We start from the raw sequence: 111,433 nt of genomic DNA on the forward strand, positions 1-111,433 counted from the left end.
AAGAGGGTTGACACACTTAATAATTGGAGATGCCAGTGGAATTTAGCAAGGAAGTATTTCTGCTAAGTTCTTGTCTCACACAAAAGGCACAGAACTGTAAAACATCCTCAAACTACTGGTACTGGGCGGCGGGGGGGGGGGGGGGGGGGGGGGGGAGGGAATCAAACCTACATCCATCAGCACTCGGCTTCAGGACAAGAGAAGGATCACACCATCAGGGCAAGACATTGCTAATATTTTTATATTTTGGTAATGGTGTTGCTGGAAGGGTGGGGAAAGAGAACATATGGATGTAGCAGGAAGGCCAAAGATGTCCCAGCATGGCAACTTGACCAAGTGTTAGTTGAAGCACAGGCTGATTGTGTGTCAACTCACTATTAAGAAATTAACAATAGCAGAGAGGAAAAACGTGGGTATTTCTGTCTAACCTACAAATAGGATTACAGTGGAGGAAGGGTGTGCAGGCAAAGCACACTGAAGAAGTTGGCAAATGTTATTTTTGGTCTTTTGATGCATATTTTAAAAAACAAACTGCAAAGTAATCAACTCACCTCATCAACTGCTTTTCCTTTGGCAATTAATGAGGAACAATTATATTCAGGCTACAAAACCATCTATTTCTCCTGTGGCAGACAAAGGCAAAAGCTCTGATTCCCTGAATTATTTCTCCAATTAGGAAGCCTAGTGTGATAGTACCTCTTCCATGTTAATGCTACCACCTGACACTATACTAACTTAGACGACGTAGACACAGCGGCACTATTTCGGGATATCAGAAGTATCCCGAAATAGCAATTCCATGTCTTTAAACGTGCCGGTTATTTCAAAATATATTTCAAAACGGGCGCACTGTTCTGGGATCCCTGTAACTCTCGTTCCATGAGGGTTAAGGGACTTGTCAGAACAACATTTTATTTCAAACTTTGGTGCAGTGTGTAGACAGCACCAAATTTCAAAATAAGCTATCTTGAAATTACCTCAAAATAAGCTATGCAATTTGTATCGTGCAAATTGCGTAACTTATTTCAAGGTAAGGGTGCTGTGTAGATGCATCCTTAGAGAACAGGGAAGGTGTGGAGAAAGGAACAGAGAAGAAAAGTTCAGAGGCAGAGCATGAAGAGAAACTGTATCCTACAAGAAACAAAGCTGCTCTTTAATCATGAACCAACATTGTACCCTCCCAGAAAAGCAAATTCAGGCACTTGGAATAGATGTAAAGACAATCCCATAATTTAGGGTTACAAAGCCCCTCAATTGACAAGTTTCTAAAGCTAACCCTGTATCCATAACTGTGTGCATACAGGTTGCAATGCAACATCAGAGAGACCTCAAGTGAGCTAAGATACAGCATCAGACTTCTCACATAAAGAGGTCTGATCTCGTACAGCCCTGTCTATGGACTGGTCTCTGCAGTAACCTAGAACTGCCCAATTATTTTTAAAAAATAAGGCCTTTAATAATATGCAGATTTTCCCAAGTTAGCTGTTCCTTATTCAGATATTAGAAGAGACCATTCTCTAATCAAACTAAATCATTCTAGGCTTAGAACGGTCACATTTCTAAAGTAAGGTGTTTTTGTCTGGTTTAAATAACGAAATTTAGCTGAGATGCAAGGAAGTGCTTTTATTGCAAGCATGATGAGCAGGGAGTGGGTACCTTCCTATGTGGAGTGTGACTGAGGGCAGATTTCAATCAAACCCTTTCTCTAAAGCCCATTGATGTCAGGTGTACATCATTTCTGCCATGTGAGACATTTTCTTGGGAATATACAAGTAATATTCCATGTATCCTGAAAGGTCTTCAATAGTCACATCATCCACATAGGCCCTTGCTTGCTCAGAGCAAGTTCGTGGAGAACTTGAGGGAGTTCTTGATGGCAAAGACTGGGATTGTTCTTCAGAAACATTTCTTTCAGGTGCCAATGGGATGGTGTTCTGCAAGCCGGAGAATTTGTACACTTCCATGTTTTGCCATCGCTTACACTGACAGGCTTTGTCCATGCATGCACATGGCTTACTCTTGTTTTGTTTGGACACTGACTGGAAGTCAGAAAGATCTGTGGCCTTTAGACTTGCTTTGGACATCAGAGAAACAGCAACAGAAGAGTTATCCTGTTTGCTGTCTGGCACTGGCTCTGCAACAGAAGCCCCTGAATGATCAGCATCGACTCCCTTGTGGCCAGCACCATCAAGGGCAAGACTGGATTGTTCATTTGCACAGAATTCCTTCGGGACTGGCACCTCTGAGCTGGTGCTGCTGTCCGGTGCATCAGTCTGACTCTTGCGTACCATATGGGTGCATGCGGAAGGTGTCTTTGAACTGCAGTGGATAAACTTGGGAGGGTGAAGGATTGGAGACTTAGAACGCCTGCGACGCTGGGTTCTCATTGTTCCTCTTGAAGGTTTCCTCATAGACCTGGCAATAAAAGATACATAAGTGAGTGTTTATAACCAGTTGCAAGTACTATTTCCTTTCTGTCAATCATAGTAGGAAAGTATTTTAAAAGCAACTGCCTACCCTGTGCAGTAGGGATGTGAACGACTAGTTGACTATCCGAAAAGAAAAGATGAGGGGGTGCTTCAAAGTGGCAGCGCTACATAAAGTCCGTGGCCAGACCCTGGGCTCTACACGGCATTGCCGCTTTGAAACACCCTGGGATGCATGCGGTGTTTCAAAGTGGCAGCACTGTGTGGAGCCTGGGGTCAGCTGGGTACCATGCTCCCCACAGTGCCCCGCTGGCCCCATACTCCCCACAGAGCTTTTGCCTTTGAAGTGTAGCAACAGCCCTGGTGCCACTGCTACACTTCAAAGATGGAGGCGCCCTTATCGACTAATCTAATAGTCGATGCAAACTGCATTGACTATTTGATTAGCTAATTAATCTAAATTTAACATCCCTATTGTGCAGTAGAACCTCAGAGTTATGAACACCTCAGGAATGGAAGCTGTTCACAACTCTGAAACGTTTATAATTTTGAACTGGTTGTTCTTTCAAAAGGTAATTGAACACGGACTTCATACATCTTTGAAATTTTAGTATGCAGAAGAAAAGCCCTACCTATAACCATTTTCATTTAAACGAAACAAGCACAGAAAATTTCCTTACCCTTTTCAAAATCTTTTTAAAAACTCTCCTTTTAAGTAGCTTACATTTAACACACTACTGTATTGTATTTTCTTTTTTTCCTTCCTGTCTCTGCTGCTGTCTGATTGTGTACTTCCACATCCAAATACCCCAACTATACATACAATATGATGGGGGCTAATTCAGCTACAGCTAATCAGGAAAGAGATCTTGGAGTCATCGCGGATAGTTCTCTGAAGTCGTCCACACAGTGTCCAGCGGCAGTCAAAAAACCAAATAGGATTAATTGAAAAAGGGATAGAGAACAAGACAGAGAATATCTTATTGCCCTTATATAAATCCATGGTACACCCACATTTTGAATACTGCATACAGGTGTGGTCTCTTCATCTCAAAAAAGATATATTGGCATAAGAAAAGGTTCAGAGAAGGACAACTAAAATGATTAGGGGTTTGGAATGGGTCCCCTATGAGGAGAGATTAAAGAGACTAGGACTTTTCAGCTTGGAAAAGAGGAGACTAAGGGAGGAGATATGACAGAGATATATAAAATCATGAGTGGTGTGGAAAAAGTGAATAAGGAAGTTATTTACTTGTTCCCATAATATAAGAACTAAGGGCCACCAAATGAAATTAATAGGCAGCAGGTTTAAAACAAATAAAAAGAAGTTCTTCTTCACACAGCACAGTCAACCTGTGGAACTCCTTGCCTGAGGAAATTGTGAAAGCTAGAGCTATAACAGGGTTTAAAAGAGAACTAGATAAATTCATATAGGTTAAGTCCATTAATGGCTATTAGCTAGGATGGGTAAGGAATGGTGTCCCTAGCCTCTGTTTGTCAGAGGCTGGAGATGGATGGCAGGAGAGAGATAGTTTGATCATTACCTGTTTGATTCACTCCCTCTGGGGCACCTGGCATTGGCCACTGTCGGCAGACAGGATACTGGGCTGGATGGACCTTTGGTCTGACTCAGTATGGCCATTCCTATGTTCTTACGTGGTTGACTAGTCAGTATGTAACTCTGAGGTTCTACTGTATTTGTATTACATTTTAATGAATGTCAGTAGCATCCACTGAACTTTTACTGAACACGTGTACAAGGTCCTTGCCTGGGAGAGCATATAAACTAACTCGGACAGACCTGATACTAGTTCTGGTAAACTAAGGTGTGGAGTTAACATCTGAGAGATCAATGTAAGAGACAAATAAACAAAGGTGGCTTTTAGGAGGAATTGGGTAATTAGCACATGGGGTGAAAGAACACAAGAGACGCCTTAGATGCCTCTCTGTGATGCTAAATCATCCTGCAAGAAAGAATTCATGATTTAAAAAGACTCATGTGCAAACCAATAGCTGGATACGTTTAAAGGGCTCCTGTTCCTAATGCTGGTGCGCGTACTAAGTAAAAGTCTCAGTTAACCATTAAAATGGTCGATTGACCTAATGTTTAACAAGTTAACTGACTGCACAGGATCTGAGCTGGGGACTGCTCCAGCCCAGCTGGAACAGCTCCCAGCCCTGCACTAGGGCTGCCTCTACCAGCTCCCAGCCCCCACGCGGGGGTTGGGGCTGCTGCTGGCTCCCAGTCTCCACCGGAGCAGCCTCTGCATGCGGGGCACCTGGGCCCACCACAGACAGAAGCTACTCTGGCCGAGAGCAGCCCCTATCCATGGTGGGCCCCCTGTGGGGCTGGAACAGCCCCTGTCTGCAGTAGGCAGGGAACTGCTCCACAGTTCCCACGGGGTACCAGTTAACTGGATAATCGGTTAACCTTTCACATCCCTAGTGCCTACAACATTCAGAACTTTACTCACAGCTCTAAGGTGTTTTTCTTTCAATGATTAGAAACAGAATATCAATGATAGGGGAGCGAGGAGAAAGGAATGACAGGTATGTATGTCTCAAAAGGGAATCTAAAAAAAGGAAGTTTGTAAACAAGCTAAAAACTAGTAACAGAATTGGGCAGTTACTGTTACAATAATTCTAGTTCATTTACATTTAAAATGGTTCAGTCAGGCCCAGGCTTCCCTCTGCTTACCCATGCCAGGCTTCTTTAGATGTGCACACATTCTTAGGTTTGGTTTCATCTGTTCTAACCAGCGCTCTTGGACTTGTACTCTCACTTACAGGAAGAGAAGCAGTGGACCTGAAAGAGAAACAAATACTATGCCATTAACCAAAGACAATGAGAAAGATCTATGTCAAAATACAGGCTGAACCTCTCTAGTCTGGCACACTCTGCTCTGGCAATGTCTGTGGTCCAGTATGCTTTTATTTAGCTGGGTTTCCACTTATCATGGGTGTGGTCAAGTTTCCCTTAGTCCCATAAAGTTTGTTTAAAGCCAAAAGTCCTGGCTCTCAGTGTTCCGTGCTGTTATTTAGCTCTAATTTATCCCTAAATGTCTAAGAGCTTAAGTGTAGGTAATGCTACTAGACAATATTGACCTCCTGTAATTCTCTGGTTTGCCCCGAAGGTGCAGGACTAGAGAGGTTCGACCTGTACGGTGGAGAGTAGGGATGTAAAATCCTGTTTAATTAGTTAACCATAGTGGTTAACCTGTTAACTGATTAAAAGGGCACAAGCAGACAGGAATCACCCCCTCCCCCGTCACCACAGGCAGGAGCTGCTCTAGCCTGTCCACTCCTGGTCGCCATGTGGGGCTGCTGGCTTCCAGGTACAAGTTAACTAGTAACCCATTCACATCCCTAGTGGAGAGGTTGTGAATTACACAAACTGTCCCCAAAAAGCTTCACTGAAGCTCCAAATCAGGAAAGACACAATGTGCTTGTTTGCAACTAGAGCGTTAAAAATTCACACCATTTTCCTAATGAGCTATCAATTTGAGAACATACATAAATTAAGTAACAATATGATGTTTTGTAGTAACCTGTGTCCTTCCTCACCTTATTATTTGTTACACTCATCTGTTATATCACATTATGTTTAATTTTGAAGTTTAAGCTTTGTCAGACATGGATTATGGTTTTTCATTTGTCCTGTAAAGTGCTTAGCACACCTTTTTGGCCCTATAAGTAATAAATATAAAATACAGTTTCAGTCAGCCTTGTTTACCAAATTACAATTGTTGCAAACTTAACCAAAACAATCCTTGCAAATATCCATTAACAGGGGGGCAAGAAAATACCAATAAATATAGAATAGGGAATAATATATATGGCTTTTCTATGGCTACATTATATAATGCTCAGATATCACAAAGTTGTAAAATGGGTTAAATGTGGGCCAATAGCAAATATGGGTTGGACCTCCCTGGTCCAGCACCCTTGGGACCTGACCAGAGCAGGGATGTCTGGGGGAGGAGGGGGCTTATCACCGGGCTCCTCGCCCCAGCCTCCTGCCCCTCAATCTGCAGCAACCCCCCAGAGCTCCCAGCAGCAGACTCCACTGGCTCATTGGAGCTCTCGGCAGCCCCGCTGGTTTCCCTGCCCCATGGGCTCTCATGCCCCATGGGCTCTGCTGCCCCACTCTATCTGGCCACCGATCCCTGCCACTGGAACTCTCTACTCTAGCAATATCCACGGCCCATGTCGCTGGACCAGAGAGTCCAAGACCCACAGAGGTTCAACCTGTATAACCATGTTCAGGTAGGTTTAAAAAAAAAAATTAAAAGCGGATTACTACCCGTGGAATGGACAGAGGCTTATAGAATCCAGTTTCTCCCTGAAGTTTACATATTGCTGCCCACTGCTGAAGACCAGAAGAAAGTGAAGTTCAATTTAACCACAGCATTCATAATCGATGAATGTTTAAAAGCCATATTTTCTGAATCCACTAAGTGTAAAAATGGATTCTTTTTTTTACACAGAAGTTTCTAGTCTAGAAAATTTAAAAGCACTTTACAGACTGGTTGATCCACAATCAGCTACCAATGTGAAACGCAGCTACTCTCAAAAGGTGTGCACCAGTAAGAAACATGAGAAAGCTTATCTCAATCTGTGAATTTTAACTAACTCAAGTCTAAGGCGCACCGTCCCTTGCAAATTACTACAATAATTAGGTCCTTAATCCAAAAATGTTTTCCCTGAGTGGAAGAAAAATCTCTACATTATGTGCCGTTAGAAGACTAAGATTTGGATATATGAAAATAGTAAGCCTGCTCCATTATCTTTTCTTGCCAAGTGACGTCCAGTTGATAACCTGCAAAAGCAGAGCCAGCTGCTGAATCTAATATATTCAACATAAATTAATGGGGAGTCCAGAATAGGAAAGTCATGTATATTGCAAAAAAATTAAGGACGGAATTCCAATGTGATTAGCAAAACAACCAAATGTAAGTTCTTTAGAAGCAATATCATAAGTGTCCTATATGGAGCAGAGTCCTGGAAAAAATAGTAATTCGATAAACATTTGAACAGCTTTCAAAGAAGACGTCTGCCTAAAATATTCAAAATAAAAAGGTCTGAGAGCAAGTAAAGAAAAGGTCCAAGAAAGGATACAACCACCCAACAAGAAATACAGACAAAAGATGTCTCAGATATATGTCTCAAGAATGCCTAAATAAGCATTTCTGAGGGTAAGAAAGACAGAGGCACACTTCATCGCACAATTATGGCTGAAGTAGCATTATTACCTCTGAATATAAAAAAATCTGGATAAACAAGTCCAGGATAGGAATGACTGGTGCTGTTTATCCTCTGCCGTATACACTGAATGATGTGGGAAGAATGAATATAATGGAACTAAATCTTAACAGGTAGAAAAAAAAATCAACCTGAGTAACCAGGTAGAAAGAAGATTGGGCTCAGGGAGAGAGAAAAGCATGTCCAAGGAGTTTCTCTGAATTCTGATTGAGCATTACATTGATACTATTTTTAACAAATAATTGGAACGGCAGCTGTTTAGCTACTCCCTTTTTAAAATCAGATCTTTACACTGTAACTCTAAGATATATATAATAGACTTAAATTAGGGTAGAAATGTAGCCGTGTTAGTCTGGTGTAGTCCTGTATTTTGTTTAAATTGGGGGTTTCCTATAGAAAAAAAAAGGTCTCAGTTTTAGAGCTACAAAAATAAGTAAGTCAAAGTCAAGCTTTCCTGAATATAAATATCCCTTGGATATAAACAGACTGTAGAATACACTAATCCCGGTGTACGAGGAGATTGTTAGCTACAAGAAACTCTTCTCCCTGTGTAGCTTTGGTCAACAGAGCAAGCTTACAGTACATTTTCAAAACCTTGTCTAATACAGAATTTGATGATATACAGTACTAGCCTCTTAAGCCTGCATTTTTAAAACTCCATACAGTCTGTACATGTAACTACTACAATTGTGTCTACAGTTACTCCAAGGGAAAGACTGTTCTTGCAGTTTTATAATAGGTTGCTCATAAAAGTCTTGTGACAATGAACTTGGGGAAAAAAAGAGGGGGCAGTAACAGACAAGGAGGGAAAGTGAAGCATGAGGTCAGATAAGAGCATAGGAGTAGAAAAAACAAATGACAATTCAAAGATGAAGGCAGTGAAGAGTTGGGGTTTGAACTGCTTTGTAAAAGACATGCTCGGGTACATCCAAGTAGTCAATTGAGGGGCAGTAAGGCTTCATAAGAAAAAATGGCTCATTTCATGTAAATACCAGTAGTACCTAGATTAGAACTGCTTTCAGATGAAGACTACATATGAAGACTACATAATGGCAACTTAAAATATTTAGCTCACTTGACAGCACCTAAGCTGCTGCCATGGCATTTGAGACTAGTAGGAGTTTATGATGCAGTAACCTCCACTTAATCACAGCACTAAATCACCCTCTCCACTCCTGTGTCATTCATCACTACTGTGTCCTCCGGTTTCCAAATATCCTGTCCAACATTATTACTCTACTCATAGGGCACTTCTGTGGAAAGTCCAAGTATTATACAGCAACCAGCTCCAAGCAGCAGCGTTTGTACAATGACTTTGGTAAACTTACAATATTGAAGTGGCCTTATTTTAGTCCTCTTCCAAACATGGCAAATAAAAATACTGTGTTTTACTGAATTGCACATGAAAAGAAAACGCCTTGTGGACATTGTTTGTAAAATACTGTTATAATACTTCAACCTAATTTTAAAGTACTTAGGAGTAACATACACATTCATACAGGCAGGAAAACTTGGGTACAGACAGCTGAAGTGAATCAGCAGGGGGGAATACATTGAGTGCCGTGGTCAAGGCTGGAAAACAAATGGAGAATATTTAGATGTGTGACATTTTTCATAGAATTATTTTCAGGCTCTTTAGTGAGGTGCAAATGTTTGATCTTTGAGATTAGGAATAATTTAATCTGATTAAACAAAGCCTCTCCTTCAGATTTTAAGCAGCATAGAGCCAATCTGTTAAAAATCAAATCAGATTAACTATGCTTGATGTATTTTGGGTGTTCATTTATCCATGATACTCCTTAATTGACAATGTAGGACATTACATCCCAACCTCCCATTGGGTTGACACTTTGGATTTCAGTCAACCACAGAATTATTTGGAAACACTTGCACATTGGTTCAGACTGGAGGTGAATGTTTCCTGTAAAGTCTTTACACCCTCTCCTGAGCTCAGGCCAGTTGACATTTGGAAAAGGTCGAGATATTAACATTCAGAATACAGCTCCTCTTTCTACAATAATTGCTGTGAACACAGACCAGTCAATGGAGGAGATCATATCAGCTCTTAGTGCTCACTTTACTAGAAAAGAGGTAAAGCATATTAGAGAGAGGGTCATGTAATTTAGTCCCTGCTCACCCCAGGTTCCCCGCTGTGCCTGTGCAGCATTTAAAAGGCAGAGGCGCAGCAGGGATAGCAAGCAGCCCTGCCCCCACTTATTGACTTATGGAAATTCAGTCGACTACTTGATTAGCTGATTAATCAAAATTTAACATCCCTAGTTAAGACTTGGCAATTGTAATGAATATTCTTTTTTAAAGTAGGAAAGAGGAACCATTCTGAGAATTAAAAACGATACTGATAGATTCTTTTAGCATGGAGCAGTGAGTCAAGTACAGCATATCAGATCACCCAAGTAAGGAGAAGCCATCCTTTCTTTCAGTGTTTTCTGTTATAGAAATGATTGTTCTTTGAGACTAGAGTCCAATGGTGGCAGTGCTGGATTCCTACATCAACTCACTATGCAATACTGAGGAGGTCTCTCAACGTAACTTGAAAGGGTGAGAAGGTAATGGTTCGATTCAATGGTTGGCCTTCCTGCTGATATTGCTAATAATATATCCTAGTTATGTTAATAGCATTCAATAACATGTACCCTTATGATAACCATGATAATTCATTTCAGTTGGCAGCTATCAAACAGCAGCCATGTTTGTGACTGCTAGCCCAGAATGGACTTCAGTCAGCAACCTAGATGTGAAGTGCTCTGTATCCCATTTACTAATCCCCACAGCTAATCAAATTGCAAACTCTTACAATTAAAAAAAAAAATGTCAATTTGTTGAGCTATAGTTAAGCCTTCCACTGCCTATCCTTTGCTATCTGCCTCAATGACTCCATATTTGCAGTGTGATTCCCTAGCAAACCACTGGTTATACAGTCTCTCAATATCTCATTGCTTACCCTGCTGCATCAACTCTTAACTTTTTGAAAGCTGTCTGAAGACTTTCTTCTTCTCCATCCTTAGCTTCTGTTTTCATCCTTGGCCCTGTGGGTGCTGACAGTTACCCTATAATGTTGAAAGCAGAAAGTGAGTGTGTAAAAAATAAAAAGGAAATAATCAGCACCGTGTTCAAAACTGTAGTATAATTGCTGATCAAGAAATAAATTCTGAGCAGCAAACCCTAGCATACACACACCGCTGCTTGCTGTATTAAGACATCTGTAAAATGATTCAGAAAAAAAGGAGCAAGAAGATACACACAAATGGATATGCAAAATGTCGTCATGTGCAACAGTAAAGTTATTGCGTGTCGATATTGAGCAAAGCAAGGCCAGGGATGGGCTAGATCTCTTTCATGCAGGAGTTTTCTACAGATTATTATATTTAGTTCCAGTAACTGAAACTCCACTCCAAAAGCAAGAGAGCAAAGTAGGGGGGCCAGTATGATGACACCAGTCAACTTTGTGTAAGCCACTATCAGCACAATTCAAGATCCTTGATCCTACAGCATAGCATTTGGGGCTTTGTCTTGTTTTTAAAATTCCAAGTATATGGTTTCCACCCTTTTCTTTGAAAGCTACTTCACAAACCAGGCATATGTTTATATTACAGAGACACAACTATAGTACTGCAGCTAAGCCACATGGTGTAGCACTGTAGTGTAGATGCTTCTTACACCTGGTGGAAGAGAGTTTTCCATCTGTGTAATTAATACATCCCTCAGAGACAGCAGCTAAGCTGACAAAATAATTCTTCCATTGCCCAACCTGCATCCACCCTGGGGGTTAGTTCTATTTAACCACAATACTCACAGTACAAAACTTTTCATAACCTTGAGCAACACAGATCCACTGATCTAATTTTTAAGTTTAGGCCAGGCCTGGATCCCAGATGCAAGAAGTTCTATGAGGTTCTGAGCCCAAATTTTCCCTTTCCTAACTTCAGTTCTTTGACCCTTTTTATATCCCAGCATTTATACTAACATCCTCTTGCATGTTTAAGGCCTAAAAACTATTTGTAGATTTGCTCCCCCTGCTGTTTGTGTAACTACCTGTCACTTGGCGTATCTGAACATCAGTCCATATAACCCTCATTCATTTTTATAATCTGTTGCTTTTTTCTAGCTCCTGAAATGTATTAATATTTCACTGGTAATAAATTGTCCCAAATCAAATTAGTAATTTTTCTATGGCTTTAATCAAACTAAAACAAGCTTTTAATACCCAGTGTTTAAATTGAAGTGCTTGATTGCTACATAAGTACTAGACCAGTATGGTTAAAACTATTTTTTGAAAAATCTGTAAGGACTCCATATGCTCTCATGGGAGAGGCCTCATACACAGACATGATCTCCCAACTCTTTATGAAGCTGCTCTTTGATATGACAGCTATAAATGGAATACTGCCCACTACAGAGTGGAGTTTTCAAGTCATTACAAAAATAGATGTGTAAGAGCAATAGACATCAATTACCAGAATGAAAGCTTAATTCAAGCTACTAATATAATACTATATACATTGTTATTAGAATTAATTAAGCTCATGTATTATTCAAACTCTGATATGCTGAAAGGGAATAAATTTAGATGAAAGAGAACCAAAGCTAAATAATTAGATTCTCAAGAGACACAAACGAAACAAGCAAATAGAGAGTGATAAATTCTGCTACCTGAGAATCTCATTTCTACCTGCCCCCCCTCAGATCTCCCAGCTGGTGTGTTTGCTGCTTGCTCTGCAATGACTTCATTCAAATTTATTCCTTAGCTATTAGTTGGGTGCCATTATGACACATCCAGAAAAACTGATGTGTCATAATGTGTTTGATGCACATACTATGAACTGAGTCAAGCAGCAAGTAAACACAAGGGGAAGTGGTTGAGTACAAGACTCAACTGTGATATTCATCTGGACAAATGAGAAAAGATCAACAAAACAGGTTGGCCTATGTCCTAAACTTTACATGGGAATGGAACTTGTGACAAATTGTTTCATCTATGGATATTTGTTTGTTCAAATCCAGTGTGGGTCTTGCCTTAGTCAAATTATTCCTCTCCATCCCAAGAAAGAGTTCTCCTTAAAAACAGCTTATATTGTCTTGCCAATTTTAGACCGTTACCAAATGAAACTTGAAGCTTTAGGCCAGAACACTTTGTACGATGGCAGCCTGAGAAGCCCTGCAGCACTTGGCTTTACCAGGGAACGGAGCAAGAGATTTTTAACAAAGTAACTTAGATTTGGGGGAATTTTTGCGAGACGTGGTTCTGTTGCTTTTATTCACGGGCAAACACAGAACAGCGCTCGGCGAAATAAAACGGGCAGGGAAAGCGCTGGCACAGACACAACCTGCCGCATTCTACGCTAAGCTGGTAGGGTGGCTGTGAGCCCCTCTCAACCTTGCCTGGGCAGCTCGGCGCTTGAGTTCCCAGCCGGGCGCCCGCCCAGCGCGATGTGCCCCTCAGCAGGACCGAGCTGCCCAGCGGGGGTGACTCAGCAGCGGGAGCTGGGGCCGCCGGGGGCCACCGCTTGGCCAGGCCCGGGCAAGAACCGCGCGAGGGCGGCTCCCGGCTGGGAACTTTCCCGCCAGCCCGCAGACACTGGCCGAGGAAAGGGACAGAGCGGCCGCCGAGGAAGGGGCACCCAGCAGGGAGGACCGGCCGAGCAGAGGGGAAGCGGAAGCCCCGCCCAACGCACTCACCGCGCTCAGCCCCGCAGGGAAGGGGCCTGCAGCCTCCGACAGCCAGGGGTTTCCTGCGCGGCGGCAGCCGCCGGTCAGGGTCCGAGTGACCCGGATGGAAAAACCCTCAACAGGAAGGGGATCCGTAGCTGGCTGTTGGGGCGGAACCACCGCTAACACGCATGCGTTCTCCGGCAACGCGGAGTGCCACAACACCCATTGCGCATGGGCGGTCCCTGGCCCCGCCTGAGAGGTCGAAGGAGGCGCGGCAGCGCATGCGTCTGGGCTCACCTCGGCCTCGCGTGCGCTTTCGTCACTTCCTGTTGTTTATATCTTCCCTTCCGAGAGAGGGAATCGATGGCCCTTTGGTAAGTGACGCATCACGGAAGGGCTGGTCTTACCCTCCCTACGCCGGTCCCCGGGCCCCTTCTCGTGGAAGAAGGCCCGGGGCCGCGCGCGGAGGTCGGGGACGGGCACCTCAGAAAGCCCGGAGGTGACGCAGCGGGAGGGGGGGGGGCGCGTATGGCCGCGCGGGCTGAGGGGAGCCCGCCTGAATTCTACCGCTGCCGCCGCTCGGGCTGCCGAGCACCGCACGCTGAGGAGAAGGAGGGGGCGGGGAACGGTGTCAGCGACTGCGGGCAGCAGGAAGCCACAGCTCCCTTGGCCCGGGCCAGACAGACCCTGGCCCCCCCGGGGCAGTGGCGGCACTGGCCCCCAGCGAGCACCCCCTGCCTCAGTCAGTATCTACGACAACAACGAGAAGTCCTGTGGCACAAGGTGCCACGAGACTCCCCGTTTCTGCCTCGGCAAGCGGAGTGCGATGTGCCCACTTATGCTGTGGCATCACTGCCTCCTCAGAGACTTCTCTCTGCAGCTTGTGTATCTCTTTCCCTTTCAACGCAAGGAGAGGCAAAGGTGGAGAACAAGGGAAGCAGGGAGCTTCCACTCTTCATGTGGCACAGTGCCAGGGTCGAAGCCCGAGTGTAGACACAGCTGTACTCCTATAATGGTATCTTACACCAATTAATATATGTGAATAAACTATACCATGGTAAGCACGTTTGTACTGACATAATTATCAGAGGGGGTAGCTGTGTTAGTCTTTATTTGCAAAAACAATCAAAGGGCCGTGTGGCACCCTAAAGACCAACAGGTTTGTTTGGGCATCAGCTTTCATGGGCAAAACCCCATTTGGTCAGGACTCCTTGTTTTTACTGATATAAGTGTGTTTGCAGGTTGTACTACTTCAGCTATACTGGCTTCATTAAAGCAGTACAACTTTTGTATGTAGCAAGGCCTGAGTCAACTTTGAAATTTGACTTAAAGATTAAACAGTTACCCAGTAAGTATTAGCCTTACAGGCATGATTTCCCGATAACCAGTTAATCCGAGAACCAGCCAGGGTAGTAACCTTGGACTCCAGCTAGATGGAGTAGTCCCCCCACTGTGCGACAGGACCATCGTTTAACCGGTTAACTTTTTTAATTGATACTTACATTAGAAATGTAAAATTTTAACCAGTTACCTGATATGCTGATGCTTATCAGTTCCTGTTAACGGTTAAACTCCTGTGGCTGGTAGGGCCGGTGCCAGAGGCAGTTTGGTCCCCACAGGCTGCCAGCTTCACAGAGGTCAGCATAGCCTTGTGTCCTTGGGGGCCCAGAGGCCAGTGTGGCCAGATGACCTCGGGGCCAGCTACACAGCTCGTTTAACCATGTAACCAATTTATATTTTAATCGCTTAATATTTTTAGAAGATTTTACAACCCTAATTTACATCCCTGTTTTGAAATAACATGTGTAGGTGGGATGGAAATAAAATAAGGGTCACTTTTCAAACAAGTCCATGTGGAAGTGTTATTGTTGGGTTCCATATTGGAGTCTGTGATTCCAAATCAAGTGTGGTCTTTTTTTACTTGTAAGTTGTATGGTGGATGGATGTTTCCTATGTGCCAGTGCCACAAACTTCTCCTAGACTGCTTCAAATCAAATTGCATTAGTGTAGCTTAAGTTGTCTTCCACAGTTTTACATGTCCCCAGGAGCAAGCAGTGAGAATGTGGTTAACTATTCTATTGATGCATGAGCTCCCAAAATTGTACAGCACTTCATTCTTTTTGTACTTTTTACACCCAAACATTTCATCGCCCACCTAGCTACGATTAAGTTGTTTAAACAAATGTGTTGCAATGGTAGAAAAAAATTGTGTGTGTCTGAAAACTGTAGGTACTGTGGGTACTTACAATTTTTTAAAGGATACTTTATAAAAAAAAAAGGATGAGAAAATTGGCTATAAACTACTCTCATTCCCCCTCACTAATATATTTTTAGCCGGCTTGGCCAGCAGCCCAGCTCGATCCTGGCTTGCTCTGGGTCTGGGACCTACCCCCTGTTGCAGCTCTGCATTTAAAGTGCATTAGGAGGCAGGCAGTCTGGCTCAGTTTCAGTTTGTGCCAGGTCCGGGAGCTCAGACCTTCCCCTAGACAGGGGCTGCTGCTACCCCATGCTACTGCCTGGCTACATCTAGACTGGCATGATTTTCCGCAAATGCTTTTAACGGAAAAGTTTTCTGTTAAAAGCATTTGTGGAAAAGAGCGTCTAGATTTTGCGGAAAAGTGTCCGTGCCAATCGAGACACGCTTTTCCACAAAAAAGCCCCGATCACCATTTTTGCGATCAGGGCTTTTTTGTGCAAAACAAATCTGAGCTGTCTACACTGGCCCTTTTGCACAATAGCTTTGTGCAAAAAGACTTTTTCCCGAACGGGAGCAGCATAGTATTTCCGCAAGAAGCACTGATTTCTTACATGAGATCGTCAGTGTTCTTGCGGAAATTCAAGTGGCCAGTGTAGACAGCTGGCAAGTTTTTCTGCAAAAGCAGCTGCCTTTCCGGAAAAACTTGCCAGTCTAGACATAGCCCCTCTGTATCAGAGTTTCGCTTTGTAGCCTGTGATGCACATAGAGCAACGTTTCCCAAATGGTGGATCCCAATAAAGTTCTATATGGGCTGTGAACCTGGTGCAGAAAGGAGGCAGAGTGTTGGAAAAGTGAGCCCATCCTGCACTCCCAAAGCTGTGTTTCCTGTCCCACGGGGATGGGCACAATTCCTTGCTCCAGGGTTTGAGAGTCATGATTGTTGGGCCAGACGTGAGTGGTGCTGCAATCCCATGCACCAGAACACAACACCCACAGTGAGTAGCTAGGCCAAGTCCATAGAGCAGGAGCAGCTACTGGTGGTGTCTGAGTGCAGGATGGGCTTATTCTTCAACTCCTGCCCCCAGGCCTCTTCTCCACACTAGGCCAAGATTCAGGTTGTAGTGCCAAGGCAGAGGGCACTGGTGTGGGTGGTTGGTGCCCTCCAGCAGAACAAGGAGGTCTCTCATTTTGTCCCCCTCCCAAATATGAACCTAAGTGGGTTGCAAAAAGTACCGCAGTTAGTTGGTGTATTACCTAATTAGTGGCTCTCTAACTTGAGCAACCAGAGAACCCCCTTTTTCATTTAAAATTTCTCAGACTCCCATGCCTCCTCCACCCCACTCAGTCCGAGGCTCTGCCCACTTCACCCCTTCCTCAAGACCCCACCCTTGCTCCTCCTTTTCCCCATGTCTTTCCTCCCTGCTGTACTGCTGTTCCATGGCATGCAGGAGGCACTGGGAAGGAGGAGAAGTGGTTGATCAGCGGGGCTAGCAGCCCCTGACATGATTTCATCATACACCCCGAGTGTGCTCCATCTCCTCTCCTTCCCCTTCCTTCCAGTGCCTCCTGCACACTGCTGAAAAAGCTGTTCTGCAACATACAGGAGGCACTGGGAGGCAAGGGAAGGGTTGATCCAGAGTAGCCTTGTGGGCTCTCAGGGGTCTGCAGACCCGTTTGAAATACACTGACCTGAGTAAAAAGTTTGAGAATCACTGACATAGAACATGAAAGAATAAACTGTTGGGCTAGTCTAGACTACGTCCCTTTTTCGTAAAAGGGATGTAAATTAGACGTATCGCAATTGCTAATGAAGCGGGGATTTAAATCTCCCCTGCTTCATTAGCATAAAAATGGCTAATGCTTTTTTTCCGCACGGAGCTTTGTCGGAAAAAAGCGTCAGTCTAGATGCTGATCTTGTGGAAAATAAAGCCTTTTCCGAAAGATCCCTTATCCCTTTAGATCCCTTTAGAGGTATAAGGGATCTTGTGGAAAATAAAGCCTTTTCTGAAAGATCAGCGTCTAGACTGGTGCTTTTTTCCGACAAAGCTGCGTGTGGAAAAAAAGCGGCAGCCATTTTTATGCTAATGATGTGGGGGAGATTTAAATCCCCGCTTCATAAGAAATTGCGATATGTCTAATTTACATCCCTTTTACGAAAAAGAGATGTAGTCTAGACGTAGCCTTGGAGAACATAGTTGGGCTTTATTTTCTTCTGCTTCCTTGTCCAAGCTAGATATGAAAGGGAGGAAACCTGTCATGAAGTCAGAGATCAAGTTGCAAGAGCCATATGCAACTCTATAAGGCTACGTCTAAACTGGCGCATTCTCACACAAAAACTCTTTTGCGGAAGAATTCTTCTGCAAAAACTCTTCCAGAAGAGAGCGTCTGCACTGGTACGTGCTTTTATGCAAGAGATGTGCTTTTGCGCAAGAGCATCCATGCCAGTGTAGATGCTCTCTTGAGCAAGAAAGCTCTGATGGCCATTTTAACCATAGGGCTTTCTTGCGCAAAAAATTCATGTTGTCTGTCTACACTGGCCTCTTCTGGAAGAGCTCTTGCGCAAAAGGGCTTCTTCCTGAGCAGGAGCATCAGAGTTCTGGCGCAAGAAGCCCTGATTTTATATATTAGAACGTCAGTTTACTTGTGCAAGAACACGTGGCCAGTGTAGGCAGGCAGCAAGTTTTTGCGCAAGAGTGGCCGCTTTTGCGCGAGATCACGTCAGTGTAGACACAGCCTAACTGTTCAATGGTAAATATTCTGCAGCTTGCTGTTTGTACACAACACTTCAGTTTCTATTATTTATAGTTCCTTGTCTAAGGGAGGTGTAGCCTATCTAACCTAACAGATTACAAAAGCAGGACATTGTGATGAGCAGGACTTTAATAGGGTTCAAAAAAGAACTAGATAAATTCATGGAGGTTAGGTCCATCAATGGCTATTAGGATGGGTAAATGTCCTTAGCCTCTGTTTGTCAGAGACTGGAAATGGATGACCAGACAGGGATCACACGATGATTCCCTGTTCTGTTCACTCCCTCTGGAGAATCTGGCATTGGCCACTGTTGGAAGACAGGATACTGAGCTAGATGGACCTTTGGTCTGACCCAGTATGGCCATACTTATGTTGTTTTTAACTTAATTTACAGTTTAGCCTGTCAGTTCTGTACTGAATTCTATCTATGGTGTGGCTCTATAGGCTGAAATTAACTCTATTCTGTATGATTTCAAGCTACTGTCGACAATATATGTACTGTTTTATAGAGTTCACCTCTCTTACTTTTTCTCGGTAGCTTCTCTTTACCTTATTGACATAAAATTTCCAGTGTGTGTTGGTTCATTGTGCTGATCAGAAATTATTCAGGAGGATCGATTGAGATCAGTGTCCCTTCTGGCAATGGCAAGTACCTAAGTGAAATTGAAATGCCAGATTTACTGTTTTATAACTAGCTGTCAAAATACATCTTGTGTTAAAACCATGTGTAGGGAAGTGACAAGACTGAGATTGTAATTCTTCAGGGCAGGGTTTATGTCTTACTCTGTGTTGTGGACAATGCTGAGTACATAGTTCATGCTGAACAAATAATACTAATGGAATGGTTCTAATCTGAAGCCAAGGAGACTGACATAAGAGGAAGGAGCCACAATGTCATTTCAGTTGAGTGGAGTTCTACTCAGAGACCACTAAGTCTTCAGTTCCCAATATCAAATTACAATTTGTATATTTTTCAGTGTACACTTATATGGCACAGTGTTACTCTGACAGCTTCATCAATGGACTCAGAAGATAAAGACATAGAGGAAGAGAGTCTGCAGACAGCTTTCAAAAAGCTGAGAGTAGATGCAGCAGGGTAAGTGAGCTTGTAGAAAAGTATCACAGTTTGTCAAGTTTTAATAAAAAGCTTTTGTATTTCCATTGTTCGATGCTTTAGAGACATTATCTAAGCCTCCGATCCCCTCACTGTTCTCCCCCTCCAGGTAATCAGGGACATTAAGGTGTCATTTCAATCTCACTACAATGCAGTTACCTCTGGGATAGAAACACATGTTTAATCATAGGAGTTGTGTGTATAGATGGCTCAATAGAATTCTGACTGGTTATTTGCATTTATTGTACGTGTGCACACAGTTGAGAGAGTTAGGCAATAAGGCATTTTGGGTAATGCATTGTATCCTTGCAGTTCTGAAAAACGGGGCCTAGAGTCCTCTACAAGAATTGCCTTGCATTCCATTTCTGTCTAAGAGGGATAATGGATAGGTAGCCTCTTTATTTCTGTTGCCAAATCCCCCATCCTCCCAGTGATCTACTGCTATAGACATCCAGTCCATCTCCTGTTTTTAGTGAAACCATAAGTCTCCATTTAGCAATGAACCTGTGACAATAAAAATTGGGATATGAGTTTCTGTTCCATTGCCATTAACATAGCCTCCTGAGAGGAGTAGAGTCTAACATCAATATGGAGACACTATGGGTGTGTCTAGACTACAGAGTTTTGTCGACAAAAGTGGACTTTTGTCGACAAAACTATACCTGCGTCTTCACTACCATTGAGTTCTGTCGACATAACGTCGACGGAACTCAGCAGTTTTGTCGACGCTGGTAAACCTCATTTTACGAGGCATAACGCCTTCTGTCGACAGAATTCTGTCGACAGAAGGTGTTATTGCATGTAGGGTTGTGTCTAGACTACAGGGTTTTGTCGACAAAGCAGCTTGCTTTATCAACAGAACTGAATGTAGTCTAGACGCTCTTTGTCGACAGAAGCTTTGTCGACAGTACCTGTCGACAAAACTTCTGTCGACAAAACCCTGTAGTCTAGACGTACCCTATGAGACAAACGTTGTGGCACTACATTAATGTACCATTTTTCCTTTCACTCAGATCTGTTGCATCTCTCTCTGTGGATGAGGGAACAAGTCTGAGAGCACCGATAAGAACAGCTATAGATGGAGCCAAATCTCAGCCTGTCTGTTCCAAAGAGACTTGGCATGGGTAAAATACTGAGCTATACATTTATTCCTTGTTAATTAGAGATGTTGAAAACTTTCATAACATAATTTCAGACAAGGATTGCTGTTAATTAAGCAACTGAGCCATGTTTTTTCCTTTTTTTTGTTTATAGAAACCTTAACTTAGAGTTCATCTTGATTCTTTTTAATAGACTTTTAATAAACTCTTGAAGCAAATGCTGTTTGATTGTTTCCCTTGAAGAGATACCAGTATCCATCTCTCACAGTTAATGGGCTAACTGCACCTCTGATTCCTCCTGATGTTTTTCATAGAATCATAGAATACTAGAACTAGAAGGGATCTTGAGAGATCATCAAGTCCTGTCTCCTGCCCTCATGGCAGGACCAAGGACTGTGTAGATCCGGGGTGGGGAACCTTAGGCCCGGGGGCCGGGTGCGGCCCCCAAGACTCAGCACTGGGGAGCCTGCACTGGTGCTCCAGCCACCCACCTGCAGGGCTGGAGCACACAGAATCTACTAGGCTGGGCCCGCCTAGGCTCTGGTGTGTGAGGGGAATGTGGGGAGTGTCTTTCTCTCTTTCAGTCAGGGGCTTCTCACTTTGCTTCTCAATTGTGTTTGGCCCCCGACTTGAGTTTTCTGTGGGTCAGTGGCATCCGACCCAAAAAAGGTTCTCCACCCCAGTCTAGGTCATCCGTGATAGATGTCTATCCAACCTGTTCTTAAATAGCTCCAGAGATGGAGATTCCACAATATGAATTTGAAAATACCCTCCGTCAGTTCTCATGCCTCTAACTGCTATCTGGCTTTGAGTGGAACTGTGTGATTCTTCTATTCTCAGGCTGGCTTTTGATATTAGTCCCCTCATATTAACTGATTACCTCAGCAGATTTGTCTTATTTCCAGACCCTGGAATTCTGTTTCTTCTGAGACAACGACAGAAGTAAGCAGTGACAAACAGCTTCCCTAAAGCAAAGTATTAATTATTTAGCACAAAAGTATTTCAGAGAAAACTGATCTTGAAAACAGTAGAACAGATTGTATGTATATCTAGCTTACCACTTCTTAGATCTGGAAGGAATCAGTTCCTTCAGACTCCTCCACAAAGAGCCTGTCTCCTTAGCTGCTGACCAGTGACACCCCTTCCCACCTTTGCTGGAGTCAAAATACTTCCTGTTTGAAACCTTTTGATCTTGGAGGTTTGCAGTTTGTTGGAAACAGAGGAGACAAGATCCTTGACACTCATTGTCTTTCAAGTACGTCTAGATGTTCTTAGCAGGGAAGCTGTTTTACTTCCCTATTTGTTCTTCCTACAGCCTCTGTTGAATCTAATTGTTATAGTGTGTGATAAACATTTCAAGAAAAATAAAACATTCCAGCATGCCCCAGGAAAAGCCTATACTGTCTTTCTCAATAACTAGGTTGCACAGCAATACGTTCCAGCTCCTATAGTATGTATAATAGTGATAGAAATGTAGCCGTGTTAGTCTGGTGTAGCTGAAGCAAAATACAGGACAAAATCTAATTTTGATCTGAGGAAGTGGGTCTGGCCCACAAAAGCTCATCTAATAAACCATCTTATTAGTCTTTAAAGTGCTACATAGTCCTGTATTTTGCTATAGTATGTATAACATTATTTCATATCCGCTCCTCTACTGTCCTCATATTAATTACTGGAACTCTGGAGGACTTAGCAATGACAACTGTCATCTCAGTCCTTTCCTCTTCTTTCTTCCACCTAGATCCTTAAGGGTGTATCTAGACTATGCCGAATGGTCGAAAGAGGATATGCAAATTCCGCCCCCTTCGTCGAAAAACCGCTTTTCCTTAAAAAGGAGTTTTGCGTGGCTTTTCAACAAAGGAGGGGGGGGGGGGCTTGCCGAAAAAGCCGCATCTTAATTACTTTCACTTTTGAAAGCTCCACTTTCGAAAGTGCGATCGGAAGAAGATATGCAAATTCCGTCGGAATTTGCATATCTTCTTTCGAGCATTTGGCATAGTCTAGATACGCCCAATATGTCCTGGATGATCAATCATTTTGTAATTTAGTATAAATAAAATAAAACCCAGCATTAGTTTCTGTCTCCTGAGTCTGTTGCTGCTTCCCTGAACAGCAACTTCAAAACCTCCTCAGCTGGTTGCATTCTGTTACAGAAGACAATCTGCAGCAGGAAAACAGCCTTTCTTTAGGGTTTCAGGTCCCTCACAACACTCCTTACCGTCCTCTCTACCTGCTACTCTCCCACTTTCTTCTCCTGCTTCCAGCATAAGATAGTGGCCAGCACCAGGTGCCCCAGAAGACTGACTTTTCCTCCACCCTGTCGGCAGGCAGGATACTGGGCTAGATGGACTTTTGGTCTGACCCAGTACGGCTGTTCTTATGTTCTCTCCCCATCCCCTTTTATTTAAAGGCACCAGGAAGTTTAATCACTGACCCTGGCATTTGTAACTACTGTGAATGTGTGTTCAGAATTATCTCTTGTCAGTTCTGTGACTCAGTCTGCTGAGGTGTTCAGACATCAGCAGAGTGCTGGAATTTTCTATAGCTGTGGAGATAATTATCATTCAGGACTGATATTTAACATTGTCTTGCTATAAGCGAGGCCCTGCTTTGGAAAGCATTAGGCACTGGAATTGAGTTCTGAGTAACCTCTGATTGTTCATCTTCTGTTAACTAACAGGTGTACGAGAAAGCCCACAAGGGGGTCATCAAGAACCCAGCGTCGCAGGCGTTCAAACTCTCCTGTTCTGCATCCTCCCAAGTTTACCTACTGCAATATGAAAGCATCTTCTGCCCGCAGCCAGTTGAAACACAAAAGCCAGCCAGACACTTCAAAGAGTAATATCACCTCAGACATTTGTGCTGCAGAAGAGCCATGTACAGGAGACAAATACAATTCCTGCTTTGATGCCAGTGATCGCAGAAGAGCCAGAAATGAACCTGTGGGAGCTTCCACAACGGAACAGCCTTTGGAGAAGTCAAGAGAGAATTGTGCTGCTGTTTCGTCGTCCTTTGAAACCAATCTGGATTCTAGCCAGCCTTCAGATTTCCAATCATTATCCATGCTCAGCGATAGCAAGCCGTGTCCTTGCATGGACAAAGAATGCCAGTGCAAACAGTGGCGAGCCATGGAAGTGTACTCTTTTTCTGGCTTGAGGAGCGTCTTGTCAGAATGCGAAAAGGCAGTGCTAGAAGTCCATTCCCAGTCTCTGCAGAACAAATCGCCTTCTCCTATGGCATCATCAGGTTCTCCCCGATCTTGTTCTGAGCAAGCGCGAGCCTTCGTGGACGATGTGACAATTGAAGATCTTTCAGGATACATGGAATATTACTTATATATTCCAAAGAAAATGTCCCACATGGCAGAAATGATGTACACTTGACTACAAGCAATCCATGGAAAATCATGGGCTGGAAGTTCAGGAGTAATGAGTGGGTAAAGTGTTCCCTCAGAGCATTGGGAGGGAATTTGGCCATTCTCGTTGCTGTGTATTTGATCAAATGTCTCTTTGCATCATACAGTGTAATTTTTTAATAAAGTAAAAAACAGACAGAAGCCTCTGAACTTAGTATTTTAGAAGAATGCACTAACTAAACTCTCTGCAAAGCTCACAGAATTCATTGTAGAGTGAATAATTCGCTGTTCTTTGGTTTGTGCTTTGGACATTTGAGCTGCTTGTACTGCTTTCACTATGGCTGTGTCTACATTGGCATCCCTTTCCGGAAAAGGGATGCTAATGAGACACTTCGGAATTGCAAATCCGCGGGGGATTTAAATATCCCCGCAGTATTTGCATTTACATGGCTGCCGCTTTTTTCCGGCTCGGGGTTTTTGCCGGAGAAAAGCGCCAGTGTAGACACGATTCTCCGGAAAATAAGCCCTTTTCCGGAAGATCCCTTATTCCTACTTTCCCCGCGGATTTGCAATTCCGAAGTGTCTCATTAGCATCCCTTTTCCGGAAAGGGATGCCAATGTAGACACAGCCGAAATGTCTTAAAAGAATAGCCTTTTGTGTTTGAATAGGAGGGCATGTGTTGTTTGGGAGATCTGATCTCTTGTTAACTGCAACATACTTAAGACAAAGCCGTCCAAGTAACTTAAATATGAAGCGAGGTCTCTGTCTTAAAGTAGCCCATTCACAGGGGAAAGAGAAGTAAATATGTTGGGCAGGTGTCTTCCGTTGCTGCACTTGAGTATTGCATAGATGGTTCCACTTGAAGCAAATTTTGAAGGCTTCTTCCTCAAAGCAATGGTTAGAAGGTGCGGAATGTAAAGAACAGGGGTTCTCAGATTTTATTGCACCGTAGCCCAGTGTTCCTTTTAAGCTGTGTGTGGCAGCACAGCTTCACAGGTGATTAATCAGCATGGAGCTGACTGACTGGGCGAGGCTGATTGATCATCTGTGAAGCTGTGCTGCTGCAGTTTAGAGGGAACACTGCTGTGACCCCCCTTTTGACAAAATAAATCAATACATGACTGCAGAAGCAGGAACCAAAGCCTGAGCCCGCCTGAGTCCCATTGCCATAGGTAGGGGTGCCAGTGCCTGAGCCCCACTGCCCTGAGAGGTTGGGTGGCAAAGACCAAGCCCCAGAGCTTCAGCCCAAGACGGGGTCTATAAGCTGAACCCTTTCACTCACAGCTGAAGCCTTGGAGTGTCAGCTTTGGCCCCGGTCTAAGCCAGCCCTGGCAACCCCATCAAAATGGGGGTGCAACCCACTTTGAGGTCCCATTGCACTTTTTGCGCAAAAGCATCCGTGCCAATCTAGACGCTCTTTTGCAGAAATACTTTTAACGGAAAAACTTTTCAGTTAAAAGTATTTCCGCAAAATCATGCCAGTCTAGACGCAGCCTACTTGTAAACCTAAAGATCAGTGGGTTTAGGAGCTACTGCAGTTTCTTTACAACTAGATTGCAGCAGATCTGTTTGCCCATACTTATATTCTGTGCTGTGGAACTTCACTGAGAATTCCCAAATGAAATCTGCATACAATTGTAGTTGAGGTTGAGTACAGATCAGTAATTTGTGGATAAATATATTACAAGGATATTGTAATTATCCCCTGAAAAAGCTTTACAAATCTAGGGAATTCAGCGTTAAACTAACTGTAAAAGAAATCCAAACATGCTGCAGTCTGGTAACACATGGTTAAGGCAACTAAAGAACCCTAATTTTCCCTGTAGTGATGCCATGCAGTAACCATACAACTATTATTATTGTATAATAATATGTAATCCCAGATGAGATTACACTGATTTTTAGACACATTAATTTCTAATGTTGTTAATGACTTTTCTCTCTCATGTTGTTAGAAGGTGCAGTTAAGATTAATTGGGTGCCTTACCTGTGCATCCCATACCTTAGTACAGTTTGGATTTCTTGTAAGTTTAGCCTTAACTCTGAATTTCTTGAGCTTGTATTGCTTGTTTCTCATGATTACAAAATCCCTGTAATGTGGTTATCATTAAATTCCAACTATGCTTTTTATCTAAGAATAAAGATAAGCCATGGGTGTATTGCTTTGCGTTAATAAAAGTTGCACAGATGAGCACTAAAGAAATGCAGCGAGTACTATGTAATATTACTAATGGTGTGAAGATATCTAACATCGGCCTTTACATCCTTTTTTTCTTTATTGGGGCTAAATTCCAGCAGCATATACTCCATAGAGCACCACAAGCCAGCCAGTGCACACTGGCCAGTTTCCCCCACCTCCTGGCCTCCTCATTCCCCATTACACACAGCCAAGTTTCCCTCAGACCCCCTGTATTTTCCTGAGCATGCCCACACGCGTTTTCTCACTCTCTCCTTCCCACATCCCTCTTTAAACCACACCACTCAATTTCCCCTTCCTGTGGCTTTCTCCTAGCCATACACATGGGCTGTGTCTACACTGGCACCCTTTTCCGTAAAAGGGATGCTAATGAGACACTTCAGAATTGCAAATTCCGCAGGGGATTTAAATATCCCCCGCGGCATTTGCATGAACATGGCTGCCGCTTTTTTCCGGCTCGGGGTTTTGCCGGAGAAAAGCGCCAGTTTAGACGGGATCTTGCGGAAAATAAGCCCTTTTCCGGAAGATCCCTTATTCCTACAAAAAAAGTAGGAATAAGGGATCTTCCGGAAAACGGTTTATTTTCCGCAAGATCCCGTCTAGACTGGCGCTTTTCTCCGGCAAAACCCCGAGCCGGAAAAACAAGTGGAAATTGCATGAAGTCATGTTCTCCGATTATTTTTCAAGTGTGGCCTGTGTTCAGTGGAAATAGTTTGCAGACAGGATCTCAGAAAGTTTTAGCACCTCCCAATCCTGGCAGGAAATAACACAAGCATAGCCTCTCTACTGGTGTTTTGGCACTTCCAGAACTGCCTGCAATATCAAGAAGACAATTTTTCATATCTTGACTATTTCAACCTTGCTCACTCATGGCTACCCAGAATAAGATCATAGTCATGGCTTGACTCTCTGATCTCAGTAAGATCAGTCCTTTCTTTGAGTCCCTCCGTTGGTTCTCTCCTTGTCTTTTGCCTATCGACTCACAGTGATGTCAGGCTTTGCCTTTGATCTGCGAACATCTCCTGGCTTTATTGCCCAGCAGTCATCTCTGTTAAACACCTTTACATTTTCTTTCAAACAAACAGAGGATGTTGTGAAGTTCAAGACTGTAATAGGGTTAAAAAAGAGCTAGATCAATTCATGGATGATAGGTCCATCAATGAGCCTCTGTCACAAGCTGGGAATGGGCAACAGGGGATGGATCACTTGAAGATTCCCTGTTCTGTTAATTTCCTCTGGGGCATCTGGTATTGGTCATTGCCAGAAGACAGGATACTGAGCTATCTGAACCATTGGTCTGACCCAGTAGGGCCATTCTTATGTTCCATATTGCCTGAGGAAAACTCCCAGATATAATTCATAAGCCTCACCTCTGCCATAGTGCCTATGAAACCCTGTTAGCTGGTTGTGACTAGGCAAGTGAGTTGTTACTGCCCATCTTCCCTTTCCTTTGTTTTTTATACTATCTCGTTCTTACTAGCTCCTCCTTTCCTGTTGCTCCTCACTCTTCTTCTAGCTCCAGGTAAAAATCATTACAAAACAGCTACCAAAGCTGGGCCGATGTTCATTTGCTTCATGTTATATCCCCATCCCTTTGCATGGTTTTGGTTGTTCAAGGCAGGGATTGCTACAGCTGTACAATAGGTGCCTGATTCCACTTGTGGCCTTTGGGCACTGCCATAATAGAATCATTTACTGCTACTAATCCCGATGGATTCCCTCACAGTGTCCCAGCACTTCCTGCCCCAGCTGACTTAGAATGAAAAGAGCTGTGAGACAAAAGCCATCAAATACATTCACTTTCCAGCCTCAGGAATGACTCCTCTGGGGCAAAGAGACAGCCTGGTTCACTAAACTACTTTTCTTTTCAAAGTGGGAGGGATGGATCCCTCTCTCAGAATGGGTTAGACAACACCTGGCAGGAGTGGGTTAGATACCGTTAATCCTGCCCTGGCATCGGGCATGGACTAGACAACCACTTGGGCCCCCTGTTTGAGTCTGTAAGATGCATGTTGGCAAAGACTGGCTCAGATGGAAAAATTGAAGCAGCTGATCCCCACTATTTTTTAAAAATTGAGCCATGGTGCCTGCAATTTGATGCTTTCCATTTCCTCCACAGACCCATAGGCAAGGTGTGTGGGGGAGGGGAAGAAGAGAAGGGGGAGAGCCCAGCTCTGCATTCCCAGAAGGGGGTGGAACCTTGGGCAGAAGTGGCGGGTCTGGGAACAGCTAGCCCTGAGTGCTTCCTGGAGTGTGTCACACCAGCCCCCAGGCAGCCCTTAGTGTTGCCCAGAGCATGGGGTGTGGTGCTTGGGCAGTGATTGAAAGGGCCTGGAGCACCAGGCACTGCTGCTGCCATAGTAGCATCAGTAGCGGCTGGGAGCCCTGGGGCAACTGCCTCCTTTGTCCCCCATCAGCAAGCCAGCCGGTGGGGTAGGTCTGTTCCTCCTCCTCCCCTTTTACACATGGGGAAACTGAGGACAGGAAAGGGAGGGGCAGAAACTTTCCCAAGGTCATACAATGTCAGTGTCAGAGCCAGGAATAAACCCCAGCAATTCTGCCACTTAGTTCTCTTCTTGGTTTGTTAGGCTACACCCAGTGTGGCCGCAAGCCAAGTACGCACTCCCGAAGGGGTGAAAATCTGCAAAATTTGGAAAACTACAGAGATTGTCATTTTTATTCCTAATCGTACAAGAGTATGAAATCAAATAGCCCACTAGATGGTGCTAGTTGGACAATGATTTTGTCTGAGAGCTTTAGGCTGAGATGCGCTCGCTCCTTATTTTCTCTTGTTCGAAGCCCAAAACAGCCGCGCCATTGTCAGTGAGAGTTATTAATATAAAGGGGGCTGGGAAGAGGCTTCATGGGCAATGAAAACACCTCTTCTCTAGAGCAGGGGCTGGGAACCTCTTTCGGGTCGGGGCCGCAGACCCGCAGAAAAATCATTTGGCAGCAGTGCACAAGTGAGACACAGAAGCAAACAAAAAAAAAACCCGCACTGGTGTGGCCCCGACTGAGAAGGAGAAAGACGTTCCCTACATTTCCGTAGCACGCCAGGGTCTCGGGGAGCCCAGGCGAGTAGATTTTGTGTGCTCCAGGCCTGCCGTGGGATGGCAGGGGGGTTGGAGCGCTAGTGCGGACTCTCTAATGCTTGGGGGAAGCCCTGAGCCGTGGGGGACAGAGCCAGGCCTGAGGTCCCCTCCCCCCCAGCTCTAGAGGATAGAGAATGTTAAATCCAAAGGAAGGATGAGCTGGGAGCGGCAGCATTGCCTTTCTTTGCACTGCAAACTGTGCTTCTGGGTAAGCAGCAGATCAGGAGTGCCCAAAGTTTATGACAGAGAGGCCACATCAGCAACTTGCCAGCCACCCAAGGGCAGGACCCGGATTGTACATCTGTATCTGTCATATGGTGGGGCTGCAGGCTGGATCTCTCTTGGCAGTTGAGTAGAAATCGCCCGCTGCTTGAGTTCCCAAGTTATAAACGCCACAGCTGAACAGCTTTTTCTGTTACATCTTCACAGGCTGCACAGAGGCCTCCGGCTACACTTTGCAAGCCCTTGCTGTGGAGAGTGAATCTGAGACTGAGGAGGATAAAGGACACAATGTCCTGGGGAATTATAACATGAAGGGAAGAGGCTGATTCATGTTCACTCCATTAGCCTCCCATCACCCCACAATAAATGGTTTTGAAGCAAATCTAGCTCCTTTAAAAATCTATTTGGGGATAGCGTTGCCAGATGGTTTCAACAAAAATACCAGACACACTTGACGTTACATCACAATCTACATTACATCTTATTTAGAAAATACCGGACATTTATAATTTTCTCATTTATATTTTCACAATTTATTTCCCAAACAGAAAGCTCAAATACTGGACTGTCTGGTTCAAAACCGGACACCTGGCAATCCTATTTGTGAAGGCCAGACCCACCTTGCACTGGGGATGTAAATGGTCAACCAGCTAACCAGTAGGGGCGAGCGCCCTCCTCTCCCTCTCCCCCAGCTGGCAGGGAACTCCAGGCTGGCCAGAGCGTACCCTATCTGTGGCGGGAGGCTTGCTTCAGGATGCCCTTTTCTCTCCCATGTTTAACCAGTTAACCAGGATTTTACATCCCTACCATGCACACCAGTGTAGCCAATGCCTGTGCAAAATGAATGACGTGGAAGCTCCCATTAAATGCTCTAAAACAGGGGCACAAGTCAAGAAATGTCAGTCCCCCTCCAATGAACCCTCCTCTCAGAGAGTTAGTTCTATTTTTGTAGCATTAGGGACAAAGTCAGGGGGCTAAAGAAGCTGGAGATGGGTAAGACATATGGGGACCGGGCTCTGAAAATGCCACAGCAACATATGAAGGGCTGTCGTTTTGTGCACTCCACGTCCAGCCCTTGTGCACACAAACCAGCATCCGAGGGTGCTGGCACAGTTTGTATAATGGGGGTGCTAAGAGTCATTAAACCAAACAGTAAATCCTGTATAGGATGGAAACCACTTTAAGATGTACCCAGGTCTCCTTGTTCCAGCGTCTCTGCCAGCCGCTAGACACAATTAGTTACCTACTTGTAAAACGTGCAGATTTCCACAGGTGCCAATCTGCATCAGCACATTCTGTATGTGCATCGTGTGTGGACACAGACTTAGGCTATGTCTAGGCTGGAAAGAAAAGCTGGAAAAAGATACACACATTGTGAACCACAATTTGTGTATCTTTTTCCGCTTTTTTTCGGAATAGGCTTTTCTGAAATTTGGCCCGTCTACATGGGGCCAAATTTCAGAAAAACCTCTTCTTTTGGAACATCCCTTATTCCTCATGCAATGAGGAATACAGGGATGGCGACAGAATGCGTCTGCTTTTTCGGAAACTGTTCCAAAAAAGCGGACGCGTTCCTTGGATGCGGCAGAGCTTTTCCAGGAGACCTCTCATATCCCGGAAAAGTTCTGAAATGTAGACATAGCCTTAGGGTACGTCTAGACTACATGCCTCTGTCGCCAGAGGCATGTAGATTAAGCTACCAGACATAGGAAAATGAAGCGGCAATTTAAATAATTGCCGCTTCATTTTAATTTACATGGCTGCCGCGCTGAGCCGACAAACAGCTGATCAGCTGTTTGTCGGCTCAGCGCGATAGTCTGGACGCGCGGGTGTCGACATCAAAGGTATTTGTCGACCACCCAGGTATGCCTCCTGGGATGAGGTATACTTGGGTGGTCGACAGATGCCTTTGATGTCGACACCCACGCGTCCAGACTATTGCGCTGAGCCGACAAACAGCTGATCAGCTGTTTGTCGGCTCAGCGCGGCAGCCATGTAAATTTAAATGAAGCGGCGATTATTTAAATTGCCGCTTCATTTTCCTATGTCTGGTAGCCTAATCTACATGCCTCTGGCGACAGAGGCATGTAGTCTAGACGTACCCTTAGACTCCCCCAGTGACTGAGTTCATCCTCCAGCCAGTACAGGACTCATTTTATTTTCTCTGGCTTTAACCAGTCTAGTCTTGAGTAGGGCTTCCAGCATGTTTCTTGAGAGACTGTTTCAGTGGCACAGGTGACAAAGCACACTGTCAGGAAGCTTTGTGAGATTAAGCTACAGTGAGGCATATAGGCCCTCACTGCCAGACCTGTGTGTTCCTTATGTGGCCAAAACTATGTGTGAACGTGCACAGCCAATTTGTACCCCTGCATACTGTGAAAGTACTCAGAGTCAAAACAGTTGTACCTACAGAAGGCCCTTAGATGCCCAGCTAATCATTTGCATGAACATTGACTCTGCCTGCCTGCACAATTACAATAGTTGCATCGGAAAGGTGTATTTCCACTTTTGAAAATCTGAGCCCTTTTTTCAATAAATAAAATCATTGTAATCCACAGTTGTGAGCTCTTTGAGCAGGTGCTGCCTGTTTGCTCTGTGCTGCCACAACATCTAGTTGCACCATGGGATCATGGTCGGCCACTGGGACTCGTAGGAGTTGCTGCAATAAAAATGAATGATAATAATTAATGAATAATGAATTGGAACACACACAAACGTGAGCCTATTTGAAGAATCCTTGCTTCTTTGTTCCATACAGAGCTGTGGGAAGGAAAGCACCTGCTGGATATTTTACATAGAGCATTTATTTATGAACCAATTTATTCAATGACTATCAAATATAAAGTGGTCCAAATCTTAGCATTGATTGCAAAGCTATTCCCAATCGGGGGAGGGGGAGGGGGAGGGAGTTTCACGACGACTCCTGAGTTGGGGCAGAGGCAGCAGAGACTGTTTTTGATCTCTTCTGGTGACATAATGCAAGCCCGGTGTAACGTGTTTCAGTGGGAATTCTGACCGGCATGTAAAGGGGTAATGATTTAACACACTCAGTCCCCGTCTTTTGTAAAATCAGACCCGATTCTGCTGCCCTGCATTCTCCAGCCTAATACACAGCGTGTAATGAAATTCAAGTCCACTTGCTCCAGCAGTGATGCTGTTTCCATGAGCCATGTGATGCTTGGATCGAGCAGCTGCTGCTGCTCTCTCCTTCCCCTGTTCTTCCAATCTCAGGCTGTCATGGCGACTCCCAACAATGTTACTCCCACCAACTGCAGCTGGTGGCCAATTTCAGCTCTTGAGAATGATGCAGGGAAATCTGCGGAGGTTGAGGACAGCCAGGACCCGGCAGACCTCGCTCTCAGATCCAAGGACAGGCTGGTTTTGTATCACTGGACCCAGTCCTTCAGCTCCCAAAAGGTAAATGCTCTGCTGGATTCCCAGGGAAGAATCACCTCCAACATCCAGGGCATATCCCTGCCTGGGAAGAATGGCTTGGATGGGTGCTTTGTAGGTTGAGCAGCTTGGCTAATCTTCAGGGATGGAAAAGGGAGCAGGATGTCTAAATATTGGTGTGTGTCATGCCTGCATTTTTGCATTTTGACAGAATCTGTTTAGGAGGCAGGAGAGGGAGTCACTGTCGTTCTGCCTTTGATTTGGGGTCACATTTTGTGCAGGGAGATGTTTCTGATTTAGCTGCCTGCTTTGTGTAACACCTGCATCTCACATGAGAGGGAGAAGTGCAGACAAAGGCAAATACACTGAAATCTTGCTAGCTAGGACTACCCTGGTGGGGAGGGAGGAGACGATAGCCACACGTACGATGGTCACTTTTTCGCTTCTATAGATCTTAGTACAGAATCTATCCATGGAGTTGAATAGAGGGCTCAGGACTGTGCCAAACAATGCATTTGCTCCTGATGCAGCAGCAATGCTATTGAAATCCTGTTCCCTTGGCTCTCTGAGTCTCTGCAGGGTTGCCAGGCCTGGCTTTGGGTAACAAATACTAATCAATCCGATTCTCTAGTCAATAGTGGATGTTCTATTCTAGAGCTTGGGATTGCAGCTGCTGTTCCAGAAACCTGCCCTGATTTTCATAGTCACAAACAGTCGCGGCTGTTCTCCTTACATTCATTATATATGGGAGCTGAATTATTCATAGCAGAGAAGGTGAACCTAAAGTTTTCAAGATGCCAGGGCCCTGGGTTTTGTGTGAGAGCAGAATGTTCTCCCTTCACCCAAAGCACATTCAGAGTTGGGGGAGGGGGACTTCTGTGTGTGCACAGAGAAATTCTAGGGCACACGGTGCAGCGGGATGTCTACAAATGTTCACCCTTTCTTCCCACTCTTCCTCTTGTGATGGGTGACTAAGGTGCATATTTTGCATGAGCACAGATGAGTTTTTAGGGTGAACAGTCTGACTCCCCTCTTTCTTTCCATCCCTGTGGTGCAATGTCCCTTTTGGGGAGTTGCTAGTTGTACCCTTATCTAGTACTTTTCTCATTTGCCTCCCAACACTGGGAGAGAAACTGTTAACTAGCCACTCACACAGGATTTTCTACAGCCAATCCGGGGCTAGCCCTACCTCTGCCAAAACTGGTGGGACTCCATGAATGCTGCGTGGTACCTTTAAAGTCACAGAGCAAAATTTCATACGATGGATTGAAATCCCAATTTGATTTTTTAAAAGTCACTTGCAAAATAGTACCCTGGAAACAGTTCCCAGTAACTAGGGATTAACTAGCAAGACAGCCTGCTAACTCTTACAGAGAAGAGTAATGTACATGGAAGTGTAATGGACACAGCATGCTGGAGAAAGCTGATCCATGCCAGATATTGAAATATGCCTCAGACCCTCTTTCTTATAGGAAATTTCCAGGTGTTGTTAAAAGTCCTCTAGGAGTAAAGCTGTTTCCAATTCCTGGTCTCCCTGACAAATTACAGGCCCACCACCTTCCTGCCAGGGTTTTTGAATATTGACTATTACAGTGGAATTCTAGGGGTGAGCCCTAAGAGGTGGGGAACATCTGTTGAACCTTCACTGTTGCAAAATAGGCTTTTAATTTGAAAAGGCTTTTCTTGTAATTAAGGTGTCTGGAACAATAAAAAAAACCTTCACATTTCTGGGCAGACAGATGCTGGATGGTAGAAGTACCTCCAGGCGCTGCCTGGCCACCTGCTCTAGCCCCCATTCCAGGTCTTTGTTGTAGGTTTGGGCAGAGCCTCCTCATTCAGCACCATGGCCAGAGAAGAAGTCAGACTCCTGTCACCTGCCAGAAACAAGCTGACCGTGTTGAGGAGGGAAGCAGGGTAACCTGCACTAGCCAAACAACCAGATTCATGCCTGTGTAGCCCAGCTGGGTCAGTTACTCCAAGTATAAATTCAGCCCGGTGACCTTCTTCCATTAATTGATGTTCCCCCTCAGAATCCAGGGGTAAGTGTTTGGTCTACTGAGGTCAATGGCAACACTCCCCTTGACTCCAGTGGGGCCAGGGTTTTGCCCTCGGTCTTCAGGATTCACGTGTATTGTTGGTGGCTCTCATACAGCTGTGTGCATCTGGGACCCAGGCCTGTGATTTCTTTTTAAGAAATAGTCAAGTGAGGTAAGGGAGCTGGATCCAGTGGCAGAACCTTGCAGGCTCTGAGAGGCAGTTTCTCAGAGGCTGCCCTGGAGATTCAGGGGACTGCTTTGCTTAGGAAACCCTTCACAGCTTGGTTATCAGTTTAAATCCAGCCCAAATCAGTTGGGATGAAAGTAATTACCTTCTGACAGCTCTTTGTTTTCTCTTGCAGGGAAGGGGTTGGTGGGTCTTAATTCCTAGCAGATCAGGTTTCCAGGTGATAAAAATCACCATAGCAACTGGTATGAAGCCCCTCCTTCTTGGCAGCCTCCTCAGCTGAGAGGTCAAGCATTGAATGAGCCTGATGGAATGATTTAGGCCCTTTGCCCGAGATGCAGCTCCTGTAGTCAGGGTCGAGCTACACCGATGGAGGGTGCTATGTGGGGAAAGCTGCTCTGCCGCTGTGCTTGCTGTACGTGTTTGGTGAATAGATTATATCTGTCTCCTGGGCTGTCGAGCTTGCTGCTTCCATCAGAACCCAAATGGTTGTTTTTTAGGAAGAGGCTTGTCCCTGCACACTAATGCTTATTATCACAGGAATCGTCTTCCACTCTGGCCTCTGAAATGGACTTTGAGCTGGCAATGGCTCTCTGTTAGCTTGTGTGGAAGCCTCTTCCACATATAGGAAGGAAGCATGGTCTAGTGGTTACAGGACAACTCTGGGAGTAGAATCCTTACATTCCATTTCTGGTTTTGACACATTCACCATGTGACCTTGGGCGCGTCACTTCCCCCCTTCATGAATCCTCAACTCCCCATCTGGAAAACAAGAATAATCGTCTCACTCACCTATCTCATGGGGGAGGGCAGTAGGATGTAATTCCTCAATGTTTGGAGAGCCTGGATTTGCAGGTGCTATAGAAACACAAAGCACCTGGGGGCTATTGGCAGGTAACGATGGGGAGCAATTAAATGGCTGTGCCAGAGACGTAGTGGGCAGAGCTGGCATCACACCAGACAGTACCTGCTGTTCATGCATGCTGGCTCCTGCTGTACACTCTGCTTCTCTTGTCAGTGCCTAGGTCATTCTTAAGGGCTCGGTGATTAGGAAAGGGGAATGGAGCAATTGTCCTCGGTCGCAGGTCAGTCCCTTCTGGGGTTTAATACCCTCTCAGCAACATGGGGCAGAGAGAGAGAGAGAGAGAGAGAGTGCGTCTGACAACAAGGGGCACAGGCTTTTACTTGTTTTATGTTAAAAAGAAAAATTAAAGTGTCGAGCTCATCAATAATTAATTGTTGGTTCTGCTACTTGAAGGTTCTAATTAAAAATACTGGTTGTGTAAAGGTTTGGTTTCAGCATAAGAAAACAATTGTTTGTTTTTAATTCAAAAGTTGTGTTAAGTGTCACATTAGAGTGCCCTATTTAAGTCATGATGCTGAACATTTTCAAAATCTGCATATCTAAAATTAAACTCCTAAATTCACATTTCAGATCCTGAGCACCACACAACTCTTCTGGCAGTCAATGGAGAGTTGTGACTGTTCAGCACCTTTGAAAATTGGGACTTTAAATATGAGCTTGAGGGGTTTAACACTGAACACATGGAATGTTTACAATGGTGGTTCTTGCACAAGAACATCTTGCACAAGGGTTCTTGTGCAAGAACTCTTGCGCATGAACATATCTACACTGCCATGTGCATTTGCGCAAGAGCATCCATGGCAGTGTGGACGCTCTCTTGCACAAGAAAGCTCTGATGACCATTTTAGCCATAGGGGTTTCTTGTGCAAGAAACCCCTGCCACATGTCCACACTGCCATCTTGCACAAGAGCTCTTGCACAAGAGAGCTTACACTTGTTAGAAAAGAGCATAGCTCTTGCACAAGAAGCCCTCTCTTACCATGCTTTACTGTAAATCTTCTTGCACAAGAGCGGGCGGGGAGTGTGGATGCTCTGCGGAAAAACAGCCGTTCTTGCACAAGAACCCGACAGTGTAAACATTGCCATGGAGTTGAAACTGTTGGCCAGTGTATTTTATATACTTTATACTTTGCTCTGTCCTAATGTTTTCCATGTGAGGATATGGAAGCACTTTGCAAGTGTTACTAATTCATCCTCAAATCTTCCTGCCCCTGTGTGATGGGCATCATTGTTCCAGCTTTACAAATCGGGAAACTGAGGCACAGAGGCTTACTTATTTACCCAAGTTCACACAGAAAGTCTGTGGCAGAGTCAGGAACACAACTCTCATCTTTCAACCCCATGTCACAGACTACCTATCACCCCCAAAGTTGCATTTATTTAGAATAAGTACGTAAGAACATAAGAATGTCCATATTGGGTCGGGCTAAAGGTCCATCCAGCCCAGCATCCTGTCCTCCAGCAGTGGCCAATGCCAGATGCTCCAGAGGGAGTAAACAGAACAGGGAATCATCACGTGATCCCTCTCCTGTCATTCATTTCCAGCCTCTGACAAACAGAGATTAGGGATACCATTCCTACCCATCCTGGCTAATAGCCATTGATGGACCTAAACTCCATGAATTTATCTAGTTCTTTTTTGAACCCTGTTAAAGTCCTAGTCTTCACAACATCCTCTGTCAAGGAGTTCCACAGGTTAACTGTGCACTGTGTGAAGAAAAACTTCCTTTTGTTTGTTTTAAACCTGCTACCTATTCATTTCATTTGGTGACTTCTTGTTCTTATGTTATGGGAGCAAGTAAATAACACTTTATTCTTTATTCACTTTTTTAACACCAGTCATGATTTTATAGACCTCTATCTTATCCCCCCTTAGTCTCCTCTTTTTTAAGCTGAAAAGTCCAAATCTTTTTAATCTCTTTTCATATGGGACCCATTCCAAACCACTAATCCTTTTTGTTGCCCTTCTCTGAACCTTTTCCAATGCCAATATATCTTTTTTGAGATGAGGTGACCACATTTGTGCGCAGTATTTAAGATGTGGGTGAACCATAGATTTATGTAGAGGCAATAAGATGTTCTGTCTTATTCTCTATCCCTTACATTCTGTTAGCTTTTTTGACAGCCGCTGCACACTGAGGCTTTGTCCGGCACTTTGCCGGACAAGGCAATACAAATGAAGTGCAGATTAGCATTTTGTCACACTTCATTTGCATAATTTATTCCACGCCGTTTTTGTGCTAGGAGTTTTTGCGCAAAAACAAGCAGTGTGGCCGTGTCTGTTTTGCACAAAAACCCTGGCGGAGGCATAAGGATCTTGCACAAAAAGGGGTTTTTGCACAAGGAAACATCCACACTGCTTGTTTTTGCACAAAACCCCCTTGTGCAAAAACGGCTCGGAATAAATTATGCAAATGAAGTGCGACAAAATGCTAATCTGCACTTCATTTGCATTGCCTTTTCCAGCAAAGTGCGTAGTGTAGCCCTAGCCTGAGTGGAAGTTTTCAGAGAAATATCCACAATGAATGCAAGATCTCTCTCTTGAGTAGTTGTAGCTAAATTAGTCCCCATCATAGCGTATGTACAGTTGGGATTATTTTTTCCAATGTGCATTACTTTACATTTATCAACATCAAATTTCATGTGCCATTTTGTTGCCCAATCACTTAGTTCTGGGAAGATCTTTTTGAATCTCTTCATAGTCTGCTTTGTTCTTCACTATCTTGAGCAGTTTAGTGTCATCTGCAAATTTTGCCACCTCACCATTTATCCCTTTCGCCAGATCATTTATAAATAGGTTGAATAGGTTGGGTCCCAGCAGGGTCTCTTGGGGAACCCCACTCATTACCTCTCTCCATTCTGAAACTTTACCATTTATTGCTACCCCTTGTTTCCTGTCTTTTAACCAGTTACCAGTCCACGGGAGGACCTTCCCTCTTATCCCATGACAACTTACTTTGCTTAAGAGCCTTTTATGAGGGACATTGTCCTACCCAAGCCTGGCTAATAGCCATTGATGGACCTAACTTCCATGAATTTATCTAGTTTTTTGTTGAACCCTGTTCAACCTCACCTCCTGGTACTAATACCATGCATCAGGGCAATTCATCCAGTGCCTGATATAAATGTAACTGGTTCGTGGTCCATGTGCTTGGTGCAAGTCTTGGTGCAACTTTGTATGTGAGGCTGCAAGTGAAATAGGTCTGGGTCTGGATGCCTCTAAAAGAGCTGGGTGGGCAGTGGGATGGGCCGAGCTTTGGTTGCTGACACACCAGCCTCCTTGAGGTTCTCTACCATCAGAATGAGGCCATGGTGCAGCCCACTGCCTACCTCTCATTGAGCTGTGCACAGTTCCACCTGCGTGATGCGGGTACTGCTCCCTGCTGTGGCCATCAATTCTGTAGCAGCCCAAAGTCTCTGGCAGGTTAGCGCACATGCAGCTGAACAGGAGACAGTAGACACTGCCAAGGTCCTAGACTGGACATTTGGTGCAGCTGCCCAAAGAGGCTGGAAGGCTCATTGGTCTAACCCCTAAGGTCCCCCTAAGCCTGGTACCCAAAAGCCTTGCAAAGGACGAGATACAAATGTGAGGGATGTGGAGGTGGGGAACCAACATATAAAAGACAATGGCCTGGCCTGTGCCCTGCGGCTGACAGCACACAGAACAGCTCAGGACAGGGAGTGCAAAGGTGCTTGTAGCCACCTCGGTGTCCCACGATACTCCAGAGTCAGGTGTGTTTTGGGCTGGATCCCTGGGTTTAGAGCAGTTTGGCACGTGAAGCTGGGGCCTCGGGCCAATACAGGAAGAATTTGGAAGCCTCCCTAAATGAAATCCAGTGTGTGGCCAATAGCTCTGTGTGTGCAACGGCTGGGTAGACCAGAGCAATACAGTCCCGCGAGGTGCCTCCCGTGGCCCAAAGAGAGGCATTTGAACTGTACTAGGTATGGTAGGTTCCTCTCTGGAAGCTTTAGGAAGATTTCTGGAGGTGACTGTGCTCCTCATGACATGAGTGAGACTGCTGGGCAGTGTGGGTAGTATAGAAATGTGCAGTATGTCTTGTCTCAGCAGATCCAGTGTTGGGAGGGAGCATGGACTAGATTGGCTGATCAAAACACCTCGCTGACAGTGCAACGGATAATCGGGTGACAAAACCACAAATCCAATCACACAGAAGCTTAAAGACTTTCTAAGCACTGAATGCCCTTTACCGGCTGATAGTGATAAAGGCAGGACATAGCCTGGGCTAAAGCACCAAGATCTGATTAGTCCAAACCTTTTTGTCCAAGAAGGCTTGCAAGCAGTGCACAGCTGAATGTCAGCAAGATGCTTTGTGTCAAGACACACGGAATCTGCCATCCTCACAGAGACGCACAAAGAAATGTGCGCACTCACAGAGACAAGCCCTGTTACGCTCACACACGCACACACTCAAATAGCCAGACTCACAAACACCCACAAACGCACGACATTTTGCTGAAAAAAACAGAATACAAAAATAACCTGGCACACAATAAATGGATTTAAAAGAGCCAACTGAGAGGCCTCAAAATATAATTGTCAACAGGGAACTGTAACCCAGCGGGTGTGTTTCCAGTGAGGTTTCACAGGGATCCATTTTTTTGGTCCTATTCTATTTAACATTTTTATCAAAGACTTGGAAGAAAACTTAAAAGCATCCAAACTCAGTAGTCTTGGCTCCCAGTTTCCTGCTCTACTCATGTAGCTGGAGCACTCAAGAAGCCAGATCCTTCTATCATGCAAAATGCCTCTAGCAATGAGGGCCATGCGAAGGGAAAGGGAGAAGATACAGTCTAAGAGGGACCTTTATGCTGTACAGCATCTTCATACAAAGCAATCACCCAAAATACTTCCGAGGGATAAATCAGAGTCAGGGTGGGCAGAGGAAAAGGAGGACAGCGATGCAGAGTTGAGGTGGAGAGATGGATGGGGACTATCTCACAGGGCAGTGGCGTACAAGGCTCTCTCACAGCATGGAGGGATAGAGAAAGCTAGTGAGTGCCAAGAGCCTCGGTGATTTGTAAGGGAGGTGTCCGACATCACCTGACATAGGTTTGCAAGCTGTGTACTGTGGGGCATCACTGAGTCATTGTGATGAAACATAATGGCACAACAGGGACCCCAGGCTGAGACGAATCCTGTCTCTGATCTGCCCACGATGCTAGCTGCCATCACACACCTGTTACCTTTTCAAACAAGCATCTTTGCACTTTCTCCCACCTGCCCCTCATGCCAGGGAGTAGCTCCCCCATAAACCTCCACAGAACCAACTTCTTATCCACCTCGCAGCTCTCCTGCCCCACCAGTCCTACAAAACCCTTGACAATGGCCAGGCTGCTGGGGTGCCGAGACCACTGCCTACCATACTGATCAATATGGTCTCATTGTTTCCTTATGTTCCCCCGTTAGTCTGTGTTCATCCATTTTCTGGCCTTATGCTTCGTCTGGAAGCTTTTTGGGGACGGACGGTCTGCTTATTCTGTGGTGTATAGTGCCCAGCACAACCAGGCCCTGCTCCCTTATTGGTGGTCCTAGAAATTAAGATAATACACATAATAAAAAGCTTCTGTGGCTCTCTCTCTAATAAAATATCTCCTTGGCCTTTTACCTCCTCCGTAGCTGCTGGGAGAGATGCCAGAAGCTGGGATGTTGGGCTCAGGCCTCCTCCTGATGTCCTACTACATAATACATGTCAGGTGACCTGGGGAATAATCCCAGGCCTGTTGGTAAAAGGAGCTCCAAGCAGCCCTGAGAACTCTACAAGGCAGCACAGGACCCCATAGAACCACAGATGGTTGAGCATCACTGTCCTCTAGACTCTGTGGATATTGGAGACCATATGTAGAGCCCAGTGGGCAGCAATGAGACTTCTCTGCTTTTCCTTCCTGCTCTAGGTCCGCCTGGTCATCGCTGAGAAGGGGCTGCCGTGTGAGGAGCGGGATGTCAGCATGCCCCTGACGGAGCACAAAGAGCCTTGGTTCATGCGTCTCAACTTAGGGGAGGAGGTGCCCGTGATTATCCATGGAGACAACATCATCAGCGACTACAACCAGATCATCGACTATATAGAGAAGAACTTCACAGGAGGTAATGAGGGGTGAAACAAAATCCATCATCAAAAAAGGGCTTTGTTAGAAAAGTGGGTTTTGGACATGGTTGGTGAAAAGTGTCCGCTCTTGATGGAAAATGCCAGCTTTTCTCTGGTCACCAGACATTCCAAAACCAAAATGGTTTCAGCCTAAACTGAAAACTTACAACCGAAAACCAAGCATTTCAACCTGGAAACGTCACCACAGTGCCTCATGGGAGCTGTAGTTCATGCCCCCTTTGTCCCCATTCTCCGTTATGAGCCAGGCTCCACAACTGGACTACATCTCCCATGATGGACCACAGTCAAGGGTGACTCCAATAATGCATTGCAGCATCCCAGCAAGAGATGCACCATGGTGTGTTCTCTTGCTGCACTGCCACAAAGCATTATGTAGTTCATGCCTCTCATCTCCCCCTTCTCCTTTATGAGCCAGGCTCCCCGGCAAGACTACCGTTTTCATCTCTGCTTTGAATTTTGGGTAGCGCTTCAGGACCCTTCACCCATCCCCAGCTGTGACAACTCAATTATTTCTATGTATCCTCATTCTGAGGGGTCATGTGCAGAGACGGGTTAAAACTGGAATCACTTATTCCACTTTCCCACAACAGCCTTTACGAGTGTAGATAAAAAGAGGCCTGGCTCTGAACCAGCCGTGCCCAGTAAAGTTTGGCAAAATCAATGTGAGTTGTGGTTTTCATTCAGCCTCTGTTTAGACCTAATAATCCTGCAGAATTTTGCCACCTGGCGGTATGTTGCATGGACTGATCTAGCAGTTTCATAGCCAACTAAAAGCAGCTTGCTCTAGTGCCCTGGCCAGTAGCACCAGGCTCTGACCTGTCTCTCCCTTAGGTGTGCCTGGGAAGGACTCTGTGAGGCTTTTAGTGCACTGGGGCGAGGCTGGTGAGTGACTGCAGTTGGAGGACAGGTTGGTAAATGGCCAGTTCGGAGGAAACAAAAGGGGATGGCAGGTGTAACAGAGGGCGGTAGGGGAGGCATTAATATTTGGGCTACATGAACGCAGTGCTAAGGAGCAGCATGGAATTGCCAGCCCTGGGGAAGGCATCCCTTTATTTATCCAAAGCAGATGCAGATCTGTCAGTGGCACAGGGAACTCCCCTGCCCTGGTGCCTCACCCTAGAGGTGCCCTGAGAAAGGGTCCCGCTTTCTCTGCGGAGGCAATGGCTCTCCAGTGCTTTCCTGAGCTCCCTTCATTAGAGCAGAACTGGCCAGTTCAGGGCTATCAGACGGGGAGGAACAAGTGGGGAGACTTCAGAGGCTTAGGAGAGAGTTTTAACTGTGTCATCATGAGACTCATCGCAAAGCCTGTCACGTTAGGAATGGAGAGAGTTTAAAACCATCTTAAAATAGATTCCAAAACAGGGGAGACTTGGCAGATCAGCTTCCTCTCCTCGACTCCAGCACTCCCTCCCCTCGCTGCACCTCGACTCCGGCGCTCCCTCCCCATACAGCTCCTTGACTCCAGCTATCCCTTCCCTCACTGTTCCTTGACTCTAGCGCTCCCTCCCCTCACTGCTCCTCGACTCCAGCGCTCCCTCCCCTCACGCTCCTCAACTCCAGCGCTCCCCCCCCATACTGCTCCTCGACTCCAGCGCTCCCGCTCCCGCCCCTCACTGCTCAGAGAAGCTCAATCAGAGGCTTCTTTTTTTAGCTTTGTTGAACAAGCTGGTCTCTGCTTCATCCCCAACATTTCAATAACCATGTGTTAAACAAAGCCCAGGAGCTCCAGCCACCAAGCCTCATTGCTTCCCAGAGGTTTCTGCTCTCGGAGCAGGCCAGGACCTAGTCTATGTTCAGTTTGTTTCTTTTCAGGTACTCGGCTCAGCAAGTCATATTCTGTTCTCTCAATTCAGCTCCACTAATTTATAGTCCCCAGTCAACCCCCCTTTACGCATGGGACATTGCCTCCATTAGGGATAGACACACACATAGGCACGGGAACTAGAGTGTGGGGTGTGTATGTGTATGCTCCAGCACCCCTAGGCTCCCAGCTGCTGCTCTGCATGCTGGGGGCTCTGCTGCCAGCCCTGTGCTTGGGGTCCTGATGGCAAATCCCACACACCTGGGCTTTGCTCCTGGCCTAAGCTGGGGGTGGGAGGTGGACAGTGGCAAGCAAGCTGGTTTTCAGCTCCCACACCCTTTAAAATAGGGCTACTCAACACGCAGCCTGTGGGCCTCATGCAGCCCATGGCCCGTTTGTTTGTGGCTCACGGTGTGGCTGGGGTTTACGCGGAGTTCAGCACATGGCCCATAGGTGGGAGCCAAAACAAAAAAATAGTCAATATAACGGTCTTCTGTTAATATAGTTTTAGTAGTTAAATTCCTGGCCTTTCATTGCTCATTAAAAGTGCTGTTGTATGGGTGGAAATCGGGTAAATGTTGCATTTTATTAATATCAGCAGAACTGACTTAAATGGGGCCTGTGTGTTGTGTCGTCTTGCCTTAATCTTTGCATTCATGCCTGTCCGTGTGAAAGAACCTGTTTGCATATATTTGCGTGCATATGCAACGACACTTAAGTTGCGGCCCTTGGCATGTACTGTGAGTATCATTGTGGCCCCCGGCGCTTCCAGTGTCGAGTAGCCCTGCTTTAAAATGTTCCTATGTTCCTGCACACATATAAATGAAGGAAGAAGATGCACATGTGATGGCTTCCTGTCACCAGCAAAAGGCATTGGCCAAGCCAGTGATATGGAACAGTTCTAGAGTGAGGAAAATTACAGCTCTGTCTTCTGGATGCCTCAGGCAAGGGCGAGGAGGAGTGAGTGAGCAAGCACTTTTCCTTCAACTCTGGTGATATTACCAACCTGGCTTTTCAGAATGAAAGCACCTTTGTGGGCTGAGGCTGCACAGGCATTGCCTTTCCCCACCACTACCTAGTTTGCAAGTGCTAGTTTTAGCTTTTATGTCTCTGTAAATCTTCCACTTGATGTGTAAGGTGCCTCACCACTGCAGCCACTGTAATAAAAACCACCACCACCTGTCCAAGGAGCTGTGCTAGATTTGGAATCTTTCTCCCACCCCCTTGAAAAGTTCTGGCAACGCAAAAATGCTTCATTTTCATAGAAATTTTTCTGCCAAATTTCTGGCTTTTGGAAGGAAGGAAGGACATACGGACAAACGGACCAAAACTGAATTGTTCTCTCCTTTTGGAAACTAACAACCAAATCTTATTTTGATGAACCCTTCAAAAGTATGCACTAACTTTTTAATGAAATAAAAACCCCAAAAATGTGCCATGAAATTTTTCCACTCAAATTTCAAAATTTTGACACTGATTTTTGCTTTCTTTCATTGTACAGGCAGTCCCCGACTTACGCGGATCCAACTTACGTCGGATCCGCACTTACGAACGTGGCTTTCTTGCCCCGGAGCTCGCAGGCAGCGATCCGCCACCTCGACCTCCGGGGCGAGAAAAGCTGCTCCCGGTGCCCCTGATCTGCTGGAGACCGTTCTCTGGAACACGTTCTCTGGAAGTGTTCTTAATACTGAAGATAAATATTGACAAGGCTTTGTTTTGTCAAAAGGCTTGGAGCAGAGCCTAGGTTGCTTACCAGCAATACCCCAGGAGGCCACCACATAACATGGCGTCAGCAGCTACCAGCTCAAAGAGGTGGCATTTGTTCAGCAAGCAGCAGGGAGAACAGGTGCCGTTCCAGTGAGCTAATGCCTCTGATCAGCTGAAGGGAAGGAGTCCGCTGCCAGAGCGGCTGCATTTCAGCATGGTCACAGAATAGCTTTGCCTAAAGGGCTGGCTACTCTGAATGCGTTGGGCTCCAGCCCAGGAAGCCTTGGGGTGGCCTGATCAGAAGCTGGCCGGGAGCCAAGCAGAAGCAGCATGCACTCTAGGGATTCTGTATTAGTATTACTTCATTCCATCGGTGGCTGTTCTCAAATGAAAAGTCCCACTTTGTGGCTGGGATCCAGGCCCTTGTACTTGATGACGGGGCGGCATGAAGGGGAACGGCAAACTAGCAGCCCCATGAGGGACATTGGCTCAAATGTGATATTTAGAAGCTGCACCAATCTCTCAGTCTAGAAAATTCAGGCTTTTAGTTTGATAGAATCCCAGATAGTGGCAATGGAGACGCCTCGCTTGGCTCCCATCAGTTCATCCCGGGACAAGCCCTTCCATTGCTGCTGATAGCACTTTACTGCCTCACCTCAGGGGAGGTGATGAGGTTTAACTAGGTTCTGCACATAGGGTTGCGAGATGCTTTCAACAAAAATCCCAAACGTGGCAAATTTGGTTGAGAAAAATAACAAAAACCCACAACCTGGTTTCTAGGTAGCATCTACAAAATCCTCTTACACATTCAACACCCTGTGTTAGTGGCACAAAGCCATTCAGATGGCACAGTCAGGAAAAGGCAGGCCCAGTCCCAGACCTTTACTTCACTCTTGAACCTCCTGGAAGTAGGAGTATTAAGGTTTGCAACACTGAAGCCAGCGCTGTCGATTCACTAGTAGTATGTCCAAATGAAGGGTTACTCTGTGGGTATGGGCAGCTGCTCTGTGGCAAACTGTACCTTGTCAGTGAAAACACAGTTCAGTCAGATCCTGCAGCACTCCTGTGAGTAAGTCCTATTGACATGAGAGGAGGCTGCACATCACTGGAAGGGCTGTCAGCTCGGGTCCCCAATTAAGGTGCAATATGAGCCAATGTCTACAAAATGTGCCCCTAGAAGTCTAATTTCTTTATTCCACCTCAGGAAGAGGTTCCTTGAAGCTCAGGATGTGAGAAGCAGGCAGGCAGTATGGTTGACTGAGCCTCTATGGTAAATTAACTCGTCTGCCATTACAAGCAATCTATAAAATCCATAAGCATGGCCCGGATATTCTCATAAAAATCATGTTTCCTCAATCCCTGTCATCCCTCTGTATTTTCTGCTGTGAGTCTCATAAAAACAATGCTACAAACTGGCCCCTATCGCTCATACAAGCAGTGTGGAACGAACCAGGGGAAATATGCCTACAAACACCAACTATTGAAACAGATGCTAAAGGATTCAAAACAGGCTTAGAGGCTATATATCCTCACTAGTGACAAGAGGTGACCTTGGGGTTAAAGGGTCTGAAGAGATTCGGATGCAATTCCTCGCTGCATTCCAGTCCTTCTGTGGGATCTCAGTCCAGTCACTCAGGCTGAAATTTTTAAAGATGTCTGAGAGAATTAGGTACCCAACTCCCATTAATTCAAGAGGTGCCTATCTCCATGATGCATTTTTGGAAATCCCAGCCTTAATCTATCTGGGCCTTGGCTGGGGAACACTTCCTACCTCAAAGGGATGTAAAGATGAACGTTTACTGATATCAAGGAATCTGGTGCTGTACTCAAAAGAAAGGAGCTTTCAAACATTGTGAACCTTTTTTCCTAGCGACTCCGCAGGCAAGAGCTGTTAGCAAAGATGCATATGCGCCAATCTGCCACATTTGTGTGCATAATTATAGTGACTGCTTGAAGATGATCAGAAGGGTCTCTTTGCATCCGATTTGCATGTGAACTCACAGTAATTACATGCCAGATATGGCTTTGAAAATGAGGCCACTAACTTACCCTTTTTGGCAAGGACAGAAGGAACTGAACAGTTGTCAGGAAGAGAGAGCACACCCACAAATGTGAGTGTGGGTTGATTACACAGTGCGTAAGGCAGTCAAGGCTGACCTTTAAGTAGTTAATATTGGAGCAGAACTATGAAGGGATGAAGTGCAATGTAAGTACTAAGTATTGCTCTTATGATTAAGTGTTTCGCTTGTGGGTGCTTGGCAGTGCCCCAGTCGGCGTACAGGAATCAGAATGGGGCTACAGCAGATGTGGTGAATCTGGTCTATGGAGGGCTGCAGTAGCTGTGTGCGCTGATTGGCCAAGAGACTTGGAATAAAGAGTAGCATAAAATAGTTCTGTTGCCCTAGAGCTCCATAGACACGGGATTTAGAAAATGCCATCAATTCTGGGTACAGAGGTTGGGTGTCAGTTTGCTTTGCTGGAAACAGAACTCAGCACCTGATGTCTAGAGACACAGAGAGAGTGTGTCTACACAGCAGCGTTATTTTGGAATAACGTCCGTTGTTCCCAAATAACTACGCGAGCGTCTACACAGCTTACCCGTTATTTCGAAATAATTTAAAAATAACAGGCGTCTTATTTCAGCATTTGTAAACCTCATTCCACGAGGAATAACGCCTCTTCCAAAATAGCTATTTCGGAATAACTGTCGTGTGGACGCTCCACTGCTGCTATTTCAAAATAGCTCCTCCCTCAGGCCATTCAAAGTAATTACTCCCCAATGCTTGCTGAGGCTCTAAATCAAGGAAGCACATCCACATTAGGAGAGCCTACTTCGGACTAATTTTCAGGCTTCCCTGTAGTGTGCATGTGCTATTTCAAAATAGTTATTTTGAGAGTTATTATTTTGAAATAAGTTGTTTTGAAATCATTTCCTAGTGTAGACATACCTTAGGAGACTAGCTGTGAGACCCAGTCCTGAATATTTACATTCAGTGGGTGTGGGAGGAACATAAGAGTGTAAGAACATAAGAACAGTCATACTGGGTCAGACCAAAGGTCCATCCAGCCCAGTATCCTGTCTGCCGACAGTAGCCAATACCAGATGCTCCAGAAGAGGGGAACACAACATGTAATCCTCACACGATCCCTCCCCTGTCACCCACCTGCAGAGACACAGAGGTAGGATACCATTCCTACCTATCCTGGCTAATAGCCATTAATGGTTCTTAATCCTGCTGGGAAGGTATAACAAGTGGGTTTTCCGCAGGGGTCTGTTCTGGGACCGGCTCTGTTCAATATCTTCATCAACAATTTAGATATTGGCATAGAAAGTATGTTTATTAAGTTTGCAGATGATACCAACCTGGGAGGGGTTGTGACTGCTTTGGAGGATAGGGTCATAATTCAAAATCATCTGGACAAATTAGAGAAATGGTCTGAGGTAAACAGGATGAAGTTTAATAAAGACAAATGCAAAGTGCTCCACTTAGGAAGGAACAATCAGTTTCACACATACAGAATGGGAAACGACTGTCTAGGAAGGCGTACGGCAGAAAGGGATCTAGGGATTATAGTGGACCACAAGCTAAATATGAGATGCTGTTAAAAAAAGCAAACATGATTCTGGGATGCATTAACAGGTGTGTTGTGAGCAAGACACGAGAAGTCATTCTTTCACTCTACTCTGTGCTGGTTAGGCCTCAGTTGGAGTATTGTGTCCAGTTCTGGGCACCGCTTTTCAAGAAAGTTGTGGAGAAATTGGAGAGGGTCCAGAGAAGAGCAACAAGATGATTAAAGGTCTAGAGAATATGACCTATGAAGGAAGGCTGAAATAATTGGGTTTGTTTAGTCTGGAAAAGAGAAGATTGAGGGGGGACATGATAGCAGTTTTCAGGTATCTAAAAGGGTGTCGTGAGGAGGAGGGAGAAAACTTGTTCATCTTGGCCTCTGAGGATAGAGCAAGAAGCAATGGGCTTAAACTGCAGCAAGGGAGGTTTAGGTTGGACATTAGGAAAAAGTTCCTAACTGTCAGGGTGGTAAAACCTGGGAAAAGATTGCCCAGGGAGGTTGTGGAATCTATCAGGGATGGTCTATTGGTCCTGCCATGAGGGCAGGGGACTGGACTTGATGACCTCTCAAGGTCCCTTCTAGTCCTAGTATTCTATGATGGACCTAACCTCCATGAATCTATCTAGCTCTTTTTTGAACCCTGTTAAAGTTCTAGCCTTCACTGCATCATTTGGCAAGGAGTTCCACAGGTTGACTGTGAGCTGAGTGAAGAAAAACTTCCTTTTGTTTGTTTTAAACCTTCTGCCTATTAATTTCATTTGGTGATCCCTAATTCTTTTATTTCGGGAATAAGTAAATAACTTTTCCTTATTCACTTTTTCCATGCAAGTCATGATTTTATAGACCTCTATCATATCCCCCTTAAGGGTATGTCTACACTTCCTAATCCGAACTACCTAGTTCAAGCCGCGTGTAGCCGCGGGCACGGAGTCCGAACTAGCGGATATTTAAAAATGGCGGCGCCTGGCAATATGCAAATGAAGCCCGGGAAATTCAAATCCCGGGCTTCATTTGCAACTCCGGTTGCCTACATTAACCACTTTAGTTCGAACTAGGGTGGTAGTATAGACATACCCTAAGTCTTCTCTTTGCTAAGATGAAAAGTCCAGTCTCTCTTCAAAAGGCATTATGTACCTAGTCAACCAGTGCACAAGAAGCCGAACCATCTTAGGATTTACGGGGCCCTACGCAGTACTATTAAACTGGTGCCCCTATGCCTGATGGCAGCTGGGAGGAGGGGGAATGATGATTTTTTAGAGCTGTGATTTTATAATCTTCAGCAACACACTAATGAAATATTTTAAAAAAAATTTAATCTCAGATCCTGTCAACTAACACAGTAAATTCAGAAACGGATGGTATAGACTGGGGTTGGCACATGCCTGTTAAATGGCTTCATTGCCACTTGAGCATCTCTTTCCCAGGTTTGCTGTCCTGCTAATAGATCTGGCAGGCTTTGCCTCTTTTAAGTTAACTAGATTCTCTACAGAGGGAGCAGAGCCATGGACCAAGGATAGGAAGAGGTGGGTGGGAGGACAGTAAGACCCAGTGGTGTCCCAAATTTTTATATGTGTATTCTGAGTAAGAATGGCCCTGACAAGAGGGACCAGTAAAACCAAACCCAGGAAGGCTTAGACCTGGGGTTCATTTCACCTGAAGTCCCACCCCTCCAGGTCCTAGCTCTTATCAGAACTAGCACAAGCTAAACACAAGGGGCACAAGCTAAACAAAAGGGACTTTTGCCCGAACGGGAGCAGCATAGTATTTCCACAAAAAGCACTGATTTCTTACAGTAGGAAGTCAGTGCTTTTCTGGAAATTCAAGTGGCCAGTGTAGACAGCTGGCAAGTTTTTCCGGAAAAACGGCTGATTTCCGGAAAAACTGGCCAGTCTAGACACAGCCAAGGCAGTGTCGAAAACAGGAAGTAATGGGCCCCCCACAAGCTGATCTCTGATCATCCCAGTGGCCTGGGGACAATCCAGTCACATGGGAACAGGTTGCTGTAGCATAGCTATAACCCATGCCCATGTTTTGTTCCGCATTTCAGAAAATGTTACGCAGCTGATCCCCGAAGCCGGGAGCGTTCTTCACGCACGAGTGGTGCAGTACAGAGAGCTCCTGGACTCCCTGCCTATGGACGCCTACACGCACGGCTGTATCCTTCATCCCGAGCTCACCACGGACTCCATGATTCCAAAGTATGCCACAGCTGAGATCCGCAGTAAGTTGTCTCTTTCCCAGGGCTGCCTACCACTCGTGAGCAGTGGGATGTTTAATTCTTTCTATCTCAGTCTTAGGCAAACTGCACCCCGACAGGCAGCACTGGGGTACATTTAAAACCATGAGTTCACACGAGATACAGATTGAATCACCCACAGCAGCAGCACCTCTTTCCCACGTGCTACTGTGCATCATGTGGCATGTGACTGCATGTTACCTTCAGTGACTGCACCCCTCCGCCATAGGCTGCTGAAGCAGATGGGCTCCGTGGTGTGCCCAGGAGACAGCAGAACTCTTCCTTGAAGAATGGGAGAGGATCTACCAGCTTATGATCCATTACATTGATTTCTCTGGAAGCAAAGTCAGGTGTCACTCAGGCTATGTCTACACGGCAGGTTTTTTGCAGAAGATGGTATGCAAATGACACACTCATTTGCATACACTGTACTCTCATTTGCATATCTGTTTTTGATCCTTTTTGCAGAAGAGGTTTTGCCGATAAAAAGCCTCGTGTAGACAGGGCCGTTTGTCAGGAAAAAACCCTTTTGCGCAAGATCCCTTATTCCTCAAAAAATGAGGTTTACAGGATCTTGTGCAAAAGGCTTTTTTTCCTGACAAATGGCCCTGTCTACACACAAAAAGGATGGGAAGAAGATATGCAAATGAGAGCTCAAGATAGGCAAATGAGCACACAATTTGCATACCCTCTTCCACAAAAATCCCGCAGTGTAGATGTAGCCTCAGGCTCCTGTATGCTCTTTACTTCCTTTGCCTTTTTCTGGAGCTTTACTCCAGCTCTTTACTCCCTCTTGTGCAAAGCCTTTTTATATGTATTCCCTCCCCATTTACTCCAAGGGTGTGTCTACACTGCAAGGCTGAAATTGAAATACGCTACGCAAACTGAGCTACATCAATTGTGCATCTTATTTTGAAATAGGGAGCATCTACACAGCACTTAGTCTGAAACAGATCCCTCTTCCTCTGACTTCCCTTACTCCTCATACAATGAGGATTACAGGAGTCGGAGTAAGAAGTTCCCCAGCTTGACAGTATTTTGACACTATTTCAAAATAACTGCCTGCTGTGTAGATGCAGACTAAGGGTACGTCTACACTACATGGCTCCATCGACGGAGCCATGTAGATTTGTTTATTGGGCAAAGGGAAATGAAGCGGCGATTTAAATAATCGCTGCTTCATTTAAATTTACATGGCTGCCGCGCTGAGCCGACAAACAGCTGATCAGCTGTTTGTCGGCTCAGCGCACTAGTCTGGACGATCCCCTGCCGACATCAAAGCCCTTTGTCGGCAGCCCCGGTAAACCTCATCCCACGAGGAATAACGGGGCTGCCGACAAAGGGCTTTGATGTCGGCAGGGGAGTGTCCAGACTAGCGCGCTGAGCCGACAAACAGCTCATCAGATGTTGAGCAAAAAACCAAACCAAACCAAAACAAAAAACCCCGTTGCCCCTTTAAGAGCTGCATGTGGCCCAAGCTGGCTTCCATCGGTCACAGTGCCATATCTCGCTGCCCCAAGCCACACCCTGACCAGATATGGAAAAAAGGTCAGAGCAGGGGAACACAGAACAGCCATGGATGCGGGAGCCGAGCCGCAGGTGCAGGAGCCGCAATTTTTCCTTTGAAGAGCCACATGCGGCTCGTGAGCCATGGGTTGGCCACCTCTGCCCCAGTGTTTACAGCTACAACTGGTAGACAATGTTTGGACAGCATATTTTTTCCATTGGAAAATGCAGATTAGTTGAAATCGCTGCTCTCGATGGGACCATGTCAAAACGTTGGAACATTCCATTTGATCATTTTTTTAAATGAAACCTGTTGATTTTTCACGCCATGAAATGGAAAGTCTGGTTCCTGCACCGCTCTGCTCAAAATCAGCTGCTGAATGGTTCCCTGGGAAACAGTGAGAAAACTGAGGGTGGTCAGCACCTCGCAGGATGGGACCATTAGCTCCTTCAGACATAGTATCACCCTTACTTCTTTCTGAGTCCCCTACTGTAGGACAATAATCTTCTTGAAGAGTGCATCCCAGTGCACTGCACAAGGAGCCTCGATGGGGCTTACCATCCTCTCCAAGATGATTGTCTCTTTCCTGTAGAACAGTCGTAACTTGTGACCTGAGAGGCATATGGGGACTGTGAACCTGCTGTCTTAGGAGTGCCAGGACCTCTGAGGACCAGGCATTGAGCATGCATGGGATGCAATGTCAGCATCAGGAAGGGCTGCTGTCAAAGACCTGTCATCGTCAGAGACGCAGACATAAACACCAAGAGGCCCAGCCCAAATCCATTGGGCCTCAGTGGAATGGCATTACTTTAATGAACTGAATTTGACCCACAGTGTCTAATTCTCAGGCACTCTGTTCTGCCAGTTACCTGTGACTAAGATGCTCAGCCAGTGAATAGCCTGTAGAAGGCCTTGTATGGCAAAGTAATTCACTTGAGATAATTATGGCTTGGTGGTTCTGATTCCAAACAACCAAGAGGGTCTGGAAAGGAGACAGAAATCAACTGCAGCCCTCAGGGCAGAGGGTAGGAGTCCATCTAGTTGCGGTTCACAGGGATTAGCCTCCGTGCCTCCAGGACCAACATTATCGCTCTCAGTTACTGGGCCCTTTACAGATGTGATGGGCATACACGTGGGTGGAGGACATGCTATGCCCTTCATTCTTTTATAAAGCCCATTGCATTCGGCTGCATGAGCTGTTGCTGGTGAGGGGCTGCTGCTAGGATCGATTGTTATACCACACGTTACAGCCCAGCAACCATGTCACACAGGGCATGCTTCACGCCTACTTAGGGTCCAGGCTTAAGTGATTGTCGAGCCCATTCTGTTCTAACACAACCTATCTGTTCACGAGCACCAAGGAAGCCCTCTGAACCACTTACACACCAGTGGGGCTGTGTGTGGTTTGGAGAGGACACCGCAAAGGTTTTATCTGCCCCTCCTTCGCACCATGGAGGGGGATCCACACCAGTACTAAACAGGGCAGCATGGGGGCATGGTTGTGTGTGGAAGGGGCCTGTGGGGATCCAGTGGTCCCCAAAGCCCAGGCAGATGGAATCGCGGCTGTGGGTGTGTGAGTGAGGGGGTGCCGGGCGCAAGGAATATTAGCACAGTGACTTGTTTGTGGTTGAGGGATGGACTTTACTGCTTCCTGTGGAGTCCAAGTACTTTGGCTTGGAGCAGGAGGGGAGACGTCCTAATGGATCATACCACGCATGGCCAAATCACAGCCTCTCTTTGCTCCCGCCCATGTCGCTGTCTTTCTCCGCCACACTTTCTCCCTGCTGCTCTGCTCTCTGTCATGTGGGCTCTCTCCTGCTTTCCTTCTTCCTCACCTTCCCCCCACCTCCAGTGGCTTAGTCCATTATTCTCTTCAATAATTTAAAGGTCAGAAGTGGGAGACTGTGCAGGGATTCAATTACAGACACCGGATGAAGCGACATATGTCTGTGCACTTGACCTTCAAGCATTCGTGAAACACTGATACCACGTAATCCAGCTCTGCTGCAAGGACTACTCTTAAAGCACAACTCTCCTCTGGAGAGAGACTGGAAATGGCACCAAAAGGCCCCATCCTTATTGTCCCGCAAGGACTCGGGATCAGCATGGCTTATTGAACGCAGTTTACAAGTCCAGACGTTATTTTACCTTTGACAAGTGCATCCTTGGACCCGGAATTCAAGCTGGGCTCGTGATTCACTGACAATCAGGTGTCTGCTGCTGCACTCTTCTGCCAGAGTCTCTTCAGGGCTGTTGCTGTTTGTGGCTCCCCCCTCCATGTAGCTGGGATTCTGCCACACGCAGTCACAGGCTTTTCCCATATGGGCTCCCCATCTCCATCGTCTCACAAGCGCCATTGCCTCTCCACCCTGCCTTCGCCTTGTGCCCCATGTGCCTTAAAATCTTCTCCCATTCCTCTCACTGACGTGCTTTTGTGATCTCACCTAGACTTCCCTCCTGCCCTCTGTCCTGACATGCCCACAGCATGGTGTTCGCAAGTGCAATCTGCACATATCCCACTGGCACACATAGGGCCAAGTTGTACTCTCAGTCCTGGGGGAATTTGGCAATTTTACCAGGGCTCCAAATGCAACAATTGCAGAAGACCCCCCAGGACTATCTCAGTGGAGCTGGTTTAAATCCAGAATAATGCTAATGAAGTCTAGGATGCGGCACCAAGTAGCAGAGAATTATATCAGGAGGGGCAGGCACTGAACAGGAGTCCCCCAGCAGCACTGATTGGTGCTAGACTGGAGCCCCGCGGCAGCCCCCAGGAGCTCGGGGCTGAGGTTGGAGCCCCTCAGCAGCACAGGACCAGAGTCCTCCTGCAGCTTCTTGGAACATGGGGCTGGAGCCCTGTGGCTGCCCCTGGATGCACAGGGCTGGAGCCCCATGGCAGGAATTGGAGCCTCTGCTGCCCAAGGAGCTGGCAGCAGCTGGGCAAGCAGCCCAGCTAGGCTGGGTTGTGGGGGGAGGCGAGGCAGGAGTGCCTGCTGGGGCAGCCCCGGGAGCCGTTGGCAGGAAACCTCCTCTGGTCCAGCAAATTCTCTCCTTCAGGACCAGTCAGGCACCGGACCAAGGAGATCCAACCTGTATATACGCTTAGTTGTCTCTCTTCTAAACTGAACAGTCCCAATCTCTTCAAGCTGTTCCTGGATGGAAGCTCTTCCATGCCTCTTACTATTTTTGTTGCTCTTCTCTGAACCTTTTACAGTTCCAATAGCTCTTCTCTGAGATGTGCTGATGCAGTATTCAAAGTCTGGGAGTACCGTGGATCTACACAATGGCATTAAGACATTTTTGGTTTTTTAATCTATCCCTTTCCTAATGGCCCCAATATTCTGTTAGCTTTTTTGACTGTCACTACACTTGAGTGGTAGCAGCTAATTTAGACCCCTTCTTTTGTGTGTATAGTTGGAGTTATTTTTTCAGTGTGCATTACTTTATACTTACGAACATTGAATTTCGTCTGCCATTCTCGTGCGTGGTCACCCAGTTTAGTGAAATTCTTTTGTAACTTAGCAGTCAGTTTTGGACTTGATCTAATAATTTGTTCATCTGTAAATTTTGCCACCTCACTGTTCACTCTCTCTTGCAGATTATTTAAGAATATGTTGATCATCCTTGGTCCCTTTTCGGATTCTTGGGAGACCCTTCCATTTACCCCTCAGTGGTGAAAACTGAGCATTTATTCCTACCTTTTGCTTCGTGTCTTTTTTAACCAGTTACTGATCCATAAGAGACCCTTCCTGCCTATCCCTTCCTGCTTAGTTTTCTTAAGCGTCTTGTAAGGAACCTTTTCAAAATCTTTCTGAAAGTCCAAAATACTATATCAACTGAATCACTCTTGTCTATATGCCTGTTGGCACTCTCAAAGAATTCTAATAGGGTATGTCTACACTGCATTCCTCTTTTGAGAGAGGAATGCAGATGCAGCCGAGTGAAATTGCAAATGATTTGAATTTCCCGCTCTTCATTTGCATAATCGTATCCGGCCGCTTTTTCGAAATACCCTATTTCGAGATAAAAAACGCTGTCTAGATGCAGTTAATTCAAAAACAAACCCTTCTTTCAAAGTAACCATTAAACCTCATTTTATAAGGAGTAAGGGTTATTTCAAAAAAGGGTTTGTTTTCTAAATAACTGTGTCTACACAGCGTTTTTATCTCAAAATAGGGTATTTCGAAAAAGTGGCCAGACGCGATTATGCGAATGAAGCGCAGGAAATTCAAATCCGCACTTCATTTGCAATTTCGCTCGGCTGCATCTGCATTCGTCTCTCAAAAGAGGAATGCAGTGTAGACATACCCATAGCTTGGTGAGGCATAATTTCCCTTTACAAAAGCAGTGTTGACTCTTCCACAAACTATCATATTTATTTATGTGTCTATTAATTTATTAATGATTATAGTTTAACCAATCTGCCTGGCACTAAAATTAAATTTACCAGCCAGCAATTGCCAGGATCGCCTCTGGAACCCTCCAGTCATCTGGTACAGAGTCCAACGTGAGCGATAAGTTTCATGCCACAGTTAGTAATTCTGAAATTTCATGTGTGAGTCTCTTCAGAGCTCTTGGGTGAATATCATCTGCTCCGGGAGACCTATTAACATTAAAACCTCCTCTTAGACACTTCAATCTAAGACAGTTCCGCAGGATTTGTCACTGGCTCGGGTTGGGGAATCCTCCCCACATCCTCTGCAGTGAAGCCAGATGCAAAGAATTCATTTAGCTTCTCTACAACGTCCTTGTCTTCCTTGAATGCTCCTTTAGCACCTTGATCACTCAGAGTCCCCACTGACCATTCGGCATGTTTCCTGCTTGTACGCACAAAGATATTTGCTGCTAGCTTTTGTGTCTTTTGCTAGTTGCTCTTTAAATTCTTCTGATAGAAAACAGGACAGTCTGGGCAGGGATAAGTGCAGGTGATGCTTTAGAAGGAATCCTTAGGCAATGGTCAAAGGGTGTGAACATCTAGCATCTCTGGGATGCTTTGTGCGGAGCAGGTGAAGTGGTTGGATACAGCCCTGCTAGGAATCACTAAGCCCACCCTAAATGGGAGTTTTGCCTTAGCGAGGACAGGGACTGACTGGGTTGTTTCTCATTGCTCCATGTCCCCAGGAAGGGCAGAGAGCTATGGAGTCTGCTAGGGGTGCACATAGCATCACTCAGAGTTAAAATTCTAAGGGCAGGACTGGCATGAATCTTCAGTCTGTATTTCCAGGTTTTCAGAGTATGTCGGGGTGCACGCAGTGGTCTGGAAGGGCACAAAGCCTTCACTCTCTGTAAAGAAGTTTTGAGTGATGAATGAATTGTTTGGGGTCCACAGTAGTATGCCTGTGGAAATCTCAGAATAAAAAAGCTGAACTGAGCCAAGTATAAGGGAAACATGGGGCATCTCCATCCATATCTTCCCCTGTCCTAGGGGCTCTTGATCTACAGAGATAGAAATAGGAAGGAGAAGGATGGTGGGGGGGCGGGGGGAGTTGCTTTTTACTGCATCTCAACACTGACCGCAGCATGCTCTACTCTTCTGGGTCCTAGGCTCCCCATACACAGCTCTGCCCATGTCCCTCAATGCTGCCTGCACAAGTATTCCCAGCTGGGTTCTTCTTGCCCAGAAACGACCCGCTCTACCAAATAGCACGACAACGATCCTTTAAAATCAGCCCTGTGGCCTGTGTAACCAGCCAGGCCACTTCCCCGCAGAGCGAGGGGGATGGATAAGGAAATATCTGTATCATGCTCGCCACCTCTGCCTCGCCCCAGGCAGCTTGGCCAGTTTCACTGCACCTCTTTCAAGGAGATGAGCAATGGGCTGACTGTGCTAATGTACTAGCATTAATCACGCTGGCTGTGCTGGGGAGCGAAGGGACAGCCAGAGGCTGATTTATAGACTAGTGCTGCATCTTGCTGAGCCACTGATGTTGTCATAATTACCAATGATCATTAAAGGGAGGCACATGCAAGTGAGGGGGGAAGAGTCATTATGGGGCTAGTTTATTCACTGATGAGCCTGCAGAGGTGTCTGGGTATAATCTAGTAGCCCAGCGTTTCCCAAACTATGGGCTGCAGCCCGGTACCGGGTCGGGAAAAAAAAACGGGCCTCAGAGAGGAGCAGAGCGGGGTGGGCTGGGAGGAGGTGTGTGTGTGTGAGGGGAAACCGGCAGCCGGGAAGCAGGGTTGGGGGCAGCAGGGCTGTCCTGCGGAGATGGGCGGGGGGGGGGGGGAAGCAGGGTGGGGGCAGTGGGGCTGTCCGGCAGAGATCGGGGAGAGTGGGCGGCGGCACCAGGGCTGGCCGGGGTAGATCAGGAGGAGGGGAACAGGAGAACCAGCTGCCGGAAGCAGGGCTGGATGGAGGCAGTGGGGCTGGTCGGGGGGGGGGGGGGGGGGGGGGGGCATCAGGGGAGTGGGGCTGACTGGGGGAAGATTGGTGGGGGGCGGGGGTAACCAGCTGCTGGAAGCAGGGCTGGATGGAGGCAGCGGGGCTGGTCGGGGGGGGGTCATTGAGGGAGTGGGGCTGACCGGGGGAAGATTGGTGGGGGGCGGGAGTAACCGGCTGCTGGAAGCAGGGCTGGACTGGGGAGATCGGGAGGAGAAAGGGCGGAGCGGGACTGACCAGGGCACATGCACACAAGTGAGTCCAGCCTTGGGGATTCCATTTTGCTCCCCTGCCACTTCCCTCCCACGAGTAGTTGCGAATTGTCTGGCTGGTAGACACACTCACGCAGCATGAGCACATCTACGAGCCAGGCAGTTCCCAGCTAAGGACTGATACACTTAATAATAATAAAACTTACCGAATTAGAAAATACTGGACATTTTATATGTCCGGTATTTTCTCAATTTGTTTCCTGGACAAAACCCTCAAATACTGGACTGTCCGATACAAAACCGGAAATCTGGCAACCCTACCCCTCCTTCCACCCTCTTTCCTAGCAGATACCCTATCCCCAATCTGCACCTGCTCCCGCCTCCTGGAGTGCCCATGCGGCGCTGGGTCCCCCAAGCTGTGGCCCAGGCTGGGTGGAGGATGCAGCTGGGTGAAACACTGAAAAAGTTTTAATTTTTAATTTTTTTTATATGCGTTTATATTTTTGGGTTGCAAAAACCAGTACTGAAAAAAACAGGTTCCAACGAAAGTAAAAAGTTTGGGAAACCCTGGTCTAGTCAACTTTCTATCCATCTTACAGTCCATTTATCCAATGCATAGTCCCTTAACTTGCTGGCGAGAATATTGTGGGTGACGGTATCAAAAGATTTGCTAACGCTAGCACTGGGGGCTTTGGGAGGACCAGAAACAACTTATTTGAATAGTCATCATGTGCTTAATGAATATGCAAATATGCAACTGAATGTTACCAGTCCTCCAAAAGCTCGTGAATGGATTTACTGGTCCCCCTGTCAAAAAATTCGCTGCTTCATCGGCTACCAAAAGCAGCGTGTCCTGGATATGAGGCTCTCAGGGAAAGGGGCAGTGGGGCCACATGCCCTGCTGTCCACCTGTTTATACTTAAGGTGTTATTACTATCGGCCAAGTTCGGTATTCCTGCCCCATCCCCAAATCCTAGTCACTTCACTGGGAGTTTAGGATGCCAAAGGAATGCAGGCTCAGGCCATGAACTTGCCCAGGGAGGCTACTCGTACTCATTGCTGATGGGGGTAGAATGTATCTGCCTGGTGCGAGGGAGTTGGCCACGCACCCTGCTCACAATGGAAAGTCTCATCTCTCGCTTACATCAGGCTGTGGCTTATTAACTCCCATTATTACCAATAAACCAGATTCAGATCTCAGCTGCAGTTCTTGTAAAAGCTGGAGCAACTGCACTGAAACCACCAGCACCGCTGAGAACAGAATATTGCTCAACAGGGTCCAGATTCAGAGAAGCACCAGTTTCAATAGGATTTAAACATACGCGGATGTGCTTTCTGGGGTTGTAAGTCCTTGCACATTCACGTAGTGCTTTTTACATTACCTGCCCCCCCAAAATGATTTACAGACTAAAGGCCTCGTTTTCAAACCGTCTTCCCTAGATTGTGCTCGTAAAGGCCTATCAGTTATACTCTCCAAGGGTAAACCTGACAGAACAGAACAAAATGGCCAACTGGGACTCAGCAAATATTTGCTGTGGAAGTTAATGGGCCAGATCCTTAGACAGTCTGCACTGATTGCAATACAATGTCACCAGTCTACCCTGCCTGGGGGTCTACCTTCATATTTTTACCAGCTTTTCACAGTCACGAGGCCCATGGGCAGCTTTTGGCTGCAAAAATAGCTGCTCCTTACCCAGGTGCAGAATATTGACTAGTCCCCAGCTAGAAGTGTATCTTTGTCACGTTATTCCTGGATCAAATTCAGCCCTGGTATCAGGGTACAACTCTTGAAGTTAGACATATAAGGCTACACCTGCAGCCAGGTATGTAGTAGAATCCACTTTGCCTGGTGTAATGATTGGGGGGGAGAATGATGGTTTCGTAGCCAGAATGAGGCTCTTTTCACACAGCGCCAGGTCAGCATCACCACTGCAGAAAGTAGCCTTCTGTCTGCAGTGCAGGAGGGTGCAACAGCTCCCCACGACCCTTCCTTCTGTCTTCCCCCCAGGACACCTCGCTAACGCCAGCACTGAGCTGATGAAGCTGGACTATGAAGGGGAGCCCCAGCTGACTGAGCCATACCTTTCCAAACAGAAGAAACTCATGGTAAGTCACCAACAGCAACACATGGGACTTGATTCCTAGGAGGCAGAGGGAGGATAGAACAGCCACGAGCACTCATTGCGGGGAGTGGCTGGGGGAGGGGGAGCTGGTACCACTGAGCGATGGGGGAACATTTGGTTTAAAAGGTCTGTTCTAAAGTACTGAACATTCCTTCTCACGTCACCCCGATGTGTCTGTACCCTTGGGGAACCAGACACCCGAGGGAGCTGGTAACATTAGTACAGTCTTTCTTTGCTGTCACCCCTCTCTGGGGCTGGATTACTATGGGGTGCCCTGCAACTGGGAGGCCAGTGAGGCCTTCAGTGGTCTCCAGGTAGCAGCGCCATTATATGAGCCCAAAGGGCACTTCTCGCTGGCTGATCCAATAGGATTTATTCTGAGCTGCTCTTACCTGGGAGATGCTTCCTCCAGTCAAAGAGGCGAGAGCTCAGCTGGAGCTATTCTCACCTGGAAGTCCTCCCCCACACACTTTGCTGAGCCATTAGAAGCTGTGCTGCTGAGCTGGTCTCCGTTGGAAGTTGCCTTGGGCTTAGCCAAGGAGTTGCTTTCTCTTAGCCAAAGCTAGTAGGAACTTGGCTGGGCTCAAATGGAAGTCACCTCCCCTGGTTGAGTAGGTTCCAGCAAGGAGTCAGTTTTACACAGGTGAATCGCCTCCCCAGAGCCTGCTGAAATCCTCCCGCAGCTGTTGACTAATTAGGATGAGGAAGGGGTAGGAGAGCACCTGTGCGAGGAACGTTCGGTCTCGGTGCCAGTCAGTGTAACCCTTTGGCTTCGACGCAGGCCAAGATCCTGGAACACGACAATGTCAGCTACTTGAAGAAAATCCTCGGCGAGCTGGGAATGGTGCTTGATCAGATTGAGGCCGAGCTGGAGAAGAGGAAACTCGAGTATCGAGGTAGGCGGCTTTGTGAGGTGCTTATAAAGTCGCTGCGGCAGAACTGGCCCAGTACAGAGCAATCGCTTGGTGGCGCCGCACATTCACACCCACAGGTTACTGTGAAGCTTCCTCTTCTCTTTACTATCATCACACTAACCCATGACCGCTCCCCATCATGCTGCCAGGACAGACACTGCCATGCTTGCTGCAGTGGTACCTGCATGAAGCGATAACCCTTGGCAGGAGCCCCAAGGTTTCCACCATACAATTGCTTGACCCATCATGACGGCATGTCCAGTTTCTGCTGCTCCTTTGAGTGGCCACCTGTGACACATGTCCCTCTATATTTGCTTTTGGAGAGACACCCTAACACCCGCTTCCCCCCACCCACACAATCAACTTTTTTGTTTTTAAACTATTTTGAAGCCTTGGAAGGCACTCCCTAGGTAGCAACACCTGTGTGGTGCAGCACACTATGGCTACGTCTACACTGGCATGATTTTCCAAAAATGCTTTTAACAGAAAACTTTTCAGTTAAAAGCATTTTCAGAAAAGCTCGTCTAGATTGGCACAGATGCTTTTCCGCAAAAGCACTTTTTGCAGAAAAGCGTCCATGGCCAATCTAGACGCGCTTTTGTGCAAAAAAGTTCCGATCGCCATTTTCGCGATCGGGGCTTTTTTGCGGAAAACAAATCAGAGCTGTCTACACTGGCCCTTTTGCGCAAAAGTTTTGCACAAAAGGGACTTTTGCCCGAACGGGAGCAGCATAGTATTTCCGGAAAAGCACTAACGATCTTACATGAGATCGTCAGTGCTTTTCCGGAAATTCAAGCGGCCAGTGAAGACAGCTGGCAAGTTTTTCCGGAAAAGCTGCTGATTTTCCGGCAAAACTTGCCAGTCTAGACACAGCTATGGGGTAAGGACTTCCCACTGACCTTAGCTGCCAGATGACATGTCTCCGCACAACCTTCTCTCCCTATTTTCGCTCCCCTCGGCTGGCTGAGTGATGAGACACCTCACCACCCACACTACCAGATGACATTTCAGCGGCAGAGGAGTAATGACACTCTGCGGCTACGATGAAACATCAGGGTTGTGACTTGCCTTTCATATCAACTGCCCCACCCACCTCCCATTAAACACCCCTACAAGGAAACGGGATTGCGGTGAGAGCTGCTGTGACATTACCCAATGACCCTAGGAAATGTCAGAGCTGGGGCAGATCAGAGGAACTTCCTCTGCTCCAGTTATGGCTGAGTCCATTGCAAAGTAACTATGGTTTGTGTGTGAAGCCCAAACTAGCGTGTGAGGAACTACAAAAAATGAAGAAACTTCAGGGGGAGGCATGAGGGTGTCTGAAAACTCCTGGAATGGTCCCAGTTCTTCTGCACGATGGAATTCTGCTCAGAAACACAGGGGAGGGTTTCAAAATACACCACTGCATTAGAGCTAAATAAATCAGTGCTCATGGGTTACACAGCAGGGCACTCTGCAGAGAGAGATATTAAGCAGCCTTCACTGCTCAGACAATGGGGGATTAAAGATTGGCCTTTTCTGCATAACAATGAGATTTCTATGAAGTGTCCTTGTCAGTGTATGTTAGCACTGGTTTGTATAGAGCTGTAAATCATCACTGTCCAATGATTCGCTTGTGAAATTCCTTAGGATTGGGGGAGTTATTCAAAAGGTCCAAAGTGATAGCATATTGTAAGATAATCAGGAGAAGTCTACACTACAAAGTTAGGTCAACCTAAGGCCACATCTCCACTTGTGGAAGATTGACACTGCAGTGGTCAATCTTCAGGCATTCGATTTAGCAGGTCTAGTAAAGGCTCACTAAATCAAATGCTGAGGGTGCCCCCGTTGGCGCCAGTACTCCTACTTCTCTTGTGAAGTAAGGGAAGTCGATGAGAGCATTTCTCCTGTTAACCTCCTGCTGTGAGAATGGCACCGAAGCTTGGTTTCAGGTACATCAACTTCAGCTATCTTTTTTACATAGCTGGAATTGTGTACCTTAATCCAGCTTTCCCCTGTCGTGTGGACCCGGCCTGAATTACATCAACATACAGCCACACAGTAATTAAATCAGATTTGCATTTCCACAGTACGCTTCTCATGTTAGTGGTGCACGTCCTCACCAGAAGCACTTGCACGTAGTTAACTGTCAGTGTCAGACATTGTGGGATGGCTTCTGAAAGGCAGCAACAGTTGATGGGAACAGCGCGGTGTCTGCACTGACACTGTGCTGACCTGACAACATCAGCCTAAGCGCTATGCTTCTCACAGAGGCTGATTAATTGGTGTAGTGGGCAAGTTACATCGCTGGGAGTAACAATTTAAGGAAACACTTAGGGTGTGGGTCTGCACCCTAAACTCAAAATAAGATACGGAATTTGCACTATGCAAATTGCATATCTTATTTTGAATCTATTTTGAAATAGCTTATTTTGAAATGTGGCACATCTACACAGTACCAAATTTCAAAATAACACACTGTTTCAAGCCATCCCTTATCCCTCGTGCTACTAGGTTTACCGGGATGGTGAAATAGCATGCCCATTATTTCGATAGTCAAGATAGTCAAATCCAAAGCAGACTACGGTTACAAAAGGATTTCATTAAAGCGGGTGATAGGGCAACAGAATTGCAGATGGAATTCAGCAATGATAGGGCAAAATAATGCACATTGGATAAAATCATCCCAAATATACATTCAAAATGAGAGGATCTAAATTAGCTGTTACCATGCCAGAAAGAGATCTTGGAGTTGTCATGGATGACTAAAAAATATCCACTCAATGTGCTGCAGCAGTTGAAAACCTATATTGGGAACCATTAGGAAAGGGATAAATAATAAAACAGAAAATATCATAATGCCATGATATAAATCAATTGTACACGCACACACACCTTGAATACTGTATGCAGTTCTGAGCAGCCCATCTTAAAAAGATATATTATAATGGAAGGTGCAGTCAAGGGTAATGAAGATGACTATGAGTATTGGAGAGCTTCAATACGAGAGGTGATTAAGAGCAGGACTATTCATTTTAGAAAGAAGTGATGAAGTGGGAGTATGATTAGATATGTAAAATCAGGAAGGGTATAAGAAGTGTTATTTACCTCTTCTGATAACATAAGAACTAAGGGGTCACCCAATTAAATGAATAAGCAGCAGGTTTAAAACAAACAAAGGAAGTACTTCTTCATACAATGCATTAACCTGTGGAACTCATTGCTAGGAAATGTTATGAAGGCTGAAAGTATAACTGGGTTAAAAAAATAATTAGATATGTTCATGGAGAATAATTCCATCCTTGGCTCTTAGTTCCAGTTGCTCCTAAGCCTTCCACTGCTAGAAACGAGGACTGAGCAACAGGGGATGAATCACACAAAATTTCCTTGCTCTGTTTATTTCCTCTTAAGCATCTGGGACTATCCACTGCCAGAAGACAGGATACTGGGATAGAAGGACCACTCGTTGACCCAGTGTAACTGTTCTTACGTTCGTACTACACATACAACTGTACATCTAATCTGCATGCAAAGTTTTTGTACATTTACAAGCTGGGTTTTTGGGTGCACAATTGACCATTTATAAATCTCACTAAGTATTTTCGAACCATACAAATGGATACCTTTTGCATACAATCAAGGCAATTGATTGTGCAGATTAGGCCTGTAGTTGCTCACAGGCAACGCTGAATAATCTATCACTGAATGTTTAGGGCCAGGTGGATGAGGTGACATTTCCATTAAAAACAATACATCTTTGTACTTCTATAGTGCTTCCCATTTAAGAATCCTAACATACTTCACAGATACCAGCTGGCTATACCTCCCACCACCCCTTGCCCCATGAGGTAGATCAATATCTTTTTAGATAGGGATCCATGGAAAAATTAAGTGACTTTCCCATAGTAACACAGCAAATCAGTGTCAGGACTCGAACGTAGGCCTCATGATTGCATACCCATGCTCTAACCATCAGAAAATACACACTCCAGTTCAGATACATCACTGGCCACACTGCAGTTCCTGTGCTTCCTCCTCTTCCTTTTTGCCATTCTTCTCCCGCGTGCCTGATATTTATACAGCAGCCCCGTCTCTGGTGTCTGGGTTTCCAGAGGCGGCTGTGCTGCTGCCTATCATAAAACTCCAGCCTTCCTGAAAAGCAGGATTATCCTCACGGACATGAGTGGTCCAGCTGCTCCTGAGGGAATGCTTTGTAGTGAGCACACGGACCACAGCAGGAATCACCAGAATCGGCCCAGCCTCAGAGACTGTGGGCGTTATGGTCCCCCAGCTGTGCTGAAACTGTCAGTGGAAAACCCAGAGTGTGCCTGTGCTGCTCACAGAGGGCAGGTATTTTATGGGTCCCACATCAAGTGCCCTCAGAAGACAGACCGATTCAATTACAGAGAGTGAAAGCCTGCTGGCGAGCAAGCTATCAATTACCAGACAACAGCAAAGGTGCCCACCAGCGCTTCCGCCCCCTGCAGGGATCCTGGCATGTGAGCAGAGAGATTCCATAGGCAAGGGAGCTGCTCTACAACACAGAGAGAAACAGCTTGCCAGGAACATGGGGCACCCCCTGGGGATTTCTGCTCTAAACAGTCATCCCAAAGGCTAATGCTGCCAGTGAAGCGAACAGCTCCTCAGGGAGACTTAATAACAGTTTAGGAGGAATTGCCCTTGTCTTAATAACCTTCCATCTTTGTTCCCTTGCTCTGCTCTCTTCATACGGTTAGCTGCTCCCTTTCATTGCCATGAGCGCGACTGAGACGATACGTATTTTGGAGCAGGGGCTGCAAACTGTCCGTGGCTTCTGTGAAGCACCTGACACAGGTTCTAGGATGTGTGACAAACAGGGCTGATGGGGCTTGAAAATCTTGGGTCCCGGGTTTGGAACTGATCTAGGAACTCAAACAACAATTCCTGCAGCCATCTCACTCACCCGGCCAAGATAACTGGTTCTGGTGGCGATGGGACTTGAGTGTCATTCCCACATCAAAAGCAACATGGGGGCGTACTAGCTATGGAGTGGAGTCCCAGCAAACCCCACAGGTGGGGGGATTCTGGAAAGCCAGTTAGTCACTTTGAATGTTTGGAGGGATTCCGTGCGTGCACCTGCTAATCCTGTCAGATAATACTCTCATGAGCAGATACACTCACACCTGCAAGTCAGCAAATTACTAATTCAGCTGCCTTCTAATGGGAGATCTCTGGGGCATGAAGCCCTGGGCCGTTGCTAAGACCCCTCAAAGGCATTTTGTATCCTTCCATCTTCCACTTCATAGCAGGGGGCACCCAAACTTTATCCAATCGGTGCCAACTATCTGACAACTGCCCACCGACCCAAGAGCTGCGCTGGAGCAGCCTCATCCTCAGTACAGAGCTGCAGCCTCTGAGGCTTCCGGTCCTGAAGTACAGTGCTGCAGCTACCTGCCTGCTTGGATCCAGATGGGCCTTCCCAGGCTGGGCCCTACCTTCCTTGGGCCTGCCCCTCTCATGGAGAGCACAAACTGGGTGCTGCTGGACTGCCGCTGGGCTATGGCCACCTTGCTTTGTACTAGCAAAGGACCCACATTGTGAAAAACCTAAATCTCAACCTCTGTGCTATCCGGGGTGTTCAGGTTTGGCCCGTCATAGAGGTGGGCCAGGGTCCTGGGGTGAGATTGTCTCCCCCATGGTGTTACTGGTGCTGTAACTGAGATTCTTCCAAGTCCCCGTCCTGTGGGCCCATTGCTGCCTGCCACTTGCCCTCTCCTGGCAGGGGACTGATCTGCCTTAGCTGTTGAAACAATCAATGCATTAATTAATTAGGCACCAGGGCTGTCACTTCCTCTGTGGGTCTGGCAGGAGTAGGCCAGCTGCCAAGGCAATAAAAATCAGGCCTTGCGATTAGCATTAGCTCCACTACTGCAGCCTCTCAAAGCTGGCAGGTGAGGTACCCCTCATTTGCTGCTCCCTGCACAGGTACTGTCATAAACCATCTGTTTCTGCTCCACTTGCCTAATAATGAGCAGACTGAGTTTTCCAGAGCAGGAAGCGGGCCTTCCCTACTCTGTAAAGTGCAAGGACATTCACACAGCTAGAGCCTGGGCTCACGATGCAATAACTAACAGCAATAAAAAAAGACTAGCAAGGCTTCACGCCGTGCAGGCATGTTCTGGGTTTACACTGCAGTGGAGGGAGACTCTTCACCCACCAGTGGAGGGGGCTCACAGACCTCCCCTTCCCGCCCCGCCCCCGAGCCCTACGGGCATTGGTTTTCCCTTTTGTGGTTGTAACAAGGCGACATTGTCTCCAGGGCCCCACTTCAGCTCAGGAAGGGTAAGGGGGGGGCAGAGATCAGGTTTCCACAGGAAGGAGGGACAAGGCTTCCCTTTGAACCACCGGAGCTTCCTATGCCTCCGCTCTCTGATCTGTTTGGGGGATGGAACAGGGCTGAGAGCCACCCTCATTTACGCATTTATGCAGAATCTTGATGGTGCAGGACTCCTTCCGGACATAGTCCCAGCCTGCAGGGCTTGCTGGATGGGGCAGGGCAAGCTGGGGTGAAGGGGATGGGTCATGCTAAGGCTGGTTTGGTTTCTGACCGAGCGGTTTGATAATGAGCAGATTGGACCGCGCCCCATGCTACTGCTCTGCACCTTCCCCAGCACCTCAGAGCTCTAGGAGTCCCCTGCAGGCCCCCAGGTGTGGTCTGTTCCTGTTCAGAACGGGCTCTGCTCGTCACTTAGCATGCCCCTTTCTCCTGTGGCTGTTGTCAACAGCGAGCCCAGCCCTAGGAGTCTCTGAGGCTTTGTAGCATTTCAGAGATGAGCGAGGCAGGTTGTAGGGTAACTTACTTATTTACCTGGCAACAAGAAAGAGCCTGCAAGGTCAGCAGGGCACAGATGCTGCTGGATCTAGCCTGGCTTTATTCTCCTCCTAACTCCCTCTTCCTAAAAGAATCATCCCTGCACATGTGCGAGAGTCAATAGGAAGTGCCACTTAGCATCATATCCTGGAAGGTGCAAGGCAACTTTTCACCTCACGCTAAAGCTTAACCTTTGAGAGCAGAGGGTTGCTCCCCTCTTTAGGGACTAGGCTCGCTGGTCTGTCATCACAGGTCTGTTTGTGAGCACTGGCCCCCTGCACAGCCTGCTTTTGTTATTTTAGGGTTGCTCTTAAGTGCTCTGCTACACACACAGTGGTGCATTATTGTAGAGTCGCTCCTCCGCTCCTGTGCTGCACCCAATCGCTTATTACGGGAAGGTTGCTTCTGATTGCTGGAGCATTGAGCACCAAAGATTTGTGCCTTTATCCATTTTAGAAAACAAGATGTTTGAAGAGCATTGAACTTCCAGTCCCCCGCCCCCCCCCCCCCCAAGAATCAGCTACAGAACCTAGCAAGGGACTCGGGGCCTGGGAAGGGGAGCATTTTATATCCTAAAGGAAACCCTTACTTTGCCCCTCTCCCCCATATCTCATTTCCCTACTCTCAGCTCTAGGCCTGGCCCCTCTGTGAGTTTATGTAACCTCATTCATTAGGGAATCAGCTGCTGTCACTAATAAGGCTCACCTGCTTCTCTGGAGGTGCTCCTGCCAGTGAGCTCAGTGCAGAGATGGGAGGATGTTTGGGGAAGTGTTTTGACCCCATCCTGGCCAGTACCAATGCAAGGGTGCCTCCACCCCATTACAGACTCTCTTTGAGACCACTGCTGCTGTGATATTATTGCTTAGGATAGCCTGTGCCTGAGTGCCTTTAACCCTCTGGTATCTGCTCGGACACCCAGTGTCAGCATTAAATATTGCCTCCGCCTGAAACCTGATTCCCACCACAGATGTGCTGATAATTCTGGTGTCTTGGAATAGAGTTTCCTCCAGAGGTCATGAGTTTCAAGAGGCAGAAGGTGAGTTCTTCAGTAGCAGCAGGAAGAGCTGGATCAGCAGCTATGCTGAGTCCTATGCTATGCAGGGAATGTATTGGATTCCCAACCACTTCTAATGTCCCGAATGGAGAAAATAGAGAACAGAGCTGGCCGTGACACTAAAGGATTCCTTCCTTTCTGAAGCATCACACAATGTCCAACTAGCTGCCAAGGATAAGTGTTAACTGCTGTCCCTGAGGGCACAGGACAGCTGCTTGTTTGGAGCTGGGGCACTTAAAGCTCTGAGCTAGGGATATAAAATCCCTTTCAATTGGTTAACCAGATAAATGTAGTGTTTAACTGGTTAACCAATTAAACAAGAGGCAGGTGCTGGGAGGGAGGGCTGGAGCAGCCCCCTACCCACGACTACTCTGGCCCCTACTGGTTAGCTAGAACTGGTGAGGCTAACCAGTTAACCATTCACATTCCTAGTCCGATTCTCTTCCCCCTGAATCCAGAGGGAGTTCTGACACTAACCTCGCTGGAAGCAGGATGAGGAACCACCGTCTGTAACCCGCCCACGGAAAGACTCATGAGTGGGTCTAAATTCAGCAAGTTCTCAGAGCGCTGCTTTTAAGACTCCCCAAGGTCCAATCCAATTCCCTATAAACTCATTAGAGAAGATCAGCTCCTTAATGAGCTCTAACTCTGCAGCCTGATCCAAAGCCTGCTGAAGTCAACGGAAAAACTCCCCATTACTTTCAAAGAGCTTTGGACGAGGCCCCCATTTTCCAGCAGCTTGCTCTTATCGTGATTGTTTTGTGGCTTAATTTTTCCAGGGCAGAAGTGTGAACTCTGGCTCTGTGGATGCGTCTTTACCTTGGCCGACATCCTGCTGGGAGCCACCCTGCATCGCCTCAAGTTTCTAGGACTTTCTAAGAAATACTGGGAAGATGGCAGCAGACCCAACCTACAGTCCTTCTTTGACAGGATACAAAAACGCTTTGCCTTCAGGAAAGTTTTGGGAGACATACACACTACCCTTCTCTCAGCCGTGGTACCCAATGCCTTCCGGCTTGTCAAACGGAAACCCCCCTCCTTCTTTGGAGCCTCCTTCCTTATGGGATCTCTGGGGGGAATGGGATATTTCGCGTATTGGTATTTAAAGAAAAAATACATCTAGTGCTGGCTGTGTGGTGTTTAGTTTGGTGTCTCTGTGCTGTGTGAAATCACAATGAATCCTCAGTAACTGTAATGAAATTTGAAGCAAGATATGAATAATTATATTGTTGATGTAACATTCCATAGTCTAGAAATAGAAACTTATACTGCAAGGAAATAAGATGCAAAAATAAGTCAACTTGTAAATGGCTTTTTTTAGGTTAAAGTATTAAACTGTAGTGACTGGTGAGTGTCACACTTGGGCACTGCCTGGGCTTGCACGCCTGTTGTGGAGTGAAATTACCTCCCGAGCAGGCAAATTCTAGTGCAAGAGAAATGGCAGCCCTGGAAAGTTTTCAAAACACCCGTTTAAACTATGGGATTTGGATATGTTGTGCTGTACCTTTATGTTTTCAAAATGTACATCGGTCACATCGCACATTTCACAGATGTGAGTAGGGGGGATATTCTTCTTTTAGAAACTGTTACACTCTTGTGGTCTGGGGGTTTTGCCTGGAAGCAGAGGCCACAGCAGCCCGTCAAGATCAAGGTGGAGCTGAAAGATTTAATGACCATGTTGTATCATTTCCATTAAGTCAAATATTTTTATTGAGCTACTCTTAGAATGTATCATCTTCTGCCTCTCCTTTTACATGTTTAACTTTGTAAAAGACAAAGAGCCAAATTTATTTTTCAGCAATATCATTTTGACTTCCAGGCTGAATTCTGTCTGACGGCTTTTTTTTTAAGCCGTGCAGCTCTTGGCCTTCAATTTCCTTTCCTGGATTTGCAAAGCACCTTTCACCAAATGAGCTTCTCCGGACTCTGAAAAATGCAAGCGTTTTCAGAACTTTTCTCCATTTTCCTGAAGACGCTTTTGTTTTCTCTTCTGTGAGGGGCTCTTCTCAGTAATTTTCTCCCTGTGTATTTTCTTAGAGACACTTTGCACAGAATCACGTTTATCACTTTCTTGTGCCTTTTGCATGTGGGAAAGAATAATGGCTGTCATTACTACTCATGCTTAGAAAACTACGAGATCCTGAATAAACTAGATGGGAGGCATAACTGCTTTGCATTTCTAAACGTGTTTAACATCAGTTGACTTTTATTTCAAAGTGGTTCAGTATTTAGGGGGGACTTTCAGGTGATCTGTGCTGTTTCCTTGAGCAATGTGGATTGATAGGAAGCCCAAATGGAAGCAATATACCTTCCTTTGCAATCAAATCTTTCCAGTGAGATCTGAACCTGTACAAATTTCCTCTCCCTAGTTTTCACAGGTCCAAATGATCACTAGCAAATAGCACTGCATCGCTAGACTTGGTAGCTAACAATAAACACTGCACCAGTGTGAGGAACCACATTGTACCACTAATACAAAGTAGTTTACTGTGAAATCCTATGTCTCAGAAATGAATAATGTCAGTGGTCTCCCACCCTGTGATTCATGAAAAATTCAGCAAAAGTAACATGAGGGACCAAAGTGTTCACTTTTAGACAAATGTGCAGGCAAAAATGCACAAACTTATTCCATATTTTCATGATCAGTTACACGAATAGGCAGTCAGTTTGCATGTACAATCATTTGCACACAGATGAATTACACAATTCAAGCACATGTTTTTCTGGGGAGATAGGCCAGGACTGGGCAAGATGTGGCCCAGGGACCAGATCTGCATGCCTCTCACTTTGATCCGACCTGCGGACTACATCTGGCTACTCTCTATTTATATTCTGCTGCCCATGCCACCAAATTTCCAGGTGGTGGCTCAGGCAGTAGGATCTTATTTAAATGGCTAATGGCTCCCAATTGCGGCATTACCCCACCAGGGGCCGGAGCTGTGTTTTTAATTCAAAGCCTCTGGTCCCAGAGAATTCTGGAGGGAGGCTAGTCCCCAGCCCTGCCCCTTCTACTCCAGGCTGCGCCCTTTCCAGGGTGGTGCTGGCCCATGACCACATACCAAAATTCATTAAATGGTCCCACTGTAAAAATTATTGCCCACCCCTGAGTTAGACCCAAGCTTCCCAAAATGTGTGCATGCTCATGCACATGTGCCTTCTTTGGTACATGCAAAGTCCACAAGCCAGCATGTGTGCCTGAAAACTGGGCAATTGTACGTATGGGTCTACTTACATGGGTGCAAGTTTACATGGGTCAACATATTCCCACAAATATTGTTGATGTATTTGTGGAAACTTGGTGAAACTTTAGCCTGAAGAATTCAATATAGGAGTCACTGAATTTGATACACTTTAAGAAGGGCCAGGGAAGGAAAAGTCTCCCAGTTTCTTCCCCTTGTTTAAAGCTTGAAAGGGAAAAACCAATGCAAGAACATAGGGTTGCCAGTGCCACACTAGAGCAGAGACTATCAACCTTTCCAGATGACTGTACCCCTTTCAGGAGTCCCATCTTGTGTACCCCCAAATTCCACCTCACATTAAAACTACTTGCTTACCAAATCAGACATATATGTACAAAAGTGTGACAGCACGCTATCACTGAAAAATTGCTTCCTTTCTCCTTTTTACCATAGACTTATAAATCATTTGGTGCATATTTCACTCAGCAGTGAGATCAGCTGGGCTCTCTGGCTAAAGTCACCACACTAGGGAAATACACTGCAAGCAAAAAGCAGCAATCGGAGGGACTGGTGTGAAGGCCAGCTGGCTAGCAAAGGCACTGCGGAAATGAACCCTGGGATGAGCATTATTACCATTCTGAGCTAGCTATACTAATGCACAGCCTTTATCGTGGTGTAGTCTCCTGCTATGAGAGGGGGTGATGATCAAATGTAATCCCAGGGCCATACAAGCTGGCCTTTATCTGCAAGCCTGCTATTCATTCCAAATGGTTCTCTCCATACCACTAGAACCTTAACTTGGAACTGGGCAACAGCCAGACCAGCACCCTCCTAGCCTGAGGTTTCCCAGCCTGAGGTTCTGCTGAGAGGCAGAACTGGTCACCCACTGCAGAAGTGGCACCCCAGCCCTGAGGGCAACGTGGGGACTTCAGGAACAGTCTTGGAAAAGGGGGTGGCACATAAAATGCAACACTATGTGAGTGCTGCTAGGCAACTGGCCGCAGTGACGTCCTCTGCTTCTGGGCATAGTAATTGACAGCCGTCCTATCCAGCAGCCATTGCTACCCCCGCCACACCAATTTTGCTACTGAGGTCAGGCCAGTAAGTGTGGCCACCGGTATTTTATGCCAAGGATGCTCATTCCTTGCCCCTACCCGTTTACAGGCTCCCTGGAGGACACAAGCAGGCAAGTAGCCTCACTTACTCCTTTGAACTTAGGCCCCCATAAGAGTGTAAGGAGAATTCCTTCTCCCTTATATGGAGGTGTAAGCTGAGTCACAATGTTCTGAGTGTTTTACACTTCATCTTAAAAGGGCCTCCACCTGGCCTTCAATTTTGCACCTGGATGTACGCTCCGCATTTAAAAGGTTGAACCATGAGATTTGCAGATGCAATCAGGTTTTTAGACATCTAAGTGCCTTTACATTTGTATGTGCACTCCAACACTGGCCTTGCAATTGTTTAGGAGGCAGAAAACCAGAGGCCACTGTCAAAGGTAGGCCTTTTAGTATTCTCCAGAGATCTGTGTTTTCTGTGGCAATGTGGATATATTGGGTCCATGGAATAATCAAAGCCTTCACTTTCAGCAGGAGACTCCCAGTGGATCTCTAGTTCCAGCCATGGTTCCAGTTTAAATGATCTTTACTCCCATTGGATCTTTACTCCCAGCGTTCAGATTTTTTAAAACGCAAAGGTTTTTAAATCTCTTTTTCTGTGTGTTTTACTTGAAAGATACAGTGATGAAAATAGTAAGTCAGTTATTTTGTTTAGCAATTGTTTTTGTCCTGTCAGACCTTACTAGTTTCCTTCATTTTTCAAGGCAGAGAGGAAACTTTCCCCCCAAAATGGTGCATTCAAAAATAAAACAGGTCAGATGATCAGGGACTGAACATAATATTGGGCTTTTCCTTTCTAGGTTGCCAATAAGAGCCAACCCAGGTCAGTAGTGTTCAAAGAACATCCAGTGACAGGTTTGTGACTTGTGAAATTAGTGTTAAGGTCATAATCTGTTTCTGAACAAGTAAATGTCCACATGATGCAACTGTTGGCAGCCCCAGCAGGTAGGGTATGGAGTGCAGGGCCAGGGAGCTAGAGTTATCCTCTCCAATTGGTCATCTAAGGTCACGGTCCATAGATGGGGCAGTGTGGGGGAAGCTTACACTGGCACTGGACGTGTCGTGCCTGTTGGGAGACTGTACAGACAGAGGACTTGGCATCCAGGACAACAATCAAAAGAAAAAAATCATTGCAAACGTTAGTGCTCGTGAAAATAGTTAACATTAAGTCACACTTTAAACTTATGCCAAGAGAAACTCTACAGCACTGGCCGACACCATCAAGATTTAAGCCAAACCAATCTGAGTTGCTCCAAAATCCAGCTTTAGGACACTACAATAGGGGACCAAATCTGCTAGGCATTATTAAAAGCCTTTATAGATCGGCGAGTCACTCAATGACTAATCCGAGGATAAGGAAACTGCTCTGAATATCAGAAATTAAATGTCCCAGTTTGCATCTGCAGGTAGTCCTAGCATAATGGAGAATAAAATTTGGATCCAACTACCGCTGAAATCAATGACAAAGCTTTAAGTGACTTAATGGGATTAAAACAAGGCCTGTGGACCCAATTCGGCAAACCACACCAACCCAACAAAGTACTTAATCACATGCTTAACTCCCATTGGCTGTAATGAAGTGTAAACACATGTATAAGCTCTTGTGTGAACAGGGCTGAACCTCAGCATGTGCTTAAGGATTTAGCTGAATTGATGGCTCTTTTTTGTGTGAAATAAATGCATTATAGCCATTAATACGTTTCACATCTTTTGTTCTTGCTTTGGTTTCCTGGCATGTCCAAGTATCAGAGGGGTAGCCGTGTTAGTCTGAATCTGCAAAAGCGAGGAGGAGTCCTGTGGCACCTTATAGACTAACTGAAGTGTAGGAACATAAGCTTTCGTCGGCAAAGACATGCATCTGATGAAGTGGATCTATGCCCACGAAAGCTCATGCTCCTACACTTCAGTTAGTCTATAAGGTGCCACAGGACTCCTTGTCGCTTTGGCATGTCCAAGTGACTTTATCTTTTGCTATTATTACATAGTCCTTTATCATATTTACAAGAGTTTTCCATCCTTCACTATGACAAAATATACATTACAAACACTGTCTTTTTTAAAATGACTTGTGTATTGAAAATATTATAAGCTTGTTTTGAGAAAATGAAATAGATGGGTAATTGGTTCAGCACAGATTTTTTGTAGATTTCTGTAGCACTTACTGCACTAAGAATATCAGGGAACTCAATCTGAGGTAACATGGGACAGTGGAAGCGACTGGAAGCTACAGCGGGGAGCATGAGGTCTAGCATTGTGGGTACACACAGCTTTGATTGTAGCTCTCAAACAGTCTAAATTAGATTGCTTTCCTTCCTGAACAATTCTTGTTTCCTGGACAGCAGCTTCAATATCCACAATAAACTGGACTCTGAACTACTTCTTTTCGTGTTTTGGCTAAGAATGAAATGCTCCTCAATTTTCAGATTAGCAGGCACAAAGGTTAGTTTATGGGGAGGGGAACTGGGTTCTGTTCCTGCTCTGGCTTTTGGCAAGTCATTTCTGTGCCTCAATCTACCCTTATATAGCTTGGGGATAAGAACTCTCCGCTACCTCACAGGGCTGTTCAAGTAAAGTAATTCATTGGGTGGGAAGGGTCACATAGTTTCAAGAAAAATTCATTCCTTTGGCCCAGTGCCACACCAATGGCCTAGTCCTCCCTCGAGGTAGCCACTGAAACCAATGAGACTAACATCACAGACACAGTTGGCCCAAATTCTCCTGATAACGCAGGTCTGTACACGCGTGTGATCAGCCATCTTGGATAAAGTCACGTGAACAAAGGAAGATGATGTGTAGCTCGATGACTAGAGTTAAAATCCTGAGAGTAATTTAACTTTGCAAAGTGCTAGGTTTACAGGTGAGTCTAAGAAAGCGGCCTGTGAATGAGAGATGAGATCCTCCTGGGTACCTTCCGAAGTCCCATCATGCTTCCAGGGACACAAGATCAAAGCTTAACCACATGATGTGCCCAGGCCCAGGCACATCATAATAGGAAGGGTAACAGAGTAAAGACTTATTAAACTAAAGTTATTTCACAGGCAGATAACAGCCCAACGTCAGTAGCAGCAGCTAAAGCCTTGTATGATCTCTTACATAGGGCTTCTGCCAGCAGATCCACACCCAGTACTTTGTACCGCACTGGCTACCTGCCCCCTCCTCCCCTGGCCTGTTCACACACACCAGTTCCTTGGCATGATTCTGAACTCCTTCCTATTGCCAGAGGCAGGCATACTTGGTCCTGTCTCACTACAGGAGGCTGGATTAGATGACCCTTTGAGGTCCCTTTCAGCCCTACATTTCTATGATTCCGTGCCAGACTCAAAAAGGCCTGGGTCACAAATAAACTTGCTATAGAAGGGGTGCCTAATATGAGTTGCTTATGCCACTCGGCATCACAAAACTGGACAGAAAAGTCCTGTCACTGCCCAGCCACCTAACCTATTTCCTGCTGCCCCAGTCCTCTAACTAGTGCAGGATTATTCCCTGATGTTTATTCTCCAGTCCTTTACACACCGTGATTGGTAGCTGTGGGCTTCTTCTGTCCTGCTCTTTAATAAACACGTTGCTAACAGTTGCATGAGATTGTACTGGGGTGCATATCAAGATCTACACGGAGCTTCACGGCACTGTCTCTGTTACGGTAGATTATTTCAAACACTGCTTAGAGAAACCAAAGAACAGAAACCAGTTCACTCCAGAAACAGATAACACTTTTGGAGGAGTCATCCCAACTCCATGTGTAAAAGTCCCCACCTCTAGGAGAACACACCCCTTAGCCTGTAGACTGGCAGAGTGAAAACACTTGGGCTTGGATAAGAGGTCGCTATTTTGGAGACGATCCAGCGTCTGTAGTTGTCCTATGGTAACTGCTGCTTTACAAATTCTTCTCCTTTCCTCACTGGATGGTGGAAAGAGTCATCCAGACAGTAACAGGTAGAATCTGCCTGAGTGACAGGCAGTATATTTAAACAAATGATTTCATAGGCATTTTATGGTGCTCACCATCTCACAAACATTAATGAATTTAGTTTTGTAATACCCGTGTCGTGGGGAAGTAGCGTCATCCCGTTTGATGGGTGACAATCACAAAGAGTGATATTCTGGCTCTCGTGAATTAATCCAATGGGAATTTTACCATTGCTTGCAGTAGGGCCAGAACTTTGCTCTAACTGACTTGCCTAAAATCAGTAGGAAATCTGTGAGAGTCAGGAACCAAAGCCAGATCTCCTGAGTCTCAGGCAGCGCCTTAAAACTAAGACCGCCTTCTTGTCATTGACTATGTCTAGACTGCAGGCTTATTTCAACAGAGCATCTACACAGCAAAAGCACAAAGAAAAAGCGATGTGCTTTTTCGAAAGACAGCATCCAATGAATGCGGACGCTATCTTGCATCTAAGTTCTGATTGCTGTGGACGGAGTGGCCACCAGGGCACCTATGCTTTTTCCTGGAGGCCTCTTCTGTTAAAAAAAACTCCCTCTCCCCAGTCCACAAACGCCCTTTTCCAAAAGAGCTCTTTTGGAAAAAGGCTTCTTCCTCGTAGAAAGAGGTTTACCACCGTTGGAAAAACCTCTCTGTTCTTTCGACTTTGTCAAACTAATACAATTGCAGTGTGGACATAAGTGTAGTTTTTCCAGAAAAAATGTACAGTGTAGACATGCCCTTTTGCAATAAATTTGCACTAATATTTCAAACTATTTGAATCTGCCTACAATAACTAGATGACATATTGCAAAATATTAAGTGGCTAACCTTTCCAAAAGTACCAGCAGGGAGCACACTTGCCCCAAAGCCAATCCCCTGCCAACTGACACCATTTTAACTACCTATGATTAAAAAAAATGAGTTCAATTTGATTAGCTAAATAATAGCATTCTACACTGCTCCATGAACCAAAGCAGTAAGAACTAAGGATGTTACATTTATATTAATCATCTAATCAAACAGTTGATGCAATTTCCATTGACTGTTCGATTAATCGATAAGGGGACTTCTGCCTTTGAAATGTAGCAAAAGCAAAGCAAGCAAGCGGCCAGCGGGGGACTGCTTGAGCCCTTGCTACATTTCAAAGGCAGAAGTGCTGCCAGTTCCCCGCTGCACCCCTGCCTCTCCTCATGGCTGTCTGATAGAGGAAGCAAGGGGAGGGGGGGAGGACAGAAGCAACTAGTCAAGTCATTAGTCAGCTATCCAATAAGCATATGCTTATTGGATAGTTGGCTAGTCAACTACTTGCTTGCATCCCTAGTAAGAACAGGCTCTGCCCACATGCTCTTGGGAGCATGGAGTCCAGAATGCAGGAGACTGCTGAAGAGCCACTATCTATAAATACAAACTACAATTAAATTACTAACAAATGTGAAGCATGAAGAAACAGGTGCTGATTTCTGTGATCTATAAATACAGACCAGCCCCAAATGTGGAGGCTGCACTTTCAGTATCAATCCAACATAATACAGGGAATGTGAAACAGACTAAAAATTTGGGCTCAGAGCATAGGGTTCAAGGGCAAATGAGCTTGTTTGAAAACAAAGATGGAGAAATCCAAGGACAGCAAGTTTCATGGACTCAGTTTCACCTCCTTCTAAGAGTAATAGAAATGTAGCCTTGTTAGTCTGGTGTAGCTGAAGCAAAATGCAGGACTATGTAGCACTTTAAAGACTAACAAGATAGTTTATTAGATGATGAGCTTTCGTGGGCCAGACCCACTTCCTCAGATCAAATAGTGGAAGAAAATAGTCACAACCATATATACCAAAGGATACAATTAAAAAAAATGAACACATATGAAAAGGACAAATCACATTTCAGAACAGAAGGGGGATGGGGGGGGGGGAGGAAGGAAGGTAAGTTTCTGTGAGTTGATATTAGAGGTGGGAAAAGTTAGATGTCTGTGAGCTAATGGTATTAGAGGTGATAACTGGGGAAGCTATCTTGGTAATAGGTAAGGTAGTTGGAGTCTTTGTTCAATCCCCCACGGAGAGTGTCGAATTTTAACATGAATGACAAATTCCTTCTAAAGTGAATTTGGTACAGAGCTGTCAAGCCCCAGACCAGGAAGGCAAGTTTCAAAGCACTGTCCTTCCTTTAGTTCCACAATTTTCCTCTTTAATGTTGTGGCTAACCCCAAACACATCCCATATGCCAAGACATGGCCTGCTCACCCCACCCCAGGCATCCTCACATCACCTGCAATTCTCACAAATGTTACAAGCAGGAATGCTTCAAGGGAAGACTGTACAGACATGTAGCGGCACGAGGTTCAAGTAGGTTTGACTTCGACCTGATAAACATTCTGGAATTGGGATTAAATCCACAGCTGATGTAAACTGTCCGGCTACGTCAACACTGGCATGATTTTCCGGAAATGCTTTTAACAGAAAAGTTTTCCGTTAAAAGCATTTTCGGAAAAGCGCATCTAGATTGGCAGGACACTTTTCCGCAAAAGCATTTTTTGCAGAAAAGTGTCCATGGCCAATCTAGACGCGCTTTTCCGCAAAAAAGCCCCGATCGCCATTTTCACAATCGGAGCTTTTTTGCGGAAAACAAATCTCTGCTGTCTACACTGGCCCTTTTGCGCAAAAGTTTTTCGGAAAAAGACTTTTGCCCAAACGGGAGCAGCATAGTATTTCCGCAAAAGCACTGACAATCTTACATGAGATCGTCAGTGCTTTTGCGGAAATTCAAGCGGCCAGTGTAGACTGCTGGGAAGTTTTTCCGCAAAAGCAGATGATTTTGCGGAAAAACTTGCCAGTCTAGACACAGCCTCGTTTCACTGATTTACACAGAACTATGACAGTTTACCCCAGCTAAGAATCTGCCCTCTGATCTCTAAAATTCATTACATTATATGACATGACTGTATGAAACACTCTCCCTATCCATGTAGAAAGAGACTTGATGTTCAATCGAGGTCTAAAAAATATAATAGATTAGAGTCTATTCTTATTTACCTTCTATTTTTTAACAGTTCAAGGCTCTTTTCATTCACTAGGGAGGTATAGTACATGTAGGTCTCACCTCACCATATAATGGCTCAGTATACATAGGGTTGAAGTGAGCTTTAACATCACATGTTTTTCTGTGTATTCTTTATTCTGGATATTCAATTCTCCCTGTTTCCCAAACTTTGTCCCACTGTATCCTTGTAGTGTGTTCAGTCTGTTTCCAAAACATCCTGTGTCTAAGAAGCAACTCCATTTCCTGCTGGATGTGTAATCGAGGCCTCTCTTTATGCCAGCTCCTACAGCACACAAAGCCCATTCTCCAAGACAATCACAGCGTCAGCCTTCTCTTATCCACCAAGTGTCACTACTAGGTTTAATCAATGAGTACAGGGATCAGCCTAATAGAACATGCAGCTGTGCAGTGGTACTGGAACAATTTGTACAGTGGGGGGTGCCAAGAGTCAGTGAACCATACTATATGCTCTGTTTATATTGGAAACAACTTCAAGCTAAGAGTGTGGTAGCACCACCAGAACTCATAGTTCCAGCACCTATGGAGTCGTGTGACAACATCACTGGGCCACCTCCAAGTGATGTTGACTCTGCCAGGAATCCAGTGCATCTGTGGTACAGCTATGCAAAGTGCATAACAGACCCAGGGAATATCAATACATTTCCATCACATGCTAGCCCTGGGGAATTTTAGTCTAACTTTATGATTGCTGCCCCAGCTGTTCATAAGAAAGGCTGTCATCATAGTTCAGAGCTCCAGAGGACTTTCACAAATGCTAACAATCTTCCACTTTACTGTCTGTCAAAATGCTTTAAAAGTACCCTGAACAGGGGGGAAAAAACACCTTTACTAATAAATGGAGCTCTAAGAGGTCAGTGTAAGTTACAAAGAAGAGGAAGAGTCTAGTAAAGAGTATGAATGAACAGAGATATAGGCTAGGTAACTGACAGCAAAGAATTGAAAGAGATGTCAGACAAGGTGTAGAAATACCATCACATTCTGCTGCACAGCCACTGAAAATGCTCATTCCAAACTGTTCTATTTTAAACAGGAAAGGCCCAGGTTTTTCAGAAAAGTTGGATGTACTACTGCAACACCTAGTTTACCCATAAAAATGCTCCGGCGAGGGTGGGGTCAACAATCTGACATTGCCTTCAATTTGTGATACAGATGAATTACACCACAGAGGCACAATTGTTTTTAGAACCTCATCCCAGAAACAGAGGTTGACTCAAAATGATAGGCTGTTTGGGAGGGAAGGCTGTTTGGGAGGGAAGGTGTCCTAAATGCACCTCTCATATGCACACATTACTAAAAAAGTTCTAAGGTTGTGGTATCAATAAATAGTCAAATCAAATATACGATCTAAATTCCATGGTGAGAGTAAAATATAATTTGAGGGGGGAGACATAGGGGGAAAAAGACAAAACATCAAAACCCAGGCAGTTTCAAGTAAAACCTGATTTTTCATCTGATTGTTATGATTTAAACTCTCCTCTGTCCCGTGCTGGGATTCTGTTCTTACCAGTTACGACGTAAATAGATAAAACATATTCTATGAAATGGTAATATGAGGTTAAACTAATCCCAAATCGTTTTAGACTTCCTACTTTGCTCTTTCTTTTGTCCTTTCATTCCTAACCAGGCCCTTGACTAGGTGAAGGCTCTGAGATCTAGATTGCCAAAAAAATCCAAAATTATTTCTTTTAATGGCATCATTACACAGAACCCGCAAAATAAACCACAAGGTTAAAAATATATAGTGCAGGGGGTAAGCAAAAAGCTAACTTTTAAAACTATATTTTCTTTACTTTATCTATTGTAGTGGGATGATAAAGAGCAAAATTCCCTGATTCCAAAGACACGTGGGACACAATACTGAATGTAGACAAGAGGCTGGAGTTTAGTAAATGACTTTTAATTCAGGACATCAGACCAGGCTGTTACAAGTTATAATTTCATGATTACAATTGCTTTATATAACCATCCACTGCAAGATTTGAATATTGTCCTCTAAAATACTTTTCCAAGTTTTAGTAGTTTAAACTCAGACAAATTCCAAATGTATTTTCAACAAGTTCATAAAAAAAAGATATGTCCACTCTGGCAGCAATCCACATCAAATCCAGCTATTTACGGTGGAGTTTTCTTCTCTGCTTCAAATTTACCCGTGATGCGGAGGGACTGGATTTTCAATGCAGTGGTAAATATCAACTACCCCCAAAAAATATCACGAGATAAAAAATGACGTTAAATACATGGACGGAAGATTTCCTGCCATTGAATTCCATAGACAATTATTAGATTAACACTGATATGAAAAGGATGGGATCATTTGCCTGTGGTACAATCAAAAGGCACAAAAGGAAAGGTCCAACATCTAAACCCAGCAAGTGAACTTTCCAAGCCAATGGTAAATGTGTGGCCTCTATACTGAGGCTGGACTCCTAACCCCACATTTCCAAACATATTCAGAATGAAATCCAAGCACCACAATGGGAGTTTTGCCACTGACTTCAACAAGGCCAAGTTTTTACTCTGGGAGCACAAAGTGCAGGTGTATTATTAAAATAATTTGTTCAAATGGGTATGTGTGCGCACAGCTGACACACGTTAGAACACTAGTTTTGCTCATACATTTTCATGCCTCATATTTTTGAAAATTTGGGGCCTATTGAGGTGTCCAAATACCATTGAAATTTTCAATGACAAACTTAACAGTCTGATCTTGCAATACTTATTCACCAGAGTAATCTGTACTAGGGATGTAAAAGAGTAGTGGATTAAAATCTTAGGCTTACTGGGTTGTCAAGTCGACTACTTGCATCTCTCCTCCCCCCCACATTGTTGTCTCCATATCAGAGGCAGCAAAGGGGAGAAGCAGGAGCCAGCTTAAAAGCTGGTCCCCCTCCAGCACTGTCTCTGTGATGCCACTTCTCCCCTGCCTCCCACACTGCTGTCTCTGTTCTCAGCCAGCCCCAGCTGCCAGACAGGGACTGCTTCACCGGAGTAGCTCCTCGCCGTGCGGGGGCGTGTCCCAGCTCCCCACTAGGACCACCTGGGGACAGGGGCTGCTGCACCCAGCATGAGCTGGGACTGAACAAACCTGGCTCAGTTTCAGCTCACGCTGGGTCCAGGAACTACTTGCTTTGTGGCTCCACAGTTTAAATGGAGTAGGAGTTGGGCTGTCTGCACGCCCGCCTCTTACTACATTTAAACTGCAGAGCCGCAGCAGGGGTAGCTCTTAAATGACTAATCGCGTAGTCAATACAAACTGTATTGACTACATGATTACCCAGTTACCTGCCTCTTAATATCCTTAGTCTGTACTCATGCAAGAAGTCCCATTAACTATTCATGGGCACAAGTAGCAGCGGTAGGCCCTTCATTGATCTTTACAGGCTTCAGAAACTCAATCCTAACCACAGAATACCTTGTATCACCTCTAGATATATTTGATCCATTACACTTATCTAACATGCTAGCATTGAGGTTACAATAAAGTTTCAAGTATCTCCATATCATATGCTATTAATTATAACAACAATCGTAGTTACTATGACACACTGGTCAGATGAACGGAAGTGTTTGTAAATACAGACTGTACAAAAAATAGTGTTTTCCAGAGGAGAAGCTCATTTTAATTTAATCTTTAAAAGCCTTTCAGTTTAACTGCACAGTTCTCAGTAATACTGGGACTCTACTTATGCCTTTTTTATATGGGAACATTGCACTGAGATAATCTCACGTGAAATTTAAACAGATATAGCTTAACTGATAGAACTCCTGGGTGGCCTCTCATTTCAGTATAAACAGGTATAAATATCAGTTCAGGAAATAAGTAGTCCTTGGGGTGCATCTGCATAGGAGTCTGGGCTTTTAGCAGTTTTGTTTAAATCTGTTAGGAACAAGTTCAAGCTAAAGCAGAATAAGAGTGTCTACACAAGAGTTCACATTCGTTTAACTATACACGTTTCAATGCAGTTTTAAATTAATCTGATGCAACTCTCTTATATAGACAAGGTGTCTGATAAAGCAACTGAAAGGCTGGACACAGTGGATATGTCTACTTTGAACAGGTGGTGTAATTTCCATCTTGAAGCAACATATCTGCAATACCTCTGATTGATCTAGCAGAACAAAAATAGCTGTGGAAACAGGCTGAAATAACTACCTGAGTCTTGGATGGACTGTACTCAGAATTGCTGCCACCTCCCACCCCTGCACCCACACTTCTATTTTTAGCATGATGTCTTGAAGAGAAGTGGTATATATATGTCCCCTGCAGCTGGAAATTACAATTCTGGCTCAAATCACAGACAGACATATCCAAAGAGCAATCCAAAATACAAAGCTCTACTTATCACCTATTCACAGGAATCTCACGAGACAACCTATTCCTAAGATCCGCTTTGTGCCTTCTAGGAGTTCCTGAGAACCCTCAACTATCATTTAATTCAATGGGAACAGAGGGAAGTCAGCATTTCAAAGGATTGGGCCCCAAATGATAAATGTACCTGTTTGTATCTGCAAGACTGCTTCCCTCTCTGTCTAGGAAAAAAGTGTTAAGGTGGCAACATAAACATATTAAGATCAGGCTATGGAGCCTCTTGTCCTAAAGGCAGCAACACACAACTCAAATGCTGAAGAGAATTAGGTCCATTACTGTGCTGTTACAACTAGCTACTGTTTACGGCTATACAGATGAGCTACCAAAAACTTTTGATAGCCTGATTTTGGTTTGTCTATCCCCGACATGAATAAACCTTTTGTAAAACATGATAAAACTTTTTCAAACTAAAAATTATGCTAAATGCTTCTCTCACATGAAGGACAAAACAGAGGCATCCCAATTTGTACATCATAATACCACTACGTGTCTACTGCTTTTTATCACAACTTTGGATGATATTACAATAGCTTACTGAAAACAACAAAAAGAATAAATATGTAAGCATATTGCTATAGTACCCTTGGCAGAAACACTACATTACATATGATCTCCAACTAACAGAATCATTCAAGACCTAGTGGGTCTAGTCAGTGCATTTACTTCTGAGGCCAGAAGTTGGCTGGGCCTCAAAGAAATACAAACGGAGCTTTTATTATAAATACAAGATTTGCAACTTAACATCTAAAAAAATGTTTTAAAATTATTAAAGTTTTTGTACAAGCCAGTTAACAAAATGTACTAAGATAACAGCTCCTCTCAATTCTAACAAAACATACCATCTTGCTATTTATACAATTAGTGTCAAAAATAAAGGGGAGGGGAGAGGATAGATTTTTTATTATCTGAAGCAATAAAACTTATTTATTTTCTGGAATTTCATTTTCAAAGACTGAGAGTAGGAATCAATTTAAAGTAATGACGCAACATTGGCTGTGGGTCTCAAAAAAATAAAAGTTTCTCTTCTTCCTGCTGACTATACAGATGACCAATTAGAATTTATGGGAAATGAAAGTATTTAACAGTCTGAGAATTCTACATTCTACTTTAACACAAAGTGAATTTTGATTGCCAATTAAAAGTCTGTTGCAATAGTTAGCACCATTACACTGCCCCTCGGCCTATTTACAAAGATTACAACTAGAGTATTCAAAAAGTCAGGTGTAAAACCTAGCACAAGGTTTGGATAATGTGAAATATTTTAATCTTAAAAAAAGATGAGGGTGGGGAAGAGAATGGTGAATTTCATATCAGTGAAAGGCGTTGCCTTGAAGCTCTCAAGACTCTCTGTTGGACAGAGCAGGCAAACAGAGAATAGGTAGTAGCTGTGCAGGTCTTCCTTATATTACCTTGCCAGGAGGACTCAAGAAGGGAATTCAATCTCTCTGTGGGATCCAATCCTTGGCCTCTCTGCTCAGATTTTCAGTTAGGTGACCAATTACCCTCAATCCTGGTAGGCAGTTCTGCAAGATTAACATTTGCTCACCAGGGACTGGACCAGAGCCAAAAGCCAGGCATCAAACTCTAAAGACCATTGCCCTTTCTTCCCCTTCCCTTGAACATGCTCCTTAAAATTTAAAAAATATAATAAAGTAGCCTTAAACAAACTAATATCCCTGTATTTAAAACAAAATCTGAAATACAGAATTTTTTATCTGCTACGATTAGGTTTCTTTGAACTCAAGCTAACAATTTGGGGTGGAAGTCCAGGAGAAAAGGATTTCAAGTACCAGAACCTGTATGTTCCATACCAGGCTGATAGACCCACTAGGGTGCCACATAATTTTTGGGAGAAGTCATGGAAATATACAGCAGTGCAAAAAAACATCCAGACCCATATCAAGGTCAGAAAACTCAAGGCAACGAACAGGGCATTGACCACTGTATGTAATCTTAGGTTCCGATTAGTGTTCAGGACACGCAGCACAGCTATCTCCTCCACAATCATTAGGGCACAGAATGATAGGAGGAAGGAGTGCCCAGAGATGTCAAAGCCATGCCAGAAGCCACCACCTTGGTGGCATTGTCGCTTGCTGAGGTGTTCCCGGAACTGCACATCCAGTGCTGGCGATTTGTAGCAGCTGCCAGTGAAATCCTCAACGTACAAGAAGAAAGTAGTGCAGATATACCAGATCATGGTGCCCACGAGCAGGGTACTGAGACGCCGTAGCATCCCCAGGATGTTTTGGCTGAGACAGTAGTTGGTGATGGCAATGAACGGCAGCATCAGCCAGAATGTCCAGGCCCAGGCCAATTTGACAAAAAAGCTGCCAGAGAGAAGCCAAAGTGAAATTTAGAAATATATTTATTACACTTGAAGTCAGCAAGGAAGGGATATAGGGATTAGTGCTGTTCATAGAAAATGTTTCTAAATTACATCACTCAGAGCTATTTACCTTGGTATTTATACAGCACCCAAAACTTCAGCATCTAATCTAGAAACATGGAGTTGGTAAGCTTTCATGCACACACCAGGAGCTCCTTACATCCTTCCAGTCTCACCCTCCTAACTCCTCTTATTTAAGGAATTCTCTGCCACCCTCCCCCCTGCACATAAGGGATTCTGTGTGCCTCCCAGTCCTCACCTCCCCACAACATGGTTTGTGATATCCTCCATTTCCCCCCCGCTCCTACCCCCCACAACTGAAAGCTCTGTTTACTGCCCCCTTACCCCCATTATTTGGAGAAAAATAATTCAGCTTGTCAACACATTAAAACTATGGATGAACAGATGAGACAGGACTATTGTTATGCTAGGAGGTATTAATTTGTTGCCATTAACTGATTCTTTGATTTTCTGACAATTACAGACGTACTTGAAAATACAGCTTTACTAAAGAGATGGTGGGCGCTGCAAGTGTCCACCATTTGTGCAATATTCAAAAGTGATTCTATTATATAACCAAACAGACAAATGCCATCAAATCAAGTGGAAGGCTTGGCAAGCTCGGCCAAATATTGAATGCACTTTGAGAGCTAGAAGAGTCAGCATGCTCTTACCAAATTGCTAAGATCTCCCTGCCAAGTTCTGTGTCTTTACAACTGTTTTTTTATTTTAAAAAACATGTCTCCTCTGTTTCTAAGGGGAAGAGCCAAAAAGACAAAAATGATTTACCAAAGAGGGGAAAAAAAGACAATGACTGCACACAAAATGGTGCCAAATGCACAATATAAAAGGGAAAAAATCAGACCCACTTTCTCTCTCATCTGTCTTCTCCAGAAACCTCAAGGATGGCAGTGATACTACCAGGTAGCACACAAGCAGGCTAGCTCATGATTGTTAGGTTCTCGGGCCCCTTTAATGTTGTTGCGCACAGGTAGATGCTGGCTGGCCACCCACACAGGACACATTCCTACCCCCCTTCTGTGTCCTACAGCAGTGGTCTCCAACCTTTTTAAGCACAAGATCAGTTTTTTAATTTAAAAAGTGCAATTCAGGAGCCACTTCAAACACAAACACCCATGCACCTCCTCCTTCCCACCCCTTCTTACAGGCCCCCACCCCGCTCACTCCATCCTCACTCACTTTTATCAGGCTTGGGGCAGAGGCTGGAATGCAGAGGAGGGGGATTCGGACACTGATCTTAGGCTAAAGGATTTGGAGTGTGGGTGGGGTTCTGAACTGAGCCTGGAGCAGGGAACTGAGGTGCAGGAGGGGGTTCAGGGTGCAGGCTCTGGAAGAGAGTTTGAGTACAGGGGGATTGGGGATTAGGGCAGAGGTTACAGGTGCAGAACAGGTTCAGGACCGGGGCCAAGGTTCAGAATGCAAGCTCCAGTTGGGCACTGCTTACCACAGTTGGCTTCTCGGGGGTGGTACATGGGACTAAGGCAGACTCACTCCTACTCTGGCCCTACACCGCTCCCAAAGCGGCCAGCAAACTCACTCCATCCCTGCCTCTCAACTCTGTGGAGACGGGGTACAGAGTGGGGGAAGGGGCACCCTAACATGAGCACCCCCTGTTCTACCTGTGCCCTGCACTGCAAGCAAGAGGCTCCCAGGGTGAGGGGCAGCTCCAAGGCAGTGCTGAGAGGGACAGATGAAGAGCCAGCATTTGACAGCCTCCAGACCAAACCAGTCAGGATCACCTGTCAAAGCTCCAAGATCTACCAGTAAATCCTGATCTACCGGTTGGTGACCAGAGTCCAACAGCAAGCAGGCCCAGCAGGACAAGCATGTCCCGACTCCCTGGTATCCCTTCGTAGCCCTGCATGGTGGGAGGCCTGGGTGCCTGCTTATGGTCTATCACAAGGGTGCCTGGGCCACTTGGATCAGGCCAGGGCACCCCCGCCCCCATCCATGCACCACCCAGCAAGATCGCTCAACCCCCAGCTCTGCCCCCTTCGCCGCCCCTCCCCCACACATGCCCCACCCCGAACTGCACAGACCCCAGCAGGCGCGGGGACTCCCCCCCCCCCCGCCGGCCCCGCCCAGCCCCGCCCCTCACATGTTGAGCAGGTTGCGCTTGCTGCTCAGGTAGGAGTCGGGCAGCGGCGCCAGCGCCTTCAGCAGGGACCCGCCCAGCAGGAGGCCCAGCAGGCCCCAGGGCAGCCACAGCCGCACCGGGCCCTGCACCAGGACGGCGCGCAGCGGCCGGGCGCAGCGATCCAGCAGCTCCATCGCGAAGACGCCGCCGCCGCCCTCCCCGAGTCGCTCCCGCAGCCCGCCGGGGAAGAGCCCGCCTGCCTCCCGGCCGCCGTACTACGTCACCGCGCGCACGCGCGCTCAGTCAGGGCGCGCCGCTCCCCGCAGTCCAGGGGCGCTGGCGCCATCTAGCGGCCGCCCACTGGCCGCTCTGAGCCCCCGTCGGTAGGCTTCAGAGTGAACGGGCGCTGGGGGCGGCTTCGAGTCCCGTCCGTCAGGGCGGGGGGAGCTGTCATCATCACAAGGCGGGCTGGGGGGCCAAGCAGCGAACGGGCCCCGCCCCGCGGCTCCGGGCCCCCCACCCACCAGGGGAGCCCTGTCCACGGGCGTCTTGTAGAGGCTGCCGCACAAACACAGCTCTCCCCGCCCTGCGGGGCGAGGAGTCACCGGGAGGTCTGGGCAGCCCCATCCAACGCCAGGCTGAACCCCGCGGTGCTGGGCGGGCAGGCTCCCCCGGCTCGCCCTTGCCTGGCACAAGGCATGAAACGCCCCGTTCTTCCCTCGTCTTTCCACTAAGTGGCACCACACGCCCGAGGAAAGGACCCGGCTCTCCGCCACTGCTCCTGGCCACCGGGACAGCAACGAGATCCTGCGGGTGTTTGGTTCAGTGTGCCTGCTTGTCCCTCTGAAAAGCTCCCTGTGACCTCAAGTGACTAGACAACTTGGATCATGTCCCCAAAGGGATTTAGACACAATTCCCCTGCTCCATTCAACTGCCATCTAACCCAGTGTTTCTCAGCCTTTTTTTTTTTTTTATATAAAATACCCCCTTTAAAAAAAAGTACCCAGTACCTACAATTTGCAGACACACATTTTTTTTCTACCATTGCAATACATTTGTTTAAACAACTTAATCATAGCCAGGCGGATGATGAAATTTTTGGGTGTAAAAATTACAAAAATAATAAAGCATGGTAAAACTTAAAACAAAAATTCAGTTTTTTTCCAAAATTCAGTTGTTTTGACATACCCTTCAGATTTCTCTCAAGTACCCCTAGGGGTACCATACCACTGGTTGAGAAACACTGATCTAACCCTCTTCCCAGGGCTTAAACTCACTGGCCATCTGTGTTTGCTCTAAAATTTGCCTACCCTTTCTGGGTATTTCCACTGCTGCCTCCCTCCAAATAGTCTAGTTGCTCTAGGGGAAGTGTTCTTAGCTTTGGATCATAAACAGAGAAAGGCATCTGCCTGTAGCCTGTACATAGGTGCCTACCTCTATGAGAGAGATGGGGCTTAGGATACAGCCTTAGGTTGGCATCTCCTATTGGCTAACTTAAGCAGTTCCCTATCTAGTATGCTGGCGTTAGTGGATCCTATTCTTGGGTGCCTGTCGCTCCTCATGCATTGTAAAGGAAGCCTGGGTGACTATTGTTACTGTAGTTCCTAGGATACCATTGTGCTAGGCTCTGTACAAACAGGGCAAAGAACCTGCCTCCAAGAACATGCAGTCTAAATTCATGCCTATGAATCTCAAGTTGTCAGGAGGGTATTTCTGGCTGAGAAGGGCTTAATAGGTCCCTTTCTGGATCCATCATGTTACACTTCTTTAGGACGCAGAAAGTACTGTAAAGAAACAAAGGCACCACGTGCTCCCATGCTAGTAGCTAAATGGAATCCCTCCTCAGTCCTGCCAGACACTAGTAGTTCCTATTACAGGTTTGTGAGTCAAAGCTGGGTCTGTCACACAGTAGGTTTTGGAGTGCAAGGCTTGCTACAGGGCTACCACGCAAAAAGCCTGTCTTCTTTCCTTTGTCCAAGTAATTTATAACGCTTAGCTACAGACTGCATACAGAGGCCGTACTGCTGAGAATTGTATGGCAGAACCTCATTTGGTAAATGAAGCAGCTGCTACAGCTGAGTAAATCTGTGAACCTCCCCCCCCCCCTCACACACACACACTAAATTTAAGGTACTGCACTGCTGAGTACATTGGTATTATGTGGCTGTCAGGCCCCTCTCTGGGGAGAGCATTTCCTGTGTCAGCTGAGAACCATTAGTCAAGGGGTTGAACAATTCCGCTATCTCCTTGGAAACAGCCTTAGATAGGCAAAAGGTTAATTGGAAAAAGAAAAAAACAGCCCACCCAACCCAAACATCTTTGAATTTGTCTCTGTTTGCCTTTCCATCCAATATTAAAGTGATTGATTGTTTTACACTGGGGAACAAATAGTTTTTATGTGAACAGACCAGATATAGGGGAGTTCAGGACTGACTCTCATTGAAACAATTAGGAAAAGTTCACACTCTGAGCATCAGAGAATTCAGGTACTCCTTGTAGGAACTTGTATCATATTATTGTTGTATGTTGATCAGGAGGCCCACACAAGCCATATTAGGGCAGAAGAAGGTTCCCTATGGAGACAGTTTATACATTGCCACAAGAACCTCTCCTCTGCTATATTAAGGCAGGTAAATCAGATATGGTAGGAATGGCTGCAATAGCTATTCCCCTGATAGAAAAAGATAGACCTCAGTGAATGAGATTGTAAATCTCCACTCTGCAACTAAGAAAGAATAAAACGCTAGTTATGTCCTGCTTAACTATGAGATGACTATGGAGGACATGATAAAAATCCACCAGAATCTGAAGGCTATGTGTAAACCTCAAGGCTGTAAAAGAACTGTAGAAGATGGTAAAAGCTGGTCTGGTTGACCTAGTAAGCCTATTCCATCTATAATTTATCTGATTTGATGAAGGCCCAGGGATGAAGCAGGCTGGGTCCAACTGAGGAAATATGGATCATTCACAGATATTTTAACATATTCTAAATGAATATGAACCTTTCTTGATATTCCTGCACTGGAAAAAGTCAATGGAATAATCATATGCATTAATGTCCAGATGTTTTGAAAAATCCTCCATTGCACATATGAATGCCAAGAAATGGAGCAGATTAGTATTGCATCCCTAGGAATTTCAGCTTTGAACCCAGCCTCATTTAGGGAAATGAATGGCTCCTTAGATTGTTATTGTCTCAGTAGTTAGTAGACCTACTGGAGGCTTTAGTAATGAACCAGAAACTGGGCACAAAAGTCACCTGCTCTGGGGTTTTGTTACAGACCCAAAACTCACACCAGTTTTACTAAGCTTCATGAATCTTTCATTGCATCTGCATCAAGTTTCAAGCAAGAACGTCTGAATCATGTTTTGAATGAACCCTAAGAACTTTGGTGGTTTTGAATAGAAACCAGATAAAACTTGATGGTTTTGACTGTATTTTGCATTGAGGGTTTGAGTTCAAATTCAGAATTCAAGAGGTCGGGGGGTGAACTTAACACAGGCCAGAAATCTCACAAAGTTTTTATAGCCCCCTGTCATCATGCCTCTAACCTCCAGACCACCTATCTGAGGCTACATCTAGACTACATCCCTCTGTCAGAAGAGGGATGTAAATGAGGCACTTTGAAAGTGCAAATGAAGCTGGGATTTAAATATTCCATGCTTCATTTGCATAATCACGTAATGGCACTCTCGAAAAAGCACTATTTTGAAACTGAAACTGCAGTCTAGATGCGGTTCTTTCGAAAACGGGGCTTTTTCGAAAGACCTGTAAACCTCAAAAAAAGTGTGTCTAGACTGCGGTTTCAATTTTGAAATAGTGCTTTTTCGAAAGAGCACCATTACGTGATTATGCAAATGAAGCATGGGATATTTAAATACCCGCTTCATTTGCACTTTTGAAGTGCTTCATTTACATCCCTCTGCTAACAGAGGGATGTAGTCTAGACACACCCTGAGTCTGGTTGTGATATTGCAGGATTTCAGCCTGGCACTCCCCCATAGCAGTTCTGGTGTCACAACATCTGTCTTTATACCTAGTCTAGCCCTCCAGACTGGCCACTTTTTGGGGTTCCAAAGAATGGGTCGATATTTAGGCAGCCAAGAATCATTCCTTCAATCCTTCTGACATTTTTCCTGCCTCTGTCTTTTACCCATTTTGTCAACATTTTCTTCCACATCTCTGGATTCTACTATCTGTCTCTACCTGGGATCTGTGGTTCTTCACCATGGCTTCTTTAACATCCAAAGCTGTACCCCCTCAAGATTATTCCCAACAAGTGGGAGACAAATAACTCCTAGATCTTTAGCTTAGGTGACCCAGTCCTACCCGCCTCGGAGAAGACGGTCTCTGTCAGTTCTCTCTCTGGAGCTAGGATCCTCACCCAGGCCTCTTTGCCTTAGGTCAATCAGTCCTACTCTCCTTTAAGCAGGGGTGCCTTCCCCAGCTCTTTTCTTGGAGCTGGGATTGTGACTTAAGTTTCCAGTTCACTTTAGCTGCACACCTTTTTCCAGTTAGCCTTACATTCTCCAGGGGTCATCAGGGAAGCCTTCTGTCAATGTTCCTCATCTCTCAACTCCTTCCCAGTTGGTTGGGTGAGAGGGGTGCAGTGTTCCAATTCTTTCCTCAGGTACCATTAATTCCACGAACCTTTAGGTCTCATATCTATTTATGTGTTTGATCCTCTGAAGCCTTGAAGGACAAGGTGAGGGGGCTTGGTGGATTGACCACTTGGTACTATCAATCTCAACAGCAGACCACCCTGTCACTCCCCACAAACAGAAAGTGTGGTATCACATATGTGGGGGGAGCAGCTGGAATGCAGGGCCATGATTAGCGCTAGGAGCCTATGATTGCGCAGAAGCCTGGCAGGGACGAGGGGAGTGGCTGGGACTCCCAGCCACTCCCCCTGCCCTGGCTAGGCTTCTGTAGAGCCCAGACCAGCGATCTCCCAGGGACTCCCAGGCTGGGAGCCTGTGATTGCGCAGAAGCCTGGTGGGGGCGGGGAGAGTGGCTCCCAGCGCTGATATTAGCCTCGCCTCCCAGCCTCGGAGTCCCAGCTGGGAGGCAGGGTTGCGATCGCCGCTTATCCTGCATTCCTTTTTTCTTTTCTTTTTTCGCTCGACCAAAAAATACCTGGAGTCCGGTATCTTTTGGGAGACCATCTGGTAACCCTACGTGGGGATGAGGATGGTGCTGCAGCTGCTGGCCCCCCAGCTTCTCCTGGAGAGGTGGGACTGGGCGGTCTGGCCCTCACAGGCCCTCAGGGAGGTGGGGGGCCAGGGTTGCATAGCATGGCCCAGATCCCGACCGCCCCGCTGGTGGAGGGGATGGGAACTGGGACTGCGCTGTGCGGCCCAGCCCCAACCTCAGCAGCTCCATGGGGGGAGCACTGACCCATGGTCAGCAATATGGAGAGCTCTGGCCCCAGCTGGCCATTCTCTTACTGATGCGGCTGCACCCCTTTGGTCACTTTGCAATATAACTGTCCCTTGCGCTTGCTGTCCCCTGTGGTCATTATGAAGGCACAACCAAACCCTGACCTTGCTTCAGGTTAGGATAAGAGGAAGCTGCATACCAAATGCAGTGGTGCTCGCTCTTAACCTTTAGGAGGAGTTCTTGAACAAAATGACACATCGTGGATGGACAGACAGATGAACTCATGGACAGACAGATGCACAAACTTTCTAAGAGTACATCTACACAGCGGAGCTATTTCGAGATACTGGAAGTATCCCAAAATAGCTACCGCGGATCTTTTGAACGTGCCCGCTATTTCAAGTGGGTTAAGAGATATCTTGAAACAGCGTGTTATTTCAAAATACGCTATTTTGAAATTCCATCGAAATAAGTTTAAGGTGCTGTGTAGACACACCCATATATATATATATATATATATATATATATACACACACACACACTCAGACAGAGAGAGAGATTAGCAAGTGTTCCAATTTACTTATGTCCCTTTTAGCATAACATACATGCCTTTTACTAAAAATGTCACCCATTCAGTGATTTTTTTAAAGCTCAAAGGATTGTCAGTCTTACGGCTACACACATGAAACCAAATGGCTTGCTGTGGAATGCCACGGACAGCAATGGAGTTCTACCAGTAATGAATTTGACTCCACTGTTGTGGAAGTAATTTCAAATTAGTTTTTTAACATAATTTAAAAGTAGCATGGAACAAAGATGCTATGAAACAAATATATCATTTTTCTTACAAATGTCATTAGTAATAAAAACATGGGGGAGAGGCAGGAAAGAGACGTTGTAGTAGAAGGAGAAAAAGGTTTTCATTAAAGCATTTTCCAAAGTCATCAACGGCAGATCTATCACAATGTGCAGTCTGAAAGAAGGAAGAGTAGATTAGAGTTTGCTTATATTGCACAGAATTCATTTGGTTTTGAGAATTTCAGCTAAAAGACCATCTAGGATAATAGCATTTGACAATGTATTATATGTTGTTTCTGGCAATATTGCTATGTCCATGTCTAGCATTACTAGCCACAGTATCATATTCCTGAATTTAAAAAGACAGCTGCATTCGGGCAAATGACTGGGGATAATAAGACCTTGGAATAGGTTTCACAGAGTTCAGTAGTGTCTGTCTAAACCCTTATGCTAGGGAACAGCTGTATTTGAAACTTTTCCTTCTTTGCTTCCCAGATTTGTACAGCTGATCTCCAGATTGTTTTTTCAAAGATGTGTTCTGTAAGTTGAAGTTGACTGGTTGCTAATGGAGTATATTGTGACATCTGCAGTAGAATTTCATAAGCTTGGCACCAGTTTTAGATAAGTTGAGATGATGGCTCAGGCTTGAGATGAGTTATCTTTACTTCAGATTGAAGGGTGAGGATTATCTCTGAGGTCAGGAGTTCTAGACTGTTCAGTGAGAAAGCTCTGATGGCTTCCAGGCTGGTCAGATTTGGAGCAATTCCCTCACCTTATTTAAGCATTGCCTAAACTAAAACGAAGATTGCCACTACTGCAGACGATCTTCTAGCATTTGATTTAGCGAGTCTAGTTAACACTTGCTAAATTGAACTCAGAGGGCACCCCCTGCTGGTGGCCAGTACTCCTGCTCCTGCAAGGAGTAAGGGAAGTGGATGGGAATGTTTGCTCCCATTGGCCTCCCACTGTGGGGACGCTGCCCAGCTCAGCTTAAAGTAAGGCGATTCCAACTATGTATTCTACATAGCTGGAGTTGCATATCTTAAGCCAAGCTGCCGGGTCCATTGTAGACCTGGTGTTAGTCTTTTAATAGATGACATATTCCACATCCTACCTGTGTCTGCTATCATGTGCCAGCAGCTGAGGCCAATACTCCTTTAGAAGAACTAGTCATAGTTCCTGTAGTAAGTAATGTAGTAAGTTGAGGGTCGGTAACACGGAGTCAGCAGGCCTAGAGGCCTGTAACATGAAAACAGCAACAGGCCTGCAATCTAGTCAGCAAGACTTTGGTTCAATAACACAGGAGCCAAGAAAGAGGCCCTATTGATAATTATGTAATTGTGTAAGTTAGGTTGAGCATGGAAGGACACAGGGAGGCACTGGGTACAAACTGTAAGCCAAAGGGGAGTAGCGGAACATCTTAATAAGAAATGTCTTGGTACAAAGACTCCCCAAAAACTAATGCACGTACCAACCTAGGTTCAGGACCAGGTCAGAATTGACAGCATGAAGGATAGTAAGGAAGCCCCCCTTCCATAAGGTGAGGGGTGGTAACTAGGCAACAGAGGGTGGCAACCTGGTACATAAAGAAGTGATGTAAGTTGTTTGTACCTGTCTATAAAAGGACACTGCAGAGGGTTCTCTCCGGCCGACCTTGGGGGGATGCACTAGGCGCCTGAACGGCAGGTGTCATTGCCTGAACTTACAGAACGCACAGTAGCTTAACTCTGACTAACTGCTGTTAATATCTGTTCTATGGCAATAGGCCTGCCCGGTGTTGGTACCTTGTCAATGCGGGCCATAGTGCCCAGTGGTGTAACATTGTACTGATCTCTGTTACCAACTGATAGAGCTTCGCATTTGACAATAAACCTGCTCGATTGATTTCAAACCTTGCCTGCATCTGTCATTCCCAGGGCCTCTCAGAGATCTCCTGTGTTGACCCAAGTGCACGGGGTCTAACGCTCTAGATAAAGGGAGTACCGATTGTTACACACGCAGCCAAAAGTTTCTCATCACCGACGGAGAAGAGGTCCTGTCAGGAGCGCGCCAGGACGACCCTGAGCAGATGACGCTGACACTGACAGTCCAGACCACCAAAGGTACCAAGGTACAGAACATCAAGGTACGGCAGTTCCTTTCATAGGGACTTGGGGAAGAAGGATTCCATTTAGTGAAACATGGAGAAACATGATTTTACATCTGAGATAATGTAATTTCTGTTAAGATTGCATATGACAGATTTGTAAGGGAACAGTTCCCCCCACAACTGGTGGAACTTGACAAATTCCATGTTTCAGTGAATTCATTTTGGTGAGGGGGAAGCACAGGTAGCCTTTTTCTCCTCCTGCTTTTGCATATTTTAACATGCATCCTCCTTGTGTTTGCAAGGGGAGCCATATTTTGCCCTGTGTTGCAGTGCCATTGAATTTGAGAGTGAAATTCTGAAATGAATGTGGCCCACAGACTGTAAAATGAAACCTGGGAAGCATTTTGACCCTGTGGAAAATAAAATGCATTGTATTGTAATGAGGAAAGTTAATGGATCAAGGAGTGTTCTTGTTACATTGTTTTTGGCCTGTTAATAGCTTTGGGGTTCTACTGGCTTCTCAATAAGTTACAATATCTCTGCTGCTGCTCCTATACGTGCATATGGGGCAGGTATGGGGTGAGGAACCTATGCCCCGGGGGCCAGATATGGTTCCTAGAATCAAAGAATCATAGAGCTAAAAGAGACCTCAAAAGGTCATCAAGTCCAGCCCCCCTGCCCAAGGCAGGACCAATCCCAACTAAATCAACCCAGCAGGGCTTTGTCAAGCCAAGACTTAAAACCCTCTAGGGATGGAGATTCCACCCCTTCCCTAGGTAACCCATTCCAGTGCTTCACCACCCTCCTTGTGAAACCCCTTGGTTGCCTGGATCGGGTCCCCAAAGCGTAGGGCTTCCCCCAGCATTGGGGAGCCTGTGTTGGCACTCCAGTCCCCCCCCCCAACCCTCCTGGCCCCCAACTGATTTCTCTGTGAGTCAGCAGCACCCAACCCAAAAAAGGTTCCCCATCCCTGCTCTAAGTGGTCATGGTTTTGCAAAAAGCCTCTTTTCCTCTCTGGTGTTTGTTTCAGTGGCTCTGAACTAGAAGTCAGAAAGCATTTGAAGTCAAGATTAGCAAAGGCTCAGATAAAATAAGATCCTCCTTGTATAAACCTTTTATCTATTATTAGATCTACTGTTGGTTTTTGTTTGATTTGAATTTTGGGAAAGATACAGGTTCATTCTTATTGTCTCCAAATACATTATATGGTCCATCCATAGTTGTCATTTTACAGTCTATGGGCCAAAGTTACAGAGGCTTAGAAGGATTAAATTTTTAAGCATTAACAGTTGGTAAATGTCAATGTCTGCATGCAGACAGAAACCAATGGAAAAAACAAAAGCAAAACAAAGTTTTTAATGGCAAAGTAAGAAAAATGATGCTTGAGAACTTTGGTTTAAAAATATTTACTTTGTATATTTTGACTTGTATTTTAATGGTTACAAAACTTTAAATTTTTTAATCTCAGCATCCATTGTTATCAAATAATTGTGATTCCCCTTTAATTTTCTCTACTTTTGAAAAAATTAACTAGGAAAAAAAATGTTTAAACTCATAATTGTGTAACTGAAAATTTACATGGATAAAAACCAAAGCTTAAAAATCAATATTATCTGTTAAATAAAAAAATCAAGTTTTACAAGTCTGTATATGCCCCTCCTTGTGTAAGTGTCTATTCAAGTCATCTATAAAATCTTCTGTTCTCTCCCCAGCTTGTTGTCCTTTCCCAGAAGGACACCTGCAAGCCCAGATGGATTTGCATATTGTTCAATCATCTGCCCGCTCCTTCCCCGGGGAGGTTCTCCTTAGCTGCTTTTCTCTTCATCCCTCAGTGTTTTCAAAATGATAATCACTTGAACACCATGTGCTTTTAGTGGCTGAGCTGCTTGTATTGGGAATTCATTCTTGCAGGAGCTTGGCCAAGCCCTTCTTGCTCTTTGTTTTCCTTGGTTCATGCTGCTTACATCTCGGTGATTGATTCTGTTTGATTTTGATTGTTAAGTGTGTTGGGATGTTTGCATAAAAGATGCTACATAAGCATAATTTGCACGGTACTTTCTTTGTTTAATCGGAGCTTCTGCCTGAAGTTCAGGGGTATTAGACCTTCCCAGGACACTGCCTTTGATTTCCAGTGCCTCAAGCAATGTAGAATGCCCTGCTCATTATAAACTTGGCAGAGTGTGTTTAGCTGGACAGTTGTGACCACTTTTGAACCTCTCTCTAGGCTTCGGACTTCTGTTTGGGGAGGGATGTAACAATCTTTCCATGATATGGGACCAGGTGTTTTGCCTGTCCCTTTTTACAACACATGCTTTTAGATCCTGACTTGCCTCTGTACTCTGCAGACCTATGTGTAAGTGGGGCAATGGTCCTGCTATTGAGGAGAACTTTCCTGGCTTCTACACTATCCCAGTGAAATGGGCCGGTGACAGGATATGAGTCCCTGCTCCCAATTCCTTTACCAAGAGGCCTCTCTGACCTCAAGGGCTCCCATTCCATTCTTCCGTGTGGCAGAGTCCTCGTAACCTCAACAAGGCTGGGCCCAGGATTCCTGGGGGTTCGACTCCCCAATCTGGTGGTCACCTAGGGCAATGTTTCTCAACCAGTGGTACGAGTACTCTTACAGGTACTGCCCAATTTAAAGGGCCTAAGGCCTCTGCTGCTACTCCTGCAGTTGCAATGGCCAGGAGGCCCAGGCCCTTTTGAATAGCTGGGCCTCAAGGCAACTGCCCCCTTGTCGCCCCATCAATGAGTCTGGTCTCAGGGTCCTGATTTCTCATTGACCTTTTCTCTTCCATTTGATATGGGGCTAGGCAGCCAAACTTCCATCCTTCCCCCCTCTCCCCACCGAGTTTTAATAAAATCCCTCCTGCTCCAGGACTCCAGGTGCTTAGGTAACACAAGTAATAAAACCAAATTGTAAGTGCCTCTTCGGATAGCTGTCCCAGCCTGAATGGATATTAACATTATGCTTAACAAAGATGCTAATTATCTCACCCATTACAAAGATAGCTTCCCCAATTATCACCTCTAATATCATTACCTCACAGACATTAACCTCCCCTCCTCATCCCCCCTCTGTTCTAAAATCTGATTTGTCAATTTTATATATGTTCACTTTTTTTTTGTTTGTATCCCTTTGGTATATATGGTCATGCCAATTTTCTTCCACAATTGGATCTGAGGAAGTGGGTCTGGCCCATGAAAGCTCATCACCTAATAAACCATCTTGTTAGTCTTTAAAGTGCTGCATAGTCCTGTCTTTTGTTTCAGCAAGGCCAGACTAACACGGCTACATCTCTATTATTATTCTGAATGGATATGGACATTCTATGCTTGGATGAATCCATAAGGCAGATGGTTGGAGATGGGCATAGAGAAACCTCCCACTGCCATGGCCTGTGCTATACCTGTTGTTAGAATAAACAGATTTCAAAGTCTGGCAACTTTTGCCAGCATTTAACTTAGTAAAAAAATGAAAACCAAATCCTAGAGCCGGGATTAATCAGAGTGTTAACCAGCTTCCCTAGGAGAGACTGGATTTTTTCCTGTTGTACTCATCTGTACAGTATTTTTTTAAAAAGCTATTTTGTGTGAACACACCACAGATGTGTGACTTGACCTAATTGCTGTTGACACAATTCAGACGTTAGGAAAAATACATGACGTGAGTTCTGCTGAGAAAAGTCTTTTTTCGGCATGTTCCTTTCATGTAGGCCCCAAACAATTGGCAGGGCATTTCTAAGCCCAGTATGGAGAGATCAGCGGGACCCTGCGAAGGATAATGCAGGATTCCAACACAATTGCTGGTGCTTAGATGAGGAGAGCTGGTGGCTCTGTTCCCTCCTTTGCAGAGTGGCATTTTTGCATGCTTGTGAGAGCTCCCTCCGTCAGGGATCTCACAGGTGCTGGGCCTTTGAACTCCACTTCAAAGCTGGGGGTAGAGCAAAGTTTTTCTAAACTCAAAAGAACATGCAAATATTTGCAGGCACCGATGAACCCTCCTCGTCATTTCAATGATCAACTGTATAAGACAGCTGGCCAGAGCATTCACCAGGCTTTGAAGTGCATCCTGCTAGTTTACTGAGCCCCTCCAGGAGCTGCAGAGATGGGTGCACACAAAATGTGATGACAGAGAGATTTGTACCTGAACTGAAATCCTCCATATAAACTCATGGGGACAAATTAAGTTTTTGCTCAGTGTGGTGCCTAGGATAGTAAGAAACTAATTTTTCTGGGTACAAATGCCTGGTGAAAGTAAAAGGCTGAATTCTGAGGTCTTTGCCACTCGTATAAATCAAAAGTCAGTCCAGTGACTCAGTAGGGTTATTCCGGAGTCACACCACTTGCTGTACTAATTGAGAACAGAATATGCCTGACAGCTGTTATTTCAGATTTCAAACATGACTGTTTTGGGGCCTCCTGATCCTGGAGTTTTGGGGTAACCCATTATAAAGTCTGACCTGTTGTTAAATTTAGATTTAGGTTTAGTTTCTACCCAGACCCATCCGCCAAAGTTTAAAGGTTTTGGACTGGAGAGTTGAAATTTGGAGACCCCATATGTCCCCCAGACTTTATGCTGAGGCTGCCAGTGAAGGACCTGTTTCATGCCTCCTGTGTACATTTTTTTTGCCATGTGGGCACTTATTTGCTAACAAGATGGACTGAGACTCCCCCCCCCCCCCCCCAGCTAATTTCATCCACCAAACCACCATCAGATGATCATAAACTTAATTTAACAAGACCTGGATTTGACCTAAGTTACTAGGGGTGAAAGGTTTCTCCATTCTAATCTGCCTCTCCATCAGCTGGTATCTTTAACATAAGGATGCTGAAGCTTTTAAAACTATATTAAATATGAATGTTAGTATTTATTAGACCCTTTGGTCTCTGGCATGGCCACATTGGGAGCACTTCCCTGGAATCTCACCACCTTCTGTTTGAAGTGCAAGGAATACTTCTTCAATCTGCCTTCTCTAATTGAACCACATGCACTTTTTAAAAAAAACTCAAACTCTAACCAAAAAACCACTGCACAATTTCCCCCCAAGCAATGGACAAGAGCAAGAGTGAACCACACATGACAGATGTAAGTCACATTTAGGGTACGTCTACACTGCAACACCATTTCAAAATAACTAGCACTATTCCAAAATCGTTCCACGAGGAGTAACAGTTAATTCGAACTAAGGACTTAGTTCAAATTAACGTTTCACTGCTGCGTGTAGCCGCGCGGCAGTGAGTTCGGGCTAGTGAAATTCCAAAATGGCCAGACGGGAACATGCAAATAAAGCCTGGGTTATTTAAATCTCGGGCTTCATTTGCAAATCTGGTTGCCTCATTTACCTACCTAGCTCAAATTAACGAGCTAGTATAGACATACCCAGACTGTCTTTTTGTTGTGTTGTTAGGAAATATGGAAGATGGACCCCATTCCTCCAGAGAAGTGATTCTGGAGCCTCCACTAGGTAAGATCTGGGAATTTGTGTCAAGATGTGAACTTCCAAAAGTCTGGGAGTCTCTGCGCCAAGCATTTCCCCTACTCGCAGTGCAGGAAGTGCTTTTGTTCTGCGCTGAACCTTGACATTTTGTTGTTACCAAATTTTTATTTCAGTATCATGTTTTCAAAAATTCTTTCAGGTCAGACCTCTTAGGTTTAGCCTGGATTGGTACCCCAAGCAAAGGGGTCCTTAGTCACCTTCCCATCAGAAGTTCTGCTGGAGTTAGTACAGATGTTATCGGTGGTTGACCAGTATGCCAGATTGCTTTAGATACGGCCGCTGATTTTTACAAAAGTCCTTTTAAAGTTTGTGCTGCGCTCTTCCATTTCTCTGTTGCTGTGGTGGTATTGTGGAATGCTAGTATAATGTTCAAATCAAATGCTAGGAATAGTTCAGAAGTCAATCGAGGCCTGTTATCAGCCACGAGGACTTACAGAAACTCTGTATCTTGCAAATATTAACTTCAGTTTCTGGATGACCTGTGTCCTGTGCCAATGAAACCTAAGTAGAGCCAAGTCAATATTTCTGGAGAAGTAATTAGCTACAATAACACGTGTGTCCTTTCCAGAAAAAGGAATCTGTGACTACCCACTGCCAAGGTTTGTCAAGTAGTTTTGTACAGAATAATAGTTCTGGAGAAGATTTTTGTTTTGTTATTTTATTTAATATCTTGCAGCCCACACCTAAGGCCTGAATTTGTCCACTTGGACTAAGCCACAGAGTAATGTCCTCAGGCCCTGCACTCATTTGTATTTTGATGTCTCATGTGGATTGGAGAGAGCATCTCTTTTTTACCCCATAGGGATAACAACGTTCTATCCTTTCAGAAGCAGGCATCCAGCTGTGTGAAAGGTCATTTTGGACCTGCCAATACGGTAGTAGGTCTGTTGGTAGCTGACCCCTTTGGCTCACCCTCTTTGGCAGAGTTAAATCAGTTTCTGCCAAATCTCATCCTTTAGTTGTGCCTCTCTAAGTCTATGTCTAATGACTAATGTTATTCCACTGTAACATGGTCCACATCTATCTATGCAGCAAGCAGTTATTTCAACATAATAACATCAAGCAAGAGGACTTCTTACTCTGACTCCTATAACCCTCATTTTAACAAGGAGTAAGGGATGTTGGAGGAAAAGTGCTCCTTCTTGGACCTCCTGCTGTGTGGAGAGCACCAAATGCCGAAATAAGCTATTTTAACTTAAGCTATGCCATTGACACAGCTCAAGTTGTGTATCTTATTTTGGCTTTCACCCTGCTGTGTAAATGTGCCATAATTGGCTGAAGTCAGCTGGCAAGTGCTGGACTTGCTGCTAGAACAAGATCTGTGCAGGCTTTGACATCTTGCTCTAAAGCCTTTTCTTCCATTTGGTGGCTGCTCAACTAGGACTCCCAATAGATTATCTAGAACTCTGAGCTCTTTCCCTCCTACCTGTTCAACGCTGAAGGAAACTTGCACCAGCCATAGTCAAAATCTTCCAATCCTTGGAGGAAGATCATCCAGTGGTTTTGAATGCAATATCACTAAGGCTGGTTTTCTATGTTAAAATTCAAGCCAGAGAGATTTGCCCTAAGCTATTCAAAGGGCCACTTGACTGCTAGAGATTCCTTTTCCAGTCAAACATCTTCTTCTTAAATCCTTGTACTCCGAATGAAGCATAGGTCATCTATAGGTCTCCTCCACTTCACTCTGTCTTGACACAAAACTTCTAGCTGACTCCAGGAGTACCCCAGTTGTTGTCCTTCAATCTCAGTAGATCTTCTCCTTATTGTCCGAGGACTTCCTCTTTTGTGTTTTCCTTCCAGTCGAACATACTGCTGTTCTATTTCTTCTTGATATGATATGTGAGGCTCCTTGATATGAAAACAACAGGACTTTGGTCTCTTTCTGGATGCTTTTGTATGAGCCCTGCTCCTAAAACATATAAAGATGAGTCTCCTGTTATGGTTGTTGGATAGGTTAGTGAATGTTGTGCCAAAACTGGTGGAGATGTCAGTTACTTTATTAAATGTATTTAATTGTATATGCCCTCAAATTCACATATTGTGACCATTCTGGAGAATGCTTAAGGCTGTGTCTAGACTGCATCCCTTTTCCGTAAAAGGGATGCAAATTAGACACATCGCAATTGCAAATGAAGCGGGGATTTAAATCCCCCCCCCGCTTCATTTGCATAAACATGGCTGCCGCTTTTTTCCGGCTTGGAGCTTTGCCGGAAAAAAGTGTCAGTCTAGACGTGGATCTTTTGGAAAATAAAGCCTCTTCCGAAAGATCGCTTATTCCTCTTAAAATAAGGAATAAGGGATCTTTCGGAAAATGCTTTATTTTCCGAAAGATACCCGTCTAGACTGGCACTTTTTTCCAGCAAAGCTCCAAGCCGGAAAAAAGTGGCAGCCATGTTTATGCAAATGAAGCGGGGGGGATTTAAATCCCCGCTTCATTTGCAATTGCGATGTGTCTAATTTGCATCCCTTTTACGGAAAAGGGATGCAGTCTAGACACAGCCTTAAGCATTCTCCAGAATGGTCACAATATGTGAATTTGAGGGCATATACAATTAAATACATTTAATAAAGTAACTGACATCTCCACCAGTTTTGGCACAACATTCACTAACCTATCCAACAACCATAACAGGAGACTCATCTTTATATGTTTTAGGATCAGTTTCAACAGCGGCTGAATCTGGACACCAGTTCTGACTTACATACAGATTCGACTTAAGAACCCCAGGTGTCCCCAAGTCAGCTGCTGCTGAAACTGATCAGCAGCTGATTCCAGGAAGCCCGGGTCAGTTTCAGCAGCGGCTAACTTGGGGACGCCTGGGGCAGAGCAGCTGGGATGCTGCCGGGTTGGTCCAGTAGCGCCAAGGAGCGGTGCTGCGGGACCAACCGGCAGCGCCCCACCTGCTCTACCAGAGGCCCCGGGCTTTGCTCCATGTCTCCCTGGTCTGCTGGGGGGGGGGGGCACTAGCTGCGTCCCCCCCCCCCAGCAGACCAGGGAGACGCTGAGCAAAGCCGCGGAGGACCCGGGGCCGGACCCGCAGCACTTCCAGATCAGCTGGAAGCGCTGCGGGTCCGGCCGGGTCCTCTGCGGCTTTGCTCAGCGTCTCCCTGGTCTGCAGACCAGGGAGACGCCGAGCAAAGCGGCGGAGGACCCGGGGCCGGACCCGCGGCCCCTTCCAGATCAGCTGGAAGCGCCGCGGGTCCGGCCCCGGGTCCTCCGCGGCTTTGCTCAGCATCTCCCTGGTCTGCAGACCAGGGAGACGCTGAGCAAAGCCGCGGAGGACCCAGCCGGACCCGCGGCGCTTCCAGCTGATCTGGAAGCGGCCACAGGTCCGGCCCCGGGTCCTCCGCCGCTTTGCTCCCCGTCTCCCTGGTCTGCTGGCTCCCCCAGCAGACCAGGGAGACAGGGAGCAACTTTTCTCCCCCCGGAGGAGGCGGGCAACGGGACCAGGCGTCCCGCCGCTCCAGTCCTCCGGGGCGAGAAAAATCCCCGTTCGTAACTGCGGATCCGACATAAGTCGGATCCGTGTAACGCGGGGACTGCCTGTACGAAGTATTCTTGTTTGCTTCATTTAGCATGGACACTCTTTCTTTTCCCCCTTTCTTTTTCTTTTTCCTCCTCTTCCACGCCCCATCCTCTCTCTGTGCAATTTATTTGAAAACTGGACCCTTTAAACTCCATTCATCTTGGAGTTGATGAATGCCCACAAAAGCTCATGATACCATCTACATGTTTTGTTAGTCTCTAAGGTGCTACAGGGGTATTTGTTGTTCTTTTAGTTTTTCCAGTTACAGACTAACACACCCACTCCTCTGGAACTTTTGAGAAGAGTTTGGCTTTTGATAACAGAGCTAATGTCTGGTCAACTTCGGGAAGTGTGTCTTTCTCTGCACACGTTTTCAGGAAGTTGAGTAAGGTTCACACAAATCCAGATATTGACATTGGCCTAAGGAACAAAGCGGTAGAGAAACAATAAGGGTACGTCTACACTACAGCGCTAGTTCGAACTAACTTAGTTCGAATTAGTTAATTCGAACTAAGCTAGTTCGAACTAACGCATCTAGAACTAAAAACTAGTTCGAACTAGCGTTTTGCTAGTTCGAACTAGTAAGTCCACATTGAGTGGACTCTGAACAGGGCTTAATGATGGCCGGAAGCAGTGCCGGCAGGGCATAAAAGGAGGACTTAGAGCATGGAGATACTGTCTCAGGCTAGCCGAGGGCTGCGCTTAAAGGGTCCCGACCCCCACCCCGGACAGACAGTTCTCAGGGGTGCCCCACTTGCAAAGAAGTTCTGGCTTGGAGTGCCCTGAGTGCCCACACTGGGCACATCACACCACTCGGCCATCAGCCCGGCTGCACTTGCCGCAGGCTGCCATCTGGGGAGAGGGAGTAATTGGGGGGCTGCAGGAGAGCTTCCACCCCCAGAAGCCCGCAGAGCCAGCCCAGTCCTCCCCATCGGGGGCTCGTACCCCATTCCTCCCTCACCTCCTTCCACTTGCCCTTCCCTAGCCCCCCTTCTTATTGATGTACAAAATAAAGATAACGTTTCTTCCAACATTGACTCTGTCTTTATTGAAAAAAACTGGGGGAGACTGGGAAAAGGAGGTGGGAGAGGGGAAGAGAAAGGCTGGGAGAGGGGAGGGCAACTAACATGATCAGGGGTTGGGAACAGGTCCCAGATGAAGAGAGGCTACAGAGACTGGGACTGTTCAGCTTAGAAAAGAGGAGACGGAGGGGGGACAGGATAGAGGTCTATAAAAGCAGGGGTTGGGTGGAGAGGGTGCATTCAGAAAAGTTCTTCATGAGTTCCCATAAAGAAGGACTAGAGGACACCAAAGGAAAGGAATGGGTAGCAGGCTTCAAACTAGTAAGAGAAAGTTGTTCTTGACAAAGCAAATAGTTAACCTGTGGAACTCCTTGCTGCAGGAGGCTGTGAAGGCTACAACTAGAACAGAGTTTAAAGGGAAGTGAGATCAAGTCATGGAGGTTGGGTCCATGGAGTCCTATTAGCCAGAGGGTAGGAGTGGTGTCCCTGCCCAAAGTTTGTGGAAGGCTGGAGAGGGATGGCACGAGACAAATGGCTTGGTCATTGTCTTCGGTCCATCCCCTCCAGGGTCCCTAGGGTTGGCCGCTGTCGGCAGACAGGCTACTGGGCTAGATGGACCTTTGGTCTGACCCAGTACGGCCATTGTAAGCTCAGGGCTCAGTGTCGGGGGTCTCAGTGGACCCCCTTGATTTTCATGCACACCTGGTCCTGGGTGGCCAGGCTGGCAGCTCTCCTGCCCTAGCCGGCCACTTTCCTGTGCCTAGTGCGGAGATCGTGGACGAGGTCCACGATGTCCGCACTAGCCCAGGAAGGTGCCCGCCTCTTGCGGTCCAGGGCAAGCTCCCGGGAGCCGCCAGCCTGGTCCCGGCAAGAGGGGGTGGGCTGGGGGGCATCGGGTGGGTGGCTCTGTGCCGTGCCAGGTGCAGGGTCTGCTAGCTGGGTGCTGGCAGGCTTGCACCTGGCACGGGCACCGTAGCCAGCCCGTGCCCCTTTAAGGGGTCCGGGGCCGGGAGGGGGGCATAGAGTTTCCCTGGTGTTGGCCAGAGTGGCCACCAGGGAAACCTGGGGAGGGCTAGCCTCCCACTAGTTCGAACTAAAGGGCTACACAGCCCTTAGTTCGAACTAGCTAGTTCGAACTAGGCGTTAGTCCTCGTAAAATGAGGTTTACCTAGTTCGAACTAAGCGCTCCGCTAGTTCGATTCAAATTCGAACTAGCGGAGCGCTAGTGTAGCGCATAGGAAAGTTAGTTCGAACTAACGTCCGTTAGTTCGAACTAACTTTCTAGTGTAGACATACCCTCAGATTTTTAAACAACAAACAACATGTATATATCTGTGTTACCTAAAGTACTACTGCCCCGTAATGGTGACCTTGGCAGGTCTCACTTTTCCAGATACCCTCCGCAGGTCCCTCTGTCTGAGTCTGGTTCCCATCTGGTTTTCCCTGAACACGCAAGACTGAGTCTTTTAAAATCCTGGCAAGTTCTTTGTCAGTTAGTCGCGGCAGGCTTTTCCCCTCCTTCTCGTTAAAGCAGCCCCGTAGGCCTGGCAAAGGACTGAGCTAGAGTTGTCAGAGCTAACAGTTCTAGAATTGTCCCCTAGTAGTTCGGAAATGGCACCTCCTGGGGGGACATGGCTCAAGACGCTCACCTTTCCTGCTTAACATCCTAGACAGACTTCTAGTGAGAAGTACTCAGTGGCATAGCGAGGGGGGGAGTTGCCCCCAGACACCATGCTAGGGGGGCACCAGTTTAGTCCCGTTCCAGTCCCCCTGTCATCTCTCAGCCACCTGCTCCTCTTCCACCTCCTCCCTGCCCCCAACCCGACCCTCCTCCATCTCTGTCAGCAGATTAGTGCATGCAGGGGCCCAGCCCCAAACTGGAGTGGGCGGGGGAAGATGCAGTACAAGTTCCCCCGCCTCTTCCCAGGGTCGGGCTCAGCCGTGTGCCAGGTTCGGGGCCCTGCCACATGGCAGCAGTGGGGGGAGGTGCAAATTTTGCCTTTGCCCCTGGGTGCACAACACCCTCGCTACACCTCTGGAAGTACTTAACATGAAATACACATTCAAAAACCAATAATCAGGCCAACATGCAGTATCAATAATAAATTACTACAGAGCAGATCCCTATTCATCACCGGAGCAGGGACATCGCTTTTATTCCCATGGGGTATGTCTACACTACCCCGCTAGTTCGAACTAGCGGGGTAATGTAGGCATACCGCACTTGCTAATGAAGCCCGGGATTTGAATTTCCCGGGCTTCATTTGCATAAGCGGGGAGCCGCCATTTTTAAATCCCCGCTGCTTCGAACCCCGTGCAGCGCGGCTACATGGGGCTCGAACTAGGTAGTTCGGACTAGGGTGCCTATTCCGAACTACCGGTACACCTCATTTCACGAGGAGTAACGGTAGTTCGGAATAGGAACCTAGTCCGAACCACCTAGTTCGAGCCCCGTGTAGTTCGAAGCAGCGGGGATTTAAAAATGGCGGCTCCCCGCTTATGCAAATGAAGCCCGGGAAATTCAAATCCCGGGCTTCATTTGCAAGTGCGGTATGCCTACATTACCCTCCTACTTCGAACTAGGAGGGTAGTGTAGACATACCCATAGTTATCTTGTTACAAGCGGAACAAACCAACGTAGAGAATCTGCAGCAAAAGCATC

The 111,433-nt window shown here is 45.8% G+C and overlaps 4 protein-coding genes across 7 annotated transcripts; 2 read left to right on the forward strand and 2 right to left on the reverse strand.

The window, feature by feature from the left end:
- Nucleotides 1–1,603: 1,603 nt before the first annotated feature.
- OSER1 (oxidative stress responsive serine rich 1) lies at nucleotides 1,604–13,524 on the reverse strand. Of its 2 annotated transcripts, none has more exons than XM_006132235.5 (4): nucleotides 13,386–13,524; nucleotides 10,651–10,756; nucleotides 5,125–5,232; nucleotides 1,604–2,415 (listed from the first exon to the last, which is right to left on the reverse strand). In XM_006132235.5, exons 2-4 carry the CDS (start codon nucleotides 10,725–10,727, stop codon nucleotides 1,722–1,724), a joined length of 879 nt encoding a protein of 292 aa, XP_006132297.3. In that variant the 5' UTR covers nucleotides 10,728–10,756; nucleotides 13,386–13,524; the 3' UTR covers nucleotides 1,604–1,721. The 2 variants fall into 2 exon arrangements, with proteins under 2 accessions (XP_006132297.3, XP_025045038.3); XM_025189253.3 differs by lacking the exon at nucleotides 13,386–13,524 and adding an exon at nucleotides 12,360–12,457.
- On the forward strand, nucleotides 12,537–24,076 carry LOC142818153 (oxidative stress-responsive serine-rich protein 1-like). 3 transcript variants are annotated; one of them, XM_025189252.3, is made up of 4 exons: nucleotides 12,537–12,626; nucleotides 19,284–19,402; nucleotides 20,434–20,544; nucleotides 23,201–24,076. In XM_025189252.3, the coding sequence occupies exons 2-4, from the start codon at nucleotides 19,326–19,328 to the stop codon at nucleotides 23,901–23,903; spliced, it is 891 nt and encodes a 296-aa protein (XP_025045037.3). In that variant the 5' UTR covers nucleotides 12,537–12,626; nucleotides 19,284–19,325; the 3' UTR covers nucleotides 23,904–24,076. The 3 variants fall into 3 exon arrangements, with proteins under 3 accessions (XP_025045037.3, XP_006132289.5, XP_075757365.2); XM_006132227.5 differs by lacking the exon at nucleotides 12,537–12,626 and adding an exon at nucleotides 13,547–13,732; XM_075901250.2 differs by lacking the exon at nucleotides 12,537–12,626 and adding an exon at nucleotides 13,765–13,857.
- An 8,333-nt stretch (nucleotides 24,077–32,409) lies between these two features.
- On the forward strand, nucleotides 32,410–76,320 carry GDAP1L1 (ganglioside induced differentiation associated protein 1 like 1). Its single transcript, XM_006132229.5, has 6 exons — nucleotides 32,410–32,804; nucleotides 41,782–41,974; nucleotides 51,122–51,295; nucleotides 61,420–61,517; nucleotides 62,316–62,430; nucleotides 71,111–76,320. The coding sequence occupies exons 1-6, from the start codon at nucleotides 32,508–32,510 to the stop codon at nucleotides 71,452–71,454; spliced, it is 1,221 nt and encodes a 406-aa protein (XP_006132291.2). The 5' UTR covers nucleotides 32,410–32,507; the 3' UTR covers nucleotides 71,455–76,320.
- Nucleotides 76,321–83,477: 7,157 nt separating this feature from the next.
- Nucleotides 83,478–90,760, reverse strand: FITM2 (fat storage inducing transmembrane protein 2). Its single transcript, XM_075901251.2, has 2 exons — nucleotides 90,476–90,760; nucleotides 83,478–88,297 (listed from the first exon to the last, which is right to left on the reverse strand). The coding sequence occupies exons 1-2, from the start codon at nucleotides 90,646–90,648 to the stop codon at nucleotides 87,682–87,684; spliced, it is 789 nt and encodes a 262-aa protein (XP_075757366.2). The 5' UTR covers nucleotides 90,649–90,760; the 3' UTR covers nucleotides 83,478–87,681.
- Nucleotides 90,761–111,433: the final 20,673 nt, after the last annotated feature.

This window comes from Pelodiscus sinensis, chromosome 17, assembly GCF_052426305.1.
Source record: "Pelodiscus sinensis isolate ZL-2025 chromosome 17, ASM5242630v1, whole genome shotgun sequence".
Taxonomy (NCBI): Eukaryota; Metazoa; Chordata; order Testudines; family Trionychidae; genus Pelodiscus; species Pelodiscus sinensis.

Coding starts and splice junctions, on each gene's coding strand:
- OSER1 (XM_006132235.5), bottom strand. CDS start 10,727: ATGAAAACAGAAGCTAAGGATGGAGAAGAAGAAAGTCTTCAGACAGCT. Junction 5,233..10,650: donor TTAAGAGTTGATGCAGCAGG/GTAAGCAATGAG, acceptor TTTCTCTTTCAG/GTCCACTGCTTCTCTTCCTG. Junction 2,416..5,124: donor TCTAAAGAAGCCTGGCATGG/GTAAGCAGAGGG, acceptor TTTTATTGCCAG/GTCTATGAGGAAACCTTCAA.
- LOC142818153 (XM_006132227.5), top strand. CDS start 13,547: ATGCGTTCTCCGGCAACGCGGAGTGCCACAACACCCATTGCGCATGGG. Junction 13,733..19,283: donor AGGGAATCGATGGCCCTTTG/GTAAGTGACGCA, acceptor TATATTTTTCAG/TGTACACTTATATGGCACAG. Junction 20,545..23,200: donor TCCAAAGAGACTTGGCATGG/GTAAAATACTGA, acceptor GTTAACTAACAG/GTGTACGAGAAAGCCCACAA.
- GDAP1L1 (XM_006132229.5), top strand. CDS start 32,508: ATGAAATTCAAGTCCACTTGCTCCAGCAGTGATGCTGTTTCCATGAGC. Junction 41,975..51,121: donor AGAGAAGAACTTCACAGGAG/GTAATGAGGGGT, acceptor TCCGCATTTCAG/AAAATGTTACGCAGCTGATC. Junction 61,518..62,315: donor CCAAACAGAAGAAACTCATG/GTAAGTCACCAA, acceptor GCTTCGACGCAG/GCCAAGATCCTGGAACACGA.
- FITM2 (XM_075901251.2), bottom strand. CDS start 90,648: ATGGAGCTGCTGGATCGCTGCGCCCGGCCGCTGCGCGCCGTCCTGGTG. Junction 88,298..90,475: donor AAGCGCAACCTGCTCAACAT/GTGAGGGGCGGG, acceptor TCTCTCTGGCAG/CTTTTTTGTCAAATTGGCCT.